The sequence below is a fragment of the Lemur catta genome, chromosome 5, assembly GCF_020740605.2.
Source record: "Lemur catta isolate mLemCat1 chromosome 5, mLemCat1.pri, whole genome shotgun sequence".
Classification (NCBI taxonomy): domain Eukaryota; kingdom Metazoa; phylum Chordata; class Mammalia; order Primates; family Lemuridae; genus Lemur; species Lemur catta.
Genome location: NC_059132.1, coordinates 37,981,611 through 38,125,789, shown reverse-complemented (window position 1 = coordinate 38,125,789; position 144,179 = coordinate 37,981,611). Strand labels below are relative to the sequence as shown.

The 144,179-nt window shown below is 47.1% G+C and overlaps 2 protein-coding genes and 2 long non-coding RNA genes across 10 annotated transcripts in view; 1 reads left to right on the top strand and 3 right to left on the bottom strand.

The window, feature by feature from the left end:
- Window positions 1-4,024, bottom strand: part of IRF4 (interferon regulatory factor 4) — a 14,194-nt gene extending 10,170 nt beyond the window's left edge. For 2 of the 3 annotated variants that reach the window (XM_045551558.1, XM_045551559.1), the window contains exons 1-4: window positions 3,973-4,024; window positions 2,421-2,678; window positions 1,141-1,327; window positions 272-360 (exon numbers count right to left, since the gene is read on the bottom strand). In XM_045551558.1, coding sequence (XP_045407514.1) covers window positions 272-360; window positions 1,141-1,327; window positions 2,421-2,636 — 492 coding nt within the window. In that variant the 5' untranslated portion in view covers window positions 2,637-2,678; window positions 3,973-4,024. The remainder of the gene's footprint in view (window positions 1-271; window positions 361-1,140; window positions 1,328-2,420; window positions 2,679-3,972) is intronic. The other variant, XM_045551557.1, reaches the window with a different exon arrangement.
- Window positions 4,025-4,175: 151 nt separating this feature from the next.
- Window positions 4,176-5,896, top strand: LOC123638160. Its single transcript, XR_006735214.1, has 2 exons — window positions 4,176-4,336; window positions 5,438-5,896. It is a non-coding gene; the product is annotated as an uncharacterized LOC123638160 (long non-coding RNA).
- A 33,055-nt stretch (window positions 5,897-38,951) lies between these two features.
- LOC123638159 lies at window positions 38,952-40,012 on the bottom strand. Its single transcript, XR_006735213.1, has 2 exons — window positions 39,858-40,012; window positions 38,952-39,500 (listed from the first exon to the last, which is right to left on the bottom strand). It is a non-coding gene; the product is annotated as an uncharacterized LOC123638159 (long non-coding RNA).
- Window positions 40,013-60,150: 20,138 nt separating this feature from the next.
- On the bottom strand, window positions 60,151-115,507 carry DUSP22 (dual specificity phosphatase 22). 5 transcript variants are annotated; one of them, XM_045551556.1, is made up of 9 exons: window positions 115,300-115,330; window positions 103,345-103,378; window positions 96,522-96,619; window positions 96,003-96,085; window positions 74,850-74,899; window positions 65,434-65,508; window positions 63,094-63,265; window positions 62,377-62,596; window positions 60,151-60,700 (listed from the first exon to the last, which is right to left on the bottom strand). In XM_045551556.1, the coding sequence occupies exons 4-8, from the start codon at window positions 96,009-96,011 to the stop codon at window positions 62,414-62,416; spliced, it is 489 nt and encodes a 162-aa protein (XP_045407512.1). In that variant the 5' UTR covers window positions 96,012-96,085; window positions 96,522-96,619; window positions 103,345-103,378; window positions 115,300-115,330; the 3' UTR covers window positions 60,151-60,700; window positions 62,377-62,413. The 5 variants fall into 5 exon arrangements, with proteins under 5 accessions (XP_045407512.1, XP_045407508.1, XP_045407510.1 ...); XM_045551552.1 differs by lacking the exon at window positions 96,522-96,619 and having other exon boundaries at window positions 115,300-115,375; XM_045551554.1 differs by lacking the exon at window positions 96,522-96,619 and having other exon boundaries at window positions 62,524-62,596; window positions 115,300-115,375.
- Between the last annotated feature and the right edge of the window lie 28,672 nt (window positions 115,508-144,179).

Sequence of the window (144,179 nt, the reverse complement as noted above, 5' to 3'; positions counted from 1 at the left end):
TACTTTCACAAAAGGTCTGTTTCCCAGAAGATTTGAGAATCAGGAGAAACATATTCCCACAGGAGGACACACTCAACCCTCCTCTACTTAAAACCCACACCGGCAGCAACACCATGTGGAAAGTGGGACATTCATGCAGTTGGACCGGTCACAGCAAAGACCAAGTTCTGCTGTCAGCGGTGTGTTTCCCCCAGTGCAGGGCAGCTGCTTCACACGGCCTCACACAGACTCAGCCTCGCCTCTGGCAGCCCAGTGCCCCCGTCCACTATACCTGGGCTGGGAGTGGGGGGTAAGGAGCCGCCATGGGGTAGGGGTGATTCATGGTCATCTGTGGGTCCTCCAGGGTGAGCTGCTTTGCTCCTGTGTGATTGGGGAAAAGGGAAATGGCACAGAGAGAAAAAAGGAACTGACTTAACTAAATGTCAAATCTTGGAAAAATACCTGAGGGTTTAATTCTTAGAATGCATAATGCAGTGTGGACAAATAAGGCATTTTTCAGCAACTCCCTTGGGCAGTTATTTATTGATGCCATTTTTTCCTATGAGGTCTGACTTGTGTAGGACAAGTACAGAAATAAAGCAAATACTATGTGTGAATTGTGCCTTAGATGTTTCCCAAGTGATGTCACCTACAGGATTTGTTTAAAATGCAGATTCCTGGGCTCTGCTCCAGATGCACCAGTGCAAATCTTGGAAGGAGGAGTCCAGGAATCTGGATTTTAATAAGCACCCCAGCTGACCACATTACACTCTAAAAGTCCACATTTTTATTACCATAAATATATGAATGTATGCTTTCCTTGTACAAAATGGTTCCTCATCAAAGACAATTAGGTAAGTAAAACTTTAATGAGTTTTTCAGTTTTTTCCTTTTTTCTTTTTTTGAAATTTGGCCCATACCTTAATAAAACTAACTGGAAAACACACACACACTGAGGCTTAGAGTGTGAGAAAGGACCCTATGCTAACACCACAAGAATTGCAGCTTATGGCCCAAATTGGAGGGGGCTTGTGGGCCTGAGCATGAGGCAGGAGGCAGTAGGCAATTAGAAAGAAACAAAAGCGACCCTCAGAGTGAAACTAAGGCACTACGTGTATCCACTGCCTTTGTTCTGTGATCCCAATTCCGGAGCATGCCCACCTTTTTTGGCTCCCTCGGGAACGATCCTGTACACTTTGTATGGGTCTGAGATGTCCAGCTGGCTCCTCTCCACCAGTTCCTCAAAGTCGTTGCTCTTGTTCAAAGCACATCTTAGCCGAGTCTTCCAGGTAGGGGGATCTGGCTTATCGATGCCTTCTCGGAACTTTCCTTTAAATAGTGCCCAAGCCTGGTGGGAAAGAATGAAGAGAACAAAAAGTCAAAATGCAGATCTTTTTAAAAAGAACGTGGGAATTGTATTTTTAAAAGAAAGAATGGCACTTAGGTGCTTCAGATGCTGTTTGCTCAAACTGTAAGACAGAGAGACGCCAGCTGTCCCCCAGGCAGAATATTTTTCACCTTGGAGCTATCATTGCCGGAGGAACATTTTCTGGGTATTTATGAAAGGGGGGCTGAGGTGTGTGGTGGAGTGGGCTCTCCCCACCAGTGACTGCGGGCATTTGACTAGGCCTAGGGCAGAGCTGTGGTGTGAGCAGCCACCCACAGAGGACATCTGGACAGTCACCCCAGCTGAGGTAGCCTAAGAGCAAATTCAGAGCAAATTCCCTGAGGAAGTCCCCTTCCCTTGCTCTGCCCACAGGTGGGGGCTGGGCCCCAAGGCACGGTTCCCTGGGCGAACTACTCTGGGGGAACAATCACAGCAGAGGCGGCCACATGAGTGTGCACACGCACGCACACGCACACACAGGGCAAGGGAGAGAGATCCAGAGACAGACAGACGGACTTGGAAAGAGAGTCAGACAGAGAGACAGAGACAGAGACAGAGACAGAAGCATGGGAATACCCAAAGAGAGCTAGGAGGAGAGGAGAGAGACTGAACCAACAGAAAACAACCCAGAGACAGAGACTCAGAGAAAAACAGCAGAACAGAGAAACAGACCAAAGAGCCGCAGTGAGAGCGACAGAGACACAGAGACACAGATTAGCGCACACCCGCAGGCGCACCCAGAAGGAGGCAGGAGACCCCAACAAAGGGGACAGAGAGGGATCCAGAGACAGGCTCGAGGCTCGGACGGAAAGAGAAACCCACAGAGAAACAACCAAGAACCCTCAGGCCTTCAACCGCCCTCCCAGGCCGACCCTCCAGGGATTTCCCTGCTCGCGCCACGCGCTCAGGATGGGGACCCGGTTCCCCGTTTGCGCCGAGATCCGAGAAGCTGAGCGCCGCCCTCCTCCTCTCGCGGCGTCGCCACCTGACGCTCCCCGCCGCCCGCCCGGGGCCGCCCGTCCCCTCGGCCCCCGCGGTCCCGCGAGCCCTAGACCTTGAAGAGCGCGGCGTCCTCCTCGCGGTTGTAGTCCTGCTTGCCCGCGTGCTTCCAGGGGATGCGGAAGATGCTCTTCTCCTCGTTCTCCCACACCAGCCCCGGGTACTTGCCGCTGTCGATCTGGTCGATCAGCCACTGGCGCAGTTTCCCGTTGCCGCAGCTCACCGTGCTCATGCCGAACTCGCCGCCCCGGCCGCCGCCGTCCAGGTTCATGCCCGCGTGCCGCGCCCCGCGTCGCTCCCGCGCTCGCCCGGCCTGCGGGGAAGACGGAGCCGCCCGTCAGCCGCGGGGCGCGGCGCTCGGGGCAGCCTGCCTGTCCCAAACCCCTCTGGCAGCGAACACGAGGCCCTGGAGTCCCTGAGACCACGAAGCGCGCGCGCCGTGTCAGTGTCGCCGAGGGCCCTGAGGGAGGCACCTTCGCCGCGGATCCGGGAACGTCCCTTGGCGAGCACAGTGTTGCCGCCTCCCGAGCGCGCCTCCCACAGGGTCCATCCGCCACCCCACCTGCTGGCACTCTCCTTTCTTTCAACGCCCCGCCGCCCCAGAGCTCCGCACACACAGCTCTCGCTTGTGCACACGCTCCAACATCCAGCCGCCACCCTACTTGGCACTCCGCTTGCACAGCCCCGTGCAGTTCCCGCTCCTCCTTGCCTGCTCCCGAGCCGTTTCCAGCCCGTTTGTCCCAACACTCTGTCTCCACTCTTGCCCGCTCAATCCACACTCCCTCGGTGGCCCCCGCGCGCAGAGGACCTCGCACGCAGGCTCGCCTGCGGCTGGGTGTTCCGGGTGCCCCGCCGCCGCCCGATTTGTCCTCCCGCATTTGTGCGCTTTGTCCCCAGAACAACCCCTAGCTCTCCCCCGCTCGCGACGGTTAAATGGGCCCTCGAAGCAACAAGCGGCAGAGACCCAGGGCCAGGCGAGGAGCAGCCGAGCAGCGGGGCAGTCAGGCGCGCGGAGCGTGAGCTCGACCCGGGCGGCCCGCGAGGGACAGCGGAGGCGGCTAGGGTGCTGGGGGGCGCGACGGCCGCTTCCCGGCCTGAGAGGCGAGGGGTCGCGCAAGGCTTGGCCCGAATTTGGAGCTCCTCTTCCCCCTTCACCAGCCGAGGAGCCTCGCACAGGCCGCTGCGGTGAGCTCGAGCCCCTTAAGAACGAGGAGCAGGGGAAGGAGCCTTGGATTGGAGCCGACAGGGTCATGGGCTGTCACCAGCGGGCAAGGCCCCGGCCTTGTGTGAGTTCCCTCGACGGCTCCGCCTCAGCCACTCCTGGGGCCCAGACAGTCCCGTTAGCCCATCCCGTCCAGCGCGTGGTGGCCCCGGGCGCGGGCTGGGCAGAGCCGCGGGGTGGCGCGGCCGTGGGAACGAGGAGAGCCGGCAGGGTGCTCGGGCGCTCTGGGAGGCACTTGGGGTCCCTGACGGGGCGCGCTCCCTCCCCACTCCGAAGCCGGGGTCCCCAGCGCTGCCCTGGGGTGGCACCTCTGGTCCGCGCTCCGGGTCCTTTCCTCTCTGGTGCCAGGCTGACACCCCTCCTCCTGCCCGACTCCAGGCCTTACCTCGCCCCGGACTCGAAGCCGAGGGCAGCGGCGCGTCCCAAGTGCAAGCGGTGAAACTAAGAGCGCGAGATGGGAAAGAGGAACTTTATAGCGCTTAAAAGCCGCGCTGGGGCGGAGCCTGCGGCGGGCGGGGCCGTCCGACTCCGCCTGCGGGTGGCGGGGGTTGGGGGCGGGTTGCTGCGAGCCGGGGCCCCGCAGGCGAGACCAACGGCCCGGTGAGCGCTGCGGCAGCGGCAGCCGCAGCGGGGCAGGGGCTCCCGCGGGCTGTGCGACCCGCCCACCGCGCACCGCGCCGGGAGAGGCAGCGAGCCGGGCGCGCGGCGTCGGGGACCGTCACTCGCGGTCGTTTCCCGCGAAGAGCGAGGTACGAAATGGGGATCTCGCCTCCGCGCCACTGCCTGCCGGGAGGCCAGTCAATACCTAGTAACAGTCAAACGGTAGCGGTGTGGTCGGGGCGGGAAGTGGGGGGCGTGTAGTAGCGGGAACCTGGTGCGAAGGGGACTTCGTTTTCGGAGCGTGTAACCGACTGACGACCCAGGAATTGTCCAAATCGAGCAACTGCAGGTGGGGCGTGCGGGAGCACCCTTGGTAGGGCCACTGCCGCCAAGAACCCTGCCCCTCCGCGGTGTTTAAAGAACGTAACATTCATTAAAAAATGGGAGATGGTCCATCTCGAGCTGTGCACTGTGGTTCCACACTGCGTCTGCATGCTTGAAATGCTTGCAGTATATTTCCCATCTATTAAACCGATGAATTGAGGCGGCTGAGACAATGCAGGTCCCGAAGTTTCAATTACGGCAACACGAAAGGCGGGGTGGGGGTGGGGTGGATCCTGAAGCATCCAAGTGCTTAATCGCTTCCGGACTTTGAGTTCACCTTAAAATGACATGGTTTTAACCTCAACCTGATAGAAAGTAGTTTACTAGTGGGATATAAAAGTCCAAAACAGGAACAATATTTAAGTGGACATGAGATTTTACTTAATTTTGTAAGATATCTTTAATCCGCAAAATAATTCCCTGAGCCTTCACCCACTGAACTTTCCCCGGATCATCCTGGATGCTCTGCGCCTTATTTACTTAGCATTTTCAGGTAAACCATCAGAGCGCTGGTTTCTATATGATTTCAGACCACTACCGCCCCAGGTCAACTCGCAACTTTTGAAAAGCTTTTGATTTCACTTATTTCTCGGTTTTTCTTTTAATCTTCTATATTGGGTCAATGTCTCCTAACCAAAGAAGAAAGTAAGTTCAGGCTAGAGCAAAACAGGTAATGAGGTATGGATAAGTATGCTTTTCCTAAAACTAACAGACTTTCTTAGAAATTAACAGGATGCCATATTTTTACTTTACCCAAGTAAATTTTCCATTATCACATTGTCAGAGTCTATGTAATAAACAACAGGGTTTTGTTCAAGAAAATTCTGGTCACAACCTGTTTTTCTTCCTTTCTTTTCCTTTCACAGATTCATTCATTCAACAAATATATTCTGAGTACCCACTACTTGTCAGGAACTGCTCTAGAAACTGGGTATCCATCAGGGGACGAAGCAAAGATTGCTGCCTCATATTGCATTACATTTTAATCAGTGAATTACTTTTTCCCCAAAAGTTCACAAACATAGCAGACAGCAGACGGTTAAGTACAAAAGTGGCAAACTAGAGGTTTCTGCACTTTGGCACACGTGTCCTCTGCACCAGTCAGTGTCGCCATTCTCACTCATCCACACCCTCTGCCGAGCAGCTCAAAACAAGCCTCATCGTATGAAACGTTCTGAGCCTTCACTGGCTCCCCTGTTTTCAGTGTGACTGCTAATCTCCAACGCCACCTTCTGGTTCACTCACGTGCCACACCGATCCACTAGAAGTGATTTCTTTTTTATGTTGAAGTATAATAAATACAAAGAATAAAATATTTTAATGACTACAACTCTGGATGTCTTCATTACCCCTGAGGGAGAGGGCGTTGGCGAGTTAGGGGCTGCCAAATTGCTCGCCAAGGACTTTCACACCTTAGTGTTGGTGGAAACAAAAAATGACAAAGTTTTTCAAGTTGAAGCTTCACCCTCAATCTCCCACCCCTCCCACCACAAATACTCAGACTTGAGAAAATCAAAGTGTTTCTCAGTAAAAGATTAGACATTTATCATCAAATGTTACAGCTTGTTGAAATGAAAACAAATAGAAAATCAATTAGGTGAATGTCTATCCCAAAGGCCGATCATGGTCCATGAGGAGGTTATTTATTTCAGTGAATTATCCATATGCAGAAGTTCTGTTGTAGGTGGAGCCCAATCTGAATGGAGTATTTTAATTTCCAATTCACATTTATCATAAAGATACTGTATGAAAAGCTAAATATACCTAAATTCAGTATTTTAAAATTATACATTCACATACAAGAAAAATATTTTAGAAAAACCCATACTACACACAGAAAAAATAGATTATTGAAATCTTGTTTTGGATAACGCTATTTTCTCACTAATTCATTCTTTAAAATGAGGGGGACTACAATTTGTTAGAAACAATGCAAGTATATCCATGGGAAAATTTAAAGGGCAATCATTTTTAATTACTGGAAAAATCAGGAAAATACTAAAAATGTTATATTATTTTGATTTAGTTCATATAAGATAAATATCTCCTTCAGTGCTCGTTGGCTATATGTATATGCAAATCTAATCATTACCACTGACTGTGACAGCCACCGGAGGGAGGTGGTATTGCTGGTGATCAAATAAACGCTCCAGTTTGAGGTCAGCTGGGCCTGGTTCAGACCTGTGAGGTTTTGGGTGAGGGATTTAACCAGTCTTAACTTCCCATGCACAGTGAGGATGATGGTGGCCCTGCTCCTAGCGGTGCTTTAAGAATGAAGTGATGCTTAGCACAGTGCCTGGCATATCCTAGTGTTCAACAATTGGCACTATTATCATTTACACTGACCTCGAACCCTTAGGGAAGTTCACAGACTTTACCTCATTCGCTCTCCATACAAATCAGCCTTGGAGGCAGGGCAGACAGTATTCAACCTACTTGTGAAAATAAGGAAATGGAGAGTCAAGAGGTCCCTTGAGATCCCAGTGGTTTGCACGAGGACAGAGCTCTGAGGAACTGTTCTTTCTCCTTGTACACAGGTATTTAGCCGCCTGTTGTGTGAATATTTCAGAATCAGCCTCTGAGTGCAGGCTGTCAGTCAGGAGGTGGCATTTTCATTCCAACTCTGGCATTCTCTGGTTGAGTCAGTTTGGCTAGGACGCAGTCTTCTCTGGCCTCAGTCTCCTACCTGCAAAGTGGAGGTTGACAGCAGGTGACCACCAGACCCTCTTCCAACCCTAGATGATTGTTTTCTTTCTGCTGCAACTTACAAGATTAGTGGCTGCCAATGGGCCCTTTTGTTTGTGGTGAATCAGAGTAAGAAAAGCTGCATTTTTTTCAAAGCCACCAACCTAACCACTGATCTCCACTTCATTCTTCACAAAGCTATGTTCACTTTGAGGAAATGGGAGGAAACTGGTGCTGCTTCTCAGGCATTCCTCTTCAATATTTAATCCTCTGTAGAAAAAAGCTAACCTCATAAGCTACTTCTACAGGACAGGAGTTGGAATGAAACACTCTGCAAAGGAAATTATATGTTAAATGCCCTCACTGCACACACAGTTTAAAAGAATTGAGTTGAACATTCTTTGTAAAGTGATAAATTCTTTGGTAATACCAATATGGAGCATTAACCTGGATTTTTTTCATATGGGGCTGTATACATTTTCCTAATTTAATTCGCACAATACTCTGAGCTTATTCAATGAAAGAGTGTGCAGAATCACAGCATCACATGCTGCCAGAACACGGGCTGTGCAGGACCAGCCTGTGAGCTCTGTGAGGGTGCCTGGCTTCTTCCTAGGCACAGAGTATAACCCACCTTCAGGCTTCTACGAAATGGGACTTGTCATTTTAATAGATTATATAATAAGTCACAAAGTCAAAGCTACGAGGGTGACGTTGTCTCCTTTCCCTGTGTTTGTAAACAGCTCTTCCCTTTTTGTTTTCTCTTCTTGCCAGCATTCTAAGAAGTCTCCTGGAAGCACTTCCCTTCTCTCTGACTTGTTATGTTCTCTACAGAAGTAGTGACGTGGCTTTAAACAAGGGACCACTCGATACTGCCAACTCCCTTCACCAAGCCAACACAAATGCAAATGGTTTCCAATAAGTTTGGGCAATTTTCTGAAAACTGAAGCAATAGGTGAAAGGCAGATGGCTTTGTCTAATTCCATCCATTTGTAGTAGTTCATAATGTTGGGTTATTCTAAAGTTCATCAACTGTTATTTCAGCAAAAATTGTGAAACAGTGTACCATATTTTTCTCGCACGAGGTGGTACTCCTGAGACTCTGGGGCACTTTCAGGAAAAGTTCAATTATGCTGTGGTTAACAAGACTCCTCTGAGATTTGAGGGGTGAGGGATACTTCTGCTCACACGAGATATCCACAGCAGGCCATCATCACTCTGAGAACCCAGGCTGACAAAGCAGCATCAGTCTGGAGCATCCCTGGTCACTGTGTCAAGAGAAAAGTTACCATGTGCTATATTTTGGCAGTGAGTCACATCACCACAACTCATATGTCCCCATAACAAGGTAAGAACTATGTAACGGAGGAATCGTCCCGGCCATAGCATGGGTGTGGTAGGAGAGAGAACATCGGCCAGGAGTCCAGGGGGGCCTTGGGGAGAGGCAGACGGGCTGATGGACAAGAACACCAGAGAGGCTGGGTGGACACGGTATGGTGAGGTGGGAGTCAAAGAGTATGAGAGAGTTTCCAGGCTCAGGGGAATGATACAGTAGTCCCCTGTATCCTCAGTTTTGTTTACCTGAGGTTAACTGTGGTCTGAAAATGTTAAATGGAAAATTCCAGAATTAAACAATTCATGTTTTAAATTGCCCGCTGTTCTGAGTTGTGTGATGAATCTCACATCATCCCACTTTGTCCATCCAGCAAATCATCCCTTTGTCCACTGTACCCACACGTGTGTGCTACCTGCCTGCTGGTCACTCAGTAGCCAAGAAAGTAGAAAGAGGCCACGTTCACATAACTTTTATAACAGTATATTGTTATAATTGTTCTATTTTATTTTTGGTTATTGTTAATCTCTTACTGTGTCTAATTTATAAATTAAACTTTATCACAGGTATATATGTATAGGAAAAAACATAGTGTATGTAGGGTTCAGTACCATTGTGGTTTCAGGCATCATCTGGGGGTCTTGTAACATGTTCCCCAATGGTAAGGGGAGTACTGTATTACTAAGAACCTAAGTAAAGAGATTAGGAGGAGGAGCAGGTTTACAGGGGACTAGACAAGTGAAGTTTGCTACAATGTCTCAACGTCTAGGTTGAGTATTTATCCAGTGGCTATTTGGAAACATAGAGCTGTCTTTTGCTCATCTTTGAACCATAGCATCTAAAGGTGCTGAGTGGCTCATAGTACTAAGCTCTAAACATGTCTTGCCTCTCAGGTCTTGCCTCTCACACTTTCGGTGACAAGAACACAGTGGGACCCTAGTCCTCCTTCACCTGCTATTGGGGGCAGGGGCAGACTCTGAAAGAGAGGTTAGCTTGCATTGCCAGGGAGTGTTCTTGGCAGGAAGCAGGACTGCCGAGAGAGGACCTGAGATGCAAGGCTGTACAAGAAGACTTCAGTTGATGCTGCAGAGAGCTCTGGAGCTGGGACGAGCCTGCTGCAAGTCGGGGTGAGGGGATAGGGCCCCACCACATCTGCACTGACCGCTCACTGGGTCAGGCTGCCCCTGGAAGGAGGTGTGAGCTAGGCAAGGTGGTTTTCTCCAGCTGAAGCAATTCCCACAGAGGCTGCCTGCTGAGAACAGCCCCCAGGAGCAGTCCCAGCACTGAGGGAAGAAATCGCTCCCTCCCAAGTGGGAATCGGGGCGGTCTGCAATGCACTCTGCTAGGACCCTGCTCCTCTCCTAGCTCCTTCAGGTAGCTCCTCCAGGCTGCCTGTGGGCCCCTATCCCTGGGGTAGGGTCACCAGTTTTAGCATATGAAAATGCAAAACTCCCAGTTAAGTGTGAATTTCCAATAAATGTTGAATAATTTGCTTTAGTATAAGTATGTTCCATACAGTAATGGGAACATATTTATACTAAAGAAACCATTTGTTGTTTATCTGAAATTGAAATGTCTATCTGGTAACCCTGATCTGGAGGAAACCTAGAAAGGGAAGGTGAGTGGGGCAAATCCCAGCCCAGCCACTGTAGCTGGTCCTGGGGCCCCGACTAAAACTCAGGGAGTGCCCCCCTCTGTTTGCCAGACCCTCTCACCTTTCACTAGCATCTCTGCTGGGCCAGGGGGCTGCAGACCTGCTTTCCATATGCCATCCACTCTGCACAGGGGGGACCAAGAGGTGCCCAAGTGGGTGGCATGAGTCCTGCCCCACTGTGTGACAGCAGCCCCACACCTCCTGATGACCCCGCTCGAGACGGCACCTTTGCCCTGCTGGGCTAGGCCCAAGGAGCCTCCCAGAAGCCTGCCACGGCTTAGGGTCCAATGGCACCCACCCTGTGTCTCCCAGATTTGCAGAGAAGGGAAGCGGGAGTTCCCCAAGAGGTCGCCAGGAGCGACGGTAAGTGGGGTGGCTCCTCCTTCTCTCCTGCCCCCCGCCCCGTGGCTCCCTGACCTCGGATCCTACAGAGGACAAGTACAATGTGAAGGTTTCTGATTCAGTGTGTGAGTGTCATTCTCCCGACCCTTCTCCCGCCACACATCCTGGTGGTGGCCCTTCTGCCTGGTGGGGTGTGGGCCATCGCTGTCTCATACTCTGGGAGCCTTCCGAGCTGTGTGTTTCTAACATCTCCCGGGGGCCTGGTTGGGTGTTCAGGGGAGTGTCCCTGGAGTATGACCACAGAGTGAGCCTCTTTCTCTTATCTGAATCTGTGCTCCCTCAGAACCCAGCCCACAAGTGCTCCCCGAGCTCCTGCGGGCATCTTGAGGAAGGCGTTGCTGTGATTTCAGGGCACAGCCCGTTTCCTCCTTAGCATGCCCGGCACAGCCCAGCCAGGCTGCTCTCAGCGGTGGGAAGGCATGCTGCCTTGCAGGAGAGAAGCCTCTGCATTGTTTCCTATTGGGGGGAGCACAGCTCTTAGGAGGAAGGAGGGAGAGTTCAGGGGAACCTGGGGAGCCCCAGAGCTCCTGCAGATTCCCAGCAGCTGAAGGAGTAAGTTCTGCAAGGTGCCACTTGGGCTGAGCCTTCCAGCATCTGCTCCAGGGACCTTGTGCAGGGCATGTCTCCCTGGGGCTCAGTGTCTGATCTGTGTGATTTGTCCACTTGTTTCTTGTAACCACTATGCATTAGGCAGTGCCTCCCAGGCCAATGGAGGGGACAGCCTCACAGGGGGTCATTGCACTTCTCAATGAGAAAGGGCAGGAAAGGACCCCAGTTGTTGCTTGGCACAACCAAGCAGAAGCAAGCATGATGTGATGGGGCAGGTGGCAGTTTGCAAGAAAGATGCAATGTGAGCAGTGATATTTGAGCAGAACTTTGATGGGAGATGTGGGCTGTGTCCAGGCGGGCAGGGTGGGGGAGCAGTCAGTCCAGGTAGAGGGACCCAGGCAATGGCAAACAGGTCAGGTTCTCAGGGCCACTCTGGGTTCTGGGCTCTGAAGTTGTTCCTCTGCCAGCTTGGGGAGGACTCAGGAGGGCACTTTAGAGTGGGAGCTGTTGAGTCCCCCTTTGCCCAGGCTTTATATAATAGGTGTGAGAACAGCCTCTGGAACACAGTGGTTCAAGTGCTTTAAGTGTATGAACTGATTTTAGCAATCAGTATTAGGTGATGCTTAGAAAGTCCTCTTTCAGCGTCTCTCCACATATGTTTAGCTTTAAAAAAATCTGAACATATCCTTTTAATATTCTAAGACTCTTGTTTATGAATGAGCTGATTTTTTCTGTTTTAGGAGCTTGAGGCCAAACCAGACAGCAGTTCTACTTGGCCAGGAGCTCAGACGTGTGTCTTTCAGTTGTTCTGCAGAGCTGCCAGCATCTATGGAAATGGATGCTTTGGGAGTCTGACATGGGATCCCCGTTTAGGGCCTCTCAGCTTGAGTTAAGGGTCAGCCTCCCAGAGCTTTCTGTGTTTCTCTGGGGGGCTTCCAAGGGCAGTGTGGCATGGCAGTGGCCCAGAGGTTTCTTGGGACATGGTGACTCGAGGCCTGTCGCATCTGTTGTAGAAGGCCGGTCCACTCTGCAGACATATGTGCTCTGCTGCAATGGGACTCCCGGCCCTTCCCATGTCCTGGGTGGCACTGTATGTCCTAGGCAGCCTGCTGCCCACGCTGGCCTCATTGTCTCTGATACTTCAGCGGGGCTGTGTGATGCATTTATTGGTAGTTCCCTCAATAATCTTCCACTATACCCTGGTGGAGAGGTGAGGCAGGCATTATCATCCACTTTAGAGATGGGCACATTGAGATGGAAGGTCACTTGGAGTGGCCAGATGTCAACAGAGGGACCTGGGGAGCCAGGACAGGCCTGGCCAGGAGCCTTGCTGGTGCCCCAAGCCTCTGACTTCCTGTCCAGCGTCTCTGCCTGACCACACCCAGGATGTCCCTCTGTCCACCTCCGCTTGCTCCTCGTCCTGCTCGGGTTGGTTCTGGGAAGCAAAGCTAGGCAGTTGTGTCTCTGGGCGATGCAGCCTCAGTGGCGGCCTTGGCTTTGGGCATCTCCAGCTTTCTCCCTTCCTTACTCCTGATGGGACACGCTGGCCCCTGCCTTTGCCCCATTTGCCTCTTCCCACACCTGCCTCCCCGTGGAGAAGACAGGGGCAGGACACGCACCTGTCTGGGCAGCTCCCCTCCTTCCTCTGCTCCTGTCCTAGAGGAAGGTCCTGCTGCTGCCTACAGCTTGTCAGGACAGCCCAACCAGTGAGTAAGGGAAGAACTGGGGACGTCGTGTGTTGCTTGTTCTGTCACCTTCAAGGCACCCATTGCAGGGAGCCCCAGGTGCTCAGAAAGATTTGGGCTTTGGGGGCCGCTGGCCATTTCATCTCCTACCTTCTGAATTCTATACACAGAGTGGTAAGACAAGCGCTTGGACTCGCGGCCCCACAGGATGGACACTCGTCCTGTGGGGGGCGTTCAGCTCACAGGGACAGTGTGGGTATTGCCACATTCTTCAAAGGTGCATGTTATTGCGGGTTGTTCTCATAAGGCATATCAGACAGGGTCAGAGAATGACAGCAGAGGGTTTTAGGAGGACAATTCTGCCCAGAAACTTCCTGAGACCTCCAGCGAGATGTGACCCTTCTCTTGCTAAGCTTGTGGGCACCTTGGCTGTCCTTGCCTTCCTCCGTCCCTTCTCAGCCCCTTTGTGTTGTGGGGCCTTCCCCTACCAGCCTGGGAGCCTCTGCTGGGAAGGGCTGAGTCCCACCTGCGTTTTCATGCTCTGCCGCCTCCACGGTGCCCAGTTCCTGGAGGCCCTCGCCAGCTACTGAGCTGAACATGCCCTCTCCAGAGCAGACTGACATCTGTTCTGAAACTCCCTTCAGAAATTCCCTTTCCCTTCTGAATGTTGTGCTTTTTTTTTTTCAACTCTTTGCAAAATCATCATTCAAAACCAGTAGGCAGGACATTTAGAATAATCCCATGGCCTTGGCTATTTCTGCTCATTGAATGTATTCTCTGTTTTTAGGTGATATCATCTGTTAAACATAAAAGGAACCAACTTATATCAAAGGCCCTCAGAGGGGCTATGCTGTGAACATCTGAATTAAGCTTCTTTGGCAGACATATTTTGCTTTATCTTGAACAATCAATGTGTCACTGTAGTCTCTAATGATATAGTCACAGTTTCATAAATGAACTCTTCTAGGTTGCACTTGGGCATGTTGGTCAGAGGTAAACTGCATAGAACTTTGGGAAAGCTTAAAATTATTGAATGTTGCCAATTCATGTTTTACATGAACTTTCCATTTCATAAATCACATACCCTCCTTTTTTGGGGTAAGTTTGTACTCTTTCCTGGCTTCTCTTTATTGTGTTTGTAATAAAAGTCCCCTAATACATTCTTCTCTGCCTCTACCTTTATAAATTATAAATCAACATCTTTTTCTAATAGAAATTTCCCAATTCCTTCAATGTTTCTTCCTCTTGAAAATAAGTTCAAGTTCTACCAGCAAAGGTAAGCCCTAGGATGTGTTCATGTCGATACCCATGTTAAAACATTCAGTGGATGAGTGTAGATTTAGTGGGTATTGGTTGTTGTTTTTCTTTTTTTTTGCCTTAGTCTATCAAATGCTTTTCAGAATGAAAGTCTATTTTTGAAATACTGAGCTCTCAGCCCTCAGTCAATGGTGACACTGTCCTCAGCAGCAGTGTGGGACCCACCGCCTCCCCAGTCTTTGGTGGCAAGGCCTGAAGACCCTGCTGATGTCCCCTGCTCGGCTGCATCCTCAGGACTCAGGCAAACACTTGAGAATTACAGAGACTCTTTCTGGCTGTCTGGGGGAGATTTCTATTGATTTTTCCCTTTGTTCTGTGGAGGAAGCTGTCCCAACATGCCACAGTATGAGCCCAGGAGGTACTTTACTTTTCTGGGGGCTGTGAACTCATCATGTGACCAGAGAAACGTATGCGGCAGCCACATGGCTGGTGTGAGGGGCACTGTCCATCCTGCTCCCCCACCACGACCTCCTTCCCTCTCGAATGGTGTCCTGTGCTGTCCTCCCCACGTGCCAGTGAACATGTCTGCATTTGTCCGAGTTCCTTCTCCAGAGGGGTTCCCTGACTTGTGTGGGGCTCAGACCCTCTCTCTGTGAGACGCTGAGACATTCTGTAGCAGACCCTCCAGCCCTCCTGGCGGAGGGAGGAGCTTGCAAAAGCAGGGTCCTGAAACTGGCAACATTTCTCATGCAACATTTTTAAGCTAGAATGAGAGCCTGAGTCTGAACAAAGCCTGACGTTCTCCTGAGGTTGTGTGATTGATTCAACTCAGTAACTTTTGAGAGGCTTGGAGTGAGGTCCACAAGGACAACCAAGATGGGAGCCACCATGAAGGGGATGGTCCCTTGGCCTGGCACGGGCACAAGCCAACTCATCCTCTGAAGGTGTCACCCAGAGGGGGAAGTACAAAGTAGAATAAAATATCATGATGACAAAATGGAAAGGGGGAGGGGGCAACTGAGGGAACTAGCAAAATCATCATCAAGAAGATGGCATTTGGCTTGAACCTTGAAGTCACAAGATTGTAATACAGTTGAAGAAGGGGAAGAACATTCTAGACTAATAGACCAGCATGGCCATAAGTCCTGACATGTGATGGCAGGATGGCAGTGGAAGAGCAAGGAGTCTGGGCTGGGGGTGGGGACCAGGGCAAAGGGGCCAGAAGGGAGGCTTGAAATGCATCAGGGAAGGTGGTGGGCAGCCTCAGGACCAACTATGGAATCTGGGCTCGACTGGCAGCATCAGTTCTTCAACATGGCCAGGCATCAGAGTCACGTGGGGGCCTCAGCGCAGAGATGTGGATTCAGACGGTGGACCCAGGAATCTGTATTTCCATCACACAGCCTGGGATTTTGATTCAGGGGGTCTGAGGATCACACACTTTGAACAACACAACTGTAGGAAAAGGAGGCCAAAGGAGGCACATTAGTTTTGCAGTAGGAAGTGACACAACCCAACTCAAGTTTTAGAAAGGTGGGGGGGGGGGGGGGCACGCAGGACTGGAGGTGCAAAAGAGCCCCGGCAGAAGGACAGGGTGTTGCTGGGCCAGGGGGCACCCCTGAGGATAGGGAGGACACCAAAACGGAGTGTGCTGGGCTCCAGCAAGGGGAGGCGAGACCCCAGGGATACTGAGTACCAGGGACTCGGTGCCATCACCAGGGACAGAAAACCGTGAGGGAGGAGTGGCGTTTAGGACGGGAGGTAGGAAGTGTGACTGGGGAACCGGGCTTGCAGTGCCAGAAGGACATTCGGCCCTGTGCAAAGCCGTGGGAAGTTCACTTCCCAGGCAGGTTAGGCAGGTGGACACCGCCTGGGTGCGGGACGGGGGAGCCTCGGCGGACCGAGGAGACGGTGGGCGGCGCAGCGGACGTGCGGCTGGGCGCAGGCTGCTCCGCGGCCGGGGCCAAGCGGAGGTCAGGAGGAACTGGGTTTCCTGTGACCGTGGACGCTGATCACTTCCCTCCAAGCAGGTTTTCTTCAGCAAGGCTCTGGAGGCGCCCTGGGTGGGAACCGCGAGGCCACTTCCCTGGACGCCTGGGCACGCGCAGAGCTGCCGGGTCCGCGCCTGGCCCGGGCAAGGGCAGCGACCGGGTCAGGCGAGCAGGTGGCCGGGCAAGGACAGCGACCGGGTCAGGCGAGAGGGCCGCGGTGCCGGAACGCGGACCGGCCCGGAGCGCAGCCACAGCGGGGAGCGCTCCTCTCCCGAGCTGGCTTTGAGGCAGAAGCTGCGTTGACAGCCCGGCCACGTGCCCCATTACGAATGAGCCTGGTGTGATCAATATTGAAGTCACGTTCAGCCGGTCAATAGCGCCTGCTCAGGAGGCCGCCTGCGCCACACCTCCCGCCAAGGCCACGCTGCGGGGGGTGCTCGGAGCCCCCGCACTCACGCGAACCACGCGCCCTCATTTTCGCCGCAGCGGCGCGGTCGCATCCTGCTCAGTCCGCGCCGCGAGGCGTCTGCGAGGCGCCGGCGCCGGCGCCGCCGCGCTAGAACAGTCCCCTTGCATATCAGATGCCCAAATGACTGTTTTTGAAATAAATGAGTAAGTGAGTGAATGATCATTAGAAGAGAAAGCAAATTCACACTCGTTTAAACGAGAACACACAAGACAACCACGTGCCGCCGTAATGCACACATTCCTTCCTGAGAGCAACAGACACCAGGAGGTCCATCTCTGAGTTGGCTGCTGCAAAACTTAGAAGTAATTTAAATATCTCAACGTGGGGGAACAATTAAATACACATCTGCACAGTTGGAAAACTATGAAAATTTTTGTTAATTTGGGGAAAATGCTTATGATATGAGATCAAGGGAAGAAAGCAGATGCAAAATCACACGCATGATAGGATCGTAACTCTGAGAAACTGTGGAGGACTCAGGGAAATCCCCAAAGTGTTACCAACATAGGTGGTGGTGGTGGTGGTGTGGTGTCACATGCTGTTGATATAAATTGTTTTTATCTCCATTTTTTCCCTGAATTTTACACTTTTGGGGTGGATAAACGTATATTATTATCAAAACCATACAGATAGCTTCTCAAGAACAGAAAATTAACACACATTAACATTGACTCATCACATTGAGTTATGCCAAAACCTAGGACTCACTCCATCCTTCACTCTATGCCAGTCTTCCATTCTCTTCCTTCTTATTGTAAAATGTATTCCTTAAATATGTCATTGATGCCAGTTACTCTTATTTTTATAGTAATTCCTTTTTCTGAATTGCTTGAAATCTGTCTTTCATCAAGCGGGGAAACATGACCCCACTGTCAAAATTCAAAGATGATGTTCTGGGCTAGGTGTCTGGGGAAATACAAAGATAAATTAGAGCGTGGTTCCTGCCCTCAATAAATTTTCAGTTGCGTAGCTCGAGTTCTTTGGTCTTTACCTTGGAGGAACTACTTCTACCAAAACCACCGGTGACATTTTTCTGGCAAAAATCCAATGGCCTCATCCCTTTTCTAAGCCTCTGGGCCTCTCAACCCTCAGCCAAAGTGACAGCCCCCTCCTTTTCTGTGGCATCCCGTGTAGTGTGGTCTTCTGGGACATCTTCATGACCTGTTGGGTGTCTAACTGAACTCCTTTTCTCCTTCTCAGAATCTCTAGGCCTCACAATGCTGTTGAATCAACACCAATTATCTGATCAAATACCAGGAAGATCTTTATCTTCAGGACACCAATTGTTCTCCTAACCTTGGACCTAGTGGCTAGCTGCCCTCTTCAACCAAAATTAAAAAAAAAACAAAACCTCATTGCTACTTCTTACTTCCACACCGTCTCCTAATGGTTCCAGTGCTCTGTCTTCAGCAGAAACAGGCATGCTGCCTGCCATCCAGCCCGAATTCAACCACAGCTTCCTCTTCCTGGATGGTCCTGTCTGACCCATTCACCTTGAATGGGCTGCCCACGGTTAGAACTCCAAATATGTATAAATATCTATGGGCTTTTTCAAAAGATATTTTCTAACCAAACTGAACTATTTTTCTGTAATGTAATTAGTATCTAAAAACAGCATAACATGATTATCCCAGCTACTTACTTTGGTTAATCTTTCTTTTTATCTATTTATTTATTTGAATTGACAAAAATTGTATGTATTTATGGTGTACAATGTGTTTTGATATACGTATACATTGTGGAATGGCTAAATCAAGCTACTTAATGTATGGATTACCTCACATACTTATTTTTTTGTGCTGAGAACAAGTAAAATTTACTCTTGTAGCAATTTTCAAGTATACAGTTTGTTTTTATTGACTATAGTCACCAGGCTGTACAATAGATCTCTTGGGCTTATTTCTCCTAACTGAAATTTTGTATCCTTAGAGTCTAAGGTCCGGGGAACCTGCAGCCTTAAGTCTACTTGTGGCCTTCTAGGTCCTTAAGTGCAGCCTTTTGACTGAATCCAAATTTTACAGAACAAATCCTTTTATTAAAAAGGGTGTAGCATAGAAAGATGAAGCTTTTCTGGCCTCTTTTGGTGCTTAAAAAAGAATAATCTTGAAATCAGAAGGCCACAAGGTCTCGGGCTTATTTCACTTAGCGTAATCAGCCAGGTCCAACACATTGTCACAAATGACAGGATTTTCTTCTTTTTAAAGGCTGAATAGTGTTCCGTTGTGTATATGTACCACATTTTTTTAAATCCATTCATCTGTTACTGGTCTCTTAGGTTGATTTTATATTTGGCTATTGTAGTTAATACTGCAATGAAAATGAGAGTGCAGCTACCTCTTCAATGTACTGATTTAATTCCTTTGGATATAAACCCAGTAGTGGGATTGCTGGATCATATGGTAGTTCTATTTTTAATTTTTTGAGGAAGTTCCACATCGTTTTCTATAATGGCTGTACCAATTTACCTTCTGGCCAGCAGTGTGTCAGGGCTCCCTTTGCTTCGATGGGCATGCTTCTTAATCTTTGATTTATGTAATTCTCTTGTATATCTGATTTCTCTCTAATAAGTTCTAAGGGCAAGGATCACATTTTCTGTTTTTTGATTATTTTTCACATGACTTAAAACAGTGCTCTGCACAAAGCCAGCTACCTGACAGACAAAACAAAGTAGAGAGTTTAGACAGTTTTTCAAATAAGGCTAATTTTTAAAAACTTGATATTTAAAAAAATTAAGCAATTTGAGTCTGCAGTATCCTAATTATTTATCTACATTGGCCAAAATCAGATGCCGTTTCCCTCTCCACTTCCCTTCTTGCTGATGGCGACCGCAGAGACACATTGCACTTGAGTCCCGAGCTTCCCGCCCCACGCTTGGCCCCGGCAGGACGTAGCCAGCTCCTGCTGTTGAGCCTTCCAGGAGAGCAGGTCACTGGACGTTTGCTGCTGGTTCCTCTGGTGGCGCCTCAGTCTTCTCTTGTGTTTCGTGACCTCGGCACTTGACTCCTAGTAAAGTCCCAGCCAGTTCCTCTGTAGAATGTCTCTCCCTTCAGGTTTGTCCCTGGCTTGCTGTGGTTACATTGAGGTTAGTGCACGAATCCCAACAAAGTGACGTATGTCCTCAGTGCCTCCTGTCAGGGGGATGTGACGTCAATAGGTCCTACGAGTGGGTCGGTTACCCTTGACCCTTCATAGGGTTTCCCCACTGCACAGTTACTCGTTTCTCTTTCGAACTGATCACTCTCTCGGGGGAGGTAAGTTGAGACTATGCAAACATCCTGTTTCTCCTCAAAGCTTTGCCCAGTGGATACTAAAATCCACGAGTGAGTCTTGCTGACGACAATTACCACTACAATGTTTGCCTACTGGTGGTTTTGTATTTTCCTAATTCTTTCCCCATCTGATAACCTGAATTCTTCTGTAAGGAAGAACTGTCCCTTCTCTGCCATTTATTTATTTATTCAATTATTTATTTACATCAATATGGACTCATGGATATTTATTTTATTCTGTGGGTTAGAATCCAATATTCTCATCATTTTTGGTTGCTCAAATTGTTCCAGTTTGGGCCACTGGGAGCTCCTTCAGGTTGGCTCTTGTGGTACCTTGACGCGTCCCTTACTTTTTCAAGTACTTCCTTATTTTCTGGCCCCACAAGATGTCTGAGGCTCATCTGGTATTTTCCCTGCACCAGCCCTGGACTTAACCACTTCTCCATGAAATCCATCCCACATTTTTTAATCTGCTTCGCAATCAACTGCATCATCACCAAACGGAGATGTTGGCCCCAAGTGAGCAGGGAACCGGCTTGTCTGTTCACACGCCCAGAGCAGCCCAGGCAGCCGCCGGGAGCTCGCCCTGTTCTTGGTGGGATGTGCTGGGTTCAGTGACTCCTGTCTCCTTTGGTGGCTCCTTATCACTTGGCAGAAAGATTTCTGGAAGTGGCCAAAGAAGGAATGGTGTCTTTGAAGCAAGTCCAGCTTCTGCCAGCCTGGGGAGCCTGAAACCCAATTTTTCTAAAAATAGTTCTTAAGGAAATAGGATCCAGGAGAGCAAGAGGCACTCGGCAGAGCTGCCTGCGCTGCCGTCAGCTGGGAGACAGGGGCATGCCATGGGACAGCCCTAACGCTGCCTCATCACGTGTGGCGTGTGGCGCCTACCGACGCACTGCGGAGAGTGCATGGCGCACACACGCCAGGTTTCTAGACAAACGCTTGCGTGCCAGGCGGGGAACCACAGGAACTCTCGGAGCAGGACTGACTCTGAACGGCAGGGTGAGAGGCACCAGAGCTGCCACTGTGTCACTCAACTCTTCTAACGTAAAGCACTTGAAAATGCATTTGGTTATTGTTACCAACAGCAAAACACTCTCACTAATTGAATGTCTCAAAAATACAGTCTGAATGACATAAAGTAGGCCAGAACAGCCTCTCTGTCATTGCTTGTTAAAATGAGGCAGTTCACTGCGTGGAGTCACAAAGATTCATGAGATGTGGGCGTCAAATGCAGAAAAGCCCTGTGCTTTACAGGGAGGGTGCCAGGATCTCACAAAGATCAAAACATGTCAGTCCTGGCTGCTGACTCACTCTGGCACATGAGAATGAGGAAGCCCACTGAGTTTGCCTCACCTGTGGGAGGCACCATGGCAGCTAAAGAGAAGCAGAGCTTAGGGACAGAGCTGCGAGTGCTGGTACCCACCCGGCCCGACACGGCCCTGGCCAGGGGACAGTCCCTCTGGCCTTTCAGCCCTCGGCCCTCGGCCCCACTGTGAACACAGCCCACGTGCCACACGTCCTTGCTCGGCCCCCAGGGACGCCACGGTGAGTGGTGTGCAGGGCGGAGGAATGTCCTGCTCTTATGGGTTTGCAAGTTTTATATGGACGTGGACGCATGGCTGCTTGTTTCACTCTAGGGCAGGTCGGGCACTGCACTGCTTAAACCCCTCAGCTTGTGCCAGGCTGGCCCCGGCGCCCTTCGGTAGCGCCCTCCCTTCTTCCTCCAGCACGTCCTCCGCTGTGCTGCCCACGTGGGGAGATGCAGGGTTAACCACCACATTTGAGGTGGAGAAGCTTCCACCCTAGGGATGGCTGAAGCTAAGGCCAGAGGGGGAGAGGAGAGAGGCCAGTGGGGTTGGGGTGGAAAGTGCAAAGGGGAGAGGGCACAGTACCTCTGAGGAAGTGAAAGAAGAATGCTGGCTGCAGCTGCTGGGGCGTGCGGCCGGAGGAGGGCTGAGCAGGGCGCTGCTGACGCTCTGACGCACTTGGGGGAACTGCAGCCATTATGGGTTTTCAGCAGGGCTGGTTTTAGGGTTAAATGAGATGATACCTAGTACAGTGTTTGCCACACAGGAGGTACTCAATAAAAGGTGGCTGCCACTGCCGCTGCCACTGCCACTGCCACCACTGCCACTGCCACTGCCACCACTGCCACTGCCACTGCTACTACCACTGCCACTGCCACCACTGCCACTGCCACTACCACTGCCACTGCCACTGCCACCACTGCCACTGCCACTGCCACTGCCACCACTGCCACTGCCACTGCCACTGCTACTACCACTACCACTGCCACTGCCACTGCCACTGCCACCACTGCCACTGCCACTGCCACTACCACTGCCACTGTCACCACTGCCACTGCCACTGCCACAGCTACTGCCACCACTGCCCCTGCCCCTGCCACTGCCACTGCCACCACTGCCCCTGCCACTGCCACTGCTACTGACACTGCCACTGCCACTGCCACAGCTACTGCCACCACTGCCACTGCCACTGCCACTGCCACCACTGCCCCTGCCACTGCCACTGCCACTACCACTGCCACTGCCACCACTGCCACTGCCACCACTGCCACTGCCACTGCCACAGCTACTGCCACCACTGCCCCTGCCCCTGCCACTGCCACTGCCACTGCCACCACTGCCCCTGCCACTGCCACTGCTACTGACACTGCCACTGCCACTGCCCCTGCTACTGCTACTACCACTGCCACTGCCACTACCACTGCCACTGCTACTGACACTGCTTCTACTGCCACTATAACTGTGGTTACTGCTACTGCTTCTATGTCTCTGTCATTAACCCCTTTGGGAAGCTATAGTCAAAGTTCTTTTTTAGTGAGCTCTTTGCATATCTGAGGGCCCTCAGCGGGATCCTGGTCACTCCATAGTCCCTTCTGTTACTCTACAGGGAAGCTGTGCAAACTCGATGGGCGCAGAATGTCCGGGAGCCGGGGAAGAGGCCCTTCCATCCTATAGAAAGTTCTGGTTTGGAGAAGACATTTGAGACCTGCAGCTGACCACGAGACAGTGACTCCACATGGGCATTAATTTCCTGCCACCGTGTCAGACTTGGGTTCACGAAAAGGTGACGTCAATCCAAATACCTTTGCTGGTTCCATAAGCACGTGTCGAGTGCCCACCTCGTCCCGAGCACTGCTCCAGGGGTGCAGCAGGAAAAGGCGGCTCCCAGCCCCTCAGGGCTTACATCTGGGTGGGCAGAGCATGAGCAGGGTCTCCAAAAGAATATATCAGAGCATCTGTTTCCACTTGTTTTAGTCTAAAATATTAAAAAAGCGCCGACGTCATCCTTAGCGTAGAGAGCACCCTCGGCCCACGTGGGCCGGCCGTGGGGCTGCCAGGTGCTCCCGGGGAGGACCCCAAAGGGAGCCAGGCCTCCTTGGGCAGAAGGCTGGCAGGAACCTTCCCTGGCGACTGCCACAGCCCACCATAGGTGGCCCCTTCTGTGGATTTGTGAGTTGTGGTTTTAAGCAAACAACCTCAAAAAGAACTATTAGCAAAGAAACTGTGAATGAAAGCTAACACTACCAAAGAGCGAGCAGCCCGGAAAGCAGCAGAGCCGGGTCTCCTCCTGCTGAGAACAGGCTCCGCAGCCCCATTGGGACCGAACACGTGCAGCACGGATCAGCTCTACGTGCGAAATTCTCAAATGGCCATTTGAAATATGGATTTCCACCCTCTGTCGGCAACGACAGGCCTCACACTGGATGTGTATTTTGTCCTGAGGTATTAGCTAATGATATCACCCTGATCTCAGGGCTCAATGCTCCCCCACCCCCAGTGGATGTGCAGTATGTAAAAATGTGTGGCCTGCAGGCTTAAAGCCACCCAAACACCACACTCCCTGAATGAATGGCTCACTCAGTAACATTACGCCAGGCACCCTGGTGGAAGCTGGGATGACAAAGACACCATCCCTGACTCCATGGAGCTCACACAAACATACACACACTGCACGCATGGACAGCATGATGTGTGGTATGCAGGAAGGCTTTGATCACTTCTGCAGGAATGAAGTTCTGTGGGTGCAGCAAGGGATATGTCTGGGGCATGCAGGGAGGGTTCTGGAATGAGGGGCTCTGTCCTGGACGACAGGGAGCTCAGCAGGCTTCCCGCGAGAGATCGGGACGAGCTGCCAGACTGAGAGGCCAGCCGGGCAGAAGCGGGACGCCCATGTGCGCCTGGCATGTTGAAGGGACAGCCACACTCCTGGGAAGGAGGCTGGGGCTGGGGAGACCAGCTTTGGCTTTGGCTCTGCTGAAGCGTCCCACATCCAGTGCCTTCCAAGAACAGAAAGGCCGTGATTAATGCTAGGTGACCTTCCAGACAACTGCCCATAGAAACTGTGGTTTGCAAGGACACCCACAAGTGTCTGGGGGACAGGGCAGTGCCACAGGTTCTGTGCTAACGTGCTCAGCTTCACAGGGAGCCAGAGCAAGTGCTGCCTGCTCCACCCTCACCTCTGCCCTGCACCCTGCCGGGCCTCCCCAGACACCACTGCTGTGGTGACTGTGTTCCGTGACCCCACGCCTATTTCTAACCTTTACATGAGCATCTGTGAACTATACACCATAAGTTTTGCTGGCTTTTAAAAGGTTATAGACAATATATTTGAAATGCATAGAAATTATATTTTTAGTTATGTATGTTTATTGTAAGAGAAAAAAGCAAACATGACAAAATATTAAATTATCAATTCTTATAGTGGAAATTTCGTTGTTTGCAATATTGTGCTTTGTATATTTTGCTTTTCTTTTTCAAAAGAAGACTAGTAAATCTTGAGCCCCTCCCTGCTCCCTCCTTCACATCCCAGAGCCTAAAATCCAGAACTCCTTTGTCACCAGCTCTTCGGGGGCCTCACCCGGGCCCTCACAAGTGCTGCGAGCCACAGGTGACCCGGGCTCTGCTGGGCAGGACCACACAGCCAGCTTCACACCAGGGCTTGGGTTGAGTCCTGGCTCTGCCATTTCTACTCTGTGATCCTGAGCAAGTTTCCCAACAGTCTGAGGATGGAAATTTCAGTTCCAACCTGACACTGAAGGATGTGAGGTTTGAAAACCCTCGGCAAAGGAGGAGGCCGCTGGGGCCCTCTTTACCTAGCAGTCATCCTGCTGTCTGTGATGGGGTGGAAGTACCACGGGTCTCCTTTCCTTTCAGGCGTCTCTTCTTCCTAAGGGCATTGAGACAAAGGTTAAAATACTGTTGTCAAAATGTTTTGTGCATCACACAGTGGCTAAATCAAGCTATTTAGCATATGCATTAACTCATATACTTACTATTTTTTGGAGCTGAGAATACTTAAAACCTACTCTCTTAGCAATTTTCAAGTATAGGTTATTAAGTATGAAATGTCTTCTTTCCTTTTTGTTTTTTGACAAGTAGAAGGTAAGAACCATATTTTATTAAAAGGAAGTCATTTAACAGACTGTTTATTTTAAAGCACATGCACTGATATATTGTAAAATCCAAAGGATATCATCCGGCATCAAGAAGCAGGCATATGTAATGGAGGGTGGTCAAATAAAATAATTCTTCAGAAAAAGGAAGAGCAGAGTATTAGAAAGGTGGGAAGAATAGAAAGTGAGCTTCCAAGACCAGAGTGTGTCAGAGAAGTATAGCAAACATTTCTCACTCTTCTCATCTCCCTCACTGTTGGGAAGGCATTAAGGATTGAGGCACCTGAACCTGCAGAACTGTATTTTCTCTGCCACAGACAAATGTAAGCATATATGGTCAGCCATGCATGTGTGTAATTCAATGTGGTATGAAATGTTGTTACTTCGTAGGATAGAATTATACAGCTCAAAATAAAAGCATTGGAAAGAAGAAGAGAGTAGAGTCAGTTATGGAGAGATCAGGGAAGATAGAGGCTGATAAACAGCCCATGAGAAACATTGTGACTTGTAATGTAGTTTCATGTGGGGGACATGATAGGGAGGAACTTGAGGCTAGATTCCAAAAGGGTCAGTTCAGGTAGAGGAATGTGGAAGCACGCTAAGTATAGATGAGAGCATCTCAGACTTTCATCAATCAGCTGGGGACCCTGTTAAAAATGCACACTCTGAGTCAGCAGGTCTGGGATTCTGCATTTCTAGTAAATTCTGAGCTGATGCTCCTGCTGGTGGTCCTTGGGTATAGATTTCCTTTTAGAGAAATCTGGAAGAGGAGCCATTGGATAACAGTTTAAGACATTACAGGATCAGGGGAAAGCATTATTTATTTATTTATTTTTATTTCTGAACATGTTTGTAGCCAGAGGGGAAGGAACCAAGTGATGAGGAAGGAGAAATTAAAGATGTAAGATACTACTGCTAAATAAGGAGGAAAGAAGTGGTGGGAATAATACATCAAAAAATGTAGAAGGGGTAAAATAAGGACCACAGATCTCAAGATGACTGTTGTCATTGAAGAATTGTGAGGGGGGAAAGAGGGAGGAAAGAAAGTAGTTAGGAAGGTGATTTTGGAGTTGATGAGGAAACTTGGGAGGACTTCAGATGACTTCAGTATGTTCACACTCAAACAGAAGCTTAGATTATTGCTGCTCTAAAGGTTACTGGAAGCAGGAGGGAGTGGTAGAATTGGGGTGAACAATAGTAACTTATTTTTCCTCCCCATAGCTGTCAGCCATCAACTATACATGTTGCATTAATATTAGTTAATCAAATGAGATTAATTTGAATATAGAAGCATTAGCTTCTATTTGAAGATAGCTAAATTTTTGATAAGGTAATTATTTCATAAAAGTCTTTTAAAAAGACTACATGGTAACCAAACTAATTTTAGAAAGAACGAAATGTATAGAGTTCATTCCTTGAGTTCTATAATTGATATTTCAATATTGAAAACTTATTATACATTTTTTCATAGATCTGTTGTTGTGGCTTCTTGCATGAGTGGTGTATCAAGAAAGTTTAAGATGACTAATCCAGAGGATACAAGAAATGTAGGCATACCAATAGCCCATGTAACTAATGCAAAAGATGAATATTTTCATTAACTAGCATTCTACAAATGAATCCAAGCTGATCAGTTCAGAATACCTTTTCTGATCCGAGATGAATTATACTCTCAACTGAACTGCATTGCAACCGTATACTTCCTAAATCATAGAATGAATTGAAGGACATGATAAATAATTATAGCATAATGGTACAACTAATTTTGATGGGTTGTGTTAAGATATGCTGCAGCATTCTACCTTCAGCTTTGATGGTTATCCTCTCAGGGTCATGGTTTTCTCCACTGATTTTTTATTTTTTAATTTTTTTTATTTTTTATTTCAGCTCTTCATGGGGGTACAAAAGCTCAGGTTATATACATTGTCCGTGTCCCACCCATCCCCCTGAGTCAGAGCCTCAGGCATGTCCATTCTCCAGACAGTGCGCCTGGCACTCACCATGTAGTCATACCTCCATCCCCTCCCCGCCCCACCTCCCCGAGTCAGCACCTTCAAGCATGACCATTCCCCAGACGGTGCGCAACACACTCATCATGTAGGCATACACCCATCCCCTCCCCCCACAACCCACCCGTGTCTCAGTCTGATATCCAATTGGTATCCTTCCCCAATGTGCAGTTAGGTGATGATCAGGGAAACCAGTTTTCTGGTGAGTACATGTGATGATTGTTTTTCCATTCTTTGGATACTTCACTTAATATAATGGGTTCCAACTCTCTCCAGGAGAACCAAAGAGATGTTGTATCGTCGTTATTTCTTACAGCTGAGTAATACTCCATGGTATATATATACCACAGTTTACTAATCCATTCGTGGATTGATGGGCACTTGGGTTGTTTCCACATCTTTGCGATTGTGAATTGTGCTGGTATAAACATTTGGGTACAGGTGTCTTTGTTATAGAATGACTTTTGTTCTTCTGGGTATATGCCCAATAATGGGATTGCTGGATCAAATGGTAGGTCTACTTGAATCTGTTTAAGGTATCTCCATATTGCTTTCCACAGGGGTTGCACTAGTTTGCATTCCCAGCAGCAGTGTATGAGTGTTCCTGTCTCTCCGCATCCACGCCAACATGTGTTGTTTTGGGATTTTTTGATAAAGGCCATTCTCACCGGAGTTAAGTGGTATCTCATTGTGGTTTTGATTTGCATTTCCCTGATGATTAGGGATGTTGAGCATTTTTTCATACGTTTTTTAGCCATTCTTATATCTTCTTTTGAAAAATTTCTATTCATGTCATTTGCCCACTTTTTGATAGGATTGTTTGATTTTTTCTTGCTGATTTTCCTGAGTTCTAAATAGATTCTTGCTATCAGTCTTTTATCTGATGTGTAGTATGCGAAAATTTTTTCCCATTCTGTAGGCTGTCTATTTATTTTCGTGACTGTTTCTTTGGCTGTGCAGAAGCTTTTTAATTTAATCAGGTCCCATTTGTTTATTTTCGTTGTTGCTGTGATTGCCTTAGGGGTTTTCTTCATAAATTCTTTGCCTAGACCAATGTCTGTAAGAGTCTTTCCTACATTTTCTTCTGGAATTCTAATCATTTCCCATTTAAGGTTTAAATCTGTTATCCACCATGATTTGATTTTTGTGAGAGGTGAAATCTGTGGGTCCTGTTTCAGTCTTCTACATGTGGCTATCCAGTTTTCCCAGCACCATTTATTGAATAGGGATTCTTGTCCCCAGAGTATGTTTTTGTCTATTTTGTCCAAGATTAGATGGCTATATGAAGATCATTTTATATTTGGATTTTCTGTTCTGTTCCACTGGTCTGTGTCCCTGCCCTTGTGCCAATACCAGGCAGTTTTAAGAACCACAGCTTTGTAGTATAGTTTGAAGTCTGGCAAATCAATACCTCCCATTTTGTTTTTATTGCTTAAAATTGCTTTTGCTATATGTGGTCTTCTCTGATTCCATACAAAGCGTACAATTATTTTTTCTAAATCTGTGAAAAATGATTTTGGTAATTTAATAGGAATTGCATTGAATCTATAGATTACTTTGGGTAGTATAGACATTTTAACAGTGTTGATTCTTCCAATCCACGAGCATGGTATGGATTTCCACCTATTTAAGTGTTCTGTAATTTCCTTCCTTAGTGTTTCATAGTTCTCTCTATAGAGGTCCTTTACCTCTTTAATTAAATATATTCCTAGATATTTTATTTTCTTTGTTGCTATTTTGAAAGGTATTGAGTCCTTAATTTGGTTCTCCAATTGAATGTTACTGGCATATATGAATGCCTCTGATTTGTGTGTATTGTTTTTGTAACCTGAGACTTTACTGAATTCATTAATTAATTCCAGGAGTCTCTTGGTTGAGTCCTTGGGGTTTTCCAGATACAACATCATGTCATCAGCAAAGAGTGAGAGTTTGATCTCTTCTGTCCCTATTTGGACACCCTTGATTCTGCTCTCTTGCCTGATAGCTCTTGCAAGGACTTCCAATACTATGTTGAAAAATAATGGGGACAGTGGGCAGCCTTCTCTGGTTCCAGTTCTGAATGGGAATGCTTTCAGTTTTTCCCTGTTCAGTATGATGGTGGCTGTGGGTTTGTCATATATGGCTTGTATCATTTTTAGGTAGGTCCCGTTTATGCCTATTTTGTTAAGCGTTCTTATCATAAAAGGGTGTTGAATTTTGTCAAATGCTTTTTCTGCATCTATTGAGAGGATCATATGGTCTTTATTTTTGCATCTATTTATGTGGTGAATTACATTTATAGATTTTCGTATGTTGAACAACCCCTGCATCTCTGGGATGAAGACTACTTGGTCATGATGAATTATTTTTTTAATAAGCACTTGGATACGATTTGCTAGGATTTTATTGAGAATTTTTGCATCTATGTTCATGAGAGAAATGGGTTTGTAGTTTTCTTTTTTTGTTGCGTCCTTTCCTGGTTTTGGTATCAATCTTATATTGGCTTGGTAAAATGTGTTGGGGAGAATTCCATCTGTGTTGGGGAGAATTCCATCCTTCTTGATATTAGAGAATAGTTTATGTAGGATGGGCACCAGTTCATCTTTGTATGTGTGGTAAAATTCAGGTGTGAACCCATCTGGACCAGGGCTTTACTTTTTGGGAAGGTTTTTTATTGCTGTTTCAATTTCAGTTCTTGATATTGGTCTATTCAAGAATTCTGTTTCTTCCTGATTGAGCTTGGGAAGGCTGTGTGTTTCTAAAAATTTGTCCATTTCCTCCTCATTTTCCAATTTGTGTGCATAAAGATTTTTGTAAAATTCATAGATGATGTCATGTATCTCTGTGGCATCGGTCGTGATTTCTCCTTTCATGTTCCTGATGGAAGTTATTAGAGATTTTTCTTTTCTGCTCTTGGTTAGTCTACCCAGTGGTGTGTCTATTTTATTTATCTTTTCAAAGAACCAACTTTTTGGTTCCCTTATAGTATTTTTATTGTCCTTTTCATTTAATTCTGATTTGATCTTAATAATTTCTTGCCTTCTGCTGGGTTTGGGGTCAGTCTGTTCTTCTTTCTCCAGCCCTTTGAGTCTATTCATTAAGTTGTCTATTTGTAAGTTTTCTGTCTTTTTGAAATAGGCATTTATGGAAATGAAGTTTCCTCTCAGGACTGCTTTAGCTGCGTCCCATAGATTTTGATAAGTTGTGTCTCCTTTGTCATTTAATTCAAAGAATGTTTTGATTTCTGACTTGATTTCTTCCTTTACAAAATAGTTGTTCAGGAGAAGGTTGTTTAGCTTCCATGACTTTGAGTAGGAATGAGAGTTCCTGTTAGGGTTCATTATTACTTTAATTCCACTGTGATCTGAGAAGATGCATGGTATGATTTCTATTTTTTCAAACTTTTTAAGACATGCTTTATGTCCTAGGATATGGTCAATCTTAGAGAATGTCCTGTGAGCTGATGAGAAGAATGTATATTCAGTGGATTTCGGGTAGAATGTCCTGTAGATGTCAGTCAGGCCTATTTGTTCTAGTATTCTGTTTAAGCCTAGTATTTCTTTGCTTATTTTCTGCTTGGAGGATCTGTCCTGTGCTGTCAGTGGGGTGTTAAAGTCTCCAGCTATTAAAGTATTGTTGTCTATCATTTGGTTCAGATCAAGTAGGGTTTGCTTTATGAATCTGGGTGCGCCTAGGTTGGGTGCATATATATTAAGTATGGTTATGTCTTCTTGTTGAATTGTGCCTTTCACCAGTATGTAGTAACCGTCTTTGTCTTTTATTACTTTTGTTGGTTTAAAGACTAAGTTATTGGAAATTAAAACTGCTACACCAGCTTTCTTTTGGCTACTGTTTGCTTGAAATATCGATTTCCATCCTTTTATTTTCAGTCTAAATGCATCTTTGCAGGTTAAGTGAGTTTCCTGAAGACAGCAGATACTTGGTTTGTGTTTTTTTATCCATTGGCCCAGTCTATGTCTCTTGAGTGGGGAATTCAGGCCATTGACATTTAGTGAGAGAACTGATAAGTGGGACAGATTTCTGTTCATCTTATTGGGTAGAACTTCATTGCTATGTTTTCTCTCTTGAGCCATTGTGGTGGCTGGAATTTGATCTTTAGCTCTTGGGTGGTTTTACATTCGTGGGTCTTTGTTGTGATGATCCGTGTGTAACTCTCTTTTGAGTACTTCTTGGAGGGGTAGTTTTGTCTTGGTGAATTCCCTCAGACCTTGTTTATCTGAGAATGTCTTAATTTCTCCTTCATATAGAAAGCTTAGCTTAGCTGAGTACAAGATTCTAGGCTGGGCATTATTCTGTTTCAGAAGAGTGAGAATGGGGCCCCAATTTCTTCTTGCTTATAAAGTTTCAGTTGAGAAATCTGGCGTAATTCTAATGGGCCTCCCTTTGTATGTTACTTGTTTCTTTCTCCCTACAGCTCGAAGAAGGGTCTCTTTTGTGGATATTTTTGTCAGTTTGATGACTACGTGGCGTGGTGTTTTCCTATTTGCTATGAATCTACCAGGGGTTCTTTGAGCTTCTTGAACCTGTATATCTAGAGTTTTAGCAAGGCCTGGGAAATTTTCTTCTATTATGTCTTCAAATAGTTTATCCAGCCCTTGCTTATTATCTTCTTCACCTTCAGGGATGCCTATAACTCTCACGTTAGGCTTCTTCACATAATCCCACATTTCTTGAAGACTCTGATCTTTTTTCTTATTTCTTTGCTCTATCTCTGTGACTGACTTATTTAATTTGAAAGAGTTATCTTCAATCTCTGAGATTCTTTCTTCTGTTTGATCTACCCTGTTCTTGAGACTTTCCACTGTGTTTTGTAGCTCCCTGAATAAATTCTTCATTTCTAGGAGTTTAGTTTGGTTTTTCTTCAATATTTCTATTTCCTTAGTGAATTTTTCTTCGAAATCCTGGATTTTTTTTTTTTATGGTTTCTTTGTGTTGGTTATCTATTTTTTCTTGTATATTATTCAGCTTATTTATAATCCAAAACTGAAATTCTTCTGGTAACATGTTGGCATTCTGAATCTGGTTTGTGCCAATTGGAGGAGAGCTGGTATTTCTCTTTGGGGGTGAGGTTTCTGTTTGGTTTTTTGTGCTCCCCATATTTTTCTGCTGAGCCCTTCCCATCTGGCTCTATCGTTAGATCTTTTCTCACAGCTTTACTCTGGCTAACAGCATGCCTTGTACTCTGTTCTTAGGCTGTGAAACAATCTAGATATGTTGCTTCCTTTGTCTAGAGGGGGAGACTGTTGTGTGTTGTTTAGAGTTTTTTTCTATCTCAGTTGGGGGACTGCTTCTGATGGGTCCACCCCCAGAGGATTGGCTTGACCTAAGACCAGTTTGGCAAGTTAAGTCACTGTGTTGTGGACTTTCAGTTAGCAGGCAGGATTCACACTATTTGCAAGCAGAAAGCCTCTCCCTCTCTTTTTCTTTTTTCCCGTCTTTTGGTTCTTCCTCTAGATGTGTGGTTTCTGTCTCTTTCCACAGGAAAGACACTGGCTAGGGGCAGGAGGCGGTGCCCTCGCTCGCTCAGTGCCCCAGCTGCTGCAGCTCCCACGGGCAAAGGTCTACACTGTCCCAGTGTTCCCAAGGTCCAGGCTCCACACTCTTGCTTCTGGGGAAGCACTCAGTGTTCACACCTGGGAAGGGGACCTGGAGAGGGTCCACGGACCAGGGGATGAAGCCTCCTGGGGAGCCGCCTGGCACCCTATGGCTCTGCAGCAGTTAGACCTTGGACCGCACAATGGCGGCTGCCCACCCGCAGATCACTGGCACTGGGGGCCAATTTTCAGGGTCCGGTAGGAACCAGAGCTGGGGGTCTGGAGAGCTCAGGAGTATACAGTAGCTCCTGCGTTAGAGGGCCACCGAAACGGAGAAAAGAAAAAGAAAGAAAGAGAAAAAAAAAAAAACACTAATAATATTAAAAAATAATAATAGTATTTTAAAAAAACAATATGAATAAAAATAAAAAGAGAAAACAAGAAAGAAAAGAAAAAGAAAGAAAGAAAGAAAAAAGAAAAAAAAAACCTGTTATTCCGCGACCAAGAGTCTTAGCACTTTCCCGCTGATGTCTCCTGTCCACAGAGTTCATATAAAGCCACAGCTCTTGGCATGGGTTCATGGAGTATAAAAAGGAGCTGCGCGGGGACCCGCAGGGCCCCCTATGGATCCGCAGCGGCTACGATGTGGGACCCAAGATGGCGACTGCACGCCCGCAGGTCGCTGTTGCTGGGGGGGAATGTTCAGAGCTCGGCAGGTGCCAGAGTCCACAGCAGCTCCCTGGCTGGTGTGCCGCTGAAGAAGAAAAAGAAAGAAAAGGAAAAAAAAAAAAGAAACAACAACAACAAAAACCTCCACTTTATAATTTCACGATCGCGGTCCCTCGCCTGGGCGCAGCTCCGCCCCCTCTCCCTTTAATCGCTTTGTTCCTGCAGGGATCCCCCAGGGTCCAAGCTCTTTCCCGCTGATGTCTCCCGTCGACAGAGTTCACACAGAGCCACAGCTCTTGGTGTGGGGTCACGGACTATAAAAGGGAGCTGCGTGGGGACCCCTGTGGCCTCCTATGGATCCGCGGTGGCTGCGCTGTAGGACCCAAGATGGCGACCACGCGCCTGCGGGTCGCCAGTGCTGGCGGAGAAGGTTCAGAGCTCGGCAGGTGCCAGAGCCCACAGCAGCCCCCCGGCCGGGGGGGCCACCAAAGAAGAAAAAGAGAACAAGAAACCCCGCTTTAATATTTCACGATCGCGGTCCCCCGCCTAGGCGCAGCTCCGCGCCTGTTCCTTTAAGTGTTAGGTCGCCGCGGAAACCCCCCAGAGTCTAAGCTCCTTCCCGCTGATGTCACCTGTCCTTAGCGCTCCACGTCTCCTGTGGTGATTCTGCACCAATTTCAGTCAGATCCCTGATTGAGTGGGTGTGGAGGTCAGTGGGGAGAACAAGCCGCTTTGCTGTGGGGCTGAACCCCCTCACTCGTCGGTGAGGCGGGTACAGCCGTCCCGCACTCCGCTGTCTGTTTTCTGTCCCGCACTCTCCAAATTATCTCGGTCCTATTTCCCACTCGCCTCTGTTTTTTCTTGTTCTCTGTGTCCCATGGTGATTCTCCGTGGGTTCATACCGCCGTTCCTGCGGGGGAGCAATCCTCTAGCGTTGTGGCAGGTCGAGATCCATGCCTTCCTCTCCCGGAGCACGAATCCAGGAGGTCACCTCCACTCCGCCATCTTCCTCCACTCCCTGTTTCCTTAAGTACTAATTTTGACAGTTGCTATCTCTGACATTTCACTTTGACACTTCTTGTTTTATTTTTATTGTGAAGGTACATCTTCATTCTTTCAAACTCATAGTTTGGCTTGTGATTATCTTTCAAATTTTTTTTACAGCAATTTTTGTGAAACCATGGATAAGTCAAAACTTCATGTTATTTTAGAATATGAGTTCCATTGTGGAAACAAAGCAGCACAGACAGCTTGAAATATCAGCAAAGTGTTTGGGAAGGATGTGGCTAATGAACACACAATATGTCTATCATTTGAGGAGTTCCATTCTGATGATTTTAATCTTGGAAATGAGCCACGTGGGTGACCTGAGACCAGGGTAGATAATGATGAACTGAAAGCTGTAGTGGAAGCGAATCCATTTCAGCCTACGTGTGAATTAGCAGCAAGGTTTGATGTTACTATTCCAATAGTATAGGAAAATTTAAAACAAATCGGCAAGGTAAAGAAGCTGGCTATATGGGTACTGCATGATTAAATGAGCATCAGAAGAGAAATTGTCTTGCAGCTTGCCTTTCTTTGCTATCAGGACATTTAGGACCGACCATATCTACACGGCATTGTGATGTGTGATGAAAAATGGACTCTTTTTGACAATCTCGTGTATTCGGCATAATGGTTGGATAAAGATGAAGTGCCAAAACACAGTCCCAAACCAAATTCATCAAAAAAAAACTAATGGTGTCTGTTTGGTAGCCCAGCGCTGGTTATTATCCACCACAGCTTCTTGAAACCTGGTCAATCGATGACAGTGGATGTCTACTGCAACCAATTGGACGAAACGATGAGGATGCTGGTGATTAAGCAGCTGAGATTGGTCAATAGAGACAGGCCAATCCTCTTGCAAGACCACATGTCACACAGACAATGCTGCTCAAACCACAGAAGCTGGACTTCGAAACTCTGTCATCTACCATATTCACCAGACCTTGCACCAACTGACTACCACTTCTTCCAGGCTTTGGACCACTTCTTGCAAGGAAAAATATTCGATTCGCAACAAACTGTGGAAAACGGCTTTCGTGATTTCATCACCACTTTCTCTCTGGGCTCTTCGCTGCTGGCATAAACAAGCTACCGTTGAGATGGCAACACTGTGTCCATAGTTTAGGCACATACTTTGATTAATTGTACTGCTTCTTGTTTGAGACATAATAAACTAAGCTTTTGATTTGAAATCAGACATTTCATAATTAACAACCTATGTTCACCATGTTGTGCAATAGATCTCTTGAACTTATACCACAATGTATACATATTTCAAAACATCATGTTCCACATCATAAATAATACACTTTTTATTTGTCAATTTAAAAAATTTAAAAAACGTTTGTACTCATTGGTAGAAAAGATGGTACCTGAACACAGAACAATAGGCCCTGTCCCTTGGTCACAAAGAGCCTGCTTGGCAGGCCTGGGCGGCTGCAGGCATGTCACCATCTAGGGCTGAGGTCACTGCCCGGGCTGCACTCTAGGTCGCAGTGTGTCTCCAAAGTTGGGATAAACACTTCCTGAGTGCCAGAGTCCCATTTTAAAAATAATAGTATTTGAAACCCTTTTCTTTACAAAATAAAATGTCTCCAAAGAAGGCCTAAGAATGAGGACATGATTGCAAAAGGGTGGCTTGACGAAGGAGTTTCAGGGGGCTGCGAGCCAAGCTCTGCCCGGGAACAGCTCTGGGGGAAAGTCCTCGACGGTAACAGCCTTCTGCTGAACTGGGAGGCTGCTGCTGCAGCGAGTCGGGCTCCAGTGGCAGCAAATATTTTCAGGACACAGAGTGCCACCCTCATGGAGAAACAGACGCATTCCTAACAGGACTGTGACAACTGCTAGTAACGACTCCTCCTCCTTGGGGTTCTGAGCTTCATCGTCTAATCAACTCTGGGGAGAGATGAGCACGGAGACACTTCTCAGAACACTTCCCCTCTTGCTACTACCTCCCAGGGCCGAAAATTAAAACCTGTATTCCTAGAATAGTTTAGAAAAAACTGGTGGTGGTGGTGAGGGGGGTTTCACTTACATCTCCTTCTTTTAATTATCTGCCTATCTAGCTTCATCATCATCATCATCATCAGTCATCTGGCATCTGTCTTCATCATCATCTTCTGCCATCTACCATTATCTAATACTATCACTATCAATCATGTATTTGTACATCTATTGAAATTAAGCGGAAAGCCAACATCTGCTGTCCCGCTCTGTCTGACCCCACAGCTTGGAGCGTATTTAAACATGCAGACCCTCTGACCTACAATGGCACTTCTGGGAAATTATCTGCAAAAGGAAATCACTTAGACTTGCATGCAGGTGTCATACCTAACCTCCTTACAATGACATACATCACTTTCCCTCCCCTCCCACTGAACACAGGTGCCCCCAGGACAGGGATTTGCTGATGTGTTGGTGGGACCTAGAAGACGGCATGACCTAGAGTAGACATTCAGTTAATATTTGCTGAAACAATGAATGACATTGAAAAAAATCAGTGACTCCAATCTCAAAGTCCAGAAAAGAGAATAGAGGCCAAACAGATCTTGACTATGAATCAGTGTGGCCGTGATAACGATACAGACAGGAAGAGGAATGTTCGCTAGATGTTAAGATAGCTTATCTTTAGGGGAAGGGGTAAGATAATTTTTTCTTTCTTCTTTATATTTCTTATATGTATATACTCTTTCAGCAGTAAACATTTGTCATTTTTATTTTCAGAAAAAATACCAATTTTTTGAGGGGGCTGGAGAGAGAATTAGGTTTATCACACTCCTGTGCTTCAGATTCAGGCAGGACATTGCCGTTGTTGAATCCCTGGGAATGCTGCTCCCCAGTGCTGGAGGGACCAGGCTGGGGCACTTGGGAGGAGTTACTTCTTTTTAAAGCCAATACTTTGTTTTGTGCTGCCTCTCTTTTTGGGATTTGGATTTGGAGAAAATGTAGTTTCAATCCAGGTCCTATGTACTTACTAGCTGTGTGGCTCTGAGCAAACAATTTGCTGTCTGTGAGCAGAAGCTTCCTCCACGGAAACACAGATGTAGCATCGATCTGGCAGTGATGAGCGAATAATGTATCAATGTGCCTAGATGATTCTGAAGAATGTGTGTATGTATATGTTTGTATGTGTATATGTGCATACATTTTATGTGTGAACACAAGCACTGTGTGTGTCTGTGTGTATGTGCATACATTGCATATGTGTATGCATGTATTGTTATGTGCGTGTGTGCACACACATTGTATATATGCATTCATTGTGTTTGTGCATGCATGCATTGTCTGTGTGTCTGTGTATGCATATATGCACACCTTGTGTGTATGCATGCATTGTGTATGTGTATGTGTTAATATGTGTATGTGTGTATGTGCACACACTGTGGGCATACATGCACTGTGTGCACATATGTATGTGCATATGTGCACACACTATGTCTATGCACGCATTTTGTGTGTGTGTGTGTGTGTGTATTTTGCCATCAGTTTGCTTCTACCACATATCTCTGGAGGGGTGGCGAGGGACACTAGGACACAGCAGAGCAGCCAGGAACCTGCCCCCGTGTCCCACCCAGCACACCGTCCAGGCAGGGCTGAGGAGAAGCTGCCCACTGGAGCAAGAGAGGGGTCAGAAAGAGGAGAAATCTCCAGGGGCAGCTGAAACACCACTGTTTATTTGTACAATTCCCCCAGGTACCCTCTGCCGAGTACAGTTTGCCGCTCGCATCCCAGCAATCTCCTCTTACCTTATGAAGCTCCGAACAGAACACTTTGTTTCTAATTCATCATCCCACAGAGTTTCAAAGAACTGAGAGATAGAATTCCATCTCCTGGCATCTGAACCACCCCAGAGGGAAAAAGCCAGCCGTCAGCGGGTCCCTGGCCTCAAATAAAGCAAAATATTTAAGTTCAGGCTGATTCTGTCTTACTGCCAGGGGGTTTAATGCTGTGCCAGAGCTGGATGATAAGAACTTCTTTAGTTTTGTTTTTAAAGATCCGTTTTCTTTTAACCTCTGCCCCGTGTGAACTTCATTTCCTCACGGTTACAATAACAGAGTGGATTTAAAATTCTGGCGCTGCACTGGCTAAATAGAACCAGAGTGTGGAACGTGGTCCTCCCCACAGAAGTGATGGTGCAGCTTGTTGCCCAGCAGACTGAGATGTGTCACTAAACGCTTTGCTGTCGGCCTCCCGACTCCCCCGCAGCGGGCTGGGGTCTCGGCCCGCACCGGCCAGCAGCACCTGCTGTTTGCCTTTTGCTAAAACCAGCTTGGTTGGGATCTCAACCAGGAGACAACAGCTGTGCTTTTTTCTCTCCTCATCTTTCTCGTGTGGACAGTGCATACTACTGAATAATATGTTAGGAGATTACAAACTTTACTGAAATGGTAAAAAAAAATAATTGATGCCACAAAAGAGTTTGTATTTTAAATATACATAAAATTTAGACGAAACTCCAATGCAATGACATGCAGTACATTCAAAGCGAAGGTTTACATCTTGTGCCACTTGGTTTTAAACAGGCGCCCCTGGGGATAAGTGAGAACTCAGTAAAGTTAACACAGACTCTCGACCTTGGCGCTGCTGACATTTGGGCCAGGCCGTCCCTGGCCCTGGGCCATCCTGTGTGTGGCAGGTAGTCCGGTAGCTTCCCGGCCTCACTCTGTTCCACGCCAGGGGCAGCCCCACCCCAGGTGTGACAACCAAGTCCCTCCAGACACTGCCACATGTCCAAGAGGAGTACACCTGGCCCCAGTAGAGAACCACTCGTCCAACCCACTGGTGACCAGCCCTTAACTCCAACAGATAACAAACCAGACTGTTCGGTGAAAAGGAAACACCGACACATACTGCAGCGTGGCTGAATCTCGAACACTCCATGTGAGGTGAGGGAGCCAGGCAGGAAAGGCTGCATACTGTATGATTCCGTGCGTACAGAATGTCCTAAAAAGGCAAACTGATGGAGACAAAAAAGACATTGTCAATGCTGGGTTGGGAACAGGGATTAACTGCAAATGGGGCAGAGGGATCGCACTGGGGTGATGAAAATGTCCTAAAACCAGATTATGGTGACAGCTGCACAACTCAGTAGACTTACTGAAAAATCATTGAATCGTACACTTTAGATGGGTGAATTTTATGGTAGGTAAATTTTACCTCAATAACGCTGTTTTTAAAAATTGAAAAAATTAGGAGGGGACAATGTATTGTGGAAGAAGAGAACCAAAACAGTAGATAAAAACAATGCCAGTGGTTTCCTCAACTATGGGAAATGACCTCCTCAAGACAGAGATAGACCCCCCCATTTACTCACCCAAGTGACCGTTATGGCAGCCCACGATATTTTTGCTGGTCAGACAGCTGCAATGTCTGTTAGCACCTGATACAACCCAACGGGCTGTTTAATTAGTTCTGGTATGTATCCTTCCGTGGAAAATAACGTGCACGCATGAGCTCCCATGCGCAACATGGCCAGGGAGGCAGCCGGGGTTGGCACCAGCATGTCTGGTAAGGCAGATATAAAATAATTCATGTCAGTGATAAAACATGCCCAGTGTGACATGCTCTATAAAGAGAAAAAGGCTTGAAACCACCCAGAATTCCCCATTGCCCACTTAAAACGCTACCATAGCAAAAAAAAAAAAAAAAAAAAAAAAAAGTCTCTGTCTCTCTCTTGGTTTGCATTACACGGCAGCTGCTGTGGCTGTTCAAAAACATTCTGGGGACTCTCTTAGTATAGGTGGGGCAGCATATGTGTTCTTGGAGAATCAGCTGCTTCTGATTTACTGTAAAAAATATTCACTCTTTTATGTTAGAGACCTAGTGATTTTCAGGGGGTCATGACCTGTCTGTGGGTGTTGGGGAGGGGTGTTTTTCTACCGCTGGAGGGGCTTTTCCTGGTCACGTCATAAACACTAACTTGGCTGAACACACAGCCCAGTGTGAGGCAACACTTGACATTTCTAGAATCTTCAGCTTGATGGAGCTAAGCAAAGTAAAAATGGGTTAGAAATTGGGGCTGTTGTGTAAATTAACCCCAAACCTCAATGTGGTCAAGTTTTGGTAAAGAAAGGTGACAGCAGCAAATTCATCTCCTCCCTTTAGCTGGAAACGGGGGACAGCGAAGAGCAGAGATCACTTTAACCATTCTAATTCCCCCAACGGCCACGCAAAGAAAGGCACTTTCTTCTTTGAACAACTCTCCATCTGATACGCTACAGAGCATTGAGATTCTGCGAAGTCCTGCCCTGTCCCAAGGTGTGTCACGCTGAGCACTGAGAAGTCACACCGGACCTGGGCAGGAAAGCAGCAGGGAGGCGTGAGCCCAACAGTGCCTGGTGATGCCGCGGAGAAAAGCCACTGAGGTAATAAATAATTCTGATTCTGCCCCACTTGCAAACTGGAAGGGGAGGTTAGGAAGGGCACTGATCAACCTGATTAAGTCCCACATGTTCCTAGAAAACATCATGTAGAACATTCTCCTTGGTTTCTTCTGGTCAACAGGCACCAAAAGATGTGCAGGACAGCAGAGTTTGCCCCTCGAGTGTTCCATGAAACACACACTGCGGTCTTACAGTGGTATCTCACCGAGTGGGATTTGGGCAACAGACACACTTTCAAAACAAGGATCTCATAAAATATCAAATAAGAAAAAGGTGACATCACTAGAGACGATCCAAAGATTTTTTTTTTTTTAACCCTTAAATCTTGCCTGCTTCCTTTTGCCAAGTAAATAAATATAAGCTTCAGACGTCATTTGGAGTTTTCTTTCCACATACGGACAGTTGACGAGCACCATTATCAGGTCAAAATGTGTACGTCTGGGTCAAAGTCAGACCTGTGCCACCAGGTGATGCACGTCAGGCTGATTTCCAAAATGTCAAGTTGTCTTTTCCTTCCAAAGAGCATCATGGTTTTCTGCTTTCTAACTTTTGAGTTTCAAACTTATAGAAACCTGATGACACCACTGCACTCTAGCCCATGCAGTAGAGTGACAAACAAACAAATTAACAAACGAACAAACGTATAGAAACTGAGGGGGGAGTGGGGTGCTGGTTCCGCATGTGACTGGGCCCATCCACCAAGAAAGTCAGAGGGACATTCGCCACTCTACCTCATCATGGCTCTTTCAAATGTTGATTGTCCTAACTACTTTTTAATTGTCCTATTGCTTCTTTTCCTAAGACTTTTTTTTTTAAGTCTATTTTCTTCCATGGACTTGAGAACTTTGTTTTTTTTTCCAAAAGTTTTGGGGCAAAACAATTCTTACCTCTGGGTCAGGAAGATATTGACTACATGGCCTTAAAAGTACATTCACTTATGTTGGATGATTTTGTGTTAGAATGGCTGTTATTGGTTCAGAATTGTATTTCTTACAGCACATAACTCCACCCCTGTCCCGTTCCACTGCGGGTGAAGCCGTGGCTCTGGTCCACCCAGGAGCAATCCTAGGAGCATCCTTCTGCCGGGGCACCTGCACCGGGCAGTTGTCCTCACCCCCTAAGTCCCCCCGTTTGCTCCGTGCTGGGACACGGGCCTCATCCACTCTCCCACACAGATTCCGAGGGGCCTCTTGCTGCTTTTCAGCACCTTTGTCTTTCTTGGTTTTGTCTCTGACTCTTCCAGCCAGGTCCCTCCCAGACAGACCGGTGGCCACCTGCTGCCCCTCCTGATAGAGCTGCCGCCGCAGGCTTCTGCCAGACTTCGTCAGTGGGGTCCCAGCATGACCCACTCACAGCTAGTGAGAGCCTCAAAGATAATTTCAGATTCAAAGTCCTCAAGGCATACCTGTGAGGAAGGCAATTTTCCTGCATAAATTACGTGGTGTCATATCAAAAGCTGTGTATCTCTAAAAGAAAAGTTGCTCCAAACGACCATTTCAACTGATGCAGTGAACTTTGTTCAGAGCTAGCTTCACAGCAAACAGTCAGCATCACAGTCTTCCAAGAAATGAGTGTAAATTATCAGAAAGGCAGTGAATGAAAAAGTCCAGGAAATAGAGCAAAGGTATCAGACAGTAAGTGCATGGATTTGAGTGAAAGGTGATAAGAATAAGGTCAATGTTATGCTGAGAAATAAATAGGTAATAGTTTAAAAGTCCAAACCAGAAGACAGCAGGTGAAGCGGAGGGCTCTGGCCGGGTGGCAGCAGCGGGTCACAGAGGAGCCGGGAGTGGCCATCCTTCTGCAGCCAGGCCGGCCCACACCCTCCCAGGGGGGCACAGGGATCCGCTGAGTGAGGGTCCCGCACATGGCTGGGCGCAGAGTGGGGGCCACCAACAATTTGGATTGACTGATTTAAATACAGAAAAAGGAAATGAACATTTCAGCATGAATTTTTTATCTTGTTTTTGGCTTAAGAAAGCAAAATAAAGCAAAGTTAGGGTGCTACTTCCTCCCTTGATAAAAAGAAAGCATAAGAGGCTAAGATTTGGTTTCCAAAACATTTTTTAAAAGAAAGGCTCAGAAACAAATGATGTGGGCATGTGGAGAAGTTCAAGAAGCTGCAGACAGGCTACACCAGGCCCTGCCCGTGCCACGGTGTGTTCAGAGTCCTACCATTTCTCATGTGCACGTCATGCGGAGGGCAAAGAAGATCCTGGCACATCTCTAAAAATTGGTCACCTAGGAAGGACTCTGTGCCTAGACAGGGTCTTGCTCCCAGGCAAAACCCTCAGCTGGGCCCTCAGCGAGCACACGGGTTACCGGATAATGCACAGGTGGCCCCAAGAGCGTGCACTTCTGTGGACACAGGAGTGAAGTCCTGAGAGTGGAGGCACAGGTGTCGCACCCGAGGTTCTGAGGGAAGAGCTGGGGTCCCGCAGCCGTCCTCGCGGGCCCATGGGGCCGCAGCAGCTACCTGAGTGAAGCAAGGCTGCAGGGAGGCCACGGCAGAGCGCGAGGGGAGGAAGGAGCAGAGACACCCCTGGGATCCGTGACCCGACAGAGTCCACGGCATGACCACGACCAAGCACCTGCCATGTTGCAGTCCCCGCTAAGGGCGGGTGAGAGTCAGCCCTGCCCTTGAGAAACAGGAAGGCCACGGCCCTACCTTAGAGAAACACGCAGGGCTACGCGGGGCACAGGAGGATGCTTTATGCTTGGGTGTCCTCAAAAATTCACAAACATTTAAATTGGGGCACATCATCCAAAAGAGGTGTCCTGTGATTTTTGGTTTTTTTTTTTGCAGTAGAGGTAGTCTTAATAAGTGTGTCTACGTAGGTTATAAATTTGACTCTGAAATTCACTGGGGAGATGGTGATTTAAAGACACCTTAGAGGGAATTCTTTGACAGAAAAAGGGGCAGCTGCAGCCTCCACTGACCTCCTGTGCAAGGTGGACCATCCCATGTTGACATGCTGAGTCCCTCAGAGGAAGGGACATCCACAGGGGAACACAGCACAGGGAAACCAAGCAGCCTTCCCATCCAGGGTCCTCGACAACAACCAAAGTCGTCATCAATTACCTTTGAAGAAAGGACCAGAAAAAATGAAAGGAACATGTGAAAATTTAGAGAATTTTCATGATCTTTTCACTTCTGTTTCTGTACGAAAAATGAAATGGAACCAGTTGGCCAAGTCTCAGGTGTTAGGGAAATCTGACAAAACCAAATTATTAATAGAATAGGGAGACAGGAGACCTGCAAAGCCACAAATCATATGGGCAGCCAATATTTCTTAAGACAAAGGGAGCTGATATAGAAAGAGGAAAGTAAAGCACATACAACATGTATTATTTTTGTGCAGGAGCCGGTGAACACACAGGCATATCAAGGGTATTTGACACCCTTCTATGTGACAATGATTATTGATCATGGACTGAAATAAATAAGAAGGGATAGAAAAGAAATGTATGCAGGAGAAGTTTTCTTTCATTGAATTTTATATTTATTATCATGTTAGAGAAAAAGAACAAAAATAAAATAAATATTATAGTAAAAAGGGAAAAGTCATGTAGTAAGATTTGTTAACTACAATAATGCATATTTTGAAAAATGGGGAAAAAGTTAACCTGTCCTACTGATGAATAATTACAATTTCTGTTTTTGAGCCCTACCTTCTGCAAATTTGTCAATGATTTTGTCAAGACTGAACTTCCTTTTATGTCAGGTTTAGCACTCTGTCTTCATTGACCAACCACGGAACACTTTTTCTTTATTTTAATTTTGAAAAGTTTCTTTCACATTAAGCAAAGTTTATACAAATAGTTAGGAGAAACTATTGAGTGAAAGGAAGAGACTGGGAGAGATTCATAGAAGTCCCACTTACAGCACATTCCATCGTAGCATGCCTGTGAGTTTTTGGGATCTATTCTCATGGCTTTCAAATACTACTGCAGTCAAGAAAGTTTGGAGACAAATTTCATAGAAGATGGTGGACAAGAAAAACTGCCAACCAGAGTGTCTCTGCAAGAAAGATAGATTTTAGATGAAAGAGAAAAAAAGGGCAGGCAAACATAGATAGGATGAGGGTCGGAAGGAAAGGTGCCTGAAACTACAGGAGACTCCATGGGAAGAAGTTGTGAAGCAAAACTGGAAGGAGAAAGGCATTGGGCAGGGTCTAAACCCTGAGTGGGTTGGAGATCAGCAACGAGGGTAGGTATAGCTGTTAAATTTTCCGTCCCTTGCATCTTGGATTGCTGGTGGGCTCCCAAGCTGCTGGAGAGACCTGCCAACACCAGCCCAGAGATGGCTGCCACCAGTGAACCTTGAGGCTGTTGTGGACAGAGCACTGGGCTCCCAGCTCCCTTGGGGCACCTGCCAGCCGCAGACCTGAGCTGAGCGCACGTGCCATATTGCTTCGTTCTTCCCTTCCCCTCCCCGACCAGTGGCTGCCGAGAAAGACAATGTAGCCACCACCCAGAGGCATCTGCAGGGAACGGGACCTTTCCTTTGGGGGCCCTGCAGCAGACTGAGGGGTACTCGGGCTGCGAGCTTCCTACCCACTGGCCCTCCCAGGTGCTGCTTGCCTGGTGACTCCAGCAGAGTGGGGCAAATCCCAAGGCAGAGAGACATTCATCCAGCTTGGGCACCCCATGGGTGACTTGAGACCAGCATTCTTCTCCCAGGCAGGGTCAGGGATTGATCTCTGGGGCCCGGGGACAGGCCTGCAGGCCAGATGCCTTACACTCAGGTCTTGATTGCATTTCCCGGGGGTACAGAAGGGATATTTGTGAATGAGCCTACTAAGGTGTGTGTGCCTTCAGGGGCAGATCAGCTTGATAGAGGGGCAACCCTCCTCCCACCAGAGGGCCCCACTCCTATCCCAGGCTGTGATCCTGGGCAGGGAACCTCCCAGCTCACATCACAGTCAGGGGAGATCCACTGCCTTGAGGTCCTGCAGGCCAGCAGAGGCCCAGGAGAAACCAAGGAATAGGGGAGAGTGAAAAGGAGCGAGGCCTGCTGCAGACTGCAGGACTCAAACAGCCCCACCTCCACACACAGACTTTTTGGCTGACTGGGGCCTTTCCAGCCCATCCCTGGCAGCTTTGCCCAGAAGCAGAGAACAGACCTTGGACCCCTGCTAACAGTATTTGTGGTGCTTGAGGGCAGGCTCACCCAACCCAGCCCTGCCCAGCCTCACTCCCCACCTGCACCCGCTGAGGTGGAGAATAAGGACACACCTGGAAGTCCCAGGGCCCCACCCACCACCTAAGGCACTAGAGCCCCTCTCCAGAGGAACAAGAGCTGGTTACAGGACCCAGAAACAATACTGCAGCCTACTCCTCCCAGCAAATGCCACCTACTGACAGGTCAATTTCATGTCCTTTTATGGCATTTACTGACTCCTCATACAGGGTGTGGCTGAATCTCACCCACAAACACCACCTACTGGCTCAGGGTCTAAACAGGGTGTGCCATTATGCAAATGAAAATCTAAAGGTAAGAAGCAATAGCTGCTCCAGATGGGAAGGAATCAGAGAAAGAACTCTACAAGTATGAAGAATAAAACTGAAATCATACCCCCAAAGGGCAACACCAGCTCTCTAGCAATGGATATGAACCAAATTCAGAACACTAAAATGACAGAAAAAGATTTCTAACATGGATTGTAAGAAAACTCAATGCTATGCAAGAGAAAATGGATACCCAACACAAAGAAACCACACACACACAAAAAAATCCAAGACATGGAAGAAAAATTCACAAAAGAAACTGAAATATTAAAGAAAAATCAAACAGAACTTCTGGAAATGAAGAATTTATTCAAGGAATTACAAAACACAGTGGAAAGCCTCAAGAATAGGGTAGATCAAACAAAAGAAAGAATCTCAGGGATTGAAGATAACACCTTTCAATTAAATAAGTCAGTTGCAGAGATAGAGCAGAGAAATAAGAGAAAAGAGCACAGCTTACAAGAAATGTGGGATTATGTGAATAGGCCTATTGTGAGAATCATAGGCATCCCTGAGGGTGAAGAAGAAAATACACAAGAGTTGGAAAAAGTATTTGACGATATAATGGAGAAAAATTTCCCTGACCTTGCTAAAAATCTAGATATGCAGGTACAAGACGCTAAAAGGACTCCTGGGAAATTCATTGCCAACAGGAAGACACCACAACACATAGTCATCAGACTGGCCAACATAAACACAAAAGAGGCCCTCCTATGAGCTGTAAAGCAAAAGAAGCAGGTAACCTACAAAGGAAAACTCATCAGAATAATGTCAGACTTCTCAACTGAGACCTTAAAGCCAGAAGAGACTGGGGTCTCATTCTCACTCTTCTCAAACAGAGAATAATGCCCAGCCTAGAATCTTGTACCTTGAAAAACTAAGTTTCTTATACAAAGGAAAAACAAAGACCTTCTCAGACAAGCAAAGACTGAGGGAATTCACCAAGACAAGACCTGCCCTCCAGGAAGTACTCAGACAGTGTTACACAGATCAGCACAATAAACACTCACCATTGTAAAATCAACCAAAGGCTAAAGGCCAAAGGCCAGATACTACAATGGCTCAAAAGAGAAAACAAAGCAACAAAGTTCAACTCAACAGGATGAACAGAAATCTGCTTCACTTATCAATTCTTTCCATACATGTGAATGGGTTGAACTGCCCACTAAAGGTAACCTGCGAAGGAAAATCCAAATTCAATGAAATTCAGAACACTAAAATGACTAAAATGTCTCATAGGCTGGCCAAATGGATAAATATACACAAGCCATTGTGTATATCTGTTGTCTTCAGGAAGCACATCTAGCCCACAAGGATGCATTCAGACTCAAGGTGAAGGGATGTAAAACAATATTTCATGCAACCAGAAGCCAAAATAAAGCTGGCACAGGAGTTCTGATTTCAGATAACTTAGTCTTCAAATCAACAAAAATAATGAAAGACAAAGATGGTCATTATATAATGGTGAAGGGTACAATTCAAGAAGAAGACATGATAATTCTAAATATTTATGCACCTAACTCAGGTGCACCCAGATTCATAAAGCAAATCCTACTTGATCTAAACAAAATGATATAAAACAACACCATAATAGCTGGGGACTTCAACACTCTTCTGACAGAACAGGACAGATCTTACAAACAGAAAATAAACAAAGAGCAATGGACTTAAACAGAACTCTAGAACAAATGGGCCTTACTGACATTTACAGAACATTCTACCCAAAATCCATTGAATATAAGTTTTTCTCATCAGCTCATAGGAAATTCTCTAAAAATGACCATATCCTAGGCCACAAAGCATGTGTCAACAAACTTAAAAAAAAAGAAATTATACCATACATTTTCTCAGACCATAGTGGAATAAAGTTAGAAATCAACTCCAACAGAAACTCTCATCTCTACACAAAGTCATGGAAAATAAACAACCTTCTACTGAATGATTATTGCATTAGGGAGAAAATAAAGATGGAAATCAAAAGATTCTTTGAACTAAAGGATAAAGGAGACAGAAGTTATCAAAATCTGTGGGACACAGCTAAAGCAGTCCTGAGAGGAAAATTTACATGCATAAATGCCTACATCCAAAAGACAGAAAGATCACAAATAAACAATCTAATGAATTGTCTCAAAACTGGAAAGGGATGAGCAAACTGACCCCAAATCTGCCAGAAGAAAAGAAATAACAAAAATCAGAGCAGACCTAAATGAAATCTGTAACAAAAAACTATATGGAATGTTAATAAAACAAAAGGTTGGTTCTTTGAAAAAGTAAACAAAATTGACATGTCTCATGCTACATTAACGGGAAGCAAAAAAAAAAAGGACTCTAATAAGCTCAATCAGGAATGAAAAAGGAAAAATTACAACTGATACCATGGAAATACAAAATATCATCTATGAATACTATAAAAACCTCTATGCACATAAACTTGAAAATGTGGAGGAAATGGACAAATTCTTAGACACACACAGCCTCCCTAGACTCAATCGGGAAGAAACCAAATTCCTGAACAGACTAATATCAAGTACTGAAATTGAAGCAGCAATAAAAAAGTTTCCTAAAAAGACAAGTCCCAGACCAGATGGTTTCATACCCGAATTTTATCAGACCTACAAAGAAGAACTGGTATTTATTCCACAATATCGGGAAGGAAGGAATCCTCCCCAACATGTTTTATGAAGCCAACATCATCCTTATACCAAAAGGATGCAACAAAAAAAAAAAAAAAGAAAGAAAGGAAGAAAACTACAGAGCAATATCTTTTATGAATATAGATGCAAAAATTCTCAACAAAATCCTAGCAAACCGAATTCAGGTGATTATCAAAAAAATAATCCACCACAACAAAGTGGGCTTCATCCTAGAGATGTAGGGATGGTTCAACATATGCAAATCTATAAATGTAATTCACTACATAAAAAGAAGCAAAAGCAAAGACCATTATGATCCTTTCAATAGATGCAGAAAAAGCATTTGAGAAAATTCAGCATCCTTTTATGAAAAGAAGGTTTAACAAAATAGGCATAGACAGGACTTACCTAAAAATGATACAAGCCATATATGACAAACACACAGCCAACACCATACTGAATGGGGAAAAATTGAAAGCATTTCCATTTAGAACTCTAACCAGACAAGGTTGCCCTCTATCACTTCTTCTATTCAACATAGTGCTGGAAGTCCTAGCCAGAGCAATCAGACAAGAGAAGGAAATCAAGGGCATTGAAATGGGGGCAGAAGAGGTCAAACTATGGCTCTCTGCTGCTGATGTGATCTTATATCTAGAAAACCCCAAAGATTCTGTCATGAGACTACTGGCATTGATAAACAAATTCAGCAAAGTCTCAGGTTACAAAATCAATGTACAGAAATCAGTAGCATTCCTATACATGAACAACAGTCAAACTGAGAATGAAATCAAAGACTCAATACCCTTCACAATAGCAACAAAGAAAATAAAATACCTAGGAATATATTTAACTATGGAGGTAAAAGACTTCTACAGGGAGAACTACAAAACCCTGAGGAAGGAAATAGCAGAGGACGTAAACAGGTGGAAAACCATACCATGCTCATGGGTCGGCAGAATCAACATTGTTAAAATGTCTATACTACCCAAAGTGATCTACAGATTCAGTGTAATCCCTATTAAAATACCAACATCATTTTTTTCACAGATCTAGAAATAATAATTCTATGCTTCATATAGACCGAGAGAAGATCTCATATATCAAAAGCAATCTTAAGCAAAAAGAACAATTGGGAGGCATCAATTTACCAGACTTTGAGCTATATGACAAGGCTATAGTAACTAAAACTGCATGGTACTGGCACAAGAACATAGACATAGACCAATGGAATAGAACTGAGAACCCAGATATAAAACCATCCTCATATACCCATCTAATCTTTGACAAAGCAGACAAAAACATACACTGGGGAAAAGAACCCTTATTCAATAAATGGTGCTAGGAGAATTGGATAGCCACACGCAGAAGACTGAAACAGGATCTGTATGTTTCACCTCTCACAAAAATCAACTTACAGTGGATGACAGACTTAAATCTAAGGTATGAAACTACAAGAATTCTAGAAGAAAAATACTGGGCAAACTCTTATAGACATTGGCCTAGGAAAAGAATTTATGAAGAAGACCCCAAGGGCAATCACAGCAATAACAAATAAATGGGACCTAATCAAATTAAAAAGTTTCTGCACAGCCAAGGAAACTATCACGAGAGCAAACAGACAACCTACAGAATGGGAGAAAATATTCGCATGCTACACATCTGATAAAAGGCTGATAACTAGAATCTATATAGAACTCAGGAAAATCATCAGGAAAAAAATCAAACAACCCTATCAAAAGTGGGCAAAGGACATGAACTGAAACTTTTCAAAAGAAGATACACTAATGGCCAATAAACATGAAAAAATACTCAACATCTCTAATCATCAGGGCAATGGAAATCAAAACCACAATGAGATATCACCTAACTTCAGTGAGAATGGCTTTTATCAAAAAGTCCCAAAACAATAAATGTTGGCCTGGATGCGGAGAAATAGGGATACTCATACACTGCTGGTGGGATTGCAAGTTGGTACAACCTCTATGGAAAGCAATATGGAGATACCTCAAAGAGCTAAAAGTAGAACTACCATTTGATTCAGCAATCCCATCACTGGGCATCTACCCAAAAGAACAGAAGACATTCTATAAAAAAGACACCTTCACTAGAATCTTTATAGCAGCACAATTCACAGTCACAAAGATGTGGAAACAACCCAAGTGCCCATCAATACATGAGTGGATTAATAAAACGTGGTATATGTATACCACGGAGTTCTACTCAACCACAAAAAACAATGGTTATCTAGCACCTCTTATATTATCCTGGATAGAGCTGGAACCCATTCGACTAAGTGAAGTATCACAAGAATGGAAAAACAAGTACCACATGTACTCACCATCAAATTGGTATCAATTGATCAACACTTATGTGTACATATAGTAGTAACATTCATCGAGTATCGGGGAGGAGGGGGGAGTGGGTATATACACACCTAATGGGTGCGGTGCCCACCATCCCGGGATGGACATGCTTGAAGCTCTGACTCAGTTGGGGCAAAGGCAATATATGTAACCTAAACATTTGTACCCCCGTAATATGCTGAAATAAAAAATAACAAAATTAAAAAAGAATTCTGCAGACAAGTAAACATCCCAAGTGGTCACATGGCATGCCAGAATGGCAGTGACTGCACTCTTGGAGGCTATTTCAAATCTCTTCTTTAAGTTCAGCAATGAAATATGACAGTGTTGGAGACCCAACTGCTCCCATGGAGCTCAGATCCCAAATTGTTCTGAAGTTACTGGGAAAAAAAAAGACTGTGGCTGAGCCTGTGTCCTTGTGAGTCAGTCCTGCTCACAGCCCCTTGTTAACTGGAAGTTCTCCATGGTAATGCCTGTACAGAGTACTTTGTTAAGGAAAGGAGACGTAATAAAAACGTGTTAACTTAAAGGTTACTTACACAGTGTTAAAACTCTACAGCAAACGCAGTGATTGTTTAGTCTTAGAACAACAACAGATTTGCAGGGGGAGAAAGGAATATTTTATCACTGAAATGTTTTAGGATTGCTGGCTCTCGGTGGTAATAAAAAAACAGATCAACTTTCAATTGTATATTACAAATTGATTTTATAAATGCTCGATAACTCATGGGTCCCCAAATCTCCTGCACTGGGGCAGGGTCTTGAGGCTGCAGTTACTGTGAGGAGGGACCAATGGCATCCCCCAACCCCTGGTGTCACTTTCACACTTCCCCACTGCACCCCACTCTAATCTAGGTGGGGGGAAGAAAGATGGAGGAAGAGGAAGGAGGAGAGAAGGAGGCAGAGAAGCCTTCAAGCCACCAGGGGCGCCAGGACGACAGCCCACAGCTCCATGCTGTGCATCAGCGCTGTCATGTGAAGCATCCCAGGCAGCCCTGTTGTGGGACAGTCATCTCTGCAAGGGACCCCTTTAGCACCAGAAGCCCTGGAGAGTGGCTAGGCTGCTCGGCCCCCGAGAGTATGGTGGGTGCCCCTGAGCTCCGGCCTGTTCAGGGCCTGCCTCACCTGCCAGCTGCTCCTCTGGGGCCCCCGGCCACACCCGGGCAAGGCAGGGGCTCAGGGCTGGCCAAGTCTGCCCCCCGGCTCCTCGGAAGGGCAGTCCCACCGGGCAGCACCCATGGGGCTGGTGGAGAGGGGGTGAGATCGAGGTATGGTTGGAGGGTCCCTGACCTCATCAGCTTCCTCCCCCTTTTGTCATGGGTGTGACCCTCTCAATAAGCCTCTTGCATCCCTAACTCTGCTTCTGCTTCTGCTTCTGGAGAACATGGCTGGATAATACTACGTGGGGGTGACGGCCCTCGGCGTCATCACCCCATTGGGTGGCCTTTTCTATGGACAGGTTCCTGGAGGCACCCAGTGCAGGGTGGCTCCTGCCTCACCTCCTGACAGCCCTCCCCTTCTGTGCTCACCAGGCACCTGGGATCTAATCTCCTGCTTCCAGCCTCTTGCCTCCTGCAGTTCCTGCGCAGACAGGTCCTTGGCGGTTTCCAAGCCTCCCCGGGCCCACTCTTGGTCTGTGTCTTTACTCACAGGCCGCCAACACCCAGATGCTCTGACCCTTCTTCCAAATCCATTCTCCCCACGCTGGGCACTCTCCACCGAGCACCCGCGGTCCTCCCTGCCTGTGCGGTGGGCTTCCACGCTCAGCATCTGCTGTGGAGTACTCAGGAGTAACCACCCTCTCTCCCCAACACCACCAAACAGTCTCTGAGGACAGGGCTACCCTGCTCAGTCATCTCCTCCCTCTCTGCACATTGCCAGCTCTGCCCTCGCCACCAGCCGCGGGCACCGTGCCCGAGGCGCTGCAGGTGACGCCCTCCGCCTGGCCTCTCGGGAGGGCACAGTCTGTAGCAGATGCTTGGATGCCACCTAACCCAGATGATCTTCCCTTGGAGGGTGTCATTTCTGCAGACAGGTCACCAGGGAAAGCACAGACCGGTGGGACACATGGGCACAAACCCTTCCAGATGCTGTCTAAAGATGAAAGCTGTGAGTCACAGGCAATGCTGCTCATAGCACATTTCTGGAGCAACATGTGTAGGAGAGACTCCCCACTCAGACCCACTTTTAGTATCTGCTAGTTGACACTCAGATGCTTCTTGGAAGCTGGTGGCACTTCCTCCATCCTGCCACCAAGGGCCCAGCCCTACCCGCGTAAGGCAATCGTCCTGGCGGCCATGTCACACAGGCCCCCCTGGGAGACAGGAAGGAGGACACAGCACGGGGTACATCCACACTGCCCCCCCCACCGGCTTCCTCACCAGACTGCGTAGAGACCACCCTGCCCAGGTCCTGCTAGCACCACCGTCGCCCAGCTCTACCCCTCGGCCCCAGGCCCAGAGGGAGCTCCCGCTGCTCTCCGCTCGCTCTGCCCTGCACGGCTGCTTCCGTCGAACCCCCTTGACGAGTGTCCTTCATCTGAGCTGTTTGGGTCGAACTGTTTCCTGCCGGGACCCTGGTACCCGGGGGTGGAAGACAGTTCTGCCTCAGCTGTTCTGCATGGTAACAACGCCCTCTTGGACCAGCACAGCAAGTCTCTGAGCAAGTGCCCTGTGGGACAGCTGGCGCTCCTCAGCTTGGAACAGAGCCGTCTGCTGAGCGCGCCCGACGCTGAGCCCCGGCCCTGCACACACAAGCAGTCCTGCGAGCCTGCAAAGGGCACCGTGGAGCCCAGGACACCCCAGTGCTCAGCCAGTTACTGGAGGCCAACCAGAAAGGTCCAGCCAGAGGTATGTATGGCGGCCACAGTGCACACGAGCAGGCTTTGGTTGCAAAAAGAAAGAAATGAATCATCCTGTGCCACTCCCCATCTTCACCTTCATCCCCCCACACATGACAAGGCCTCTCCTCTAACGCAAACACACCTTCAGAAAAGGCCTTTGGCTCGCACACGACTGTCAGCATTTCACGTTTTGTCCTCCCCAAGGTGCTGGCATTTCCAAAGGCCCAGGGAATCTCAGGCACAACTAGCCTGTGACCGAGAGGTCAGAATGCTTGCATGCCAACCCTTCCCTGACCACTCTGCAGCTGTGAGACTAGAACTCAGTTTCTTCATCTGAAAAACGAGGATAGGAGTAAAACAAATCCCACAAGATCATCGTGAGGACGTGATTTCAAAAGAAAAAGTCTCAGTGCCAGCTCTCGTCACAAATTAATGCTCAGTGCCTGGCCATCATTAGGTGGCCTGTCCTGCCATGTGGATGGGAGGTCTTGTAGGCTCAGGAGGGTGCCTGGCAGACACAGCATGCCACCCAGGAAGGCAGACCCCAGCCATGCCTTGTGCCACCAGACAGGGCACGTCTGGCCCTGCTCATCCCTTCTGGGGAGTTTCTTTCAGGGTGGCCGGGGGCAGAAGTTCCCGCATGAGTGGGCTGCTTCCTCCGGGACTTCCCCAAGGTATTCCAGAGAACCAGGATCCCCTGGGGGCCCAGCCAGGCCCACATGGCTGTGACTCCCAGGCCTTTCTGGTCACCAGTCCAGGGGCTCGGGTCTCTCATCTGCTGAAGTGCCACCTCCGTCCCCAACCGGCTCCTCACTCCCGGGAGGACCTGGAAGATGATGGGAAGAGGTGTCCTCTGTGCTGTGGGACAGTGACTATCAAGTCTGAAACGACTTCAGCCCACCCGTGCCGCCCCTCTCAGACACACCCGAATCTGCAAACAGCCACTGCAAATAGCCAGGAAATGGTTCCTGTCCTCTCACACCTTGTTGCCTCTCCCTCTGTCACCGCATCAGTGCGGCGTCACACACAACCAAGGAGAATGCCAGCAGCTGACCCCTGGCATGTGGCAGGCCTCTCTCCAGACGCCGGTTCTGAAGAAGCCCCGTGCCCCCTGGGCTGTCTCCGTGAGAGGCGCAGCCTTTATAAAGCAGAAGGTGACATTTCTCTGGTGCACGTGGGGGCCTTATGATTTTTCTTCTCCAAGCAGTCTGCCCATCAGTGCCTTGGGGAAACCCAGAGCCGCCAACAAGCAGCAAAGCTGCTCACCAGCAAAGCACAGTTCCCGTTTGTGCCACTCTGGCTGCTTCTGGGGGTGGGCGCCTGAGGCTGAGGGCAGGGTCCTCCCATGCGAAGAGAGAGGGGCCGAACTTTCCCTCTGGCATGTTCCATTCATGCGCATCGCCTGCCACTAACGTGCTTGGCGAGCCGAGCCACTGCAAGCTGGTGCGCTCCTTGGGCCAAGCTGGGAATGTGGCGAGTGCCGGGACCGGCACTTCTCCGGACCATCTCCCAGCGACATTGTTCCTTGAGGGAATGAATTGTCAACCCAAAGAGAATCCAGCCCGCCCCAGCCCCACCATCTGGCTTTCTGAATCAGGCCTTTGCACAGAGGACATCCACAGCGACGAGCCCATTCAAAGCATTTCTTCTACTGAAGTCTAGAAGACTTTAAGTTTAAAGCAATAGCCCTTTCCACACGCAATTAGAATATTGAACTGCCTGTACTTTCAGGCACCTGCTAAAATAGCTCCCTTCTGACACCTAACTCTAATAACTGAACTAGAAGCTTCAGTTAACTGTGAACTACTAACTCTTCAAGATCAACTGTTTGCTTAGAGATCTGGAGCAAAATTAACCCAAACTTGCAGATGTTCAAACACACGGTGGCAAATCTTTCCCCTGATGGAAAGCGGCACAGAGGGAGCACTTGCGACCTGCAGGCAGATGGCACAGCGGCTGGGCAAGCCCAGGCTGCAAAACAAAACACTAACTGTGACACTGTGGGGCTCAAAGCACGCTGTCTGAGGTGGAAGGACACCGCTTATCTGAGAAGGGAATGAAGCCTCCCAGGGACAAGTCAGAGGCAGTTGGGTTTTTTTTCTTTTTTTTTTCTATTTCTATTTCTCCCCTTCTCTGGGCAATAAAAAGGAAAGGGAAGAGGAACTGCCCTCTGCAGTCTTGGTGATTTCTTGTTAAGCACATATATAAATACAAGCATGTTGAAAGCACATTCTTAATAAAATTATTAATAACTCAGGATGGGAGGAGCCAGCTGCTGTGGGATCCCAGGGGCGTGATTCTTGGTGTGTTCCCTATTTTCATGGCTAGAGGCTGGTTGCAGAGTGGCGTTTTGCGACCAGCTCTGGCTGTGCAGCATGGGCTTGGACATTTCCCTGAGCACTGCCAGGTAGGTAGCTGCCTTCTGAGCCACCCAAGCGTCTAGGTACCTGAGCTTAGCACACTCCCAGATGTCATGCATGTGACTCCCCTGGGGGCTAAGGAGTTTTTTGAAATAAAACTAAAAACCAGTAAAACACATGCTGGGCATGCACGTGCACACACACTGCCCAATCACCAGAACTATAGTTGTCTCGTGCACAAGTCACACAAGGCAGACCCAGAAGCTGGAAGGAGGGTTCCCTGCTGAGACAAAGCTAGAAAGAAATGGCACCAATAAACTAAAAATAGTCACTAGCAGGAACCCAGGCAATGGCGTAAACGGCACTGAAAACGCCCAAGTTTAAGGAAGCTGCTCTGAAAAACAACTTAAGTCAAAGAATCACTTGGCCAGTCTGTAAAATGGGTGATCTGCCCAGGACCCAGCAAAGGTGGCTTCAGGGAGCAAGCAGTGCTGCCCAGCCGGGGCTGGGTGGGGACAGAGCCTGGGGACGCCGTGGGCCACATGAGCCCTGTCTGCGTGTCAACAGTGCTCTGGCCAGGGGACGTGGCAGGTCAGGACACAGCCCCGGTCCTTAGCTCCACGTCCCGACCACCCGTGCTCCCTGCACAGTGCCCAGGTCGACTAAGTCGACCTCCCCAAAATCTTGATAATGACAGGAAGAGAGCTAGCACGGTCAGGGAATAAAATTAGTCTTTGGTAAGCCAATATTTTATCCTTCACAGTAATTAGGAAATAGGAAATTTTAATGCTATTAATATGTTAATTTTCATGAGTCTGGTGCCTGGGAGTGTGTCCTGGGTACAGGGACAAACTCGAGTGACGAATTCGCAGCGCTGGGTTACACGCAGGTGCGCGGCCCTCGGAGGCCCCAGTCTGAGGCCCAGCCAGCCCCTCCTGTGGCATCTCCCTTAAGCCCAACGTGGCCACCGCAGAGGCCCACACACCATTCGGGGGGGAAGATGCCGACACAAGAGCCGCTGCGTTGGGAGAAGACCCCAGAGGTCAAGCAGGCTGCTGGGCCTCACTCTTCCACATCTGATCTGTCACAACGAACCCCTGCTTGTCCCTCCCCAGACTCCAGTCCACTCGCCTTCTCTCATCTGGATGGTCGCAGCAGCTGCCTCAGTGGCCCCAGCGTGCAGCCCTGTCCTGCAGGGCCCGGGGAAGGCTGCCACCCACACCCATCACGCCTCCTACGGCCAGCGCCTGCCGCAGCCCCCAGCTGTCTGCACAGCCGCATGCTTACAAGGCTCCGGCTCCGGCGTCAGACCTCCAGGAACCTGGCAGGGGCCTCTCCTCTCTGAGCCTGCTTAGCTCCAAGGGCTGGCGTGAGGCACAGGTCCTTGGCAAACTGCAGCCGGCTGCGACTAGGAGCTAGCTGGCCGGCCAGGCACTGCGGAGTTTGCAGCCTTGCCGGCACAACCCCATTGCCGCCAGGCTCCGTGGCACTGGCTCGCGTCCTGTGCAGTGGCTCGCACCTCCCCGGCTCCGAGGGCCCCTGTGCCTGCGGGCCTCCCCACGCCGGCCATGCCTGGACTTGCCTTCACCCCACTGGGCCCAGCTCATTCTACTGATGTGACTCACACTGCAGGTCTCACCTGGGGATCACTTTTTACTTTTTCTAACACACCTTTCTAAATGCTCCTGCCCCCAAGACCGGGTGTCTCTCCACCTCCCCAGTCCATGGCACGCGGGGCAGGTATAACAGTCTCTACCACACTACTCTGTAAGTGACAAGTTTCCTAACTGCCAACTCTACCAGGCCACAGTCTGAAAACCAGGAATGCATCTGAGTCCTGGCGGGGACCCCACAGCACCTGCTGTGATGAAGACAGATTCGTGAATGGATGAGCAAATGAATGAAGGAGAAGCAAGTGCAGGTGACCCAGGTCAGTCCCCTCTGTTTGCGGCTGTGCTTTTGGGGTCCAGGCTGGAACAGATCTGTGTTCAAAGAAAACCACAGAAAAAACAGCCTCAGGAAACTGCCCTGAGCCACCACCAGCCTCGTCGTTTGCAGCAGGGTCTCCAGTTCCAGTGTGGCCCACGAGCAGCCGGTCTGACCACAGATGGAAAAGGGACCTCTGGCTTCTGACACCTAAGTGTGGTCAACACCATCTCAGAATGGCCCTGAGCTTTCAGGTGAGGTCAGGAATTGACTGCCACTCCCTGGTGGCACAAAACAAACTCCCCAGACAGACTGGGGGGCAGGCAAGTGGGGGTTCCTGGTCCACATGCTGCCTCGCAGCAGGTGCGCTCTGCACACCCTGGGCTCAGAGCACAGGACTGACTCCACCGGCTCCTCCAGCACAGCCGGCAGCGTCCCCCTTCCTCCCTCACTGATTTGGGATCGAAAGGTCCAGCAGGCCCAGGTGCCAGCAGCGTTAACGTTTTCAGTTTGAAGTGTATTTCTTGGCCTCTCTGAGCTGAGTGAATTAAATAATGGCTTCTCCACAGGTTTATGCAGCTGAGGGTGCCGGTCTGGGGTCTGCGGAGGACCCCGAGATGATGCGATGGCTGGTGCTGGTGGCAGACACAGTGAGAAGTCGTAGTGAGAAACGGCGCCCAGCCTTGAGGACGGTGACCCTGCCAGGCTGGTGCTGTTGCTGGGAAACCGGGTTTCCTGCTGACGCCGCTGCCTCACGCCCCGGTGCGCCCCGAGAGGCCCTCCTGAGACTGCCGGGCCTGGCCTCTGCCTGGGAGAGGGCCCCACATCCTCACAGGCAGTTCGGGGGGACACACCGGGGTGCCTGGTGTGGCACACGGAAACTCTCAGAGGCACCTCAGCAGGGTTACCTGTGCCACACCAGGCGTGCCTGTGGCGTCAGGGTAAGTATTTTCATGCCCAAGGTGTCCTTGTTGCCTAAAACCGACCAGGGTGTTCCCTGACACCCATCGGGACTGCTGCCTGCACAGGGGTCCCCTTCACCCCTCCCCGAGCCCAGGCCAGGAGCTCCAGGCACCAGAGCTTACATGTCTGCAGCCTATAGTCGGAGGCCTCACCTGTTGGCTCCTGAGTTCACCTGCCTTTCATTCAAGCCAAACTTATCCTTAGAGTAAAAAGTTAATTTTCCTTCCTCTCCCACTAGATTTGGACAAGAAAAATTTAGAAAACTGACTTAAATTGCTCTTCAAGTTAGTTTGTGTTCCTTCAAATGCAGAGCTGGATGAGAATTGGAATAACCGTGTTCCGTAATGAGCAGCCAACGTTCGTGACACGCCTGGGCCGCATACTTGTGTTGACACAATTCCAGGGGCACCGAACATCAGCTCCCACTCTGTGCAGGCAAAATGTGACTCTGAATTTCTTTCACCTCACATTAATGATCAATTTTTCCTTCATAAAGACATGAACTCACTTTCCCAGCACCTGCCGGAGGGAAGCAATGGCCGCTGCACCCCGGCCCTGCAGTGCCTCGTGGCAGAAAGGCCTGTGACTGTCACCCCAGCGGAGCAAGGATGCATTTGCACGGGACATTCAACTTGGCTAAGTGATTTTATTAACAACAATGTGTAGCTTTTGGTAAATTCCACCATGAAGAACACAAACCATGACTAAAACACACACCAAGAGACACTTCCAAGCTGGGGAATTTAAGAACACGTGGGCAGAGTTCACGCAGCAGGATCGCCGGTGCCAGGCTCCCGCTGGGTAGTGTTCCCGAGACGTGATCGGGGTCACTAAACAGTAACCAAGACAGCACAACGCGGCTCCTGCGATCATCTGTCAGGCATCAAAGTAAGGTAAAGAAATTGCCACAGCAGTGAAGTTAAGGTAAAAGTATTTCTTCTTGCTGAAGACTCTCCTTGGTTCTCAACATATTACAACATGATTACACACGTATTTGGTTTAAAATGAAAAACAAACATGTTTACAAATCATTTCTGGATACTTAAAAATAAACTCTAGGTTGCTTTTCTTTTTGGCAGCACCGGCCTAAACTCTGTGGCTTTGCAACATTTCAGAAACTTCAGGTACGTGACAGTCTTCTGAGGAAGGCCCAGCTCTTCAGAATTCGTGGAGCAGCTGTGAAGAAAGAACATCACTGGCAGCAAATGTTAAAACACTTGAAGACCTAAAGGATACATCTGGGGGTTTGTAAAAGTGCACATATTTAAGCATTCAAGCTAATATCCTAAATATTTTTTCCCTTAATATATTTACATTTCTTCTTGGTTTAGGGAAAAATGTACTTCATAGGCAAGTTATTTGAGCTGCTGATGGATGGTTGTACAGCCACGTCCCCTTTCTCGGCACACGTCTGGGGCCTGTGTGTGTGTGCAGGGCCAGGTAACTCTGTTCTTCCGTCCCCAAGGAGCTCACTGTGACATACCCTCTACATGCACAGGGACACTGCTCCTCTTATACAGGGATTCTTTGGGGTGGAATTCGGACACACTGGGTGGCCACATCTTTTTAGGGAGAGGCTGAGTGTATTTTTTCATGCGTGCAGCTCTGCGTGCTTAAGAAGTTTGAGCTGGAGTAAAGGACGGGCCCCAGAGCTGTGCTGCCCACTGCAGGCCCTCTCCCAGCCCGCAGGTGTGACTCTCCCCCCAGAAAGCACTACTGGAGCCCACACTGGAAACTTTTAAGTAGCTCAATTATATGAATGCCTTTCCCTTTGGCTTCAAAAGCAATCATGAACAAACATTTTCAACTATGAGGCAGAGTTGACCACAGTAACAAAAAACACCATTCCAAAAAACATTTAATGAGGTAGCTGAGATCAAATATCAAACCCACAGCACATACCAAGAAGCTTAATAAATGCTCAGGCATTTTTAAATGCAAACTGCTACAGTGCCTAAGAAATGCCCTTTCTTCCCAGTCCCTACAGGTGCATGCGAACCTCCAGAAGGGCCCTGAGAAGGCAGGAGAGCAGGAGGCTGGGAGGGAGTGGAGCTGGCAGGGAGAGGAGGGCCCGCTGGTGCACGCCAGCTTTGGTGGAGGTGCCCCTGCCACCACAAGCCAGATGCAGCCAGTCCCAAAGAACAGACACCAAGGAGAACTCAGGGCACGACGGGCTGAGCAGGTGCCTTGACTCGCAGCAACAGGGGACCCGCAGCCTGGCGCAGGCACATTGGATCGAGGCAACACTCAGCGCATCCCCCAGGACACACACACTGTCTAGGGCCCCGGAACCCCCTCGCTCTGCAGGAGCATAATCCCTGCTGCCCCTGCCACATCACCCTGGGTCCCGGGAGGGGCCTTGCCGGTCTCCTGAGTTCTCCTCACTGTCTGCACATGGGCACAGGCTGCTCTTTGCTGAGCAGCTTCTCAGAGTCCACATGCCAATGCCTTCCATGTGGAGTCTTGGACAAAGGGAAAGGCGGCCATCAATCCTGGTAGCACGAGTTTTGTGACCTGCGGCAATGGGAGAGACTTCACACAGGCACGCGCACATTCACACCGTCTGCCACAGTGCACACGTGTGTGCACATGCGTGCACACACCATCACATGGACACACATGCAACACTCATGCACTCACACGGCGGGCGCAGCAGCCTGGCAGCCCAGGCGCAGCAAGCAGAGGCGAGGCGGGCGGGGCAGGGCTGGGAGGAGCAGAGGCGGGCCGGGCCGGGCAGGGGCACCTGGGAAGGAGCCCGGCGTAGTCCACCTGGCCCTGCCACCCCCTTCCTGTCCCCAGTGGAGGCGGCAGTCAGAAACCGCGGCACTGCGCTGCCCTGGGGCGGGACGCACCGGAGACAAGCAGCGGGAAGGAGGCACCAGCGCCGGGTCAGGTCTCCGTCGTATAGTGACTGTAGGCCAGAGCGGGCAGGACCGGAAAGCTGCTCCACCGCCGGGCACCAGGCTGGGACTCCACGCGCCCTTGCTCTTTATATTTACCCAGAATGTTTCTGGCTTCTTCTGCATCCCGCAGAGGGCTCTCCCCATACTCTTCCTGCAGCCACTGCCGGTACTGGGGGGTTGGAAACAGACCTCGAATGTCACACACACAGACACTCCTGCAGCCATGTAGACTCTGGCCTACTGATTCATGGCAGAGGTCTTGCCACACATAAACAGGGAAACAAGCTGGCCTTGGGCAATCATAGCTCTGTGGTCAGCCTGCCAGTGTCAAGCAAGAGAAATAACTGCTCCGTCAGGGCTGCGGCCTGAGGACATGAGAATAAGCCAGACCAAGAACATGGTCCTTCACCCAACGGGAGGGAAACAGAAGCTGGTAGGCATGCCAGGTACAAGGAAAATGACAAAGGGTAAGATCCTGTGGCTGCAGCTGGTTCACAAGGATCCGTGACAACTGCTGAGGGGATGCGGGCCGGCACCCTTGGACCTGACGTACTCTGGGGCCTCTTCAACGCCAACGCCCACGATTCTGGGTGTGCACGGAAAGACTGAGGGCACAGATGCCAGGGCAGCTGGCTGCACTTCCGAAGTCCTCTAAGGACCGCTTACCTGGTGAACTTCATGCTCCTCAAACTCCTGAAGCTGCCTCTGGAAGCCCAGGTTAGGGTTGGCACAGGCTCTGCCCGCACGCACCGTGTGCAGGGCGTCCTCCCAGCCAAAGTCAGTGACTGTCATGATGTACGCGATCACCAGTGTCACGCTCCTGGAGACGCCGGCCAGGCTGCAGGGCCAGGAGAAACACGTGTGCAAGGGCAGTTTGGGGTCCACAGCCCTTCTCCCCATCCATGTGGAGCAGGGGATTCTAGAGAGCTCGTTTTGGGAAGTCTTCCCGCTGGGCATGGCAAGCACGCCACCAGGAAACCACACGAAACTTCCAGCTTCCCGCGACTTCACGGCACTAGCACCTCAGGCCTTCTCTGGCTGTCCTGGCCTCAATTATTGATCTTCTACAGGACATGGCTCCTGACGCTTAGCTTGATGAGTCTCCATTGCTCCTGAACCCCTCCTCAGATACTGCCCATTTTCTCAGACAGATAAACTGACATACACCGAGAGAAATCGAGGCTTCTAAGATCTATGCAACAAATTCACTTATAACCTGTATTAGTTTAGAATGCTTCATGTTTTTTAAAAGTCTGGTTTTCTTAACTATATGAGGGCTGGATCTATAATTTTTAAAGCCCGTGGAATACAGAAGCCCCCATCAAATTGTACTTTTGTGCTTTTTTGACATAAACAAGCAGAATACCAGGCGGGCAGAGTCCGCGTGTCCGCCCGGTCCAGGCGCCCTGCGGGCCACAAGGGAGTCACCTCTGCAGGCTCAAGAAGGCACCAAGTTTCAATGCATATGCAAATTAAGGCTGTCCCAGAAAGGTTGTGCTTTGTCACACTTAGAGTATTCTAGCAACAGTTTAAGATGGGGAAGTTCAGCAAATCTCTCACTTTTGGAAAAGCCTATATTCATTCAGATATGCATAACTGTATGAGTTGTGAATTCCTAGGATACCAGGTCTACCCACATTTAAATATGCATGTTAATAATATAAAATCCCCACTCTCAAGTAATGGTTCTTCATGAGGGCTTCATATCAGAAATACTGAGGGAGCTTTTAAAAGATAAACCCTGTGGGGCTGCAGCGCTGGACATTCAAGTTCACCAGGGCAGGAGCTTTAGAACTTCCCTTTAATTGGCTCCAATTAACCCCCTAAAGTGCTTTAAAGTCAAATGTAAATAAACATTAAAATCCTGCTATTTGTATTTATTACACTTCCTACTCTTTAAAAAAAGTGAAGTCAGAAATCACACTATTTCAAGAACTGTATAACCGTAGAACACCATTCTCAAAGCAAGCCACCTACCCACCTAGTGTCCCCATCATGGGTTACGGGCCCTCAGAACACACGACGGTTTTCATAAGTGCCTTTTCTGGACCTCGTGCACTGGGTCCCCTCTGGCCGGGCAGGGCTGCCACCAACCTTAGCAGCCATACGCCCCGAGAGGTGTCACTTCACATTGCCAAAAAGCTTACACTGCAGATCACCTGCTTTGAGGACGTCAAGATCATGACGCTTTAATTAATATCACACCTCATTCAAGACAGAGCGGAGACATGTCCAGCCTGTACTTTGATAAACAGCACAGCCTGACAAATCAGCCATGCTATTAGTATGATTATTAGTGGTAATAAAAATGATGGCCAACATTTGCCGAGAATTTACTATGTGCCAGGTACACTGCCAAGAGTGTTACATCTAAAGCATCATCCTTGGATTAAGTGTGTCATAATAGCTTTCTTTCCACAGTGTGTGTGTGTGTGTGTGCATGTATACCTATAAATATATATCCACACAAAGTAGAGCAGAATGCAGGTGGACAGCTGTCAATAAACTGTTTAATTCTGAGTCTATTTATTAATACATATTTCAAAAGCAAAGCTGTAAGCCAAACACACGTGAAAGCCCCAGCCTGTGAACGGGGGGTGGGGGTGGGAAGAAATGGTCATTTTGTTGTTGTGTGATGCATTGTTAAACACTCACAGCTGCAATCAAAACTCTCCTGAAAGAAATAGTGTTTTGAAAAAGCCACTGAGGTTTTAGGGATAAGCCTGCTGAATCTGCACCTTTTGTAGGAGGCTGTGCTCAACCTTGACAGTCCCTACAGAAATCCCAGCAGTGGGTGAAATGAAGCACACAGTTAATGTTTCTCTTAACAAAAGTGAGCAATGACTAACAAACAGCAGGGGAGAGGTGAAGTGTGTGTTTGAGATCCAGAACTTGGAGAAAACTATTAGGAGGTGAAATGATTGATCATACCACAGGAACACACCTGATGAGAAATCAAGCTGACCAGAACATGCTAACGCATCACTGAGCAGGACACGCACGTACCAGTGCACGAGACAGCCCTCCCCGCGGAGTCGGCACTCGTGGATGAATTTAATGCTTTCTTTGAAATGCCTTGTCCTAGGGGAAGAAAAAAAGAGAGAAGTGACATCTTTCTACTCAACGTATGATGAAAAGAAAAATCCAGTTGAGGTTTCTTGAAAGGTCTCAGAGTTCCACACCTTCAAACCTGGTCACACCATCTGCGGCCAGAGCTGCCTCAGCCTCAGAATCCGTCTCTCACAACACAGGTCTGGGGAAGGCTGCCAACCGTCCGGAAATTTTGGAATTTCTCTGCAAGGAATCCCTAAAACACACAGCTCCCACAGACTGGAGCTGGGGAGGGCTCCGCTCAATCCCAATGCCTCAGCGCTATCAGCACACGGGTCCCCACCCCAGCTGTGGACGGGCCTGGCAGCAGGGACCTCGGGGAGGAAGGTGCCGGTGTCGTGGTAAAAGCTACTTTACTTCTGACAAGCTGGAACACCTAAAAGCACTCTCCCAGATTGGTCTCCCTGGACTTTGGGACAGTCCTGTCTGCACGTCACTGTCATCAGAGAAAATGGGAACTCTGGCTCCAGTCCCTCCTTGCCACTTACTGGCCGTGGCCTCAGGCAAGTCACTTACCCTCTCACTTATAAAGTGGGGCTGGGACCTCGCAGGGTGAACAGGTAACAGATGCCAACATGCTCTGCAAACTCTAAAGTCCTAAATGATGACGAATGCTGCAATCCTTCCTTCTTCTCACCCTTAGCTTTTTGGTTTTTGGATCACGCCTCTCTCTGGTCATTCGCTCAGCCACAACCGTTCAGGGAGAGCCACGTGCACGGCCTTGTGCTGCAGCCCCGACATGCAAGACCAGGCAGGACTCAAGCCCACTTTGACAAGCCCCCACGTGCACCGCACATCGCTTGGACTGTGTTCTGAGCTGGCTTGTGGGTGACGTACAGGTTCTTCTAGGGACAGACAGGGCATGTGCTTCTCTGGTATCTTCCACCTGGAATGGCTTATAAAGCAGCAAAACACCAAAAGTTGCCCATGGACTAAATTCACTTCCCTGTAAACATTGATTATTGACTTATCAGGAACTCTGATTAGCTGTGAGACATTCACAGATGAGTATGATGTAGTTCCTGATGGCAGAATTCTGGGGCAAATAGATTGAATACGAATGGAAAATTCAGGCATGGCACAACGAACCCACTCGAGTACTGACTGCAGAAGAAACTTAACAGCCAAACTGTAGGTGCTCAGTGAGATCAGGAAGGTAGGGGGCGGGGAAAGACTGTAAATGCGCACGCGTGCACACGCAAATGTGTATACCTGTGCTCTGCCACGCACGACAAGGCCACCAACCCAAGGGCTCCAGACTCCCACCCAAAGTTCCTAACCAGCACAACATTGCAAGATCTGCTTCTGTTAACTCTCTCAGGGACAAATCCCCCCAGATGTAAACTTACAAGGTGGCACAGAGAACTGCAACTCTTCTCCCAAACATTGGCTTGGTATACAGCAGCCAAGAAAGTATTCTCACTGTAATCCTAAAATCCGAAGTGTCAGCGCTGACAAGAGACCTCAGAGCAGAAGCCCAGGATGGCTGGGCAGTGCAGCTGGGGGCACTGAATTGGAGGGGTGCTGAGGGCACGTGCCGGGCAGGAGCCTGGGCCCCGGCTGCAGGCTGAGGGCAGGCTCGGTGCTGGGGAGCTCTGCCCCCAGGTGGAACCAGCTACCTGGAGTTGGCAGCAGAGTCTCCTGGTCTTAAGTATTAGAACCATGGCAAGACACGGGCAGCTGCACTGATTTTGTTTGGGGCAGCAAAGTGCCTGACCCTTGGAATCACCTGTTTTCCTCTGGCCAAGGAGTGGTAAAAGGAAGGCTATGGGCCGGGCGCGGTGGCTCACGCCTGTAATCCTAGCTCTGGGAGGCCGAGGCGGGTGGATCGCTCGAGGTCAGGAGTTCGAGACCAGCCTGAGCAAGAGTGAGACCCCCGTCTCTACTAAAAATAGAAAGAAATTATCTGGCCAACTAAAAATATATATACAAAAAAAAAAATTAGCCGGGCATGGTGGCTCATGCCTGTAGTCCCAGCTACTCGGGAGGCTGAGGCAGTAGGATCGCTTAAGCCCAGGAGTCTGAGGTTGCTGTGAGCTAGGCTGACGCCACGGCACTCACTCTAGCCCGGGCAACAAAGTGAGACTCTGTCTCAAAAAAAAAAAAAAAAAAAAAAAAAAGGAAGGCTATGGGTAGGGACTTCTGGAAGAGCTTCCCCTTCCTGAGGACAGGGAAGCCGGGGGCTGGGAGTGAGGCCCTGCTCAGAGCCACACTAGCCGCTGGCAAATGTCTCCGTCCCTTCGACTGTCAGATGCTGTATTCTGCTGCTTATGACCAACATACCCTACCTGGTATCAGCAACTAATTCAACAATTTTTAAGACCCTGAGCCAACCCATCTGGCCCAGAAGTGGCGCCAGGCTGCCAGTCTGCAACTTGCCTCATGGTTCGTGCAGGGCAGCCTGCCCTCCTTGCAGGGCATGGTGCACGGCACAAGGGCCCGGGGTGTGAGTGGCCGGGCCGCAGACTGCAGGCACACGACAGCCCACTTGGAACCCGGGCTCCCTCTCGACTGTGGGCTGGTGCTCAGGCTAGGACAGCCGAGCAGCGGGATGTAGGGCGCACTGGACAGCACCCTCCATAGTCCACCAGGCCATCCATACTGTGGCCCCCAAAGGTGCCCGAGAGTCTGTCCCCTGCTGCAGCGCACGCTCTTGTCTGCTCTTTGTGGTCTGCTTTTGGTCGAGGAGAGTTGCTGAGCAGCCAGAAGAGCAAAAGCAAATCTAGAAGTGAACGGTAACCACCCGAGCAGATGAGCAACACAGGGCACCTCAGAACACTGCACAGGCCACACAGCGAAACCGAGTTAGCAGGACTCAGTGTCTTGGGGACATGATTAGTTTTACTGCGCTCACCAAACTCTTGCAAAAATGACAACTGAATTCCTTTACTGAAACCTTGGAGTGGGAACCACTTGTCACATCTGGCTTTTACAGCTGCATGGCCCATGCCACGTGCATGATGAACCAGGCTTCTTACATACTATGGGGTTGAACCTGGGTTCAAGAATCAGCCTTGCCCATCTCAAAATAAGGGTGGGCATGTGCTCAGCCTGGCAATGTCCAGGCCCACCTGAGCCCAGAGTGGGCGTGGGAAGGGGCCGAGGAAGCTGTGGGGAGGTGTCCCATTCGCCCCTGCTGGCTCTGTCCTCCTGCAGCTCTGTCTGCAGCAAGAGTCAAGCCCAGAGCAGCCCACGGGACACGGCTCCTGGCCACCACTGTGCTGCAGAGTCCCTGGGCAGGCTCCGTGACGGCCACCTGCGGCTCCGGCCCAGAAGTGTGAGTGACGACAAGGAGGTGACGGTTCAGAGCCCCACGGCGAAGCTTAACTCACATCCACGGTCAGGCAGGCAGCGAGCCAGGCAGACGTTCCTAGAAGTGCCTTTTCCAAGAAAAGCCAGCAGGCAGCCAAGCACACTATGGCTTTATGGGTCTCTGATGGGGGTTATTTCCAGAGAAGCTGATGACATAAGCCTGAGCTCTGGTCATTAAACTCCCTCCCCCACAGTGGGGAAAAAACCCCGGCCCTGATCCTTCTGTTGCTCAACTCCAACCTGAGGCAGAAGCACAGATCTGAAGCGCCATCCTGCCGCACGCTGTCTCAATGGACGCGAGCTCCCTGTTGCGGCTCCTCACCGTGTGGCGGCTGACCTGCACTTCCACACGCAGGCATGCCACACCGTCCAGAAGGAAGCACAGGCGGCACTTGTGTCACAAACCCGCCAAATACACCTCAGGACGGCCGTGCCCATCCAGCCAGGGCCCTGGGGGGACACCTGAGCTGTGTCCCTGGGGAGACGTCCTCCCAGTGGACTCAGCAAGCAGCCCAGCACTGCCAGCTGTCCCCTTTCCCCTCATCGATCAGTGCCCCCATCAGTCTGCCCTCTCTGCACTGGAGGCCAAGAAGCAGAGACCCTCAGAGCGTCCAAGAAAGGATGGCAGACAGCCCTTGTAAACCACGGCGCACGATGCTTGCTTTGGAAACAATCATTTTTCACTCCAAGAGTGTAAGATTTGGGGGCTGTGATCCCCATGGTGGGATCTGAGACAGTGCTGTCCTGTTCGAAAGGACTCTGCTTGCTGGAGTGGGAGCCAAGAGATCTGGCTGAGCACCCTGCCTGGCAGCTGGTCCCATCCCAAACCCAGCAGGGCCAGACGAGGCGGTATGGACAGCAACGGCCAAGGCAGGCAGGAAGCCCTTCTCTCCCCCCACCCAACCCCCGGCATGAATGTGTGTACCCGCATGCGTGTGCGTGAATGAAAGTACAGGAGAAAAAACCCAGGAAAGGCAAGCATCCTTGTATATATATTTTTTTGCTTAGAAAAAAGGTTTTTGTTTTTTTCTTAAAAAAGAAAAAAAAGCAAACAGGGAGAGTATTGTACTGGACTCAGGCTCTGGAAGGTGGCCTCAGATCAGACAGTGGCTTCCTCCTGGGGCAGAACCGGTCCTGCCGCAGCCGCCATCCAGCTGGAGCTCTGCCTGTGCCCCCCCCAGAGCGCAGGAGGAGTCTTCTTCACCACGCAGACATGGGTGGGGCTGCTCTGCCTCCACAGGGCCTTAAACACAGAACTCACTCACGCTTGTGTCAGCGATTCCCCAACTCCCCAATTTTATGCACTGTCAATGTCAAAAATAAAATTGGGGGATATGCACACTACACTTTTCATTTTGCCAGTTAAGGTCATTTAAAAAGCAAACTAAAAGACAAAGACAAAAAACTGCTTTCTACCCTTTACTACAACATCATTTCACAAAAGAATAGTTCTACACTAAAAAAGTAAGGCCATAGTCTAAGACTAAAAGATAGTTTTCTAAGTTGAGAAAGTAAAGGCTATGAAAAACTGCATACCCACTTCCCGGACAGCTCTTATTCTCTCCTTGCCTGGAGGACATGGCTACGGGCTGGCCAAGTCCTCAGGAACCAACTGTAAGCAGGACCGCTGTGGTCCCAGGGCCCAGCTGGCTGACCCTGCAAAACCGCTCTTTACAAATGAAAAAAGAAAAATGTAAATGAGAGAAAAAGAGAGCTGGAAGTACAAAAGATATCAGCTAAACTAAAGAACACATAGGAGGAGGAAGAGGAGGAGGGGGAGGAGGACAAGAAGAAGAAGACAAGATAATTATTTGCTTCATGATTTCTAACTACAAAATGCCAACCTAATAAATAATAATATGAGTAAATACAAGCTAATATATACTTCCAACCATTCGTTCTCATTAATACTCCTTAATTGAGTAGACAGAATACATAGTCTTATTTTCAGAAATGCTTAGTGCTCATGTAAAACACTTTCACTTATATCATCTCCCCTAATACTGCAGAAATCCTGTGAGACAGGCACTTTACAGATGACAGAGGTTAAAATGACTTGCCTAAGAAAAGTCCCCAGAGGAGGCAAAGGCAAACAAACATTTCTAAACCCCTTAATTCACTAGCCCACCCTAGTCGGCCACTTGGGGAACATGCAGTGTGTGCATTCAATACAAACTCTAGGATGCCTCTAATTATGACAGAATCATGCAAAACACACCACACTGGGGCTGTGGGGTTATTACAACTCTGAGAACTTGAACTTTTACATTTCCTGACTCGGCAAGGCTAGGTGGCTGGGGGAACCAGCTGAAATTCTAACGTGTTAATGTTATCTCAAACCAGGTTTCTGCATTTTAAGTTCCTGGAAGATCAGAGGGGGAGATTTAAGAGGATTAAGGCCAAGACAGAAAATTGACCTTTCTGGGCAGTTTGTAGCAACTGAATGTCAACTGACAACAGTCAGTCTCAAAGGTCACAAGCCTCTTACTGAGCATAACTCAGAATTCCTGGTGGTGCTGGGATTCGCAGGGAAAGATTGAAGATACAAAGTGTTAAATCATATTCCAAGTTGAAACTCATTTTAAAAATCTGTACCTAAGTTTTAAACAATGAGCAATACAGTTTTCTAGAATTTATTTTGTCACTGAATAGAGAAACTCTTAAGGTATCAAGAATTAAATGTGGTTACAGAGCTACTATTTCTAATGGTTTGGGTTACCCAGAGCACATTTTCCAAGTGATGAACATGATTTCTCTTGTTTTTGTTAACCAGAGTATTGAAAATATTTGTCTCCAATTTGGCTGATGATACAGAAAGCAAAAGTTCATTGTCAGCACCTAATATTTGGTGAGTAACAAATACAGGCTACCCCAAGAGAGGTGGGTCTTCTGCCTGCCGATTTTAGGTGAATCATTTATACCATGAAAGCAAGCTCACCACGGAACATTTGCGACAGGTAAAGGGAAACACAAGCTATTTCACAGTCTGTCTCTTAAGAAAGCAAGTGCACTTAAAGTTCCAAAGTCAATTCCATGATCTTCATGCAACTTTAGTACAACAAGAAATATTTATAGATTCATGGACATTTGTGTGCCAGAAACCTTACTTATGCATAAGCCTTGTTGTTACTAATAGATGAAAAATAAAAATTTCCCCAAAGAATCACACTGCCTACGAGCACGACTCCCAACAGTAAAGTGCCCGCCTTTTCCACCTTTGGATGAGCTTTGGTCTTGACTTCCTTTTCCAGCTGAAACAGAAGTCTTAACTGTTGTCGGACTTCACTGGAAACAGCAGCAAGAGCACATGCTACGCACATCAGCCCCAAATACAGTGCTGCCACAACTACCTAAGCTCATCTGGCCTGGGTCCCCACCCCACATTGTCATCCAGATACAAGGAAAAGGTTAAAAAGGCAAACCACAAACTTAACAGGACCTCTTTACATATTTGGGACAGGAGAGAGCTAGTTATAACTTTTGAGCTAGTCCTCCAGCCCCAGGGCTGAACTGGCTTTCACAGAGATTTGAATTGACTCAAGAGATGCTGGAACTCAGAAAAGAAGCTGTCCTGTGTCTGTGTCCCTTGTCCTTCCAAGCAAGCATCTCTCTCAAGTAACTAAAGTAGGTTCCTGGCACCAAAATGTGTCATTTCAAAACCCTTTTCTGTAACTCTCAAGATACATTAATATACTTTGAGTAGAGTAAAAATAGACTCATTTTTGAAAGTGCCTAGAGTTCATAGAGAACACCCTCACATGCATGATCTTGCCTCCAAAAATCCAAAAGACAGGCATTTTTTTTTTTTTTTGGATGAGAGAACTGAGGCATAGATGGCTTAAAATGATTTGCCCAAGGATGGAACTTGTTTTAAATTTGAGATTTTCTAACACCTAGGTCTACTGTTTACTTGTCTGTAGCACAGGATCATCCAAGTGATTATCATGGACATCCCAGCAAAGCTGAGGTGTCCTGGGGGCAGCTCCAGGACGGGTGGCCATCTGCCCTGACAGCAGATGCCCAGAATGGGTTACGATTTGATTTTTCTAAAGAAGATTCAAATCACCAATCAGATATTGACAAGTTCAATAGCATGTTAGAATCCTGGTTTGAGATAAGAGCAAAGCAACCATTCTAAAAATAGCCACCAAAACATGGGCAGAAGATTGCTGCGGTCTTCAAAGAAAGGCAGCGGCTCACTTCCTTCCGCACACAGCATGCCCTTCCAACCACTTCTGTTTCTTGACACGATGAGTAACCAAGGAAGTTCTCTAATGCTGCTTCTCCTTCCAGGCCTAGGGTACTACTTTGTTTTCCTAGTAAAATCCCTCCTCCACCATCGCAATCTTCAGGGTTCACCTTTCTGTGAAAGAGCAAGAGTCTGTGTGGAAACACGGCCCCTGGGTAGCGCACAGTGGCCCCGACTTCTCACCAGCACCCCGACCCCCTCGCCCCCACGCCCCCACACCCCCGCCTTTCCTGATCTGCCACCTCACCTTCACCCACATCAATCCACCTGACTCTAGCCCTGCTTTTTCTCAAGCAGGTAGACCTCGCAAAATTACTGCACAACCCGTAATTCCTTTGCTCTGCAGCGGTGAAAACTCAAGGTGGGCCTATGGCCCCGTGTTGGATGCCGTTCAGAGGGGCCAGACGCTGACGGTGCTGAACACCAGGGCGTGCGGTCTGTGCTCCTGATGCGAGATTCCTACACACTCGCGCTCGGGCCGGAGGATGAATCCCGACAAGCCTGCAGACTCCCCAGTTCACAAAGGCCATCATAGCTCACAGCTTCCCTGATGAAACGCAGTGACATGCAACCCTAGGAGGGCGGCTGTACCTCCCACCTCCACACACAGCACAGGCCCGCAGGACTCAGACGACAGGCCTGGCGGGACGCCCCAGCCTTTCAGCCTGCCGGGTCAAATCCGTGATGCAGGAAAACGATAATCTGCTCCATGTCATGGTGTTTCTGGTCCCTTCTGGACAGCAGGAGTGAGTGTGACGCTGTAACTGCCCTGAGTTTCCAGAGCCCAGTCCTGTCCATCTCCCCGGACCTCGGCGACCCAGAAAGGGGAGCAATTGTGAATCTCTCTGCATCACTGTGAACAGAGCTAAATGACATCAAAGATGTGTTCAGCTGTGAAAAAGCAGAGGACTGGACTTTCCTAAACCAGAAAGATCTATTCCCCTCGGCTCGACGGGCTTCAGAAGCATGCTACTCCGACGCAGCCACTAGCCTCCGTGGCTGTCGGGGACCCGAAACACAGCTGCTGGGAACTGAGGTGTGCCGTGAGTGTAAAAAGCAAACCAGATTTCTGAAATTCCGTATAGAGAAAAAAAGGATGTAAAATACCTCAATTTCTTGTATACTAAGTATATACAGAAATGATAATGTTTTAGATATATTGGATTAAGTAAAATATATAAATAGAATTAATGTTGCCTGTTTCTTTTTGCTTTTTAAAATGCGGCACCTAGAATATTTAAAATTACTTGCATTTGTGGCTCACACTCTATTTCCATCAGACACCTCTGCTTTAGACAAAACCCAATAGTTTCCTTAAGGATTTGCTTCTAGAGAAAAGATGAGCATGCTAAAGGTTTGGTTTAAGTTATACTTTCTAAAACTCAGACCCTCCTCATGGGTCAGTCACGCTGCATAATGCAACAAGGTGCTCCAGCAGGAGCTCGGCTGGTGTGCCAGCACCGGCCTCAGCAGGCGCATGTCCTCCTCCCTGGGCTGACACCAATCCTTTACTTCTTTGACTGAAATCCCTCCTCCACCATCCACAATCTTCAGGGTTCACCTTTCTGTGAAATAGCAAGAGTCTGTGGAAACACGGCCTCGGGGTTGCGCACAGTGGCCCCGGCTTCTCCCCTCCCCGTGCTCTTTCCTGATTTAACACCTCTCCCTCACCCGCATGGACCCAGTGAATACTGCCATGTATTATTTTTATTATCTCCAAATTACACACACACACACAAAAACAACTTACAGGTTTTGAGATGGTGAATCCGCTGCCGGAATACACAAGTATTTAACTCCCTGTGGAATGACAAAACAAATAAATAAAATTAAGAAGATGATACTCAGTGGAGAAAAGTACTTAAAGGAACTATTTATTCAGGTCAAAAAATAAAAAATAAAAAGGAGAAGTTTTTCACTCATCTTTTGTTGCCAAGGAACAGGGGAAAAACTCTTTAATTAAGGTTCCTGGTTATTTTCCATCACCATACATACAAATATTCATGCTTTAGTTTGCAAATAGTCTGTAGGTTTAGAAAAAATTCAAAGGGTGTATCAAAAAAGTGAAATAGTTGTGTACTTTTCGGTAAGTGTCAACAAGTTTCAAAACTATCATCTCAGATGCTTGCTTATGTACTTCAAATTTATTATATATTTCATTTAGGACCTGGACTGTTCAAATAGGAAGCGCTGTTAGTGTAAAAATCTTAACATAATCTCTGAGAACTATAACGTCATGTTATAGCTTTCTATATCAATTTTCGTATCGTGACAGCTACAATTTCACTGATGCACCGATAGGTGCTTTATACCCTGGAAAAGATATGCTTTATTTTGCTTGCTTTTCAGAACAGTGAAACATTTTTTCTTAAAACAATGGCCCAATTTGAAAAAAACAATCTCATACAGTCCTCTATAAAATGCTAAAAATCCACGCTACAAAAATCATGCTAAATTTGAGTTTTATCAAAATCCTGGTTGCTTCTTTTTCAGAGGGATTGAAAACATAGTTCAAATGGTCTTGAATGTTAAGTAAAAATACAAAATATAAACATCTGATATTCTCTTTGCAAGAAAATATGACTTTATAAAGAATTAGATGAACCATTTTTAAAACTTCTTCACTTAATTGCCTAATCTCACAGAATCCTGCCACCATGTCATGGATAATTAGGGAGGAGGGGCATATCAGAAACTAGAAAAATAAAGGACCTAGAAGAATGAAAGGACGGATAAGTAGAAGATCGATATGGACACAGTCCCTCAAGATAAAGTTACAAAACAACATGTCTTCTGGAATTATTCAAAAAAATTTTTTACGATTTTTTTATTAAACTTTCACTGTTAACTCCTGTCATCAAGAATTTCTGTGCTGTATTTGCTAATACAGTCCTGTAAGGAACATCTAAATCTGTGGCTGCCCCAAATCCTTCCACACCTTGTCCACATTTTGATAGTTCCTCACACCGTGAATTTCACTTTGCTGTGCAGAAGCCACGGCGTCCCGCAGCCCCCCTCGCTGTGCGGGTGCAGGTCAGGGGGGACACAGGTGGGCAGAGCGGAGCTGCTGGGGGGGGGTGCGGGGCGCATGTGCTCGGTGGGTGCCAGGGGGGCTGGGCCTGAGCACAGCCCACAGCGGCGCCTGCCGGACCAGCTGGGGTGTGTGGTGCTATGTGGATCATTGCCGGAACTTCAGCCTAAAGCCTGTTTCCCATCTCCTCTGAGGAAACCGTAAGTGTGCAACAAACTCTTAATAAACCCTTGCTGCTGAGACTGGCTCCCGGTGGGCACTGGCGTCTGCCCCTGAGACCTGAGAGGTACAGCTCCCCTTTCCCTGCTCCCACAATTACGAGAGGTCAAAAAAAACCATTTTCCCCCCTTGTAGTTTGTGTGCATTTTGTTTCTAGCTTTGAGTTAACTGTTACATCTTCCAGTAAAGGCTCCTGTGGATCCTGAGGGCGAGTGTGACTGCGGCTGGTGCCCACACGGGAACACGGGGTCAGACCGCCAGGCTCCGGCCCGAGGGTTAGCTTGAAGCATCCTCTGGCGGAACAGCAGAGTAAAGAGCGGATTCGTCCTCATGTGGCTGCCACGCCGGCATCCCCAGCCTCCTCTGTCTCTGTCCTCATTTCTCCTGGACCCCGGGGGCAGTGCTCTGCTGGGAATGCTGAGCAGCTGTCTGAAATCCCAGAGCACTTCCAAGCGCAGAGAGGTCTCACAGCCATCACATAAAGGGCAAGAAACCTGAAGGAGATGCTATTATTAAAAAAAAAACGCATTTCACTCCTACCCTCCAGGCAGGCCACCACGCTTGCTGGCGTGGGCACCTGCACTGGCCACGTCCTACAGCTGCCATGACATGACTCGGGCTCTTCTCTGCACTTGCTCTCGAGCGAGAGCTGGCAGCAGACCAGGCCAGAAGGTTGTGAAGTCCTTTCCTCCCATTTCCTTCCTCCACCCTCCTTTTAGACTGGCAATTCCAGAGGGACCAGAAGGATTCTCAAGTTCCCACCTTCCCTTCTCCTGCCACCTTCAGTCTCAGCTGCACTTAAATCAAGCAAGGATACTGAAGTGGATGCCCTCTAAGACAGGATGAAATGCCTGCCTGTTACAATATTGACTGACAGCCACTTTATTCTAGAGGAATCTAAAATCACCCCAGTCCAGGAGGAAAGAACAAAAAACGAACAGGAAGAGAACGGACAGACGGCAGGTTAAATAGCTCTTTGCTTCTTAAGAGCATTCACCGTGAAGATCAACAGCAGTGTGGCAGGCAGCACCGTGCTCCTTCAGGCAGTCCCTGGACGGGGTCACATTCCTCTTTATGGTGCCCAATGCACGAGAGGAAAAGAGGTCGTCCTCACAGGGCAGGGACACCTTGTCAGGTGGGCTGGAGAATCTGCCCCGGGAAGACAGTGAAGCCAGCCACAGAGGATGAAGAGGCAACTCTTGGCCACACTAGGCCCCACCCTCACGCACTGGCCCGGGCATGCAGCAGCTGTCAATACATTCCATCTGCGCAACTCCTACAGGGGAACAGAGTGGCTCCCGAACACAAGTTGGGGGACCCCCTGCTGCTAAGGCAGGACAGAGAAAATGTAAAACGTAAGACAAGGTCATGCTCTCTCAAGGACAGATACCAACAACGATAATTATAAACTTCCCTGGAAAGATGCCTGGCACATAGTAGGCACTCACTAAATGGCTGCTGCATGATGAGACAATGAGAACAATTAACACCAAGATCGCCTCTGAGACTAGCCCAGAGAAAAAAACCATTGCGAAGCACCCATCCCTTATCCTGGTGACAGGGACACACCATGCAAAGGGCACGCTGTCCACACGCCAGGACATCAGCCTCCCTCCCGTCCACTGGAACCAGAGGCAGCTAAGAACCAGTCCGCGTGATCTACAATAAGAAGTATGCAAATTCAGTCAAGAAAGGAATCAAAACTGTCAAAAAGGTTCAGCTGCTGGCCGCCCAAGAACACCCAGGCATCTTGGCTTAGTCATTAACAAAGCATGAAAGGATCCCGCGTGGAGGCCACAGACCAGAGAGCTCGAGTTGCCTGAAAAAGGCTCCGGATGCCTGCACACGTGTGCGGTTCATGGCAGTTGGTTACTAATTCAGAAAGCAGCACGACTGCTCCAGTGCCACCAGAAAGCCGGGCCGACTGAAACTTACCCCGGTGCGAACGCACTGAGCCCTGCAGAAGTGCTCTAATGTGACGTGCAGTGGGTGCTTCGCACAGCAGTGGCCTAAACAAAGGGACACTCGCTGGCGTTGAGGTTTGCAGAGACAGAGATAAGGGATAGGATGTGTTTAGCTAAATTGCAAAAACAATAGTGAACTCAGAGGTTAAAAAAAAGCTTATAAAAATTCTAGAATAATCTGAATAATTCATAAGTAATAAAAATAGCAATGTCTCCATTAGTATAGTATTTGCTACATGGCATTGACTCCTTCATACTACTTCTAATATTTGAAAAAATAAGATTGGTTATCTTCTCCTTTGAAATAAAAATTTCACTAAATAAATAAAAATTCAGCACTTTCCATTGGTGGAAAGCCAATTAACATGTGTTAATTGTTTAGTGGCCCCCAAAGTTCTATGGGGCTACTAAATGTCAGGTTTCAATCTAGAGTGCTTATTTTGTTTTGCACTGAAATACAAAAACAAGCTCAACGAAGGGCAAGGGGCTCTGTCTATGCTTGAAGACCAGCATGGCGTTGTGAGTGGCCTAGCATGTCCGGGGACTTGTACCCATACCGATGACGTTGCACCAAAGGGAGGGCAAAGGGGAAGAATTAAGAAAAAGTCCCTCTGTGGAGGTCCACACAGACACGGAACATTCACGGCACCAAGCAGCGTGGCCATTAGGGAGTGACGTGGTGTAAACATTAGGAAAATACAGGAAAGAAGCAAAAGAGTTAGAAGGGACCTGCCGGGGAGAGCTTTCTGGTGCAGCTTTTGTGCTCAGGTTTCAAAAGAAACAACAGCCATCACTTGGTGGAGGACAGCGGGAGTGTCCCAGAGGCTCTTCTTGACAAAAGTTCAAGCCGCCTCAGTCCACCTTCTCAAAAGTTCTAATATTTTTCAGTTTTCTGTTTCAACAAGTATAGTAACCACCAAAAGTAAGGTTTTTGTCTTTCTTTGGGCCTGAAACTAAAGATCGCATTTAGAACAAAACGTAGGCAGGTCCTTGAAAAGCAGGGCCAAGATTCTGATTTCAAGACTAGGAAAGAGATCAAACTCTCGCTTGTTTCAAGTATGATTTCTAACATTCACTGTTCTTTTCTTTCTGAAACACCATAAGTAAGAGTCTTCTGAGGAACCCAGCTGACATCCCACAAGGAAAGATCCGGCTCTTTGGAAGCCGCTATCTCTCTCCCAGGAAAGCTCACAAACGCCAGTTGTGGGATGGAACTGGATCCCTGCAGGGGCTTGTTCAAGAGTTCCTACGGGGACAGGATCAGGAATCCACGCAGTGGAAAGGTTGTTTCAGCTGCTAATAAAAATGTCACGATTACAAACCTTGGTGTCTCGTCTCAGCCCGTGCAGCACCAGTGACAGCGTGTGAGCAGGGGAGCCGTCCTGCAGAGACGCACCGCAGTCTTTGACCCCCAGCCTGGAGGCGGCGGGGCCGGGTGCCTGGCTGACCCGGCCTCTGCGGCGCACGCTCTCCATTCACGTTGCTCACCCACCACCCGCGCAAGAGTGCAGCCACACGAGCCAGTCACCTTATCAAGAGCTAATTTTATCACATTCCTAAAAAAAAAAAAAAAACCGGACCCCAAAAAGAGAAAAATATAATAAAGTTTCAAACAAAATTTAAATTTGGACTGCCCCTCACCTGATCAGAAGCAAGACCACAGCTTATAGTACTCTTACAAGAAACACACGCAGCAAAAGCCTCCTCCACCAGAGACAACCACTCTATACTTTTTTTTAATTGTGGTAAAACACACATAACATCAAATTTACCATCTTAACTATTTTTAGGTGCACAGTTCAGTGGCATGAAGTTCATTCACAGTGCTGAGCAGCCGTCGCCAGCATCCGCCTCCAGAGCCTGCCCACCTCCCCACCCGAGCCTGCCCCAGCGACCACCACCTCCCGTCCTCCCACGGCCAGCCCCCGCAGCCCCCGTTCTCCTTTCTGTCTCTGTGAATGTAATTTCTGCACTTTTATATAAACCTAAAGGCAAGTAAACTTTTAAACAACGAGTGTGACCACCTCTGGAAGGTGGCAGACCCACGAGAGGCGGTGGCCGAGGTGACGCTGCTTGGGGACCCACGCACCTGCGGGCCGTCTCCTCCCAGAGGGGCCTGTGGAGACGCCCACCTCGTGTAGTGTGGAAGCCAAACCCAGTGCCCGGCACATGCATTTTCATTATTCCTCCTCAATTTAAGAATTTTCACAGCCCGTAACATTTGCAGAAATTATGTAACATTAAAGGGAAAACTAGAATTCAAAATCGCGGCCCTAGGAAGACTGAAAAGCAGGGCCGTCTTCATGGCCGTGTTCGTCCTCACCTCTGGGGGAACCGGGAGCGCGTGCGTCCGTCCCTGGACTAAGAACTGGAAGCCGGCATTAAAAATAAATGAGCTCTAGCAGGCGCGACTATTGGCCACCTCTCTTCCTTATTGTTTGTGCCATGGCAAAAACCTCAATGACATTCCTGTGGAAATCCATCACAAAAGATAGAGGGTCCTTTAGTTAAGCCTAATTCATGGTTTAAGAACAGGCTCTAAACTGAAGGTGTATTTTCTTAAAGCACCCACTTGCCCCTGATTCTCCCCGCATGAGCTAAATTTAGGAAACATTACTACAAATAACAACTTCCAAGAACGGCTGTGGTACTAGATGGGGTGGGGGCGGGTGGGAAGGTCCGAGTGGAGAGACAAGATTTAGCCTTTGGTTTGACTTTCTGAGACAGAAATGCAAATGAGAACCCTTGACACCTGTTGGCTTCTTTCAGGTTAGTCAAAAAATGACATGCATTTGACTCGTCAGACCAACAGATGAGGACTCGAATGCGTATTTTTGTTCAAGGTACTTCAGTGCGAGGCTCCAGCGGGCAGGGTCGGAGCGTGGATTTCCTGAGGCCTGCGCGGTGTGGGGAGGCAGCCGGGACACCGGCCCGCTACGGCCGCCACTGGAAACCCTCCCGAGTGCTCTCGGTCCGGCTGCAGGACTCGGTGATGGACGCGCCGTGACTCATGAAAATGGGGCCAGTCTCAGCAGTGGCTCCAAAGCAAGCCACCCCGTGGCATTTCCCAAGGGAAGTGAATGCCATGCTGAAGGATGCTTAGAAGCCACCGGGAGAACTCAGCAGTAAATATTTCAAGAGCATTCTCTGTATACATCATGCGTCCCAGCTGCTAAAAAATGTCCAGTCACTCCTCCCTATCTGCAAAATAAGGAAGACCCATCTGCAAAGTCCTTCAACACCTGTCCCTGCCCCATGCTGCCCTCCCCCCATGCATCTCCCTGCCACCACCCAGCTCACCCAACTCTGGGGAGCCTGGGTGCTGTGGGTCTCCCCACATGTCCTGAGCCTCCCTGCCTCCCCTGCCCTGCCAGCGTCCTGCGGTCTCTCTCTCTGGAATGGCCTCCTCCTCGTCAACCCTGCCCCGGTGTGACCCGCCAGGCTCCCCAGGGGGCCTTCCTGCCCCTCCTTGGCCTCCCCCTCTACAGACTCCAGCTGAACTCCAGCTCAACTCCCCACAAGCCCCTCACATCCCTTGCTCCCCAGGTGCTGTGGCAGCTGCCTTTCTATCAGTGTCCCAGCACCCCCTCCGCGAAGGTCACCAGTACAGGGCTGCCATGTCAAAGGAGGCGCGTGTGGGGAGGAAGATGCATTTCTGGAATTTTAAACATATGGCCACCAACCCAGGCTGCTCCCAGGCTGGCTGAGGCACCCACAGGTGGCTGCCTGGACAAGTGGCCATACAAGGCCTGCACCTCACCTTCTCTTACCGCACACCTCGGTGGGCTCAGCAGTGCGTGGTGAGCAGACTCGCCGACAAGGGAGAACTCTAGCAGGGGAAGCCAAGGCAAAGACGCCCGGGCACCTTCAGGGCTGCACCAACCTGGGTGCTACATGGCCTGAGCTTCAGGCCCAGCCCAGGCTACTGGAAGCACTGAGATCCCTTCCAGTGACGCCCCTGCTGCCGGGGGGAAAGCCCAGCCCGGGCGAACTGGGACCCATGTTTACAGGGCACAGCTAACCCCCTCCACCTCTTGTGTCATCTGCGGCTCCTCACACCACAGTGGAGGGTAGGGGGCTGCTGCAACAGGACCCCCAAAGCCCCAAATACTTACTATCTGGGCCTTGACAGACAAGTTGTGCTGAGCCCTGGTCTAGACAGTCCCATTCCACAGAGTCATTTTGATGACTAGAAGCTCATTTTACATATCACATTTCTTCTACATTTAAATGATACAGCACACCACTCTCTTAGAATTGCAACATCCTTAATGAGCAGTTGTGTTCAGTTTTCTTCCTTACTCCAATAGAGGGACAGAGGGATTTCCCTGGAATACAGGACTTTTATACACAAGGAAATTAGATGCAACATGTGCGAAACACTAAGTGCAGTGCCAGGACGTAGTAGATGCTCAATAAACGGCAGTGATAGGTTTGTCTGCAGTTGCTGTCCCTTGACAACAGCCCCACCTGCCAGGTTACCAGCCAGTAGAGCACTGCGCACACCTGCTATAGAGTGCCCAGCGCAGACAACTCCCTGGGCCCAGAGGGAGAGAGCTGCAGCTCCACAAGCACACCTGCCGAGCCAGCACCCCCTGTGCAGGATGGACGGCCTCCCTCCAACACAGCTCTACTCGGGGAGGCATGCAGCACGGCTCAACATTACTTGTGCCTCTTCTGCAGATGACTGACCCATGAGTTTGCTCACTTGCGGTGGGATAATACATCACCTGTGGGTGAGTTATGCACTTTGTAGACAGTCACTTGTCTTCAGGCTTGGACAGGACCTGCAGCCCCGAGTAGCTCCTTTCTAAAGAGCACACACGAACCCTCCAGCCAAACGCCACAGGCTCCCTCTGGGACACACCCTAGAAATGGTTTGTTCTCAGAGTAAGGCAAACACCGACCCAGAGCAGGGTGCTGCCCTCCAGGGCTGGCCAGTCCTACGTGGGCCAGGTTAAGGCTCACAACACACAAGGCCAGACTTGGCGAGGGCCGGTCACGGGCCACAGGAGAACAGCCACGAGAGCGCCAGGCAGAAAGAAAGCCCATGGGCTGGGCATGTGGAGAGACGTAAGGTGAACCAGGCAGCTCTTCTGTTTCTCAGCAGGAGCAGGAGCATCCTCTGTGATGTGGGTGAACGTGAGTGATCAGCGAGCGCATTACATTTCTGTGCTCTACAGCACTGCCTCATGCCCACACGCAGCAGGCGCGGGCAGGCAGGCTCCCAGCTCTGCTTAAGGACCAGCAGGCTGGTGTTCCAGGCCCTTCCCTTGCCCGGGCAGCACTTCACCAGCCCCTCCCCCACGCCTGCCACTGCTAGCTATCTGACGAGCTATTTTTACTTGACAGCTGCATCCTCTTACACCATGGCACAGAAGGAAGCCCCAGGCCACCTTGGTCAGAGCCCACGTGGGGAAGCACAGACAGAGCCCCAGCCACGGAGGAGGCCAGAGTACCCCCCACTGGGGTCACCAGGGAGGCCAGATGACCATCAAAGCTATTGAGCTGCAAAGCTGCCGCCAGTGGGGGAGCAGCTGGAGAGGTCTACATCAGAAAAGGCAGGAAACTTCAGTTTAAAGGAACAGTGAAAAACCAAAAACCAAAAAACCCCAGAAAGCCAAAAAACACTTGGAAATGTTATTCTTCTTTTGTTAGTTGTGAGACCTCTTTTTCTTTAGGGCACAGGGTGGAGCCATTCCATAATGTGGCTTAAACTCACTGTCACTTAGAGTAGACGGGAAGGTGCCTTCTTGGTGCCGTGGGGCAGGTCTCCTGGAACAAGGTATTTCAGGAAACAGATAAATTCAATGTGTATCTGTTCTACCACTGCCAGGCTCTGCCTCCTCCAAGGTCACATTGGCCTGACCTCATCTAGGAACTACTCTGATTAGGAACAGTTTCCAAGAGCAGGAGTCTCAAGCCAAAGTCTGGGCTCAGCTGTTTGTCCGAGATGCCTTGCCCTGGAATTACAAATGACAGGGAAGCCTGTCCCTTTGCAGTTATTCTGAGACAGTAAAGGGACAACCCACTGGCTGCTTCCCACAGGTCCTCCCTCACTCTGGCAGTGCCTGTGGCTCCCACCGAGGGTGCTGGGTGCCTGATGCATTATACCTTTTTAGTTGGGAAAATATCTGAGAAGCAAAAGTTGGACCTCAGGAGAAAGAGGCTCTAACTCGGATTTCACACACACCTGCTTCCCTCCCACGGCTCAGTGCTAGAAGCCACCTACCTACGGTGTGGCCTTTCACCAGGCATTGCATTTGCTTTCCCATCAGAAAAGGGGGCAAGGCAAGGGGTAGCTAAAGATGCCCCTGCTCAGTGACGAATGCTCAAACTTGACATCTGTATACTTGTGGTGGTAACTGAAAGGAGAGAAGTAATCTCTCAGTTCAAACCCAGGGTGTGACTGTCCTTCACCCCCTCACACACGGATCTCCAAAACATCCCGGGGAGTTCCATAAAACACAGACGGGAGAACAGTTTAAAAAGCAGCACGTACAGAGCCTGTCCACCTAGCCTACGCCAGGGTGATGAAACTAGCTAGATGCTATTGCTTCACTCTCAGAATTTTAAAATAAGGTCAGATCACTTCCCTTGCAGGTGTGGGCAGACACAAGGTCCACCTGCATCTCCTCCCAGGCAATGAATTATTAAGAGCACCTGAAAACAACAGATTTGCTTAAACCAGTCTTCAGTAAACCAGTCTACATTTAAATAATTATTTTTTTTATGGCTAAAAACAACAGTTGTGCCCACAAGAACCCTTTAACCCTGCTTTGGGTCTTAACCAACCGGCCACCTTTAAATTCCCATTCAAATTTCTGATTGCAGACTCCAAGGCCTTGTACCCAAGCAGCTGGTCGCCCCCGGGATGCCCGCGGTGTAGACGTCCTCACCCATCACCACCATGACGCTCGGGGTTTCTGCTACTCTGCCAGTCACACACGGTGTGGTCCTGACTGGAACCAGAAACACGTCTTCCCTTCGCGATACTCTCCGCAGACACTGTCCTCGGCTGTCTGCACCAAACTTCATTTTAAACTCCTTAGCAGAGCTGCCTCCCTTCTTCAAGCTTCCCAGACGAGCTTTTCATGTCACTCGCTCTCCCCTTCCCAGTGCGCACGGTGCCCGACACAGGCCTGTGTGTGAGGTCTCCCGGGGCTGGGGTTGCAGGCGAGGGGGCCGCAGGCGCTCGGCAGGCCAGATTGCCCAGGGGCGCCCCTGCGGGGAACCCAAACGCCGCCGCCGCCCTCGCCCTCAGAGGAGACAAGTCCAACGAGGACCCACACGAGGGGTGAACAGGAGTAACGAAGACGTGTCTGCCTCACAACACGGATGTGCTGACCCATGAGATCACCTGTCCGCAGACTCTGAACACTGTAACATCACGCCATGTAAAAGTGGGGCTGTCAGCCCCGTCCCCGTCTGGTTGTGCAGTCACAGCCTTACTCAGCCCCGGCGGCCCGGACACACACTGCAGTGAGGGCCACGTCTTCACGCCCAGCGTGGCCTCCCCCGGAGCCCTGGGGCCGTGTTCCCACCACTCGGGGCGCCGGGACTGCACCTGCTCTCTGGCCCTACCCGGCTCCGCCCTGCAGAGGCGCCCACGGGGGGCGCACAGTGGGCACTGCCCGCACCGGGCTGCACCCCAGGCGTCCCCAGCCCCTGCACCCGAGACAGGACTTTCTTTCCACCTTTTGAAGGTATTTCGTGAGGTACATACAAATTCATGGCTATTGTAACTTCTTGACGAAGTGCTCCTTTTTCCATTTGTGTAGTTTCCCTCCTTACATCAATTATTTTTTCTTTTGCTTTCAAGTCTACTTTTGTCTGATCAAACTATTGCGATGCCATCTTTCTTTTGGGTCATGTTTACTAGAGAACCTTTTCCTATCCTTTCATTTTCAACATTGCTGTGTCACTTTGTGGAAGATTTTCAGATCAAATCTGACTCTCACTTCTAGAAAAGAATCCCACTGCCAGGTGTCCCAGACCAAAGCTTCATCATTTCTAACCAGGATTACGGCAAGAGCTTCCCGGGGTCTCTGGGCCACCCGTCTCCCTTACTCCATTCCATCCCAAGTCAACATCCGAGAAAGGAAGCCTGGGTGTGTCACCTACTTTGTGCACAGACCTTCACCGAGTCTCTCAGACTCCTCAGCCTGACAAACAAGGCCTGTCCCAGTCTGCGCCGAGCCTGCGTCTCCAGTCGGGCCACCCGCAGCTCTGCTGAGCCTCACCCTGGGCCTTTGCACATGCTGCTCTTTCTATCTAGAATCCACCCCCAATTCCAACGTCTCTCCTTCCCATCACTGCCTCGGAAAACTCTCTTAGCATTTAGGAGCACACCGGCCTGTCCCCTCTTTGTTGGAGCCTTGCTGGATGCCCTGGCAGGGCTGGTCCCCAGGGGCCCCTGCCGATGCTATGCATGTGCAACTCTGCACTGCTGTGAGGATTTACGTGCCTGGCTCTCCTTAATGCTGGGTCCCATCTCACTTCTCTTTGTATTTTATCCCCAATCCTTGATATGAGGTAGGTGTCCAATAAATGTTTGCTGAATCTGGAGGAAGAACTCTCAATTTAGCCAAAAGGAGAACTAAAGATGGCACCACCCTTACCCCACTGTACTGACCAGCCCCTCTAGTCTATGATCAGGTGGAACTCCTTCTGGCATCTTCTAGGGCTTCAGGGCTTATTTCCTCCTTCCTGCCCTGCCCCGAAGGGCTGCTTCTGCTAAAAACAGACACCCTTCCTCCACACTGGGTCACACTTCAGTCCTACAAGGCTGTCTCAACACCCCTCTCTTCCTAAAGTCTTCCCCAAATCTCCCAGCCCACAGGCCAGTGGGCCCGGCACAGTGGACAGCACCCGTACCATCTGCATCACACCCTCGGCACCTACAGGTAGTCCAGCTGCGGTGTGTCTACACATGCTACACTTAGACCATGCACTACACGCTGCTGCCAAGACCTTGGTTTGGAGATCTGGGCAGATCTTGCCACGTGCATATTCCCCACTGAGGCCCGGGAGATGCAACCTGGGAAGCCCAGTCCGAGAACGCGGTACTCAGCACATGCACTTAGTCCTCGATCACATAGAGAAGTCAGGAGATGAAGGACAAGGTGGGGCTTGGCAGGAACTGCTCTAGAAACTGGGACTTGACATGAAGGAAAAACCCGGGAAGGGAGTTTGGTGAATGTCTTCCGCTGCATGGGAGGGTGGTCGGCGCGCACCGGCACTAGAGAGAAGGGCTGCAGCTGAGGTTCAAGGCGTCTCTAGGAAGGAAGCCAGGCCAAAAGGAGGTTCACGCAGAGCTCTTTCATTTAGAGATTTAAACGACACTGTTTCCTCCCTAGAATCGATTAAGGGCCAGAAGATCTCAAGCCCTTTTGGTCCATTCACCTCAGAATCCTTGGTTCAGAAGTCCACCTGCACGGGCGTCTGAGGCAGAGAGGGGCGCGCTCTCGTGCACTTGACTGCCCACACACGGGGAACCTAGCTATAGCTTAATTCGAGAAAGAGCAATTACTAGACAGTTTTCGATACCTACCATAATCATTTCTATTTGAGTCATAGCTATTTAAATCTGGGTTTGGCTTCAAACAAATTTGCCTTAACACATGAAAGCTGCTGCAAGCCTTTGGTAGAGTAGGTACCACTGATTCTTGCATCAAAGACATTTTCCTAGAGAGGTGAAAACAGCTGAGGTTCACTGGAAACAACCTTCAATCTGAAAACCAGTCTGGGTCAAACAATGACTTGTTTTCAAAGGCCCCAGACCTCGTTAGCAACTGGAGCCAAGGTGTTTCTGCAACACCAGTGAAAGGACTGAAATTGCCCATGCTGGACACGACGGCCAGTCCAACTGGGGAATCCTGCCCAATGTTTCCAGTTGCATCCCAGGGTATCTGTGAATCCTAAGAAAGGGACATAAATTCATTCAATATACAACCAATCAAGCAGAAGCAGAGCATATTGACATTGAAGATGAAGTCTATACGATTAGAGATGTGTCGTGGGCTATCTTCTCCCTCTGAAGATTGAGATGGCTAAAAAGAAGTGAATGACATACTTGCTTCGTATCTGTTAACCACAGATGAAAAGGATGTAGCATGTCTGATGTCATTCGTCACTCAGGAATCCACAGACACAGCGCTACCCAACACAGAACTCCTTCCAGACAGGCCTAAACATTCAGACACTACCTACCTGTCACTGCCACAGACACCACCCACGCTCCTGCCTGCCCTCCCTCCCTCTCGCCATTCAAAGAGATGCTTCGGAGACATTTTCATTATAACAAACTCAAGAAACAAAAGAAAATAGGAAAAAAAGTAGAAATCATCCTTCCCACCCCCTCCTCCCACCCTCCTCCTCTCTTCCATGGAATAACCATTCTTAGGAGCCACCAGTGCATCTCCATGCTTAGGTACACATGTACAGAATATGCATGTCCCTGCTTGGGTACGCACGTACAGAAGTACACCGTCAACTTTAAATTCAACATAAATGAGATTATATCATGGGTATTATTCTACAACTTCTTTTTCTTAACAATGAACTTTTCCCTATGAACACACAGAAATCTTGCACTTCTTTGTGAACTGCTAGCAAATATTCCTTCATGGATGAACCCTAACAGACCACTACCCTACTGCTGAATAATGGGTTGGCTCCAAGTTTTTGCCATTACAAAGAGAGCTGCCACAAACATCTGTATACCTCTACGTGTGTGAGACGTGTGGCTCTGGGTGTTTATCCTCCTTGTGCGCAGAGAATTGCGGCCCACAGCTTCTGTGACTTGCAGGTCCTGAGAGCTGAGGCCTGATGCGGTCACCAGGTGAGAGGCAGAACTGCAGGTGACCTCAGGGGCTGCCAGCAGGGACTACAAGCAACGAGGCTCTCCCTTTACGAGCCAGAACACAAGTCCACATGCTTGGAATGTTCCCTCAGCTTCTCATGACTTGACTATAAGCTCCATGAAGCCTGAGACAACGTCTCCACCAACTCTGTCCCCACCCTGGCCATGCAGCCTTGACTGTGGCAAACTCTTATTAATTAATTGATTATTCACTATCTGTGTCTTAGATGCATGGTCCTCCTTGTAGAACTAAGCTTTTAACGCTAACCAAGGGTAGCTGAAAGACCTTTGGAGATCAATGAGAAGGCACAGAAGCTGCACAGGGGATTCTTGGCTGTAACAACTTAGGGAGAGACGATTCTGAACCGGAGGTCGCAGCCCCTCTGTAGAATGGGACATCCACACATGGCCATGCTTACTGACAAGTGAAGGACCACACAAATAGCCCACAAAATTGAGGCTGAGTTGCACAAACCGGATCCTCTAGTTTCACAAATTACTCATGATTAATAATAAATCGTTCTTGACACGGTTCTACTTTCAGAACCCCAATGAGCCACAAGTGACCAAAGACATAATTTCTCACTTTGGGATGTAGCTGGAAATGCACACAGCTCACCGTTCATCTGCAGGTATCTGCAGAGGGGCCCTGTGCTCTGGACTCAAACTGAGTGCTGTGGGGACCAGAGAAGCCCCGGCAAGGCCCCTGCCTGCCCAGGGCTCGCAGACCAGCCCAGGAGCCCAACACAGGCTGGAAGACACGTCACCAAGTGGAGGTTAAGTAGCCACTGGACACAGCAGAGAAGCTGTCACAGAGCATACATGATTCATGGCCTGGCCAACAGTACAAACTACTGATACTACAGAAAAAGGGAAGAAGCCCTGAGCTTGGAGGGCCCTGGGAGTGTCTCTTTCAAAGGAGGGCAGCTGGGCTGAGCTCTGAGGGAGAGGGGACTCAGGCAGGCAAGCGGGGGTGGGAAAAAAGAAGAGAAAAAAGAAGCATGTTTTCTTAAACTTTAAATACCGCTTAACATCTTGGTTCTGCTTTGCTTTACACTTGGGGAGCCAACTTAACTACTGTTCAAAGGGATGGGACCGCTCGGCCTCAGGGCCACTTAGCCGTGGGCCACAGAACTGTGGGAAAGGGCTGACTGCCCAGGCTGACCAGGCACCAGACTTTCTGAGGGTTTCCTCACAAGCAAGCAGGTAAATGGAGCCAGCAGCACAGACAGAGAGATAACAGTAAAAATCAGAAAAGCGGAAGTGGCCAACTACAAATAAAACTAACAAAAGTAAATTCTGGTCACCGATACCTCAAAAAATGTCTTTAATGTTGAAGGAAAGAGAAAACAGAATCACTAAGAATAAATGTCTGCCTATGAAAAAATCCTATTTTTTATATATTTAAAAAAACTTAAATGGATTAAATTATAAAAGACACATTTAAAGTAGAAAATATCTACATCCAAGCCAAGCTCTATCTCATAAAATCTACCTGGTATACCTACAATACCCTGATTTGTATAAATTTTTTTTCTATTTAATTCTACAATATGCATCATTTAAAAATTAAAATTTTTTGTGTTAGCAGCCTAGTGAAGGCATGAGAATACTTTTTAAAAGTATTTTTGTTAACAGTGAAAAATAGTTTTGTTTCCTGCAGGTGCTCTGGGTTAAATACAAAGAATGAAAATTGAAACAAACTCTGAAATTTTTACATTAGAAAGATAGAGCTTTGTTTCTTTTTTCAGGGGAAGGGAGAAACCTTTCATTGCTCAATATTTCTTCCTCATCACCTACAAACAATATCGGATTTCTGATTTAAAAACCACCATCTTTGAGATAGGAGTTTTCACCACACCTCAAATCGGGAGCCATCAGTAGGTACTGAAGACACCTGCTGACACCCACACCCCCAAATAAGAAAACACTTTTAAAGAAATGCAAACAACTCCTCAACCAAGTTCTAAGCAATGGAAACAAAGGAGGTTTTGTTTCCCCCCTTAAACATCATAATTAGAGGTCTGAGCTTACTTTCTATTTGAAAGTAACATATGTGATCATGATTTTCCCCCTAATACATTAGTACCATGTGTGCCAAAGTTTTGATACCACAGTATAGTCCCAAGGGGCGATGTCTGGCAGGAAGACCGTGCCTCCGCAGCGAGGAGACCTCAGTTCCAGCTCCAGCTCTGCCACGTGCTGGCAGGTGACATGGGAAAGTCACTTGGCTGGGTTATGCCCTGAAGGAACCAGGATAATGCCACCTGCCTTGCTGGACTCAGAGTTCTTACGGGGTCAAAGAGATCATGGAGTGGAGTCCAGGCTGTGCCAGAGGAAGCCATGTTCGTGTGCTGTCCCCCGGCTTTCTGCCAGTTGAATGTCACAGACCAGTGAATTCCCAGTCATCGCCGCAGGCCCAATCAAATGCCTTGTCACTGCGGATGCCTCCAGATTCATGTGGCAAAAGAAGGGTCTTGCTCTCTGGGCTTCCACACACTCTGTTCCTCCTTGGTTTGTCGCCTGCCCTGAGCCACAGCTGTTCTCTCACTGTCGTGAATATGTCTGAAGTAGCCATGATGCACATCTAGATTACATGCTAAGGGCTCCCCCAGGAATGAATGCCCTTCCGTTACCTGCAGCGCCTGCCCGGCCTGGCACACAGCAGGAGCTCACGGAATGAACAAATGAATAGAGTCGCCCTTTGCTTTCAAAGGGAAGAACCACCTAGAAGGCGGACAGGACACATGAAGAGGGCATGTGCGGCAAACAAAAGCAAAAATCCTGCTCACTGGTGCTGGCACGGGGAAAGGCATTTCCTACACCACCAGCCAGCCCAGATGGCACCACCCTTGCCAGGGCTGACCTGGCGCTCGCCAGCAGCAGCGCTGAGGACGTCAGAAGCGGCACTCGTGCCGGGCACGGCCGAGGCGCTGAGGCTCGCTGGCGAGCACCTCTGGCCTGGGAGTGAACACCCGGCTGCCCACCGGGCTACCCAGACCAGCTGCGGGGTCCCGGGAAGTCCCTGCATGTCTCCCAACTTCCGGGCCTTTGTCCATACGATGCTGGATCCCACGTCAGACAAAGAGCAGCAGGGACAGAGATGTCGTCACAGATCTTCAGAATCTCGCCTGAGTTCAGGGTCGACTCTAGAGAGTCTGAAGGGCCCCAGGTTTCTACAGCATTTCTGAGGAGCTTCACTCTGGAAAACCTACTCCTTAAATACTCTTCTGAAGACACAGTAATTGGAGTCTCAGGCCTGTTTCCCGGGGCTGACCACCTTGCGCAGTGTCCAGGGGATAAACAAACCTCATCTCATCCACCAAGAAGCGTCAGAGACCACCCGTCACCGGCCAGCTCGGTCAGTGAGAAGCAAGGACTGAGAATGGCGCCTTCGCCTTCTGTTCCCAGGCAGGATGCCAGGAAGAGCAAGAGACCCTGCGAGTGACATTTTGGGAGCTCCCCCCCCATCTAAACAAAATTACCCAAATAATGGACAGGCAGATCTAACCCACCTAAAAGCAACCAAGGCAGAAGTTCCTTAATTCCTTCCTAAGTAAAATCAATAAATAAACAATGACTATAAATGTCTTCATCAGACCTTTCCTGGTGGGCGCACGTTATAGCCCTGTCATTGGTCAGGAACTGTGACAGGCTGCAGATTATTCCATCCCAGACAGTATAACGGGTACAAAACTGTGCCATTTCCCATTCTACCTGAGGCAGGTTCTCACGATCGCAGGAAGGCAGCTTCAGCGGCAGCGAGTCCAGGGTGGGCGCTGGCTCCTCCCGCCCAGGGCCTCAGCTCCGAAGCTGCCCCAGCAGTCTCTGGCCAAGCGCCCACCCACGAGGCTCATACAGGGGCCTCCTTAGCAGGATCCCACGGATTCCACAGAACACAGTTCCAGGGGATCTCAGCAGGTGGCATGACACACACACACACACACACACACACACACACCCTGCTCAGAAAGGCTGATCAACATGTGTCTGCACTGCAGAGCTTTCACACGCTTATTCCATCACCACGACTCTGAAACCTCCAGTGGGACCTACAGTGTCTAAATTCCCCAAACTTCCTTCTTTTCCTAAAGTATCACACCCTAGGCCTATTGTTCAACAGTCCATCCTCTGCGAGTCCACAAACCCCCTGACCTACGACCTCTATTCTAGAAACCACATTCAACAATGTGACAACCTTCTCTCACTTAGCCTCCACGGCAACCGAAGCAGATCTAGAGATTCTAAAAGCCTTTGGCAATTGATGCTAAGCGCCCCAGAGCTTTCAAACCCATTGAGATGTTTGTTGGAAATGACCCAAATCAGCATCTACAGTGTAGTGCCCAATACTTGGCTTTGCAGCACTGAGCTGCCGCAATGACGCAGGACTAAAACCCTTCAGTTTTACACAGTGACCACCTACCTACTTCTGTTCAGCCCTGGACTAGGACCACCCAGAGTAAGCTAGGGGGCATTCAAAACAAAATAAAATTTTGAAGATCTCATAAAATAAAGGGGCCCAGCTCTCTCCCCTCCCACTATTTGTTCCTTCCCTTTCAGTTGGGGCTCCCCAGCAGGCCTGGAGCAGCTCACATGTCGCCCGACCCTGCACTCTATGCCCCTCGCCCCTGCACCGCACCCTGTGTCCCTCCAAGGACCAGTCTGGCATAGCAAGTGCTGCTAAGGAGTCAAACTCATCTGTTATTCCCTACTGACCCAAACACACGGCTTCCCTGACTCATCCTCAGACTGGGTAAGGTCATGGCTTCTGGAACCGAATTTGACAGTCAAGACAGAAGACTGCCCTTATGCCTCAGGCAGACAGCTAAACAAAGGTCTGAAACTCCTGGGCCTCCCGTAAGTTAACGTGGGCACGGCAGTTCCAACAGTGCCAGTTTCCCGTTTCCCCCACCTGCGCAGTCAGACAAGCTATTGTTTAATTTTTCAAATACAGATGTCTTTGTGAACTACATGTGAAGTTAAAAATGAATAAACTGATAAGAGGGGCAATGCTAAACTACATTATGCTGACCAATGGTGGTATAACCCTTAATAAATATGAAATCACATGGAAGTATTTACTATCTAGCTAAGGTAATAATAGCACCCAAAGACTACAATAGGATGTCCCCAAATAAAAGCCATCCCCGTGAAGAAAAGGGGCAAAATTTCTCCCTTCCCTTCTCTCTTCCCTTCCCTTCCCTCTTTCTCTCTTTCTTTCCTTTATTTCTCTTTCTTATTCATGGCAGAAATTGTCCTTCTAGACTGAGATATATAGGAAATAAAAAAGAACACATAGTATACCATCGTTGAGGGAACACAGTTTGCCTGCAATTGGTGGTCTGTGGTCTCTGTATACCTGGGTTTCAATCCCCCCTGCTTTACTCTCCAGCCCATGCTTTCCCAGGTGATAAGAGCCAGAGCCCTTTCATTTCTAACACTGGAAAATCTTGTATCTAGACAGACATTAAAATGTGAACAGATTTAAGGGCTACATGATACATGACCATGTGTTTCATTAAATGCAGCATACAGTAGCGAGGCCAGCCCAGAGGCTGAGGGTGGGAAAGGCATCTATGCAATTTATTAAAATAAAGGAAACCTCAAGCCTCATCTTGTGATTTAAGAGGAAGTTAATCATGACCAGTTTGCAGTTTAACTTACCGTCTTAGCCATAGCTATATTTTAAATACAAACTGTTGATGACAGATTTAAAAATGGAATTTCTCTTTTCAAAGGAATTGTTAGGCTCCAAAAAGTTTTGTTGTTGTTGTTTCCAATAAAATCATGCTGCAACACAAATTACAGCACCTTAGCAAAAGAACTATGAGCTAAAACAACAGAAGGAAGTAGGAGCTCACAGATCTGGAGCAGTGAACTGAGGTTGTTCCCCACCTATGATTTTCTGATACTATGACATTCATCAGAATCATTTATTATTTTACATTCTCATTTTCTTAGCTTGTTTTATACAAACTAAAATCTGACAGCTCTGATGGCTAAAGAAAATAAATAAATTTAAAATAAAAAATATTACCTACTTTTGTATAATATGAATTTAAATGAGAACAGCCTGAACCAGGATTATTTCTTTCAGAAAAGCCACCCCTCCCTTTCCAACACCCCACCCTAAAATAGAAAAACACATACACATTACAACCACACATGCATTATTTTCTAAAAAGAGGTAACTTGGGCTCTGTCAAGGCCAATAAACAGAAATAGATTTTACCCCTGGCCAACAGCTCAAACCGTGCGTCAGGGTAAAATTGAAGAGGTTTTTGGAATTAGTACATAAGCAGACACACCCTGTTTACCCTGAAAGCCTAAAACACAACAGCTTCTACACCAGGAGTCTCTGCACCACAGCAGCCTGGGAAACCGCCAAGGGACAACTGACCTTCTGTTTTCTTTTACTCCTGAATCCAAACAGTAGCTATTTGAGCTTGAATGGAAAAATATTAGAAAATGAGCAGTCTGACTTCTTTTGGATTCTAAAACCAGAAATCATTTTGAAAGGAATGGAAATAGGTTTTAAATGTCCTTAAAATCCAGAGGAAAATGCAGCCTCAGCTTATTCCTTGACATTTAGCCAAGAAGTCAAGCTAGCACTGAACACACGCTTCTGCCCCGCTACCAGCAGGGCAGGAACATAAACGCTGCCGGAGCACACATTTGTGCCTCCAGAGATGACAGGAGCACACTGGCATCAGAGGGGATGTGGCTGCCTTCATTAATGGCACACACATTCCCTTGGGTCCAGATGAAAACACACACGTGTGTGCACACGTACACACACACACACACCCCATGACTCTCTCTTACCTCCAACATAGGCCTGGCACTATCGTGGACAGACAGAATATGTGTCACTTTGTTCTTGCTCAATTGTTCTGCATCTCTGGCATCTGTCATAGAAGAAAGGGGATGGACACTTTAATATTTGCAAATTAATTACTCCTAAAGTCTAGCCAAGACAACACACAAAATGACTTGCATATTTCTTTCTTAGAACTTCGTAACTGACTGTACCTCTAGGAAATTTAGGGCTGTTGCTTTTATGTATTTTGTCTAAGTTTATTTCTGATTGGTACAGCTTTTGATCTCAAGTATTAATCTAAAATTTGAAATTAGCTTAGATTAAGAAACATTGTGATTATGATGGCTGCTGTTCAAAGGAAGTGAATTCAGGTCGTGCGGTAGTGTCAGCGCAGTTTGTAAGTGTACACCCTTAGGTCGGGCTTTTGCATGAAACACATAACAACACAGATGTTTAAAATATTAAAAACCTAGTTACTTTTTAAGGACTAATAATCCAAAAAAAACTAAATACGAAAGACTCACTTACTACTGAAGACAGAGGAATCCGCCTGATACTTCTTGACCTTTATGTCAAAAGCAGGGACAGGTCTGGACTCAGACAGGACTGTCTTTTATAATGTCTATATTCATTTCAGAGCAAAAATAAAAAGAGAACATTTTCTGGAAATTCCAAACAGAATTGCCGTCAATTATCAGTTGGTTATCAAATTATCTGCATATGAAACTAAGGAGATACCAAAATTATATTCCCTGGCAATGCTCCTCCTGTAGAAAGAAGACTGAATGTGGTAACGCCCGGAACTGCAACCTTTCTGGCTAATCTATAAAACAAGGTCCAGCAAGAAACGAGGAGGTCAGCTCCCCTAAGCACCTGGCCTGGCTTGGCCAAGCTTTTGAAAATGAGACAGGGTCAGATGGATTGAAAGGCAAATGTTTAATTATCATGTTTCTGGAGAATATTTAATGACATGGGAAAATGCTTGGGATATAATGTTAAACAGAAGGAAGAAGCAGGTACCAAACTATAAATACAATATAAACTCAATATGTAAAACCACATAGAGACAAACACACATGGGGTGGGGGTAGGGAAAAACTGGCATAAAGAAGCGCCAATTAAGAGATGGGATTACAACGGTCTTTTTCCTTTATAATTTGTGCATGTGTGTGCATATATTCTACATGAGTGGTTCTAGAAGTCTGATATGTCTGTAAACTATCTGGGAGGCTTGTTAGAAAAGCAGATTCCTGAGCCACAGCTTAGTTCCAGCTCTACCGTGGGGCTGAGGAATCTGCCCTTCTAACAAGCCTCAATGATGGAGCAGAAACCAAGAAACATCGTTCTAAATATTCAGCAATGTCAGGGAAAAAGTCCTTAAAAGTAATATTAAAATACTTGTTTTATTTTAAGACTCTCTTCACTGCTCTGGCCATGTCGAGCTTAGGCTCGATGCCGGCCCTGCCCACTCGCACAAGCTGGGGATGGGCAAGGCTGGCCTGGAATCAGGCAGGATCTAGAATGGTTTTGGAACCCACAGGCAGGCAGTTGCCACATTCACACCAAAATGTGACTTTCCAGTGTGAATGTTTTAGAGGACAGTGAAACAAGCTACAAGCTGGAGCTGAGGAAGGTCGCAGACCCCTAGAGGGGGCGGGTGAGCAACCCGGAGTGGCAGGCCAGCTGGACGGGGCGGGAGTGAGATGCTCTCCCCGGGGGGTTCTTCCCGGGGTTCTTCCCGGGGTTCTTCGGGATTCCAATCCTGCCCAGCGTCTGAATTTTAACAATTTATATTTGTTTAGATATACTTTTTAAAATTTACAACAGCAGTATTGAGATATAATTCACATACCATAATAGCCACCCCTTTTAAAGTATATAATTTAATGGTTTTTAGTGCATTCACAGAGTTGTGCAAACGTCACCGTAATCTAACTTCGGAACATTTTCATCACCCCATAGACTATACTGTTGTGACACAGATTAAGATTTTTTAAAAGTAGTTTGGGAATCAAAGTATACATTTATGGATACAGAAGATCACTCAATACCACAAAATAGCTGACTCACTGCTGGACTCAGAGACCAGGGAGGCCGCCCACTGCTTTCTGCTGCTGTGGGCCCCCCTTTCCCACAAAGCCCAGGCTCCATCTGCTCACTTGAGGTGCACCAATGCCTAGTCCACGCTGCCCAGTAAGGATTTGGGGCCTTTTATTCTCACTGACTTCACACTCTCGATTATTCTGGATGGCGACCTACAGCCACGGGACGGGCACGATGTGCGGTGCAGACAGCCGCAAGACCAGCTGTGGAGACTCCGGCTTGCTAATGTGCACACACCCAAGCCTGTGCGCTTCACACAAGCTCTTCCCGAGTACCCAGCCACACGCATCACCAGGAGTCTGCTAGAAATGCAGACTCCCAGGCCCACCACAGATCTGTTTGATCAGAATGTGCACTTTAATAAAAACCACAGAAGTTGGTGTATTCCCTGCAGGGAATGACATTTGCCCTGGTGCCAATGTGCCTCTCCACTGCTGTGGCATGGCAATGCTGTTCCTAAACAAAAACACCCCTCACAGCCACCTGCAATCACAAATGCAAAAAGTCAGTATTGAAACCAACGGGAAGGCCACAGGTTAGAATTCACATGGAAAAAACATCTAGAGGGATACATGCTGACCTATTAAGCATGGTTATCTCAGGATGTGAGGTTATGGCAAGTCTCACTCTCTTGAACATATTTCTATCAGGTCTGAATTCTTTTTTTTTTTTTTTACTGATAAGCCCATATTACTTTTATAACTTGGAAAAACAAAATAAGAATTTACTGTTCACAAAATCCAATATAAAAGCGATAAAGAGGAAAATGAAGACTCAATCCCCTGTTAGTAAATGCAGCTAACCACATTCTTTTCCTCTCTCTGGCAGCATTTCCCCAGACTCTGGGCTCTTCCCCACTCTAGCTGCCTGCCTCTGTTTACCCCAGAGGCCTCCTGTGCCTTCTGAGGAAGCAGAAGCCTCCTGCACACAGGGCGAACCCCAACACAGAAATGCCGCGGTCCTTCCCTTCAAGCTGGACATTCGTCCCTGGCTCTGAGGAAGGCCCCACGTGGCCCGGGAAAGCCCTTGCTGGGGCATCAGCTGGCTTTGCTGGAAGATGCTGTCCTCAAAGGGCAAAGTGGCAGCCACATGCTTCCTTAAGAAGGAGAATTAGTGCTCTAGGTCTTATATGGATGCAGAGATGAACGGGGTGGCCAGTCCTAAGGCATGGGACGTGCCAGAGTGCCCATGGGAAATAAGCCGGTCTGGTGAGAGTCAAGCAGAACTGCCTTTGAATAAAATTAACAAAAACATCTCGGAGCAAGCATGAGAACCTGACACCATCAGCACGAGCTCTCTACAAAGTGGTGCTCGGCAGGCAGGAAGGCAGGGCCTGCGGACCCGCGCAGCGGGGAGGCGGGGTGCAGAAAGGTATCTGTCTTAAAGGACTCCCTGCTCTGCTCTGCACCCCACACCATGTCTGAGTCATTTCCCGAAAACCTTTTGCCTCCCAAATTGAGAATGTGCTGACCAATCAGTGAGGGACTCCCATCTGCCTGCAGTTCTGCTTCCTACTTAGGGACACACTCATGGCATCTGGAGCCACAAACTAACATGTTAGTTGTTGGTGGGTTCGACCTCTAACGATCCATTTCCACCCTGGGCGGGGACTCAAGTGGGACAGGGCCTGCCCTGACCACACCCTGGCTCTGCTGCTCCTGTGCTGACCTCGGGCCAGGTTTCCTGCGCCTCACTCTTCTCACCTGTGAAGTGGGAATGATGCCGAGAGGAGCGACCTCCACGGGCTGCTGTGGGGACTAAATGACACAGAACAGTGCCTGGCTTGTGGCAAAGGTGTGCTCTTCACCATCATCATTACTATTAATATCATCACGACCAGATTAAGTCCCAAGGCTGGGGTATGGGCCTCAATCCGTCACCTCCGAATGTTTCCAAATCCACACTTGTGCCAAAGACACTGGAACCCAGCTCTCCCAGGCCAAGCTGCCAGCAGACCACCCCAGGCCTGTGCTCGCCAGCTGCACCCCCGTGAACACCGGGGTCCTCCCGCCGGAACATGTCTCACTGGCAAGCGCAGAACAGAAGCCCTGAGACCTCGAGCTTCATCTCTGTGCACATCACCCCCACACGCAGCGCCTGAGCTTGCTCTCACTCTTCTAGGTTTTGGTGGACATCTTCAAACAATGAGGGCTTCCTCTGTCAGCTGACATCCACATTTGCCTGTGCCAAGCGGCGAGGAGGGGCGGCTGCTCGCTCGGCGTCGTCCACTCCTGCCTTCCCTCCCAGCCTTTGGGCACAGAGCTGCTGGATGCTGGTACCTCAACCAAGAGGCCCTCAGAGCATCAAAGGTAGGCTCCAGAGATGGCTTTGTTTGCGGTTTTATTCTAGGTGGAAAAATCACCAGGTGTTGGAAAACTGTGACTCACTGTAAAGTTAAAGGAAAAACCGAAGTTTCAGAGTGACGTGTGAGGAATCCCAGTGGCAAGAAGGAGGGAAGAGAAGCAGGAAGGAAGGGGGGTGGGGAGAGGAAGGAAGGAGGGGAGAAAGGCAAAGGAAGGGAGGGACGAGAGAAGGGAGGGAAGAAGGAGGTGGGACAGGAGAAGGGAGTGAATGTTAATGTTTCCTTATAAGGTTCTACATCGGTTGCTGTGTTACAAAGGGCATGTATTATCTGCAATTTTAAAAGAGTAGGCTAAGTGACTAAAGGCTACAGCACAGAGGGCAGCTGGATTCACCTTCCAGGAGAAAGAAGGGGCCACATTCCATCAGGCGTCCACCCTGGCCAGTGAACTCTGCCCAGCTGCCCGCTGCAGACCTGGCAAGGTGTCGGTATTTCACGAGCATCTGTCTGGTGCCCACAACAGCCCACAGTAAGTGTGTGGGTCCCAGGTCACAGAGGGGAGGGTCCCAGGTGCAGGCCCTGAGCTAACTGACTGTGTCACCACACTATCTGCCTCGGCCCACCACAGCCCCTGAAACTGACATCGCCATCCTCACTCTACACGCCCAGGTGTCTTACTCCCCTGAGGACACACACAGGCTCATGGCCCGAGGGGTATCTGGGATTCCAAGGCAGGCCAGCTGACAGCGTCTTGGCACTCTGCAGGCCCCTTCCTGTTCTGTACCTGTCCCCAGACTCTGAACACCTAAAGATAAGGACCCTTGTCCACATTCAACTCCGAGCACATGTGCACTGTTGAAAAGCTTGGGGAATGAACGAGTTGATTCACAGCACTACAGAGAAGCAACACGGCCTCTCCTTGCAAGCTCCTGCCAATGCACTGCACTCTCACTCCTCTGTCTTAGATAAGCCTTGAACCCAGGGAGTGTTTAATAAATGTTTGGCGAATTAACGAGTGAACACAACGTACCACACACTAATATGAGAATAACTGTAGACAAGAACAAAACACCAACCGTCTGAACAAGGAGCGGTGGTGGGCTGCTCCACTCCAACAGCTGGAACCACAGAGCAGGAATCAAAGCAGCTGTGAGGGGTTCCTACCTCACTGAACAGTTAGAAGATGTAGACATTTTAGTATAAAGTGTTTTAAGTATCTCCTTAAAACTGTGCATACACGTCCTTCTAAAAAAAGGTAACATTTCATGACTAAAGCTAAAACTCTCATATACTACTGGAAGTACTGAATTTGGTTGATATTTATTAAAATTTTTAATTTGCAAACCTTTCACCTAGCAATTCTATTTCTAAGAACTTATCCTAAACTCTGTTCTCAAAGACACCTCCTCTCCCCTTGAAAGCAGTTAATAATAACTTACTAAGTAACTCTATGAAGGTAGTTGCTCAGTTAATGCATCCCAGCCCACCACCAAAAAGGGCTTGCCACTTTCTCAGAATACAAAGCTTAGTAATTTAGGAATTCCAGTATTATCTTTAAGACGTTCTACTGGCAACCGGCAGCTGTCAGCTCCCTGCACTCAATTCTCTTTGAGGCCAAATAGAGGCAGTAGGAGCCTACAGGGGGAAAGAAAGGAAAATAAGCTTTTAAAGAGAAGTAATAAAGATTATTTGCACAATCAATTTAAGCAACATCCAAAAAACCAATGAGAGTGTTTTCCGATGCTGCCTGTGTCCTGGCTTGCTGGGGGAGGGAGGAGCATTAGATGCCTATGACACAGTTTAGTTTGTCCAGCCCAACACGGGTGAGGACTTGTGGCAAGTTTCCTGGGCTATTTCCATCCTATTGAGTGCACCTCGTCTCAGTGCGAAGGAGCCAGTGTTTTCACTCGCACAAACTCAGAGCCTCACAGGGCAGAAGCCCCAGGCGCCCCACCCGCCGGAAACCGATAAGGCTTTGCTGAAATGAAGAGACGGCAACTGACAGCAAATCAATAAATTCTGTATAAGCATCAGGGAAATATATGAGAGGAGAAGACAACACAAGATGAGAATAATCTGCCAGAGATGAAATTGTCACTCATGTTTCCCAGGTGATTTAAAAAAAAGATAGTCTTCTGAAATTTATTAACAAAAACTAGAAAATGAAAGGGGCAAAAGATTATAAATAAGTTATTAATACATGGCTGCTAAATGTGCCTGCTGTCCACCGTCTTTTGATCATAATGTCCCCACCAGCCTGGAGAGTTCCCAGGAGGACCCAAGGCCACGCTGGAGTCCACACAGCCTCACACTGCTGGGTCAGGCCTTGGTCAAGGTGTCCGGAGCCAGAATAAGGGCCCAGCAAGGGCCTGGGCACAAGTGGTGGCTGCTTCCAGAACAGACTGTGTGCAGACTGAGTCTACACCTTGCCTGCCAATCATACCTGAGAAGTCTAAAGCTTATCTTTTAAAAAGTGAATGCACCTTGGATGGAAACAACCCAAATGTCCACGGACAGATGAACGGAAAAAAAATATGGTAAATCCACACAATGGAATATTATTTGGCTTTACAAAGGAAAGAAATTCTGACACACGCTACATGTATGAACCTGAAGGACACTGTGCTCAGTGAAATACGCCGACCACAAGAGGACAATTACTGTAGGAGTCCACTCACACGGGGCACCCAGGGCAGGTGAATTCACAGAGACACAAAGTCAAGCGGCTGCCAGGGGCTGGGGGAGGGGGATGGGGAGTCAGTGTCTAATGGGGCAGAGTCTCAGCTGGGGAAGATGAGAAAGTTCTGGAGATGGACAGTGGTGACAACTGCACACCAATGCTAATTACTTAATGCCATTGATTCCTGCACTGAAAAATGGTTAAGATGTTAAATTTTATGTTATGTGTATTTTACTACAATAATAAAAAAGAGAGAACTCACCTTTAAAGTTGCCAATATACAGGCCGGGCAGGATCTAGGGGAGAGACACACAGCATCACTGACTGAGGACAGCATTTGACAGGGGTAGGCATGGCGGCTCCCACCCGTGGTCTGCCTCCCACAGCGCATCCCAGCCACTCCCACTTCCAGGCACGTCCGGAGGGCAGGGGAGCTTGGCATCCCTGTCCAAGGCTGGCACTGCCCACGTCCACCAGGAAGCCCACCCACAAGGACTGTGGATGCGGCAAGTGGATGCCCATCTGCTCGCGGAATTCAGGACCTGATCCCGCCATGTCCTCCCTGGCTTCAGGTCTTTTGGTGCTCAAGGGTGCCCTGGAGTCCAGTCCACCACGCCCCAGCCGCCCCCGCCATGGCCCAGCAGCCGTGCTCTCAACACGCTGTGCCCACTGCCCAGGCCCCACCCTTTGGTCCGGCTCTGACTCATGCCTTGGGGAGGCCTGTCCTAGAGTTTGGGGTCGGCCCTGGCTCAGCACCCACAGCCCTCCTGTCCCCTGTGCAGTGACGCTGTCAGAGGGTCATGACTAGGCAAGGCCTGTCCCTCTGCCGGACTGGAAAGCTCCTTGGGCACAAACACATCCTGTCATTGGCGAGGCAGCCCAGCTCCACGGACCACGATGACATGCAATGAAGAGCTGCTAAGCTGCTACATGAATACATCCGCCATCTAAACACACGCAAATTATTGAGAACACATTTGTATCAAAATGTCTACTTCTTCTAAAGCAGTGGTTATCAAAATCAGACTACCCACCAGAACCCCAGAATCTGTTAGAAATACAGATTTCTGGCGAGACCCCCAATACCCTATGGAATGACTCAGCAGATCTAAGAACTGGGCCCAGTATTTTTATGAGCACACCAGGATCTGCAGACTGCAAAGCCCACCCCTGCCCTGCCTGTGCTTGCACAGACACTCTGAAACCTGAATACAGACACTGCGCCGCTCATAAAACACTGTGTTCAGCGCAATGTTTGCCAAGCGCATACAGCAGGTGGGTTTTGGTAACACTTCACGACAGATACTCAATGTCCTGCCCATGTCCTTCTTTCAGTGCCACCCTCACCCTCTTAGCTCCCCTATTTTTGTCCACACTCACGGAGTGGAAAGAAGCCCGTAGTAACGTCCCTCACAAGGACTGATTTTTTTCAAGCATCCCCCTGACCACGGCTGCCTTGCTAAAGCCCGGCGGCTTGTGTCCAGCCACTGCGGGGATCTGCTGTGGCCTGTCAGGGCAGCGGTACTGGGTCCAGGGACAGCCTTGGTACGGAAGGACACTAAAGCCCACAGGCCATATCATGTATAGACCAAACTGGGACACTCGGAGAATGAAAAGAGGCATTGTCAATTACTCTAGGACCACAGGCAAGTCCCAGGAGCGACTGTTGGCTGACCCAATGCCCAGGAGTGCAGAGTTAGTGTGGAGAGGTCAGGTGTGTCCGTGACGGAAGCCACAGACGGCGGCAGGCGGGTTAGCTCTGTAACCAGGAATACATGAGACACTATCTCAGAGGAAAACACCACGCTCTCTGCCAAGGAGCTAGAACACTTGACAGATCTTTCTCGAAATGCACTCAGCCTTTAGGGTTCTCCTGGGAGGAAGGGTGTGGGGCAGCTACTTCACCATTCCCATTTTAATGAGAACCGTGCAGGTTCATCTTGGCGACGGAGCTCTTGCTGGACAGAGCCTCTACCAGGCTTCGGGGGCTGTCCTGTCTTCATCAGGGCATGGCACTGGATACTAAAGGGCACAATCATCAAGGGCTCTTCTGGCCGACAGTTACCAGGACACCCTCCTTGGCCACACTGAGGCTCCTTTGAGTCCTTTTCTCGTAGAGGCCTGGTCCTTGGCCTACAGAGTACAATGTGAGCAGAGCCTATGAAGCCAGTTTATCAAGGACCCCCAGTCCTGGACACCCCACCAAGCCCCTCCTCCCTGACCCTTGATACCTCACCAGGTGCCCCTGCCACTGCCCACCCACTCCCTCACCCTGCCTGTCGCCTTCCACCCCCACTCGCCCCTGCTGTGCTGGGAGCCAAAGCCAGTCTCCCCCGTGCAACAGCCTTGAATACAGTCTCTCTGCCATTCTGAACAAGTGTCAGAATAACTTTCCTTTTACGGCAGTGCTGCAAACAGCTCCGTATCTCTACGGTTGACAGTGACAATGGATGACAGCATGAGCAGGCTTGTTTGCCCAAATCACAGCATGTGTCACAGCGGCCAGGCAGGCAGTGCTTGCCAGGTTCCTGTGCCGGGCACTCAGGGCACAAGTGTGACTGAGAGAGACAGGGCCCTGCGCTCACAGAGCTCCTCAGGTAGGGAACGCACAGGTGACCTGACCACTCTGGGGCCACAGAGGACTTCTAGGGTACAGTGACACTCAGGGGACCTGCAGTCCAAGAGAAGTGGGAACAGGAGAGAGGGAGGGACAGGCAGGGAACAGCCCACAGTGAGGAAAGAGGGCAGGGCCCAGTCTCCGCGGAGAGGCACCCCAGGGAGGCAGAGAGCAGCAGGAGCACAGTGGGGGGAGCTGGTGATGCGGCACCACGGGACATTTTTCAGGACTCTAGGTTACCTGCTGTGAACCAAAATAATGCAGAGATGTCTAAGCTGTGTGAGGCTGTGAGAAAGAAGATCTTATGTGTTTTTACTTAATCTATGTTGAAAATGACATGAAAAAAGAAAGCCATGGCCGGGTGCGGTGGCTCACGCCTGTAATCCTAGCACTCTGGGAGGCCGAGGCGGGTGGATCACTCAAGGTCAGGAGTTCGAGACCAGCCTGAGCAAGAGCGAGACCCTGTCTCTACTAAAAAAATAGAAATAAATTATCTGGACAACTAAAAATATATATATAAAAAAAATTAGCCGGGCATGGTGGCGCATGCCTGTAGTCCCAGCTACCTGGGAGGCCAAGGCGGGAGGATCGCTTGAGCCCAGGAGTTTGAGGTTGCTGTGAGCTAGGCTGACGCCATGGCACTCACTCTAGCCTAGGCAACAAAGCGAGACTCTGTCTCAAAAAAAAAAAAAAGAAAAGAAAAGAAAAAAGAAAGCCAGGGCAAAGCAGTGCGCGCAGTACCCGGGGTGGGTCTGGGAGGGGACACCTGCATTTTTCCTGAGCTTTTCCACACGGTTGGAAAGCTCCAGTTGTGAGCATGCCTTCCTGCAAGTTACCTTTAATTTAGGCAAAAGATTATGGCCTGTTTTTGCGTTTCTTCTTTGTATTTCTACTACCTTCTCTACTAAACATAAACTATTAAATAATACATTTTATATTATTTTTAAAATAAAAAATCAGGGCATGAGAGATCATCTCTGTGCTCTGATGTTCCAGAACCATGACATCTAAATCCATCCTTTGCAACTCAGCTTCAGGCCCGCCTTCAACTCCCTGTGGGACTATCTAAAACAGATCATTATCTTCCCACCCCACTGTCAATTCCTCCTGTCCCCTGATGGTGCCACCTTCTCCCAGTCACCCAGGGTGAAAGACCTGGAGCCCCTGCCCCCACAGCACCTCCCCCCGCAGCAGGTTGGCAGGCCTCCCACCTCCCTCCTTGGCCCGTGCAGAACCTCAGTTCACTGAACTTATTTCTCTGTCCCATCAAATTACTTTTCTAAGTCATATTCTTACTGAGTCATTTCCTAGATCACAGTGTTCACTGGCAACCCCCTTCCTAAGGAAATGCAAGCCAAACATTTCAACTAAACATTCCGTGTGGCTTCCACAGCACAATTCCCACCTACTCCCACAGACTCGCCCCACTTCTCCCCAACCTCCAGCCAAGCCACGTAATCCCTGTTCTCCCAACACCCCTCTGGGTCCTGCCTGGCAGTATCAGCTTTCTTTGCTCCCAGTGTTTTTTCTAAACAGAGAAGAGGTCCTCACTGCTTGGGGTACCTCATCCCTTGGGCATGCTAAAAAATGAGAACCCCTTGATGGACATTTATTTTATTTTATTGGTTTCCCAGCCTCCGAAGCCTCTTCCTAGGTTTGGGAAATCCGCTCCCCCCAGAAGTCTTGGGGAGGCAGAGCCCAGCTCTCACTACAGAAGCAGCGAACGCCAGATACCCTCTCAAGGAAGCCCTGGCAGCTACAGCACGGGTGTGTGACACGCCTCCACCCCGGGTGCAGGGTAGGGTCCAGAGACAACCCGGCGTGTCCTCTTTGGCAGCAGAGGCACTGGGGCTGGTGGCATATTTAGCACCCACTGGCCGCAGCCTTGGCTTCCTGGGGCAGCCCCAGAAATGCTCTCACCTGAGCAGTTATGGGATTTTTCTTCCTGGCCGGGTAACCCCCAAGTCTGGCTCCCCAGCCTTCCTGGCCATGTGTCCTGTTCCAGCTAAAGCAGCCACGTTTGGATTCTGCTGCCCACAACCAAGGACCCTGATGCGGGCTTCCGTGGGGAGAAATGCAGGCACCACGAAGGGCGGCACAGACCTGAGGCAAGTCCCAGGAACAGCACGCCCCTCCCTGCCCTGTCTCTGCCAACAAGACCTACCTGTCCTGCTGGGAAAGCCCAACCAGGAACCACCTGGAGGGCATGCTGACAGGAGACCCCCAGCCCCCGCCCGCCTCTGGGCTCCATCGTGCCTCATTTGGCCTTTGCTTCTGCTCCTCAATAGCTCCCCAATTTATTTGCTCTCTTCCGACTTTAGTGCAGCACCTTTGCCCAACTTCTTACACCTCCCCTCTGGATCACTGCTGCAGCCTGAGCTCCTGACTCCAGAAGTGTCCCTGGGTCCCTCCCAGGGATTCCCCGAACTGCCTCAAGGTGCAAGCTGATCATGTGACTCATCTTAACCGCCCCCCCATACGGTTCAGCACAAGACCCACTTTCTACGCCTTGGCAGGTGAGACGTCCCAGGAGTGAGCCTGCCTCAGCCCCACCCTGAGTGACCTCTCCAGCCCCACTCGTGTCTGCAGAGGTTCCCACAGCACAGCCAGCCTACGTGGCTGTGCAGAGACGCAGGCCGGCTCCCCAAGTTCTAGCATCCAGGTTTTATAGGAAACTGCAATTTTCAAATACTGCCAACTACATTTTTAGAAATAACTTAAATACTGTGATTGACAAATAAAACACACCTGTGGGCTGTGGCCCACGCACCTCTGTGACCTCTCTCTGCTGCCTGCTTCCTATCTGTAAATATATTTTTTCTAAACGTGATTGGTTCTCCCTTGGGTAGGTACTCAAATCCTTCTTCAATGAATGAATGAACAAATAGACAACGTGAACAGAGTGAGAGGAAAGGAGAGATAAAAATCAATGGTGGGGAAAGCCTGAAGCAGCCTTTGCCAGATGGATCAAACACCGGCCCTCCCCGCCCCAGCAGTTTCCATGCCGGACGGTGCAGGCAACACCAAGGCAGGGGCTGGCGCCGGGTCAGAGCAGCCACCCACGGCAAAGACAGCAGACCTAACAAGGCAACTTACTAAAAGGAATGTAAGGTGTGTATTTTTACATGCATTTTAAATACCTGTAAGTGATGTAGAAAGAGGACAGAGTTGTCAGTCAACTTTTAACCTCCTTTTCCAAACCAGGAGATTGGCGTAAAGTTCCAAGGGCTGGAACCAGAAAGCAGACCGCTCAGCCCCGCCTCTGTATCAGTGTGGGATTCTCTCCCACGTGGAATCACAAAATGAGATTAAGGAGGGCTGGTTTCAAGAAAAACAAATGAAAAATCCACGAATATTTAAACTTCCACACCAGCCAGCTTCATAATTCAAACTTGAAACTCAAAAATTCTGACCCATCTACTTTGGTGATGTTATTGTTGCTGGTAATTGCTGAGTACAGGAAAGAGAAAATAAAATAAAATAGGATAATTTTCTGGCAGAGAGATGGTTTTCACAGGAGATAGGGAAGAACAAGTGCTCACCTGGGACCTGGCTGACCGGTCTGTCCACAGAGAGGAATAAGGCAGGAGTGAAATCTGCTCTGGCAGGAAGCCAGGAGAGGTTAGGAAAAAAAGTTTGTAAACGCAACTTGGGAATATTCTATTGCCCTAAAAGCAGCAGCACAGAACCGGCACTAATCACCTCTGGGCCTCTGAAACTAGGGTTCTGTCTTGCTGCTGGGGATGCTCTTCCCACGTTCACCTGCTGGCTCCTGGTCCTCAGGTCTCCCACAGGTGGCGTTTCTAGAGAGGTCTCTTCTCACCACCAAATTCCCAGGCACCCTCATATCACCCCGTTTTATTTTCTTCATTTATCAGTACCAAAAATGGTTTTATTTGCTTTCTGACTGACCTTGAAGCAGGAGTGCTATCTGCTTGTTCCCTGAAGTGTCTCAAAACCTGGCCCTGTGGTTGGGCACAGTAGGAGGGAATCAGTGACCACGGTGACCAGACAGCACCCACCACCCACCACAGAGGAAGATGGTCCCCGGCACTCTGCCGGCCAGAAAGATTTCTGTTAACAAGACTGAGCACAGAAATGAAGGCAGAATCCTTCCGCAGAAATCCTTGGAGACCACACTAAAGATTCTCTGTGGTCCATGGCTCCTCTTGGTCACTGTCCTTCCCACTCACAAGTTATACCGTGCTAACTCTGGCTACACAGGAACGCAAAAAAACAAACCCTTGGCCACAAAAATGCACTTAAGCACAAAAGAATACTGCTTCTAAGGGAGGAAATGGTTTGAGTTTATTTTGTAAACATTCCTCTTAGTACTTCAGGATGCTGTGGAATCTAAGAACCCCACCCAAACAGACTGAAGAGACAAACGCCTGGCCTGGCAGTGCCCCAAGGCCCTGTGTGTGGCCAGAGGGTGGAATCTGATTCTTTCTAGGTCAGAAAGGACTTTCTGGGTTTCAAACCCGGGATGAAAGGAAACTCTGGTGAATTCCCAGAAGGGTTAAATGTCACAGATACTTTCTTAATGCCATTTGGTCATGCACTTAACCAGTTTGCATTTAAAAAGGTAAGAATCTGAGAACACTCTTGTGTGCCCTTAGAATGACACCATGAACATGTGTTCTTCCGGTGTGAAATAAACATGTATCACTGAAAGGAGAAAAGAGAAAACCCTGAGAGAGTGGCGTAGAGGAGGGAGGACACAGCCCACCAGCGTGCAGCCGTCTGTCCGTCAGTCCCGCAGCTGCGGCTGTGTGTTCACCCCCTGCAGGGGCTTTTCTGTAAGCTGCCTGGGACTAATTTGGGTGTCAGGGACTTTATGTCTTTCAAATTTATGACCCACTACAAGATCGAACACAGTGCTTTAACAATAGCAGGTGTTCAATACTGTAATTGGATGACCAGGTAAATGGACAGAGGAATGAATTATGAGGGCAGCTAAGTCACCTGCTGCCAAGTAGAGACAGCAGCATTTAACAGCACAAAGCTGCCTGCCCTTCCAGCCCCTTCGCATACTGAAACAGTGCTTCTCAGCTTCTTAAGCCCTGTGCCTCCTTCTGATAACTATCCATGTCCCGATCACACAGGCCTTGGGAGACTCTGAGATGAAGAACCCAAGACCAGTGGTTCTCAGCTGGGGATGATTTTTCCCCCAAGGGGTTATCTGTCAAAGTTCAGGGACATTTTTGGTTGTCACAATGTGCGGAGGAGACACTACTGACATCTGTTGGGCAAAGGCCTGGGATGTTGCTAAACTCATAATGCACAGGGAAGTTGCCACAACTGTACAGCCCAAAACGCCAACAGTGCATAAGCTGAGGAATCCTGGTCTATGCCGAGTGGGGACTGTTCCCCCTGAACTGTAGTTGTTTCTCAGCTGCATTCCCTCATCTTCCTAAGGAGGAAAGAACCATCCTAAAATAGGTGCCAGCCAAATCCAAGGCAGATGTCAACACTGCTCCAACTGATGAGACAAATCCAAGAACACTAGTAGCAGAGTATATTCACACTTCACAGTTTAGAAAAATGTCTTCTAATAAATTTTCATTTTCTTCTCCCAAGAACCTGAATAGTAATTGGGGAAGGTATCATTACACTAATTTTACAGCCAAAAAGGAGACTGGATTAGCTAACCACTGAAGGTCATTTAGTTCTAAACATTTCTGAATCCAAGAAAAGAGAGAGAAAATGAAGCTCAGCAACATTACGTGACTTGTTCAAGATCACACCCATGAGGTGGCAGGGTAGCAGGGATGCCCCACATCAGGCTTTTTGATAGCCTCCCCCCTTAGCAGCAGCGGGCTTCTCAGGAGAAGTATGTGCCAACTGACGTGTCTGCCTCCCAGCACCATGAGAAAGCACCCCACGGAACACTGGGACGGCAGCTGTCCCCACCTGGCAGGATGCTTGCAGAGGACACAGAGCAGGGAGGAAGGAGGAAGCCACAAGACCAGGCAGCTAGGTGCTCGATGAGCTGAACCAACCCTGGCAGTCAGTGAACGGCGAGAGGTCAGAGCCAGAGGGCCCTCACATCCTGCTCTAGGATGGCAAGGCTTTGGCCGGTTTTTAGCTTATCAAGATAGATTTGTACATGAGAAGCATTTGGGGTCACTTGCTCCTACGTGACTCTTGGCTAGAGTGACTAGTTTTTTGTTTTGTTTTTAATGAGGGTATTGTAGTACTTAAGACTAATAAGATGACCGTGAGGACAGGAGTTTTGTTTATAGGCCCTCTCCCTAAAAATGTGGGAGTTTTAGACTCTTGAGAGAACTTTGAGTCAATCAGAAGTTTTCAAAGGCTCCACAGAAGCATGACATCTGCATACAACAGCCTGTTAATTTAACCTAGTCTTACCAGACACATTGGCTAGGCTTATCTCTCAGCAGCACAGTGAGGCACTCTGCATGGTGGCTCTGAGCCAGACCAGCTGGGTGACCTTGCACAGGCCCCTTAACCTCTGTGCACATCACCTGTAAAACAGGCATGAGAACAACAGCACTCACTTCACAGGTCATGGCGAGGAGCGCACGAGTTACTCTACATGGTGAAGCACTCAAGGCAGGGCCGGCACACCATAAGCTCTTTGGGCATCTCAAGGCAGCTATGGGGGAATTGCACAAAATCAATGAAAAGATAGTTTAGCTGCCTGCCTTGACCCCTTCTTTATCAATGTTGAATATGAAGAAAGAGAGAACCTATTTGCCTATTTTACAATTAATCTGAAACTATGGGGAGCTTTGCAGGTTATTTTTTAGGGACTTTAGAATTTACTTGGGATGAATTAACATCCTAGCTCAAAGGAAAGACTTCTACTATCTTCAAAATCAATGGCAACTGGAGTCCAAACCCAGCTCTGCCATTCCTAGTGTTAGGACCTTCGCCATGCCACCTAACCTCTCTGAGTCTCCATCTCCCAGTCTGTACGAAGAGAAGACAGCCTGACCCCATTGGGCCGAAGTGAGGCTTAGATTTTACAAAAAGCAGGCACATGATATGAGGCTCAAAAAATAATAGCTCGCAACTTCTGTCCTGCATTCTCTATTTCCTCGTCATCTTTACTCGTCCAGAATATAGAAGGTTCTTTCCATTGCATCCTTGTATGACACACTGTGTACGCCTGAGATGGGCTTAGCATTCTGCCAAATAGGAGACTGGGACATGTTGAGAAGAAGATCCACCGTGAGGACATAAAATATAAATAAAAGCTGCTATCCTCAAAGCAGTCAGAATGGAGTCTGTATTGTTAAGTTCATAAATTTTCTTTTGCCAAGGATAACCAATTTGTATGAGATTAGAAAGAAATCTTGTCCCAGTAACCTCAGGGCACACATTTTCCAAGTTACGTTTTTAGTTCCAAAGGCATTGTATGTTTTTATTTATAAATATTCTTAGAAAAGCATTTCTGTGGTTAGCACCTTCCACTGATTCTGCAAATCAACAATTCTTTTCTTTTTTAAAGATGAGGAAAGTATGAAGTCTTGTTCCAAGTTACACAGTTACACACGGAAAAAAGTTCTAGTTAAGGCTCTTAGCTACTGGCTCTTAGCAATCTACTTTGCCACTTACTAACCTTGTATTATAATTTTGGGTAATTCCTCCTGGTCTCAGACTAAACATGTTCACTCCAGTAGGATCCGTTGCCTGGACTGAATGCCCCTTCTAGATTGCTTTCATCATGTCTTTTATGAATACTTCCATCACTCTGCTGAAACTGCCTGAATCTTATCCTCTGGACCCTCTGCCCCTCCCTGCCCTATGTTTGTGTTCTCTCTCTCTCTCTCTCTCTCTCCCTCTCTCTCTCTCTCTCTCACAAACACACACACACGTGACCTGTGTTGTGCAACACAGTGGCTACTGAGCACTTAAAATGTGGCTAGTTGCTCATGTTGTATTTCTATTGGATAAACACTAGTTTCTTCAGTGGGTTCTCTGAAGACCCTTGTGTCATTCACCACCATACGCCCGCCCCATACACTGCTCCCAACTAGCACAACAAGCTGGCGCAGTCAGTACACAATAAAAGTGTTATTACAAATTAATGACGTCTCTAAGTCTGTACATATGTGTCTCCATTTCTACTCTGGAGACACTGTGTCTATTTTTAATACAAGATAATTATGATACTAAAATAGTCAAGAAATTTATTACTCACTTTGAAAGGTAAAAAGCATGATATGAATATTATTGCTTTTATTGGAAAACATGAAATTGATTTTGATCCCTTAGGCAATCATTTGTATTCCCAAATATATTTTTAAAATTATAGTATACGAATACTACAAATTAAATGCTGAAAGAGGTGCAGAGTGAACAACTCAAGTGGGAAAAACTATAGAAACCAATGGAAAGCTAAGGCATGGCCCGATAGGGGAAAGGCAAACGGTGTCCCCAGACTGGTGATGGACATCTTTATTGCTCTGTTTTAATTTAAAAAGCAGAAGGCTCGTGGTGCTGATGGATTCTAATGCTAACAGGAACATAATGCAAGTGTTTATCCAAGAGAGGGAGTCTGTTTCCAAACTTAATCACTGGTCAAAAAGAAAAAAAGTAATGAAATTCTGGTTACTAAATAAGCTCAGTGAGTGATATGCAGGCCCCCAAACACAACGGTTCTTTCATAACCTGTGTCTCCAGGACACAATGTACAAGACATGGGCCGGTAAAAGGAGTCACATAGGTACACAGGATTCCCCCGCTGCACTTTTCCTTCCCTACCCTGAATCCCCACTTCCAACGCTCAAGCTGAAGGAACCAAAGCACTGGGGACCCAACGCTGAGACAGACGGAAGAGAGAATGCCACACTGTTATAGCCACCAAACTTGGCAGCCGAATTTATGTGCAGATGTGGGTGGGTGGGATACAACGGGGAGAGAGAAGCAGAAAGCCAGAGACAATCTGATCCCCGACCATTTAAAAGACCTGTAAAGAGGTACTTGTCTGCCTTGAAAGTTTTTCAAAGTCTCATTAAGTCTTTCCTTTAAACCAGCAACTACCAAATCACAAAACCCTTAACCTTGTGGTTGCCACGAATCACCCAGGCCACTCTCGAGGGCAGGAGCTGGAATCTGGGATCCTCCCTCGCCAGGAAGGGCGCAGGCCGCGCCAGCTGGGAAAGGGTGCAGGGAAGCTGGAGAACAGCAGACGGTGGGGGTCGGCCAGGGACAGGAGTTACACGCAGCGGGAGCCACCAGCCAACAGCTTGTCCCTGAGGCAGAAGCCACATAACCTGGGATAACTCAACTCTGAGTCTGTTCTCTCACCCCCAGTTATTTAAAAACAGCTCAGGACTCAGGCCTCCGTCAACTTCCCTGCCCACGGGAGACGCGGGTCCGTGCGCAGGCACACACCGACCGGGGCGAAAGAGGAAATTACAGGGGACACCCGTCCACGCCAGCTCACGAACCACGTGGGTGGGGATGCCGGGAGCGAAGGGGAGGGGAAAAGGAAACCGCAGACATTCGGAGCTCAGCTGCGATCTCGGCGCAGCAAGTGCCGACGCTTTTAAAGGGCAGGCTCGCCGGGCCACGAGCCGCGCGGGCGGCCGGGCGCGGGCGGGGGCGGCGGGGCGCGAGGCGCGTTACCTTGTTCATCCCGTTCCCCATGGCGGCGGCCGGCCGGCTCGCAGGCGGCTCGTTGCGGCGGGGCCGGCGGGGCGGCGGCGCGCGGGGGGGCGTGCGAGCTCCCGGCGTAAACAGGCGCCACCGTCGCCGTCGTCATCGGGGCGGTGCGGGAGGCGCCGAGCGCCCCGGGAAGCCGGCCGAACCTCCCGCCGGGCGGGGCGAGGCGCGGGCGTCGGTGCCGGGAAATGGTCTCGCTCGGCGGGTCCCGGCCCCTGCGCCCCGCGCCCCCCGCGTCCCCCGAGCCCCGTCCCGGGGCGGGGCGGGCTGGACGCGCAGGCGCCGCCAAACCCGGCAGCCGTGCGCGTCTCGGAGCCCGCTCGGCGGTGGGGGCGGGGCGGCCCCGCGGCCTTTTTCCCTGGAGCGGCTGGGGACCCGTTCCCGGCAGTCGCCGCCCTGCCCTGACTGTCTCAGTGACTCAGGTGCTAACCAGAGCCGCGGTCTTGGGGCTCCCCTGCCTGGGCTTTCTGAGCGCAACGGACTTAGGCCGGGGGGATTCCTCCAGCCCTGCCCCACCCGCCGAGACCGAGAAGGCCGGCGGTGGGGAAAGGTGGGCCGGGTGACTCACTGCCGGGGGGCCTGCCCGCCCTGCCCTGGGGAATAGATGGCAGGCCCTGTGACCGCAGACCCTGCGACTTCGCACGGTGTGTCCCTTCGTGTCAGCGCTGTGGTGCTGTCTGGAGCGGGTCGCGTCTGACCTGCAGAACTGGGGTGGGTGTTCTGTCATCCCCACCAAATTCTTAAGTTCCTCTCAGGACAGAATCCTTGAGGCGGGAGTTTCTCAGTTTAATTTTTGTATGCCCCGCAATGCCCCAGACGTAATAGGTGCTTAGTATTTGTTGAATGAACACGTGCCTCAATCTGAGGTGGCCTGGCTCACTTCTGCTGAGCTCATGTCACCTCCTGCTGCTCATGGAGTGACAGTCACTGCCACACCGGCCTTCCATGTGTTCTTTGATCCTGTCCACGAGCCTTTGCTGAGTTCTGCCCTCTCCCTGCATAGCTGCTCTTGTCTTTGAGTTCTCAGCCCAAATGTCACCTGGAAGAGGCTTTTCCTGACCACCCAATTTCAAGTTGATCCTCCAGTCACTCATATTCCTCCAAATTATTGATCAGAAATGATCATATTTATTTGCTTATTTTTTATCTGTCTCTATAGACAGCAGCCTTCAAAGAAAAAAGCACCTTGTCTATCTTATTCACCACTAGATGCACTAGACCTGGGGCAGCACGTAGCAGAAAATAGGAGTTTTATAAATATTTGTCAAATTAATGAATGCTTGTGGGCTGAGGAAACAGTGATGAGACTCTGAGGAATGCTTACCTTTTGTAAAGAGCTTGCAGACTGCCCGTCTGTCATCGTGTCCTTGTACACCATAACTTCTGGGCAGTCCAAGGTATCAGAAGCCCAAGCGTAGGAAACTGCACTCAGTGTGCACTTGCATTGTTTTCTGTAGGTAGGATGGGACCCAGACCAGGCAGGGTCCTTTCTTCCCTTGCCGTGGGAAGGTTCCTTCCCTCCAGGCTTCACATCCTCTTCTCCCTCCCGCCTCCCAGTCACCTGGACAGCTGGCCCCCTGCCCCTCTGTTCCACACTGCCATTATGTAATTATTTTACTCCCTTCCTGCTTAGAGACAGCACAGGATGGTTAGTGGACTTGAGGGGGAATTCCAAGACCGGCCTCTGTTTCTAACTCTCAGAGTGATCTTGGGCAAGATGATCAACTTTTCTGAGCCATCTTTTCCTTCTTTAAAATGCGAGCATTGAACTGTGAATTTCTGAATGTCCTACCTAGCAATCAATGCGTTACTTCTATTTCCCTCCACTCTCCTGGTGCTGTCATTTCCAGTAGTCAGATGAACTTTTAAGAGCACAACCAGTTCATAAGTTGGTACTTGCCCATAAATGATAAATCCACATGCAATTTTTTCTTCTATAATTCTTTTGAAACATTTCTTCTCTTATTCATACTCTTCCTATAAACTTATTTTTCTAGCTCAGATCATCTGCGCGGCAATCCCTCCTACGCTCAGAAGCTGCCATGTATCTCCCAGAGTCAGAATCAGCACTCTGGGCCGCGTTCAGTGTGGTCCTAGAAGGCCCACATTCCCAGAGATCATTTCAAATTCTCAAATTTTTCTTTTTGGTTAAATTGGAAACGAGATAATTGACACCAGAAGTCAGAAGAGTCAGATGTTTGGGGGGAGGTGGTTTCCATAAGAGACGCTATCTCCCTGCACCCCCACTCCACCCTAACCCTAGAACCTAATCCCACCCAACACAATAATTATCCATTTTTTATGTCTTGCAATTCTATGACTTTCATTCTTTCTAGCTCCTGATTATGGAAATAAGAAAGAAAACTCCTGAACCAAGGTGGCATGTTTCACATCCAAAGTAGAATCTATTTATTCATCAGTGTTGTCTCTCACTCGTAAAATTTTAAGGAATCACAAGCCTAATGGATCTTCACTCCAAGTAAGATTTTTACTTCCACTTTTCTTCCTGCCATTTTCTTGTTTCTCAGTACTTGCAACATCCCAAATGTGGCAATAACCCCCGAACAAGTAAAGCCTTCATGTGTGCACCGTGAGGAGTGGTCTGCAAGTTAGGTGGGCCAGTTAAGCATAACCGGCTAATGGTGTCTTTAGTGAGCAATAGCTTTGAACTGTAAGGTGCGGATGTGTAAAGGCCCGCAAACAGAAGCTCAGCCCTTAAGCTCAGCCAGATCATTAGAGCTGTTAGTGATAACTTCAGAGAACAGAGACAAAACCTCTGCCCAAGTGAGAACTAGTTACCTTGCTTGGCCTCTTCAACATACTGTGGTCCAGGTTTCTCAACTTCAGCACTACCGACATTTAGGGCTAGATAGATTGTTGTTGTCAGGTCTGTCCTGTGCGTTGCAGCGGGTTTGGAAGCATCCCTGACCTCTCCTCGTTGCATGCCAACAGCACCCCTCAGTCGTGACCATCAGAAATGCCTCCAGCCTGCCCCCCTCCATAACCAGTTCAGTCTGCACCAACAGATCATGTCAGTTCTCTGCAGAATTCTTAAGCCGCACTTGTTAATTCTTAATAAATCAAGAACAAGAAGTTAAAATGAGGAGCTAATCTAGCCAAAGCGTGACTGAAAGTAGAAGAGAGCTAGAATCTAATGATTTCTGGAAAGAAAAAAAAGGTGGAGTCTAGAACTACTGAAGCAAAAGCACAAAACACTGTCTGTTTCTCCAACATCGTCCGAAGAGAGAGTGCCCACTCTGAGCATGAAGATGCGCACCCGCGGTGTACGGCCTCACCCTTTGCAAGTCTCCAATCTCCAGTATTCTAAGCAGTCTTCTGATTATGAACATGGTTCCCTCCTTTCACTTGGATTTGAGAAGCTCAGATCTCGGAGTACAGATGTCTGGAGAGTGTGGGGTCAGGGAAGAGCAGCAAAAGGAATGGATATCTAGGGAAGTACGCGGCGCAGAGAGACAGGGTGGGGTTGGGGTTGGGAGCAGGTAGATGGAGAGAGGCTCTCAGGCATGTAGTTGGGAGTCCAAAGAGTCTGTCACCGGAGTTCCTAGGAGTGTTGGCAGGGGCTTCAGGAATTAAGTTGTCAGGCAAAAGGGAAATAGGACAGAGCCCTAGCTCCTAAAAACTGGGTGGAAAGTGACACTCTTGGCCTACAGGTCATAACGTGTATCCTTGTGTATTGTCAGTACAACTGACTTTTTCCCAAAATTGTGGCTGCATGAGGGGAGGGAGCAATTGTTACCAACCCTAGCATCTAGCTTCTAAGATAGTTCCTAGCATGCAGGAAAACATTTAGATGTTTTTTGATTAAGGAAAGAAATGGCCGGGCGGGGTGGCTCACACCTGTAATTCTAGCCTTCTGGGAGGCCGAGGCGGGTGGATAGCTCGAGGTCAGGAGTTCGAGACCAGCCTGAGTGAGACCCCGTCTCTACTAAAAAAATAGAAAAAATTATCTGGACAACTAAAAATATATATATAGAAAAAATTAGCCGGGCATGGTGGCGCATGGCTGTAGTCCCAGCTACTCAGGAGGCTGAGGCAGGAGGAGTTTGAGGTTGCTGTGAGCTAGGCTGACACCACAGCACTCACTCTAGCCCGGGCAACAAAGTGAGACTCTGTCTCAAAAAAAAAAAAAAAAAAGGAAAGAAACATAGCTGGGAGGTTGTTGAATTTGTCCAGCTATGAGAATCACTGATAATTCATCCTTTTATATGTCAGATACTCCATCAACGCTGCCTCTGCCTGTCTTTCCTTTTCTACAGCAATATAGTTTCCGTGTGGATGGTTCTGTGGTCTAGGAGTGACCAAAGTCCTGTTGTGTTTTGTTTTTGAAACAGATACACAGTACACCCGAGAGAGAGAGAGAGAGAGAGAGAGAAAGAGAGAGAGAGAGAGAGAGAGAGAGAGAGAGGGAGGGAGGGAGGGAGGGAGGGAGAACCCTCGCACACAATGCTTGCACGTGGTGCTATCCTCTGCCAGTCTGCAGTGGCTCTGCCCCCTGGCATCATGCTGTTCTCTGAGCTTTGGCTAAAAAGCCATGCTTCATTTATGTATGTCTGTCTTGCAGGTTGCCTGTGGTTATTTTCCTCGTCTGGAGTGGTTTGGTGTGATCCATGTACTTCCCTGTCTCTGCCAAGGAAAGTCTACCTGAAGCAACAAATTAGGTCCTTGAAAACTTTTTCATGGTTTAGAAGAACAAAACAAAAACAACTTTTCATGGTTGATGACTCCAGCCCCAGACAACTAACGAAGTCTGAAGCACTAATGTCTTTTTAATCTCAAGAGAACTATGTGTTTCCTCTGTCTCTGACAGGACTGGAATGAGATGCAACTTCAGCCTGGCTTTCTCAGCCTAGCTCGCCTGACTTAAGGAGGGGTGCCCAGAAGCCCTTACCACTTGCCTTCTAGGTAGAACTCTCTCTGAGGTCTCCAAATCTTCACAAAACCCTATTCAAAGTGACCATGTGGCTGCAATCTCATGGAGAGCAGGATGGCCCCTAAGTGTCCCTGGTCGGAGGGTCCCATCCACCTGCGCTTACTGCACCTGCACAGCCAGCCACCCTCCCTGAGCACATTTCTGCTGCTTCAAGTGCCTGCAGGGGCCAGGGGGAGCAGCCCAGAAAGGAAGACAGGAGGGACGACAGCTAGGTAAGCCCCAGCCCGAAAAAGTGACTGGGCAAGGGCAACCCCCTTGGAGATGCTCATACGGCTAAGCGTGCTGCTGTGTCCTTCTCTAGCGCAGAGCTCGGCCTTGCTGTTGTTCGTTTGTTATTCACTCTTTTATGTGAAACTGAAATTGAACTGGATCTGAAGTCACTAAAAAATGTCTGGGCAGGGGGCTGCAGGGAGCCGGGGATTTCCTGAGAGGATGGAATGTCCCAAGAGAAATTTCACTCACGCTGACAGGGGAAGTCCGTTCCGTATGACATAACACGTCATTATGAATACTCTGTTGGATTTTACATTTGTTAATATTTATCATCAGTTTGATTAGTTATTCAGCATTGAAGCCCTGTGGATTATGAGAGCATTACCATGCACGAAGGGGTCCTCGGGCTAGGCAACGGATGCAGGATCATTTTCTTTATTCTCCAAAACAGGGCACTTGCATTTTTTCACCAAACACCACTTGGTGTACAGAGAGGGGCTTCCCCTGGCCCAGCCAAGACAATCTCACCTGAGGCAACAGCCTGGGACCAGGACATCATGCTTGCTGAGAGAAGACCAGCAGCCTTCAAGACCTGTACTTTCCCCTGCTCTGTCACACTTGTGTGCTCTTTCTACACGGGGCCTCAACTTCAGACCCCCGTAAACAGCCTCTAAGAGGATCAAGCGATTCCAGCGTGAGCACACAAGGTTAGGGTATATTTCTCTTTAACCTTTCAAAGATAGCCCCCTGCCAAAAAAAGGGCAAAAAAGTGTGAGGCAAGGCTTGCCCTGTTTCATCAATGCACAGCTTGCATTACTCAACAAATCAGAGCAATGTCTCCATCTAAAGGCATTTATATTTATTTGGCTTAATAATGAATCAATCTTTTCCCACCTCATCCCAAAATATAAGGCAGTGCTTATGTTTTTTTTTTTTGTTTGTTTGTTTTTTATGTTTTTAAAGGCTGGTCAAGTGGAGCAGTGGGAATGATAAGGCAGTGCTTATCTGAACCTCTGATGTAATTCACGGGTGCATGGTGGTGAGTTTTCCCAAGGGAAGGCATGGTTTGTCTTAAAGGTGATACAAGATATCTGTCTCCATAGACAGAAAACTTCATGACTTTTAAATGGCAGTTTCCCTCCTGCTTGTTGGGGTTTTACAGAACGGCCCAATGGGTGGGCAAGTGCCATGCATGGGCGGAAAGATAGATAACTGACGTACAAGACAGTGTGCTCTGTAGGTATCTTTCCTTGCTGCAATGCTTTTCAAAATACGTACAATTTAAGATGAGCTTTTGCTTTTAAAATTTCATTACTTTTGTTGCAGCAATAACCACCAAACAAAGTTCCCAGGAAGCTCTCAGCACTGTTGGTATTTCACTTGAGGCATGGAACGAAGCTTCTTTTTAGTGTAAAAGTGTGTTTTCTATTTTCCTTTTGAGTGATAGCAACTCAGAGTCAGTGTAAGTGTTGCTTCTGCTTGCTAGAATGACATGTCTGAGGATCTCGGGGCTGAGGGAGCAAGATGTCTAACCAGGTGGCTGGCAGAACCGCTCCTTTGAAGCGGAACATGTCTGCCAGTTCTTGATCTAAGTGCAGCCTCTCACAGAGTTAAGATCAACAGTCCCTTGGTCCTCTTTTCCCATTTCCTTAAAGAGACATATGTTTTAGTTGTGTCATTTACTTTCTATTCTTTAATTTCGTAGAAGTTCTTATATCTAAGACGTTCAGTAATCACATGGAAAGAGGGGGATGATTTGGTTTGGGGGGTGTAAAGCATGTATCATGTGGGGTGACCAACCAGCCCTGGTTTTCCCAGGCCTTTTCGGATTTTATAATTGAAAGTCCTATGTCCCAGGACCCCCTGTGGACAGCTGGTTACCCCACATCTGTGGTATGTTTTGTGAAATATGGGTTAGCTTAAATGAGAAAAAGACTTCATTATTAATTAAGCACCTTCCTCTTTATTTACAAATAGTTCCAAGTGGGGAATGTCAGAGAGGAGCGTTACTGGGAAGGCCAGGCAGTTCCAGCTGCTTTGAGCACAGAGCAGAAACCAATTTCTACGCAAGGCTTGTGTCAGACAATTGATACTTTCCAGAAAGGAAATATTGGCTGAGGAAAAGTCAATGCCAGTATTTCTCTATGGAGAAAATACATTTTGGTCTTTCCTAAAACAAGGTGATAAGGTGTCACGTTCTATTTAAATATTTCCCTAGAAACCGTCTCAGAATAACCGTGGAAGCCTCGTAGCTTTTCCTGATCATGTTAAATTGAGGCTGTCGCATTGCTTGAAAGAGTATTTTTACTTAAAAGGAGATGGTCAGTCTCCTAAAAGTTGTTAGATGTTCATAAAGTGGAGGGTTGGATACATGAATACATTAATTAATCATCTTCTTCCTCTTAGCCCCCCACCTGCCGACTGTACCCAGCCCAGGAAGCTCTGCAGGCAGCGTGGTCTCTGGTGCCCTGTGCACGCTCCGTCTCCAGGCACTGAGGGGACTTTTCAGTCATTCAGCCAACATTTATTGAGAACCTACTATGTTCTAGGCATTGTGCTAGTAGCTGGGGATACAGAAATAAAAACAAAACTGTCCCCACACTTAACTCACGTTTATTTTTAAGTCCATGAGAAAGAAGGACTCATATGTAAGTAATTTCCATGCCATGACACATACTCGGAGTTTGTAAAATCTGCTTTGGGAACTTAGAGGAAGGCATGCTTGGAACTGCCTCGCTGGCTTTTCTTTTCTGTAAAAATGGCACCCTTACCTTTTTGTATTTCTGGTATGCACAGCTTTGTCAAATATACACACTCAAGTGCATTTCAAGCTGGACAATTTTGGTTATTTAGGGCCGGGAATATAAGATTGGCCTGTCTCAGTGCCACATTCTCTTGGTTCACAAAGTGTCATTTCCGAAGGGGCTGCAGTGTGGGGATGGTGCAGGTGCCTCGAGCTTGGATCTAAGGGCCGTCAGGAACCGGATTCCCTGCCTTTCACTGTCCCTGCGCCCCACCCCTCACCCTTGATCAGATTCTCACAGGTGCCATTTTCAAGAAAAGCCTTTGGGATTTAGAGAAGCTGCGAATATCTAAAGCAGCATAATTATGTAAATATGGTTTTGGGAAATGTTCAGCCTGTGAAGGGAAACCTTTTCTTCTAAGAGGAAAACTCAGCCTTGAGTGCTAGATTATTGGTCATGAGCTAAATCAGCAAATCAAATTTGGCATATATCGAAGAAAATTGAATTGTAGAGCTTGAAGGGCCCTTGAAGATCATTAAATTCTATGCCACTTAGCAACTGAGGCATTCAGTGATTTTTCAGGGCCACACAAATGAGCAGAGTCAGGACGCGTTTGCCGTCCCAGGTCCCCACCTCATTACCAAGGCCCCTCCTCTAGAATCCCCCCACCTTCCTTCTGTCCAGCAGCTAAAGGGTTAACACTGGGCACAGCTCTGGAGCCTTCCCGGACTTTAACTGGACTTTAACTGGCCAGTACCCCAAGCTGCATTTTGTTTCCTCAGTAGCCATGTTGTAGAGATATTTCGAGCCTGCCCCAAGGCTGGGTGAGTTCCCAGCAGAAGGTGAGGAGGGTGCTGCTTCTGCTGGGGGGAGGGGGAGAGCGCCTTGGGCTCCCTGTGTCTCGGAGAGTCACCAGAGAGCGGAGACACGAGACACTCTCCGTGCACACCAGAGAGCGAGACAGATGAGCGGGAGCAGTGCTGTAGGCGGGAGCCCAGAGATCCTCTAGGAAGCTGTTTCCAGGTCCAGATGCAGAGGTTCGGGAGGAGGGAGGCTGGAGAGGGAGTGAAGGGGAGCAACACAGGGGAGCCTGAGGCAGTGATGGGACTGTACAGCAAACACTGAGCTCCTGCTGTATACCAGGTGCCACTGAGGCCCTAAAAATGCACAAATAAAAAGGCGCAGCAGTTTTTACCCCCAAGGAACTTGTAGCTTTGTCCAGAACACAGGCAAGGAGTGGCAGGGCTCAGTGTTGAGGACGGGAGGAGGAAAGTGGCCACGGGAACTCACGGCAAAGGCAATGGAAAGCGTCCCAGCAGGAAACAAAAACCCTAGCCATTGTCATCGACTGCTCTATAATCTCACTCAAAAGCCAAACCCATGTGGAGGCCAGCAAGGGAGCCCAAGCAATGTGTGCCGTGTGTGCCTATCTCCCGGGGCACCCGTAGGGCAGAGAGAGGTGAGATGGATCAGGGTGGGGGGGAGACAGAAAATAATGAGCAAAGGCATCTAATCAAGCCTTGAAAAATCAAGATAGGCTGCATGGAGGAGGTGAGTCTTGAACTGAGTCTGCAATAACAAAGGATTGAATATGAGTAAAGCACTTAGAATCCTACTTGGCCTGTAATAAGAGCTATATGTGTTGTTTTCACCACATATTTATATTTATCGTTATTTCTACTTCTTCCTAGCAATCCTGGAAGCTTGGTATTATTTTCTTCCTTTTACAGATAAGAAAATTAGGCTCTGGGAGGCTGAGCAAATGGCCAAGCCAGCATTCACACACAGGCCTGCCTGGCTCAGAAGCCACCAAGTCATCAGCCACAGGACAGTTCCAAACAAGGGTGTTGTAGACACAAAGGTGCCAGAGAGATGAGGCACCTTTGGGGACCCAAGAAGGCTGACCAAGGTGGGAGTATAGGGCACAAAGTGGGGAGAGGCAGGCAGAGGAGAGAGGGGAGGCAGGGCCAGATGAAGAGCATCCTCGCATGCGGTGCCAGGCAGGTGGGGCTCCTTCCCAGGGACCTTGGGAAGCCTTTGGCGAATTCAGATTTTAGAATGAGCATCTGGGGCGCAGTGTGGAGGATGCCGTGTTCTAGCAAGCAAAGCTGAAGATGGGAGATCAGCTAGAAGACCTTTGCAGAAAGCCAGGGGAGAAATAACGAGGGCTTTAAATAAAGGTGGGCCGTGGGAGGGGGCGCGAAGGGTGCTGGTTGGGGAGGAGATGAAGGGGGAGAGTCTCAGGACTTGGAGACCAACTGGGGCAAAGGGATCCCAGGTTCCCAGCTTGGGAGACTGCATGGGTGGTGGAGCTGTTCCTGAAGGCTGGGACGCTGGAGCAGGAACAGGTTTGGTGGGAAAATGACGACTGCTGCCTGGACAGCTGAGTTTCAGGGCCTCTAGGTTATCCAAGCAGAAAATATAGACCCAAGGTACATGAGAAAATACAGAAAACCCAATGGCAACTTGAATTTTGTTAAGTATGTTGTAGCAAAATCACAATATTTTGATTGCTCTAAAAAATGATTATTTGCCTCCCTGATTAGGTCATATTATAAGTGTGTTATTTTAGTGATTTTTTTAAACAAGCAGTTATTGAGTTCTAATTTTGCTTCAAGTACTGAAAATAAATGTTGGGACATGAGAAGTCATAGGGACAGATTAATAAGACAGAGCCTTCCAGGAAGAGCCGATGGTGGAGTCGCAAATTGGAACAAAGGGTGGCAGAAGAGGATGGAGGGCCGATGGTGGCATCAGTGTGGACCAGCCACGTTCCAAGGCTCCCACCTAACACCAATGCGGTGGTGAGAGCTACTTACGAATCCCATCGCAGTGGCACTGTCGGTAGTAGAAAAATAATGCCAGGCATGAAGGCGAGATGAAGGCTGCAGCTCTTAAATCCCAGGGGTGGAGTAAATTGTACACATCATGCAGTAGGTCTCTTTCTAATCTGTCATTTCAGATTTGTCAGCTTAATAGGCAACAAATATTGAGGGGGTGAGCTATGCAATGTCATAATTTCTAGAGATAATTTTTAAATGCCTGTGTATGCTAAATAAGTAAGTCCACAGATGGTTTTATGAGATCTTAATTTGAAATAATTCATTTTATCATCTATCTCAATTCCAGTGGTTTGGTTGTTCTGACAATGCTAATTGTGCTCAGGAGAAAGCCCTTAGGAATCAAATAGTATAAATGAGAGACAGCCTCACTGAGAGATGGCTCTCAACCCTCGGAAAAGTCCCTTGCAATAATACCTGTGTGGTCGTACTGTTGGTTAAATAATGTCCCTCATATATATTTAGAGAATAGTAAAGATAAGGCACTATGTGTTTTCTTCATTTCAATAGCAAAATCTATGTGCTTTGCATGGCCAATTAAAGAAGATTCTATTGCACACAAAATTCTATTTTATTAGGTCTTTATTGAGGTTTCTACTTATAAAGAGAGAAAGATGAGGAGTTCTAAATATCCAGAAAGCAGGGAGGATTACTCTCACTCTAACAGGCAAACGCCAGATAGACTACATAATCCTTCTGGAGCCCCTCTGAGACCCAAGGTCCTGGGGTACCCAAATAGCCCCAAGTCTAAGAAAAGATGGGCCCTTCCAAGAATGGGAAGGCTGCGGGCACTTGCCCTCGAGTGCAAGAACACTGGAGAAGGAGAATGCCATCCAGGTACCATACAAGTGGGAAGGAAGCCAATATTTTTAACGTATTTCTAGAGGCCAAGAAGGAGCTGGTGCAAGAGAGCACCGCTCACAGACTTCCAGGAGATTCTCCTGAAAGATTTCAGGGCTGGGCTGGGGGAGATTGGAACAAGTTAGAGACTAACTGATCAAGCCTCCATAGCAGTGCAGACATTGGAGGATGATGCTCTCACTGCAGGACAATGGTGAGTGCCACCCAGACCCTTCTCACCTGCAGAACTAAAGACTTGAGTCACTGGGATGGGGGCAGGAAACACTGTCAGCCCCAGGGTACAGGTGAATACGCATATGTCTGAGAAAGGAAAAGAGAAAACAGTCCTGCCCCCAGAACCCTATACCAGTATGGCAGGAGCCTCCTGCTACTGGGGGAGGGTAGGAAACTCCAAACACAGAGGGTTACCAGGTTTAGCAAATAAAAATACAGTTAAATTTGGATGTAATACATAAAACAATAACAAAAAACACAAAAAACAAACAATAAATAATTTTTAGTATAAGCATGTCCCATGCAATATTTGGGGGACGTACTAATGTTAAAACACTATTCTTTGTTTATGCAAAATTCAAATTTAATTGGGCATCCTGCATTTTATCTGACAACCCCACCCACAGAGGATCTGCCAAAGATACGCATGAGAATTTGTTTCCAAGGGAAGGAGGGAAGCCCAGCCCTGCAGTCCCAGGTGCACAGGGCCTGCCTGAGACAGAGGCTGGACCAGAACAGTGAGGAACTCTCCTGCTTCCCCCTGGAAGGACAGAGCAGGCCGCTGCAGGGAGCGGGCGGGAGACGGGCAGTGAGCGTGTCTGTGGTGCAGGAGCACCAAGAAGGCCAAATCAGAGATTGGAGGCTAGATCAAAAACTGGAGTTACTCCCACTGAGGACGGCTCTGCAGGCGCTAAGCACAGTGTGACACCAGAGAACTTTGAAGCCAGCGGTGTCCTGAGGGTAACCAGGGCAACAACAGAACCCAAATTCAACTCAACTCCTGACCAGCTGATTCAACTTCCCAAAAACTACCTAGAGGAAGAATCACACCCATTTCCAGGGAGAGAAACACAGAAGAATTAAAAGCAGGAACTCAAACGGATACTTGTCCACCAATGCTCATAGCAGCAAAAGGTGGCAGCGAGCCCCATGTCCATTGGCAGATGACTGGTGGGCAGAACGTGGTTCATACACACAATGGAATCCTAATCAGCTTCAAAAAGGAGTGAAATTCTGATATGTGAATGAACGTGCTTAAAAACATGCTGAGTGAAATAAACTAGAACCAAAGGGTAAGTATTGTATACTTCCACTCGTATGGGGGTGCCCAGAGTTATCAAACTCACAGAGGCAAAAAGCAGAATAGAAGTTACCAGGGGGCTGGAGGAGGGAGAAGCGGGAAGTTATTATTTGGGATGATAAAAAGTTATGGAAACAGATGGTGTTGATGGCTGTACATACTGTGAATGTGCTTCATGCCATTAAATTGTACAGTAAAAATGGTAAATTTTATATTATATATATTTTACCAAAATTTAAATACATAATTTTTTTTTAAAAACTTCTCTAAAAGCCTCCAGGTTCAGATGGTTTCACTGGCAGATTTACCAAACATTTAGGGAAGAAATAGTACCAATTTTACACAACCTTAGCATAATAATTTTATTTCACTTAGCAAAATGTTTTCCAGGTTCATCTATGTATCAGAATTTTATTCCTTTTCAAAGATTTCAGAAAATTGAGAGAGAACACTTCTCATTTTGTGAACTTAGCATTGCCTGGCACCAAACCCAGATGAAGACAACAGAAGAAAAGAAAGCTACAGGCCAATTTCCATCATGAATATAGATGCAAAAATCCCTAACAAAAGATTAGCAAATCAAATCAAGTGACATATAAAAGTATAAAAAAATTATGACCAAGTGGAATTTATCCCATGTATGCAATGTTCTTTTAAATATTAGAAAATCAAACAATATAATTCACCATATCAATAAAGAAAAAAATCACCATATGAATAGATCCAGAAAAAAACATTTGACAAAATCCATCATGCATTTCTGATAAAAACTCTTGGCAAACTAAGAATACGAGGGAAGTTCCTCAATCTGAGAAAGGGCATCTACAAAAAACCTGCTACTAACATCCTATTTGATGGTAAAAAACTAAATGTTTTCCTTTTATGATCAGGAACAAGACAAGGATGTCCACTCTCATCGATCCTATTCAACATCATATTAGAGGTCCTAGCCCATACAGTAAGGTGGGGGACAGGGAAAAATACGATTGAAAGGAAGAAGTAAAACTATTTGTAGATAACATGATTGCCTACACAGAAAATCTCACATAGTGTGCAACAAATGGCTAGAACTAGCAAATGAACTTAGTTAACACAGCCACAGAATACAAGATCAATATAAAAATATCAATTTTTATACATAATAGTAATAAAAAAGTAGAAATTAAAATTTCAAAAACTATATGGTTATAGTTTATTAGCAATTGCACTAACAAATAGAAAATACTTGGGCATAAATCTAATAAAGTATGTGTTTAGAAATAATAAAATGATGAGAGAAATCAAAGAAGATCTAAACAAATGTATATATACAGTGTATATCATGGATTGGAAAATGCAGTATCGTTGAAGTGCCTGTTCTCCCCCAAGTTTATTTATAGATTCAATGCAATACCATTTATAATCCCTGAAAAAGTATTTGTGGAAATCAAGCTGATTCTAAAATTTATATGGAAAGGGAAAGAAACTATAATTGTTGGGTAAACAATAAATTTCCTATGGTTCAAGTCACAATTAGTTGAGTTTTATGTTACTTGCAGCTAAAAGCATCCTAACCATTAAGAAAGCAGCTGTTTTGACAACAATATTACTTAATAATGTCCAAATGTAAAATAAAATAGTCTTGCCAGTTCAGGATGATGGGTGAGCCCATTGAAGATACTTGAAATATTGACTTAAAACTATATTCATGATAAGATGTTCATTGAATAATAATTATAATTATGATAATAATAAGAGTTATTAATTATTTACTGAGCCAGAGCTCATCAAAGTGCCTTAAATGTATTAACTTATTTAATGCTTACAATTCTATGATTCAGGTACTGCCATTTTAACTGATTTGTACCCAGGTAGTGTGGCTTCAGAGGATAAGCACTTACACGCTAACATGAACTCTCTATATTATGCACGCTCACTATATTGTATTCCATTGGAGATAATCACAGAAAAACTCCACCTGAATTCCTAGTAGCTATTTTTTTAATAATAAAGTTATTTTAATTGTTAATAATATTAACAAAGTTCCCACATATTGAACTGATTGGAATTCACTTTATGTTTTTGATTTAATATTTCATATACTTATATTTCTAGACATCTGCTGTGATTCTAATTCTGCTAAAAGGGTAGCGTCTGCTAAATATTTGTCTTTGCTTGGCTAAGTTCATCCAAGTTGGTGAAGGAAGCAACAAGAAGGAGCCACTTCAGATCTAATTCTAAGGAACAATCAATAGCAATGTGGAAATGTCTTTGTCTTTTTGATTGTGAACTAACAAAGAAAATACTGCACACAGCCAGGTATATATCACAGATTTGAGGACAATATATTTTCTTTTTAATTCACAGAATATATGGGTTTAATTCTACAAACCTAAATTTTTCAATTACTGAAAATTCTTTTAGTTCTAGGGGAGAGAAATTAAATTTACTGAAATGATACTAGGTGTGTGTGTTACTTTTCTATTACTGCTGTAAAAAATTAATACACATTTAGTGTCTTGAAACAATAGATTAATTAGCTTATGATTGTGCAGGTCAGAACTCAGACATGGGTTTCAAGGGGCTAGAATGAAGGTGCTGGCACTGGTATTTCTTTTCAGAGATTGTGGGAGAGAAGTGTTTCCTCCTCATTTGGTTTGTTGGAAGAATTCAGTTTCTTGCAGTTATAGGACTTAGGTCCACATTTTCTTGCTTGCTGTGAACTGAGGCCATTTCCACCTTCCAGAAGTCACTGGGTTCCTTGACCCATGGCCCCCTTCCTCCTTCTTCAAAGCTGTGGTGGCTTGAATCCTTCACACATTGCACCACTCTGACCCACTCTTCTTTCATTGTTTTCCACTCTTAAGGACTCATATTTAGATTGGATCAGGATAATTCCTCCATCTCAAGGTTCTTGCCGTAACATGACTCTCCTACAAAAACTCTCCTCATCTCTAGGTTCTTACTTCCATATTTAAATCCCTAGGAGAAGCAACTTGATTGGCCCAGGTTAAGTCAGATGTCCACTCCTGGACTGACTGACTATGGCTGGGATGTCAGGGACCTTTAGACAAGGTCTAACCTTGGAAGTTTGACCCTGTGTACTGGGGACTATTACCAGAGAAGTGGGAATTATGAGATGGACCTTCAACCAAGAGATGTCTGTTACATGACAAAATAAATAACTATAAAAGATGCTTAAAAATTGTGAATAGATTTTTAAAAATACTTTCCTTGTGTGATAATGATGACCAACACAATGTAGTGGTAGTGTTTTTCAAAATAATTTTGGAATATATGCACTGAAATTAATCTTACTATCTCATATAACTCATTACATGAGGTCTAAAGTTAATGTGCTGATACAAGGACTGTCTAGTGATGATTCAACCAAGAAATATAAAGTGTACTGCTAAGGATTTCACTAACAATACTTTAAGTAATAAACATTAGGGTCCCCTTTGTGTCCCACCATTTACTTGTATGGGGGATTCTGACTAGTGAGTCTGTAGCAGGGACTCAATTCTTAGGTTGTCTGTGGTGCGTCAGCATAGTGCATTCACTGATGAATGAACTTGTGCAACAAATCACAGGCTGTCCTCATTGGAAGGTTTTTTTGAAGGAGAGTTGAATTAATTCTTATTTTAGTGTTTTCATTTTTTTAATATTTAAGTTTATAAAGTCCAGAGTAATATATGAAATATGTGACATTTTCACTAGGCATATAAAAAAATATATACACACACATATATAATATATATTATATATATATATATATGTGCTCTTGAGTAAAAGCTTTTCTAAAATTTAATACAGGGGAATGTCAAGGAAGATGGCAGACTAGGAGTGCCAAAAATCCATCTCTCCACCTAGACAACAATTGTGCTGCCAGAATCTGTCTGGTGTAGTGACTTTTTGAAACTCTGGAGTCTATTTGAAGGCTTCCAGCTTCCAGGAAGAGGCTTGACTGACATTTAAGGATTAGGACATTCAAAAGAAACTGCTTATATGAGGGAATTTAGAAAATCACTATGCATGACTGGGGAAAGATGCAGGCCCATAAAGACCGGAGATAACCTTAAGTTTACACATCAGCCTGATCCCTAGCACAGAGGATCCTACAATAATTTTTAAAAGCCAGAAAACTCTGGTGAAAGGAGAGAATCTGATTTCCAAAGGTACATTATAAGATTCAAACATCCAGTTTCCAATAACAACAACAACAACAACAAACCACAAGTCATACAAAGAAACAGGAAACTATGGCCTGTTCAGAGGAACAAAATAAATTGACAGAAACCATTCATGAGAAAGAAAAAATGTCAGACTTACTAGACAAAGACTTTAAAACTACTATTTTTAAACATGCTCTAAGAACTAAAGGAAGACATGGATAAATTCAGGAAAATGATGTATGAGCAAATGGAAATATCAATAAAGACACAGAAAACACAAAAGGGAAAAAATTCTGGAGTTGAAAAGAATAATAACTGAATTACAAAATTCACTAAAGAGTTTTTAAAAGCAGATTTGAGTAGGCAGAAGAAAAAAATGGCAGACTTGAAGTAGGACAATGGAAGTTATTGAGTCTGAGGAACAGAAGGAAAAAGACTGAAGAAAATTAAACAGAGCCTAAGGGACCCATGTGACAAGCAGACCAACATATGCATTGTGAGAGTCCAAGAAGAAGAGAGACAGAAAGGGGAAGAGAGATGTTTAAAGAAATAATGGCTAAAAATTCTTCAAATTAGAAGCAAGATATGAATCTACAAATCCAAGATGAACTCAATGAACTCCAAGTAGGAGGAATTCAAAGAGACATACATCAAGACACCTTATAATCAAGCTGTTGAAAGCCAGAGACAAAGGGAGAATCTTGAAAATAATAAGAAAGAAGGATTCATAACATACAGGGGATTCTTAATAAGAATTATCAGCTTATTTCCTGTCAAAAACTTTGGAGGGCAGAAGGCAGTCGGTTGATATATTCAAAGTGCTATAAGAAGAAACTTGTCAACTGGGAATTCTATATTTGGCAAAATTCTTTTTCAAAAAATGAGGGAGAAATTAAAAAATTTCTAGAACAACAAAAGCTGAGGGAGTTCATTGCTACTAGACCTGCTAAAGGAAGTCCTTTGGGTTGAAATGAAAGGTTGTTAGACAGAAACTCAAAGCAATAGGGAAAAATAAAGATCTCCCATAGAGGATTTACATGGGCAAGTGTAAAACTAATATAATTGTAATTTTGGTTTTTAACTCCCCTTTTATTTTCTATATGATTTAAAAGCAAATACATAGAGATATAATTATCAGTCATTGTATTTGAGCATCTATAATTTGTGACATCAATAACTGAAAGGTGGAGATGGAGCTGTAAGCTGGTATAAATTCAAATTAGACTATTATAAATTTGAGATATTAATATAATTCCCATGGAAACCACAAAGAAAATAGCTATAGCATATACACAAAAAGAAATGAGAAAGTAATTAAAATGTTTCACTACAAAAATCAATTAAACACAAAATAAGACAGTAATGCAAAAAATAAAGGACAAAAAAGCTATAAGTTCCATAGAAAACAAATAGCAAAATGGCAGAAGTTTCTCCTTATCAGTAAATACTTTTAATGTCTCAAATGAAAAGACAGAGATTGGCAGAATGAATTTTAAATATGATTCAATTATGTGCTGTTTACAACAGATGCACTTTAAGATGTAAGGACACAAAAAGGTTGAGAGTAAAATGATGAAAAAAGATATTCCATGTAAATAATAATGAAAAGAGAGCTGGAGAGGGTATAGTAATATTATACAAAATAGACAACTCAAAAAAGTTTATAAGAGACATAGAAGAACATTACATAGTAATAAAAGTTTCAATACAGCAAGATGATATAATAAACATAAACATTTACATAACTAATTACAGGCCCACAAAATAGATGAAGCAAAAATCTACAGATAAGAAGGGAGAAATTGACAGTTCTACACTAATAGTGGGAGACTTCAATAATGGATAGAACAACTAGACAAAAGATAAGAAAGAAAATAGAGGACTTGAATGACATAATAAACTAACTAGATCCAACAGATATATACAAAACACCCCACCCAACAAGAACAGAATACACATTCTTCTCAAATGCACACGGACATTATCCATGGACTATGTGTTGGGCCACAAAACTAGTCTCTATAGATTTAAAAAGATCAATATCACACAAAGTATCTTCTCTGAACACAAGTTGAAGTCAGAAATCAATAACAAAGAGACAATGGAAAAATTCACAAATATGTGGAAATTAAATGGCATGCTGTTAAACAACCAATCGGTCAAAGGAGAAATCATAAGAAAAATTAGAAAATACTTAGAGATAAATGAAAACTAAAACACAACATACCAAGATTTATATAGGATGCAGTGAAAATACAGCTAAGAGGGAAATTTATAGCTGTTACTAACATTGAAAAAGAAGAAAGATCTCAGATCAACAATCTAAATTTACACTTTAAGGAACTGGAAAAAGAAGAACAAACTAACCCCAAAGCTAGCAGAAAGAAGGAAATCATAAAGATTAAAGCAGAGATAAATGAAATAGAGAATAGAAAAACAATAGAGAAACTCAGAAAAGTCAAAAGGTGGCTCTTTAAAAAGATCAACAAAATTGACAAACCTTTAGCTAGATCGACTAAGAAAAAAAGAGAGAAATGCAGCAGGGAGATTGAGATGAAAATATGAAAAAGCATAAACGATATGGAGACTAGAGTGAGAAGGTCTAGCACAGGGGTTGGCAAACCATGATTTTAGATTACTAAAATCAGAAATGAAAGTGGGGATGTGACTATGAATTCTACAGAATATGAAGGATTCCAAAGAGTATCATGAACAACTGTATGACAAAATTCTAGAGACACAAAACCTACCAAGATTGAATCATGAAGAAATTGAAAATTTTAATAGACCTATAACTTGTGAAGAGATTGAATCAATAATCAAAAACTTCCCATCAAAGAAAAGCCCAGGACCAAATGGCTTCACTGATACATTCTACCAAATATTGAAAAGAAGAAATAACACCAATAACTCCCTTACTATTTCAAAAATGAAGAGGAGGGAACACTTTCTAACTTATTCAATGAGGTCAACATTGCCCTGATACCAAAGCCAGATAAGAATACAACAAGAAAAGAAAACTGCAGATGAGTATCTCTTATGAATATTAATTCAAAAATCCTCAAGAAAATACTACCAAACTAAATTCAGCCAAATATGAAAAGAATTATACACCATGACCAAATGGAATTTACTCCTGCGATGCAAATGTACTTCAACATATGAAAATCAATCATTAATACACCACATTAACACAATGAAGGAAACAAAACACGTAATCATTTCAATTGATGCAGAAAAAGCATTTCACAAAATTCAATGCACTTTCATGGACAAAAACACCTCTGAATACCATCACATTTGGGATTAGGGCCTCAACATATGAATTTGGGGAGGACAAAAACATTCACTTCATAGCATAGCCAGAGCACTTAGGCAAGGAAAGAAAATAAAGAACATTTAAATTAGAAAAGAAGAAATAAAATTATTACTGTGATCTTATATGTAGAAAACTTTAAAGATCACACACACACTTAGAACTACTATACAAATTCAGCAGAATAAAAAATCAACACACAAAAATTATTTGGTTTTCTAAACAGTTACAATAAAAAATCCAAAATAAAAATTAAGAAAATAATTCCACTTACAATAGCATTGAAAAGAATAAGATACTTAAGAATTCACTTAACCAAAGCAGTAAAAGATGTGTACACTGAAAACTATAAAACATTGTTGAAATAAATTAAAGAGATAAATAAATGGAAAGACATCCCATATTCATGAGTTGTGACTTCACATTGTTAAGATATCAACACTACCCAAAGTGATCCACAGATTGAATGCCATTCCTATCAAAATCCTAACAACATTGTTTTTTTTTTTCAGAGATAGAAAACTCCATCCTAAAATTTATACGGAATCTTAAGAAACCATGAATAGCCAAAAAATAAAAAAAGAAATAAAAAGTTGGAACATTCACACTTCCTGATTTCAAAAGTTACTACAAAGCTACAGTATTGAAAACAATGCAGTAGTGGTATAAAGACTGACATATAGATCTATAGAGTACAATAGAGAGCCCAGAAATAAACTCTCACATATGTGGTTAAGTGATTTTTGATACAGATGCCAAAGCCATTGAAGGAGAAAAGACAGTCTTTTCTACAAATAGTGCTGGGAAAACTGGATGTCCATGTGCAAAAGAAGGAAGTTGGACTCTTACATAACACTATATGCAAAAATTAACTCAAAATGGATAAAAGACTTACACAGAAGCTAAAACTATAAAACTAGGAAAATATAGAGGAAAGGTTCATGACATTAGATTTGATGAATATTTCTTACATATGACACCAAAATCACAGGTAACAACATAAAAAATAGACAAATTGTACTTCATCAAAATTAGGATTTTTTTGCCTCATAGACACAATCAATACAGTTAAAAAGACAACCCATATCATGAGAAAAAATATTTGCAAATCACATATTTGATAGGGTTTAATATCCAGAATATATAAAGAACTTCTAAAGTTCAACAATAACAAAAAACAAACAACCCAACTCCAAAATAAGCAAAGGACTTGAATAAACATTTCTGCAAAGAAGATTAATAGATGGTCAACAAGCATGTGAAAAGGTGCTCAGCATCACGAATCATGGGGGAATTTCACATCAAAGCTGCAATGAGATACTACTTCACACACATTAGAACAGCCATTATTAAAAAAAGAAAAGAAAAGAAAGGATGAGTGTTAGCAAGAATGTAGAGAAAACTGTAACCTTGTGCACTGCTGGTGGAAAACAGCATGGCAGTTTCTCAAAAAATTACACACAGCATCACCACATGGTCTAGCAGTTTTACTTCTAGGTATATACACAAAAGAATTGAAAGCAGGGACTCAAACAGATTTTTGTACACTCATGTTCACAGTAGCATTGTTCAAAATTAATAAAAACATAGAAACAACCCAAAGGCCCATTGGTGGATGAATGGGGGAAGATGTGGTATACCAACACAATGGACTATTACCCGGCCTTAGAATGAAATGAAATGAAATTCTGATACTTGCTACAACCTGCATGAACCTTGAAGTCATTATGCTAAGTGACCTAAGCCGGACACAAAAGGATAAATATTGTATGATTCCATTCACATGAAATGTCCAGAATAGGCAAATCTAAAACACAGAAAGTAAATTATCGGTTGCTTCAGGCTGAGGGCAGGGACGGGAATGGGCATGACAGCTAATCGGTGCTGGGTTTCTTTCCAGGTAGTGAAATGTTCCACAGTTAGATTATGATGACGGTTGTACAATTCTGTGAATATGCTAAAAAACATTGAATTGTACAATTTAAAAGGGTGAAATTATGGAATATGAATTATAGCTCAATAAAATTGTTGGAAAAAAGTACTGAGAAGATTTAAAGATGACAGAAATAAATTACATGTACATACAGATTTCAATAGAGGGGCAGAAATCAGTTCTGGATCCCTTAGGAGGCTCAGATCCGCTCCTCCCACCCCCGGTCCCAGACTTGCCCCACTTGTTCTTTTTTTTTTTTTTTTTTTAATTTCAGCTCTTCATGGTGGTACAAAAGCTCAGGTTATATACATTGTCCGTGTCCTGCCCATCCCCCTGAGTCAGAGCCTCAGGCGTGTCCATTCTCCAGACAGTGCGCCTGACACTCACCATGTAGTCATACCTCTATCCCCTCCCCCCCCACCTCCCGGAGTCAGCACCTTCAAGCATGACCATTCCCCAGACGGTGCGCAACGCACTCATCATGTAGGCATACATCTCCGCCCCCCACCCCACCCCCGTCTCAGTCTGATATCTAATTGGTATCCTTCCCCAATGTGCATTTAGGTGATGATCAGGGAAACCAGTTTTCTGGTGAGTACATGTGATGCTTGTTCTTATTTTTCACTTCACTCAGGCCACAGAGACTCTTCTTTCTTCTCTGTTGGTAATTCGACACCATCCGTTCCATCCTTGGGGTTACTGGCTCTAAAGCTCTGCTAGAGCTAGTTTTGAATACTAGCTTCTCTACTTGTGACTAGCTGGATGAACTTTGGAGACATTAAAATTTTAAAACTCAGTTTCCTCATCTGCAAAATTAGTACGCAACCCTGATACTGATTTCCTAGAGTGCGTGTGACTTGAATGAGGCAGCTGCCCACCCTAACGCTCAGCAAGTGCCTCTGCATTTGGTTTTCTAAGGTGGACACTTTCTTTTTCTGTTTTTAAGGATTTCACTGCCAATTATGACAAAACTAATCATTAGAGGGAAACAGAAATTATGTAAGAACAAATAAAAATGTATGGAATTTACAAAACTTTGAAAATTCCCATGATGTATTGAAAAAGAACTTCTCAGTCTATAGTTTTTGACTCTTTCATTCATTCATTCAACAGCTGTGTGGTAGGCAAAATAATGGCCCCTCAAAGATGTCCTCATCCTAATCCCTGGTACCTGTGACTACGTTACCTTAGATGAGTAAGGAGCAAAGTACGCTGTCCCCAGAAAGGTTTGCTAAAAAATCACTGACATGAGGCAGATTGATTAATAGGAAGAAAAGGATACGAGTTTATTTTAACATGTATGTGTATACATGGGAGCCTTCAGAATGAAAACTCAAAGACACAGGGGAAATTGTCCATTTTTATGCTTAGGTTCAACAAAGTATGGAGAGCCGTGTAGAAATATGACTGGACAAAGAGTGTTTGATCTAATGCTAACAGGCTGAGTGGGGGACCCAGCAAGACCTGTCTAGATTCTTCTGGGCCTCTCTGAGCTGCATTCCTTCCTTCTGGGTGTGGGGCAGGATGCCCTCTGGAATGAGGGTCTATGACCCACAGTTAAACAAGGTAGATCAGATAATTACCTTTTGGCCAATTTTTACACAGAATAATTTTAGGTTTCATGGCTGGCTTTTGGGAAAAGCAGTTCTGGCTTTTATGACTCGCCTGGGGGAAGAGGGATTCTGGTATATATGGTTGGCCTCAGGGAAGAATGCTACCGAGAGGTAGGAGGACAAGGGGAAGTCAGAGAAGAACTTTTGCTTCTGAGCCCTTCAATTTGGGGCACTGTTTTCTGAGCCCCATCATATGACAAAAGGAACTTTGCAGATGTGATTAAGGTTAAGAACCTTGAGACGGAGGATAACCCTGACCCAGTGTAAATATGAGTCCTTACAGGTAGGAAGACAATAAAAGAAGAGTGGGTCAGAGTGGTGCAATGTGTGAAGGATTCAAGCCACCACAGCTTTGAAGAAGGAGGAAGGGGGCCATGAGTTGAGAAATCCAGTGACTTCTGGAAGGTGGAAATGGCCTCAGTTCACAGCAAGCAAGAAAATGTGGACCTAAGTCCTACAACTGCAAGAAACTGAATTCTTCCAACAAACCAAATGAGGAGAAAACAGATTCTTTCCTGCAATCTCCAGAAAGAAATGCAGAGTGCCAGCACCTTCATTCTAGCCCCTGAAACCCATGTCTGACTTCTGACTTACACAACCATAAGCTAATACATTTATGTTGTTTCAAGACACTAAATTTGTGGCAAGTTTTTAGAGCAGAAACTAATTGGAAACTAATATAAAACATTTATCGAGCGGAAGGTACCAAGCCAACGTGGAGCTGGGACTTTGAGAGTAGGGCACAGGAAGAGCATGGCCCTCGTGGCATTTATAGTCCGGTTGGGAAGAGAAATATTAACTAGATAATCACAACAGTAATGGGATCTCTAGGGTGCTTTGAATGCAGAGCAGTGAACCTAACCTCGGTGGAGGGTACAGGCAGTTAATGACATTTCAGGGAGACTTCCAAGACCATGACTGGGAACTCCAAGTACTTGTGTCCTGAGCTTTTATTTCTGATGGTAAATCTCATCCACTCAACTTCTGCCCTCAGGTAAAGCATTCTGGTACCTTCCTTCTAAGGCTTCTCTCCCTACTGGAGGAGACCACCAATGCAATTTGCATTTCTTGGGGCCCCCAGGCAAGTTCACCAGGCCCCTCCTAGTTCCTAAGGATTCTCTTTGCAGAATTTTATTTACCACATTGGGAAAACTAAGATTTCGGATTTAAACTATACCTTTTGAGAACTTAGGCCAGCAACACTCATAGCTGAGAGTTACATTGGAAAAGAAGGACTTTCTCTTCTTTTTCCATGAGAAATCACTTTGAGATGAACGAATACCAATATAAGGTGGGTAATATTTTCTAATAAACTTTTTATTTTAGAATAGGTTCAGATTTACAGAAAAGTTGCAAAGATAGTACAGAGAATTCCTATATACCATTCACCTAATTTCCCCTTTTGTTAACAACATATATAACCCTAGTACTTTGTCAAAACTAAGAAACCAACATTGGTACATAAACTGAACTCCAGACTTTATTCAGATTTTGTTAGATTTTCCATTAATGTCCTTTTTATTTTCCAGAATCACATCAAGAATACCATCATTACATTTAGTTGCCTCTTCTGGTCTGTGAATTTTTCAGACTTTCTTTGTTTTTGACAACCTTGACAATTGTGAATAATGCTGGCCAGGTATTTTGCAGAATGTTTCTTTTTTTTTAATTTTATAATTAATTAATTAAAAAAATTTTTTTTCAATTGGAGTTTGTCTGGTGTTTACTCACAGTTAGACTGGTGTTGTTACTGAAAGCTCGGCAAGTGTACCTGAGGGCATGGCAGAAGGAGGACAAATGGTTGAGGAGAAGGAAAGAGAAGTTTATTGCTTTGCTGGTAAAGAGGAAAAAGGGTGCTCTTGCCTTAAAATCCAAATTTCCTGAACATAATCATAAATACAGAGCTTTTAAAGGCAGGGCCCTCAGCTCTAGGCTATTGTCATTAACAATTCTAATTGTCCGTCTCTGCCGAAGACAAAGCCAGACCTTCACCCGCCTGGGCCCACCTGGAAGGCTGGTGCTGGGCCTGGGATAGCTGAGCTACTCTTGTAACACAAAAAACAAAAGACATTCCCCTGCCCTTCCTGAGCACCTGCCTGAGGCAGGGATGCAGGCCAGACTGCAGTTTCCAAAAAGAGTGCCGGAAGTTTTAAAGAGACAGAAAATATTTTTGCTGTGTTTTTTTTCAGGCCATTCCCTCTGTTACATATTCCCCACTTTCAATTGTATGCTTCCATATCTACAGGAGGAGGCTGACTACTCTGTTGCAGTGTTATGGGCTCTGGGGAGGAAAACCACAGCAGTGAAGTGCCATTCTCATAATACCATATTGGGAGTCCGTGATTCCAAAAGTACTTACCTCTGATGAGATTAACCTTCACCACCTAACTAAAGTGTGTTCTCCAGACATCTCTACTGTAAGCCCACACTCAAGAGGTGGCAGAGGTGGGAAGGAGGAACAAGCACATCTCTGGGAGGGCAAAGTACCCGCATAAATTATTTGTTATCCTTCTACATCAAATATTTTCTTTTCTCCTCTACTTATTTATTTATTTGTTGGTTTATTTCATTGTGCATTTTTATCAGCATTGACTCACAAGTGTTTACTTTACACTTTGGATTATAACCCAATACTCATTGTTTAAATTCTTCCAGCTTTGGCCACTGGGAGCTCTTCCAAGTTGGCTCCTGTGTCCTTTTGTTATGTTCCCATCATTCTGTTTCTTGAGTACTTCTTTTCTTGCTGGCACTATGAGATACTTCAGAGTCACCTTGCATTTTCCCTGTCAGAGTCCTAGGATCAGACATTTCTCCAAGGATCCCTGGTTCATGTTGTCAAGTTTGAAATCAAGACTTAGGCAGTAGGTATGCCCATTGCTACTGGGGTCCCACTGCTTGAAGACATAGGCATCCTTTGTGGTCAGAGCTAGGGCGTATGTATATATACTAAGTCATATATACACACACATCTGACAACCCAAAATAAGTGACTGAGGCAAGGACCTCAATCAATGGAAGTTTATTAAGCCAAAGTTTGTGGACATGCCCTGGAAAAACACAAGCCTCAGAGGCATCTATGACTGTTTTTCCAAAGGGAGATTTGGGAACTAGGTATTTAACAGGAGAGGGCACACAGAAAGAAAAAGGAGGAGGGGGTGGGCAGGGAGGCAAATGGTTACATTCTTGGAGACTTTAATTAGTGCCCAGGAAATCTACATTTTACATAAGGTAAGGTCAATGTTTGAAGAGAGAAAGGAAGTGAAGGAAGAATCAATTATGCAGCTGTCCCTGGGTAGGTGGAAGAATGATTGATCTCAGTTTGTCTCTGTTCTGCACCTGGGAAGATAAACTTGTAATCAACATTACTAGTATGGAGTAGAACAGACTTTATTTTTAGGAGCTAGACTTAGCCTGCATATCTAAAGTTACTTGCAATTCACATGTCCTCATTTATTGGAGGCTAGCCAGGGATTTCCTTATGAATGATCTGTGGGGACTGTCTTTGTAGATGCCTGAGGCCTTTTATCTTTCCCTGGGGATCTGGCTGGTGCATAAGGTTAGTAACAGTGATTCATTTGGAAGGGGGTGTCGCATGACTCAGCCTCCAGGCTTGGACTTCCTTTTTGCATAAGGAGTTGGGGGGGTGTTCCTGAGATTTTTATTTTCCTTTGCATATCTATATTGATTTCTGTATTTATCCCATCTGTACTAAGCTAAACATGGGTTCATGATGATATCTCCAACTCTAACTCAGTAACACATAGTTCTTTCTAGCCTTCCAAGGGGGTGATACTTTGAAAATTTTCCCCAGAAATATTAGTTTCCTGAATTAAGTTTCACATTTAATTACAGGGAGCCCTAAAACAGCATCATAGACATGCCCTTTCTCTCAAAGCCTTCCAGTGGCTCTCCCATTGCATACAAACTCAATACCAACTCTCAACTTGTGAATCTATTTTTAACAACTTTATCCACATAGGTGTAATTGACATATAATAACTTACACACATTTGAAGTGCACAATTTGTTGTTTTGACATATGTATATACCTGCGTACATATGTACAGATGCATATACCCATGAAACCATCACCCCAGTCAAGAGAGTGAATAAATACATCCATCAACCCCCAAGTTTCTTCCTACCCTTTTTTGTAATTCCTCCACCCTGCCCCTCCCAGCCCACCTTCCATCCTCAGGTAGCTACTGAACTGCTTTCTATTGCTAAAGATTAGTTTGTATTTTCTAGTGTTTTACACAAATGGGATAATGTAGTTTGTACACTTCTTTTTGTTTGTCTTTCACTCATCATAGTTATCTCGAGAGTTGTCCATGTTGCTGCATGTATCAATATTTGATTTATTTTTATTGTTAAATAGTATGAATATTCCTTTGTATGTATGGATATACTACAATTTGTTTATTCATTCAGGTGCTGATGGACATTTAGATGGTTTCTAATTTGCGGTGATTACACATAACACTGTCATAAATATTTACGTACAAGTCTTTGTATAAACATATGCTTTCATTTCTCTTGGGTAAATAACTAGGAGTTGAATGGCTAGATCATATAGCAGGTTCACGTTTGACTATGTTAAACACACAGCCCCACCAGTAGTGCACAAGAGTTCTAGTTACTCTGCATCCTCACCAGTACTTGGTTTGTCAATCTCTATAATGTTAGACATTCTAATAGGGGTAAAGTGGCATCTCACTCCCTAATCACATAGGCTATCAAGTACCTTTTTCTGTGTGTATTTGCCATCTGTGTAATTTCCTTTGTTGAAATGTCTGTAAAACTTGATTTTTAATGGGTTGCTTGTTTTCTTATTATTGGGCTTTAAGAGTTCTTAATCTATTTTAGATACAAGCCTTTTACCAGATATGTGATTTATAAATATTTCCTCCCAGATCGGGGGAACA

Coding starts and splice junctions, on each gene's coding strand:
- DUSP22 (XM_045551551.1), bottom strand. CDS start 115,435: ATGACGACGGCGACGGTGGCGCCTGTTTACGCCGGGAGCTCGCACGCC. Junction 65,509..74,849: donor GATTCACCATCTCAAAACCT/GTAAGTTGTTTT, acceptor TTCTTCCCCTAG/GACAAGGCATTTCAAAGAAA. Junction 63,266..65,433: donor GAGGGCTGTCTCGTGCACTG/GTACGTGCGTGT, acceptor CTGGCCCTGCAG/CCTGGCCGGCGTCTCCAGGA.